At 36.2% G+C, this 144,179-nt stretch overlaps 6 protein-coding genes, 1 long non-coding RNA gene and 1 pseudogene across 7 annotated transcripts; 3 read left to right on the top strand and 5 right to left on the bottom strand.

The window, feature by feature from the left end:
• Positions 1–34,167: 34,167 nt before the first annotated feature.
• On the bottom strand, positions 34,168–36,021 carry LOC142622872 (uncharacterized). Its single transcript, XR_012841974.1, has 3 exons — positions 35,825–36,021; positions 35,187–35,238; positions 34,168–34,637 (listed from the first exon to the last, which is right to left on the bottom strand). It is a non-coding gene; the product is annotated as an uncharacterized LOC142622872 (long non-coding RNA).
• Positions 36,022–39,019: 2,998 nt separating this feature from the next.
• Positions 39,020–42,503, bottom strand: LOC142638771 (receptor-like protein kinase FERONIA). The gene has a single exon (XM_075812839.1). It carries the CDS (start codon positions 42,189–42,191, stop codon positions 39,510–39,512), a length of 2,682 nt encoding a protein of 893 aa, XP_075668954.1. The 5' UTR covers positions 42,192–42,503; the 3' UTR covers positions 39,020–39,509.
• A 1,718-nt stretch (positions 42,504–44,221) lies between these two features.
• Positions 44,222–45,319, bottom strand: LOC142638782 (receptor-like protein kinase FERONIA). The gene has a single exon (XM_075812848.1). The coding sequence runs from the start codon at positions 45,236–45,238 to the stop codon at positions 44,285–44,287; it is 954 nt and encodes a 317-aa protein (XP_075668963.1). The 5' UTR covers positions 45,239–45,319; the 3' UTR covers positions 44,222–44,284.
• Positions 45,320–68,443: 23,124 nt separating this feature from the next.
• Positions 68,444–71,285, top strand: LOC142610226 (receptor-like protein kinase FERONIA). Its single transcript, XM_075781987.1, has one exon. It carries the CDS (start codon positions 68,550–68,552, stop codon positions 71,265–71,267), a length of 2,718 nt encoding a protein of 905 aa, XP_075638102.1. The 5' UTR covers positions 68,444–68,549; the 3' UTR covers positions 71,268–71,285.
• Positions 71,286–83,313: 12,028 nt separating this feature from the next.
• LOC142631075 (enoyl-CoA delta isomerase 2, peroxisomal-like) lies at positions 83,314–88,333 on the top strand. The gene is made up of 2 exons (XM_075805149.1): positions 83,314–83,412; positions 87,785–88,333. The coding sequence occupies exons 1-2, from the start codon at positions 83,314–83,316 to the stop codon at positions 88,331–88,333; spliced, it is 648 nt and encodes a 215-aa protein (XP_075661264.1).
• An 11,603-nt stretch (positions 88,334–99,936) lies between these two features.
• On the top strand, positions 99,937–103,168 carry LOC142616494 (receptor-like protein kinase FERONIA). Its single transcript, XM_075789337.1, has one exon. It carries the CDS (start codon positions 100,057–100,059, stop codon positions 102,778–102,780), a length of 2,724 nt encoding a protein of 907 aa, XP_075645452.1. The 5' UTR covers positions 99,937–100,056; the 3' UTR covers positions 102,781–103,168.
• An 8,562-nt stretch (positions 103,169–111,730) lies between these two features.
• On the bottom strand, positions 111,731–112,931 carry LOC142631065 (uncharacterized). Its single transcript, XM_075805140.1, has 2 exons — positions 112,473–112,931; positions 111,731–112,237 (listed from the first exon to the last, which is right to left on the bottom strand). The coding sequence occupies exons 1-2, from the start codon at positions 112,929–112,931 to the stop codon at positions 111,731–111,733; spliced, it is 966 nt and encodes a 321-aa protein (XP_075661255.1).
• A 1,773-nt stretch (positions 112,932–114,704) lies between these two features.
• Positions 114,705–117,573, bottom strand: LOC142622947 (receptor-like protein kinase FERONIA; annotated as a pseudogene).
• Positions 117,574–144,179: the final 26,606 nt, after the last annotated feature.

Here is a 144,179-nt window from a genome sequence, read left to right as displayed (position 1 = left end):
GCATGAAACATTGTTATAATGCACATGTGATGCAATGCATGATGATTCAAAATCATTTCAACAAAACCCATCCCAAAAATCTCACATGAACTTCATTAATTTTGAAGAATCCCAAAATGTTTCAAAAATCCCAAAAGTTAGGTCAGAAAACATGAAATGCATGATAAGATAAGAGAAACAAGATCTTACTAGAGGAAGAAAGATCAATCTAGGCTGAAGAACACTTGGGAATGAAGTTTAGAGTGAAAGAAAGGTGTTTGGGAGGTGAAAAGACAGAAAGCAAATGAGAGAGTTCGAGAGAAGTGAGTCTGGTATCGCAAGGAAGCTATATATAGAACCTCTTAAATCTCGACAAATCGAGAGGTGTTGAGCTTTAAAAGCTTGGAGAGATACAACTATCGAGCAGCTGTCTAGAGGTCTCCACAACAAGAATGAGCTCGATGGATCGAGGAGCTGTTGAGAATCTATCGTGGAGACAGAAACTTTCTCGATGGATCGAGGAGCTATCAAGAAGCTATCAAGATTGTGATAAGAAAAAGCTGAAGAGCTCGATAGATAGCCTAGTTGTCGAAAGGCGTCGAGGAGCTATTGAGATTGCTTTGAAAATAGTATTTCAAGAAGAGAAAAACACAGATATGAATGCAATCAAACATGCAACTCAACCAAAGATCCAGCCAACATTTTAATCTCTCAAACAAGAAAAATGTCATGCATTTAGATCCAAAACACACACACACACACACACACACACACTAAACAAGTCTAGCTAATTTTATATTTAAAAAACAAGTTAAGACAGTTTAGTGAGCATACACTAATACATGTAAACCTTATGATGGTCAAATCACATTGTACTTGCACATGTATCAAGAGTAATAAAGAATGTTACGTGTTGTGTGTGAAAACATCGCAAGATTGCATAAGTGTCTCTATGTTATGATGATTTGAGATATGAGTAAATCAATTTAACTCACACACGATCATAACTGGTTGATAGGGACTATCACCTTCAAGGTACATCCTATAACTCTCACATCTCCTAAAATACACACTTGCAATCATATTTTAAAGCATTTTGTTTCTTTTGCTCTTATTTTTCTTTGCATATTTTTCTTTTATTAAGCATATCATGCATGGGCATAAAAGAGAGAGAAAAAAAATACCCAATTATGTTAAACTTTTTGATATTACACTTTTGCAATGCCGAAGCATACAGATGTCATTTCATGATTGACTGTCAATAGTGGTGAGATGGTTATTTATGTCTTTCTCTTAGGATTTTCTAGTCCTTCCCATCAAAAAGAGTGATACGAGTGTTAAGTACAAGAGATCACTTAATCTTACTCATCACAAGCACAAGCCACAAAGCTCACTTGCTTAGTTGTGCATAGAGATGCTTTTTTAAGCTATAAAAGATACAAAGTTTAGAAAACTTTGTTTCATTGGCCATTCAAGGTACACAAGTACCAATGTACACAAACACACACTGTTTTTGTATTTTTTTTTTTCAATTTTTTTAATTTTTATGAATGAAAAACAAAATGAAAACAAAAATGAAAAACAACCAAACAAAAATATGTCAAATAAAGCAATGCATAAAAACTACACTGCCTCAAAATAAGAAAGCAAAATACACAAGTAATGCAAAAACAAAACAAGAGAGGGAAAGAGAAAAAGTGACAAATCACTTGGAGCCTTTTCCTTCCACACCTTGGAAGAACCTTTCCTTTTGGCAAACCCTTAAAGAGGGGGAAGAATTGCAACTGTTCAAGTTCGTAAGGAACATAAGGGCCTTGAGGAGATCTCTAAGAGGTGTAAGAGAGAATGGAAGCTGACTTAGGTTTCCGACTGAGACTATACTGTTGCTCTGTTGAGTGGCTTGCCACTTGTAGCAATTTGGTCGTGTGTGTCCAGCAGCTCCACAGTGATGAAAGAGATGCTGCTTCTTCTCTTTGGACTTTTAAGGATTACTCTTCTTAGTCTTAGGGTTTTTGGTTTCTTTCTTAGCAAGCTTAGGGGGTGCTCCTAAGATAGATTTACCCTTGCCTATGTTCTCACTAGCTATCACAGTCTTAGCATCATTATTATCATAATCAATATTGTTAGCAGGAGAAACAAAAGCAGTAGTACTAGAAGAAGCAATATTAGGAGAAGAAAAGTCATACCCTAAACCGGAACGATCGGAGGCAGATCTTTGCATGCTGAGCATCTCACCAAGCTTTGCACTTAAGGTCTTCTCCAACTGAGCTCTCACTTGGAACAGTTCTACTCAAGTTTCTTGGTTCTCTCAGCCAAGAAATTGTTTTCAAATCTCAGTACTCCAATAGTCTAATTGGCTTCATTAAACTCTGCGGGGAGTTGTTTTCATTCAAGCTCCACCTCACTGAGCTTCTTGGTGGCCAATCTATATAGCTTCTCATGTTTTTCAAAGAGCTTGTATAGCTTTGCATAGGCTATGTGGATCTCATCTTGTTCATCCATCTTCTTAAACTTTAACTCCACCAAGTCTTCTTCTTCATCCATATCTTCTAAAATCCCCTCAGTAGGATTGACATTGGCGGTGAAGGCATTTAGGATTCTATCATCTTCTTTTTCGGAATCATCCTCAGGTTCGGTGTCACTTAAGGTAGTAACAAGTTCCTTACTTTTCCCAATAGACTTGAGATAAGTGGGGCACTCTTGTTTCATGTGACAATATCCTTGACATCTGAAACACTTGGGCCCTGACTGCCATCTCTAGCATCCTTCTTTCCTTTTTTCTTGGCTCTTAGACTGAGAAGAACTTGATTGCTTACGATCCTTGTCGAAGCCCTTTGCATTGGCACTCTTCATGAACTGCCGGGTGATGTAGGAATTCATTTTAGAATCTTCATCATCGGAAGACTCATTAGTGTCGCTGCTCTTGGCCTTCAATGCCATGTTCTTACTCTTGTTTAACTTCTCGAGCCTAAACAAACCCAACTCATAGGTCTGTAAATTTCCAACAAGCTCTATCAAAGGAATCTTGTCAATAGCCTTTGATTCCACAATGGCAGTGATCTTGGCATGAAATCTCTCAGGCAGAGATCTGAGCACCTTTTTCACAATCTTGAGTTCGGGAATGGTTTCCCCAAGATTGAAAGCTGAGTTCATTATGTCCTTAAACCTAGCATATAATTCATCAAATGACTCATCCTCTTCCATCTTGATTTCTTCAAAGCCAGTAGTGAGCCTCTGAAGTTTCGAATCCTTAACAGCCTTGGTTCCTTCATAGGTTTTCTAGAGAATGGTCCACGCCTCCTTTGCAATTTCAGTGGAGGAGATCTTCTTGAACTCCTTATTTGTGACCGTAATGAATAAAGCATTCAATGCCCTGCTGTTGAAGTTTTCTGCCTTGATCTTTGCATTATCCTAGTCTGTCGGCGCTTCCTTCGACTTGGTCTAGCCTATCTCCACAACTTGCCACACTTTCTCATCTAATGACTACAAGAAAGCTCTCATGCGTATTTTCCAATATGCATAGTTAATTCCATCAAATAAAGGAGGTACAATAAGTGACTGTCCTCTACCTATGACAAACAGGGGTCAATGGATCTCACAGCAAAGATTAAACCTCAATCAGAGTATGCCTGCTCTGATACCACTTGATAAGCCAAACACATATTCGCCCCTTATAATAAATTAACCAATTTATTAGCCAAGTGAATTAATTAGATTCAATTACATGCAATGAGCGTGGTAGCACAAACAAATTACCAAATAACTAAATATGTAGTAGAAATTAAATGACACGGTGATTTGTTTACGAATGGGGAAAACCTACATGGCAAAAACCCCACCAGGTGATTTTAAGGTCATCACTCCCAAAAATCTACTATTATCAAAACAAGCGGTTACAAGTAAAGGAATCTTAGTACTTTATACCAAGCTATAGTTGTGTAAGGACATATGTGATTGATTGTTAGGAACATATGTCAACATTTTATGTATTGGCTAATCCTTTGACAAAACATACTTTACTTGTAATTATGTAGATCTAGGTTGTGTTTAATACTTCAAGGAACAAGAGTTCAAGTCCAAGTATTGAAGCCATGCAAGTCTGTCCAAGAATCAAGTAATGAAGTGCTGGATTTTAAAACTTGACAGCTAGTATTTATCGAGGTTTAAAAGCTACTGAAGCCCGTGGCTCGACAGCTAACTCGATAGATGGCTATCTATCGAGGTTTATGAAACTTAGTTTTTCAGGATTGTTTTTCACCCAATTTATGAGTATGTGTTTAGGCTTTCTTTTCTCACAATCCTAAACATATATAAGGATTATTTTAAGGGTCGTATTAGGTTGCATAGCCAAAAGCATAATTACACAAGGGCATAATTCCTCAAGTGTAACTAGAAACCTAGATTGCCCTAGTTCTTGAAGAAGCTGCTGTGTTTGTACACCGTAGGGTTTTGTGACTAAACAACTTCGTGATCTTCATGTGCTGAAGAATAGAAGAACTTTGCAGCCAACCTCCTTCTCAAGTTCGTGATCAAGTTGCATATTTGGATCTGCGCATCTTTTGATTAGTCACATAATGGGAGCCGTGCAATACAAGGAGAGATTGTAACTATAGAATAAGCCCAATTGGGTATTAGGGTAAAGGTTCAACTATAGGTTGGTATAAGGTACTTGAATTCCTTTACTTGTAACCGCTTGTTTTGATAATAGTAGATTCTCGGGAATGGTGACCTTTAAATCACCCAGTGGGGTTTTTGCCGTGTAGGTTTTCTCCATTTGTAAACAAATCACTGTGTCATTTAGTTTCCACTGCATATTTAGTTATTTGGTGATTTGTTTGTGCTTCCACGCTCAATGCATGTAATTGAACCTAATTAATTCACTTGGCTAATTAATTGGTTTATTCATCACAAGGGGTCAATACATTTTTGGCCTATCAAGTGGTATTAGAGCAAGCACACTCTGATTAGGGTTTAATCTTTGTTGTGAGATTCACTGACCCCTATTTGTCATGGATAGAGGACAGTCACTTATTGTACCTCCTTTATTTGATGGAACTAACTATGCATACTGGAAAGTACACATGAAAGCTTTCTTGCAGTCCGTAGATGAGAAGGTGTGACAAGCCGTGGAAATAGGTTGGACCAAGCCAAAGGAAGCATCAGCCGATTGGGATGATGCAAAGATCAAGGCAGCTAATTTCAACAACAGAGCATTGAATGCCTTATTTAGTGCAGTCACAAATGAGGAGTTCAAGAAGATCTCCTCAATTGAAAATGCAAAGGAGGTATGGACCATTCTCTAGACAACCTCTGAAGAAACCAAGGCTAGCAAAGATTTGAAGCTTCAAAGGCTCACTACTAGCTTCGAAGAAATCAAGATGGAGGAGGATGAGTCATTTGATGAGTTCTATGCCAGGCTCAAGGACATAGTGAACTCAGCATTTAATCTTCGAGAAACCATTCAAGAACCAAAGATTGTGAGAAAAGTGCTCAAATCTCTACCCGAGATATTTCATGCCAAGATCACGGCTATTGAGGAATCAAAGGATATTGATAAAATTTTTTTGACAGAGCTTGTTGGAAATCTGCAAACCTATGAGTTGGGTTTGTCTAGGCTCGAGAAGTCAAGCAAGAGCAAGAGCAAGAGCATGACACTGAAGGCCAAGAGCAATGACACTGATGAGTCTTCTGATGATGAAGATTCTAAAATGAAGTCCTACATCACTCGGCAGTTCAAGAAATTCATGAAGAATACAAATGCAAAGGGCTTCAACAAGGACTGTAGGCAATCAATTTCTTCACAGTCTAAAAGCCAAGACAAAGGGAAGAAGGATGCTAGGGATGGCGGTTAATACATTGTTCCTTCAGGGCTTAAGTGTTTCAGTTGTCAAGGATTCGGTCATATGAAATAAGAGTGTCCCACTTATCTCAAGTCTATTGGAAAAAGCAAGGCATTTGCTGCTACCTTAAGTGACACCGAACCTGAGGATGATACTGAAAATGAGGATGACGGAATTCTAAATGCCTTCGCCGCCACTGTCAATCCTACTAAAGGGATTGTAGAAGATGTGGAAGAAGAAGAAAACTTGGTGGAGTTTAAATTTGAGAAGATGGATGAGCAAGATGACATCCACACAGCCTATGCAAAGTTGTACAAGGTCTCGAAAAAACATGAGAAGTTGTATAGGTTGGCCACCAAGAAGCTCAGTCATATGGAGCTTTAACAAGAACAACTCTCCATAAAGTTTGATGAAGCAAATCGGACTATTGGAGCACTAAGGTTTGATAACGATTTCTTAGCTGAGAAGACCAAGAAACTTAAGGCTGAACTATTCCGAGTGAGAGCTCAGTTGGAGAGGACCTTGAGTGCAAAGCTTGATGAGATGCTTAGAATGCAAAAATCTGCCCCCGATCAAACCAGCTTAAGGTATAATTTTGCTTCTTCTAGTACTACTGTATTTGTTTCTCCTGCTAACAATATTGATTCTGAGAATAATGATATTAAAAATGTGATAGCTAGTGAAAACATAGACAAGGATAAATCTATCTTAGGAGCACCCCCTAAGCTTGCTAAGAAAGCAATAAAAAACCATAGGGCTAAGAAAAGCAATGCTCAGAAGTCCAAAGAGAAGAAACAGCATCTTTGTCATCACTGTGGTGCAGCTGGACATACTCGACCAAATTGCTATAAGTGGTTAGCCACTCAACAGAGCAACAACATGATTTCGTTAGGAAATAAGAATCAGCTTTCATCCTCTCTTGCTCCCCTTGGAGATCTCCTCAAGGCCCTTATGTTCCTTTCGAACTTGAATGGGTTCAATTCTTCCCCCTCACCGTCGGTTCAAGGCTTTGCACAAAGGAAAGGTTCTTCCAAGTGTGGAAGGAAAGGGGCTCCAAGTGATTTAGTCACTTTTTCTCTCTCCCTCTTTTTGTTATGTTTGCATTACTTGTGTGTTTGTTTTTTTATTTGAGACAGTCTAGTTTTTATGCATTGCTTTATTTGACTTGTTTTTGTTTGGTTGCTTTTCAGTTTTTTTTTTTTCATTCATAAAAATAAAAGTTAAAAATTAGAAAAATATAAAAACAGTGTGTGTTTGTGTACATTGGTACTTATGTACCTTGAATGGCCAATGAAATAAAGCTCTCTAAACTTTGTATCCCTTGTAGCTTAGATGAACATCTTTATGCACAATTAAGCACGTGAGCTTTGTGGCTTGTTGTTTGTGATGAGTAAGATTAAGTAATCTCTTGTACTTAATACTCGTATCACTCTTTTTGATAGGAAGGACTAAAAAATCCTAAGAGAAAGGCATAATTAACTATCTCACCACCGTTGCTCACCAATCATGAAATGATATTTGTATGCTTTGGTATAACAAAAGTGCAATGTCAAAAAGCTTAAACATAATTGGGTATTTCTTTTCTATCTCTTGTATGCCCATGCATGATATGCTTAATAAAAGAAAAATATGCAAGGAAACAATAAAAGTAAAAAAGATCAAAATGCTTTATATATGATTGCAAGTGTGTATTCTAGAAGATGTGGGAGTTATAAGACGTACCTCGAAGGTGATAGTCCTTATCAAACAGTTATGATCTTGTGTGAGTTAAATTGATTTACTCATATCTCAAAACGTCATAACATAGAGACAATTATGCAATCTTGTGATGTTTTCACACACAACACGCAATATTCTTTGCTTATTTTGATACATGTGTAGGTACAACATGATTTGGCCATCACAAGATTTACATGTGCTAATGTACTAAATTGTTTTAACTTGTTTTTGAAATATAAAATTGGTTAGACTTGTAGTGTGTGTGTGTGTGTGTGTGTGTTTTAGATCTAAATGCATGACATTTTTCTTTATTGAAAGATGATTTTGAGAGCTTAAAATGTTGTTTAGATATTTGGTTGAGTAGCATGCTTGATTGCATTCATATCTGTGTTTTTCTCTTCTTTGAAAAATTGTTTTTAAGCAATCTCGATAGCTCCTCGATAGCTCTCGACAGATAAGCTATATATCGAGACTCTTTGGCTTTTCTTTATCGCAATCTCGATAGCTCTCGATAGCTATCTCAATCAATCGAGAAACTTTTTGTGTCCTCGATAGCTACCTCGATCCATCGAGCTTCTTTGTTGACAAACCTCTCGTTTAATCCTCGATAGCTGGTTCGACAACTGGAATGCGCCTCTTTAAAGCTTGATAGCTCTCAATCGATCGAGCTTTATAAGGATTCAATATAAAGAGCCTTCGCAATTTCAGATCTCACTTCCTCGATCTCTCTTGACAGACTTCAAGCTTTTCAGCTCCCAAACTCACTTTTCTCCCTCTAAACCTTCAGTCCACGTGATTTTCAGCCTATTCTTGCCTCTAATCACTTGGTATGATCTCTCTATCTCTCATTTTTCATGCATTTCATGCATTTAGATCTAGGTTTTGAGTTGTTTGAAAAATTTTGGGGCTTTTCAAAATTGATGAAGGTTTTGTGCAATTTTTGGGATGGGTGTTGCTTAAATAAGTTTAAAACCTCATGCATTGCATCACACTCTCATTATAACAATGTTTCATGCATTTAGATGTGTGTTTACTTTGCTGCTATGCTGTGTGCTAGTAGGTTTGAATTGGGCTGAGCCCATGATGTTTTTATTTTATGCATGTCACATGTTCATGCATTCTCATGCATACATACCTTCAATTTTATATATTTTGATATATGTGTTGCTTGGTACTCTTCTAATTGTTTTTTTCTCTCTCTCTTTCTCTCCCTCTTACGTTGCACCTAAGCGTAAATCTATTCCGTCTCAAAACCCTCTTCTTTTCAGGTCATCTTCATCTTCTTCTCCTTCTGACCTTACTCCTTTTTATGTACGGTTCAGTGATGAGAAGGCCAAACCAGACTTCTTTGAGAACTTTTCACGACGAGGTATTCATTCCGAACGCCAAGTTATTCTGTCTGATTTCTCTGACACTGACCTACCCACTATCATTCACAATAGGGGTTGGGAGTCTCTTTGTGGCATTCTTGTCACATGTCCTTCCGTGATCATACAGGAGTTCTACTCCAATATGCATAGATTTGACACCTCTATACCCCAGTTTGTCACTCACGTTTGGGGTATACGCATGGTAGTTACTCCGGGTATTGTATCCGAGGTACTACACGTTCCTAGGGTAGAGTTTCCTGACTATCCTGGTTATGAGTGTTTAAGGACTGTGTCCAAAGACGAACTCTCGTCTCTTTTCTATGAGACTCCTTCTTTTCGAGGTGATCGTCAGTTCACTCGTTGCACGACCTTTCTTAAAGGTCCGAGATTTCTTTACATGGTTATGACCTTTGTTCTCCATCCTCTTTCTCACTATAACACTATCACAGAGCCTCGTGCTCGATTTTTACTTTCCCTCATCAAGGACCTTACCATAGATTCCCCCTCTCACTTTATACTATCCCTTATAGATGTCTATAAAGATATGACGACCCGTGATAAGCTCATTTTTCCTTCAACTATCACGTGGGTCCTTTGCCATTTCTCTGTCTCCTATCCTGAGTCTCCTCACTTCTCTTACATGTGTGCCATTGATGCCGCTACCGTTAAGCGGAGTTTTGCATAGCTTCGCTCAAGGCAGACTTAGACTGAGACGGCTGCTCCTCCAGCTTCTACCGCTCCCTCCACCTCCGTTCCTTCGTCTTCAGTAGGTGGAGTCACTCTTGAGACCATCATGGCACAGCTTGTGTGCATGGATGCTCACCTTGACACACTTAGTGATGAGTTGTTTCAAGTGAACACCCATGTGGGTCATATTGCACGCTGACAGGCTGTGATGGGTGGTTTCATGGTTGCTTCTTCTCCATCTCCATCGGTGTCCGCAGATAAGAGTGACGATGTCTTCGACAGTGATAAGGATGAGGATACTAGCTCGCCTAGTGATGATGAGATGTCTACTTGATGTACTTACCCCTTTGTCACCCTTGACAAAAAGGGGGAGTAGTTTTGAGATGAGAGTAATCATACTCATAGGGGGAAGGTTAGTTAAGAGATAGGGAGAGTGTTCTTGAGTGTTCATGAGGGATGTAATGAGGATTTTGATGTATCTTTTTCTTTTCTTTCTATTTTAGATACTTTATTCTTGTACATGGGTCTTGTGACCATTTTGACATACATTGTACTTATATTTGATTTATATATTTTGATGTATTATCTTTCACCTATCTCTACATGTGTTGTTTCTTTTCTCTCTTTATACACATGTTTCTTATTTATTGTATGCAATCTTTTATTTCTGTTTCACATAAAGATGTCTTGATGAGTTTTGTTTTAAGTGTTTCAAAAATACAGGTTGTCAAAGTCTTCCTTGTCATGAACTCTCTTTTAGTAAATCTTTTCAAGAGTTTATGTTAGGATAGATTTTATTGTACTTAACAAGTGAGTATGAGTTGAGTGATTTATGACTTCTCTTATATGTTCATTTGTTTGTGGTGGTTTTGTCACAAATTTCCAAAGGGGGAGATTGTTAGGACATATGTGATTGATTGTTAGGAACATATGTCAACATATTATGTATTGGCTAATCTTTTGACAAAACGCACTTTACTTGTAATTTGGTAGATCTAGGATGTGTTTAATATTTCAAGGAACAAGAATTTAAGTCCAAGTATTAAAACTATGCAAGTCTGTCCAAGAATCAACTAATTAAGTGCTGGATTTTAAATCTCAACAGCTAGCTCGACAGCTAGTATCTATCGAGGTTTAAAAGCTGCTGAAACCCGTGGCTCGACAGCTAGCTCGATAGATGGCTATCTGTTAAGGTTTATGAAACTCAGTTTTTCAGGACTGTTTTTCATCCAATCTGTGAGTATATGTCTGGGCTTTATTTTCTCACAACCCTAAACATATATAAGGATTATTTTAAGGGTCGTATTAGGTTGCATAGCCAAGAGCATAATTCCTTAAGTGTAACCGGAAACTTAGTTTGCCTTAGTTCTTGAAGAAGCTACTGTGTTTGTACACCGAAGGATTTTGTAACCAAGCAACTTCGTGATCTTCATATGTTGAAGAACAGAAGAACTTTGCAACCAACTTCTTACTCAAGTTGGTGATTAAGTCGCATACTAGGATCCGCGCATCTTTTGGTTAGTCACGTACTGAAAGTCGTGCAAGTCCTATTGGCTATTGAGGTCAGGGTTCAACTATAGGTTGGTATAAGGTATTAGGATTCCTTTACTTGTAACCGCTTGTTTTGATAATAATGGAATCTCGAGAGTAGTGACCTTAAAATCACCCGATGGGGTTTTTGCGTGTAAGTTTTCCCCATTCGTAAACAAATCATCGTGTCATTTGATTTCCACTGCATATTTAGTTATTTGGTGATTTGTTTGTGCTGCCACGCTCATTGCATGTAATTGAACCTAATTAATTCACTTTGTAAATTAATTGGTTAATTCATCACGAGGGGTCAATACATTTTTGGCCTATCAAGTTGAACCCTTACCCCAATACCCAATTGGACTTGTTCTATAGTGACAATATCTCATTTTCAATGCACGACTCCCAGTACGTGACTAACCAATATATGCGCGGATCCCAATACGCGACTTGATCACCAACTTGAGAAGGATGTTGGCTGCAAAGTTCTTCAGTTCATCACACAATGAAAATCATGAAGATCACAAAACCCTACGGTGTACAAACATAGCAGCTTCTTCAAGATGAACTAGGGAAAATATTGTCTCCGGTCACAATTTACATGAACAAGACTTTGCTCAATACTTGCGCAACCCTAGATGCCCTTAAAATAATCCTTATATATATTTAGGGTTGTGAGAAAAGAAAGTCCAAACACATACTCACGGATTGGATGAAAAACAGTCCTGAAAAACTAAGTTTCTTAAATCTCAATAAATACCGTAGCTATTGAGTTGTTGTCGAGCCTCGGGCTGAACAGCTCTTTTAAATCTCGATTGATACTAGCTGTCGAGATTTAATGAACATCACATCTTCACTTGATTCTTGGACAAACTTACATGGTTTTAACACTTGAACTTGAAACCTTGTTTTTTGAAGTATTAAACACATCCTAATTCTACTCAAATACTAGTAAAGTGTGTTTTGTCAAAGGATTAGCCAATTACATAAAATGTTGACATATGTTTCTAACATCAATCACATATGTCCTAACAAGAAAGACAAGATTATCACTCCAAAAGTTTAGATAAAGAGAATCTCTGGCAAAAGTATAAAAACTCACCACAAAGATTAGGAGTTTTTACCTTAAATAAAAGAAAAAGATGCCTTAGAGATTCCTAAGGAGTTTTCCTGTAAAACTCGTGGTAAAAGATGGTGGAGGGGGTGGTGAGGAGTGGGGACCAGTGGGAATGTGTGAGGGAGAAAGAGAGAAGTGTGTTATGTTTGTGTCAAATGGAAGTTGACCGGCCAAAGAGGGAGATAAGGGAGTGTAATGTGTGGTGGTAATGAATGGGGTAGCTGGGGCATGTGGGGTCCAAAAAATTCTGATCCTATTTTTTTTTTTTTAAGCTTGGAGTGTCACAATGCATTACAACCTCTGAAAGCACGAAGGCTCTTTTGAATATATACCACTGTAAATTTTTTTAAGACTTTATCGTCTCTCTCCATGTGTGTTAAAATACTTATTAGTATTCTAAAAAAAAAAAAAACTTCTGAAAACACAAGATTACAATTATGAGCTAAAAATTGGGTTGTTATTAATATGTGTAGTGAATCATATGGGCTTTTTGTAGTTGTCAAGTCCTGTAAGAACAGGTCAAAAGAGATAGAAGAAATTGTTCTATATGTGATTGTGTTGCTCCAAATGGCAAATAGCGGTTTTTTTTTGGGCTAATTACCCCAGGTTTTCTTATGCATCCAGCAACCCCATGTTGTGAACTTCCTACATAAACTAGTAGAAACATTTATAATATTAATTAATTAACATTGGTTATTATTATTTTTTGTTAAATAATTAAATTGGTTTTTTTCATAGAAAGTTTCAACATATAACGTCTACTCTTGATGATAGCTCTTTATTATCAGACCAAGACGTCAATCGTTGTTTGATATAGGCGGGAATTAAACTCCAAATCTCTTATTTAACTATCAGAGACTTTACCAGTTGAGCTAACTGTGATCCACATGATAATTACTTATTAGTTGTAATGCACGAACTCATAAAGCAAGTTTGATGTATAGTAATATGTTTTACATAGTAATTGTAACATTATAGAGGTATTTTTTAAGTGAACACTCATAACCACTAAGATACTTAAAGTGATTGTGTTAAACTTAGTTTAATAAATATGTATATTTTTTAGTAGTCTAGCAACTTTGAATTAGCCATTGTATTTTTTTTATTAAAAAATAAATTTTTTGAAAACCATATAAAGCTTTAACAAAAAAAATAAAGGTTTCCATCAACAAAAGAAAAAATTAAATAGATTTGACCGTAAAAAAAAAATGTAAATAAGTTCCAAATTCTTTGATTTTTTTTTTCCTTGAAAAAAATAGATTGATTCGTCTCTTATAAAAATTTGATTATTTACTTATAAAAAATAATAAAATAAGATGCTAACACAAACCCATGAGTAGCCCATTAGGCCTAACTCGATACCTCTGCATGCTAAAGACAAAATAAGTATTGCCCACGAGCAGGATCATGAGTTGGGGTTTTCTCTTTCAGCCCAACCTGACTTTACCCTTTAACTAGCTATTTAACAACCTGCTATGCCTAACCCGTTGTGCCCATGGGCCAAGTAAAAATGGGACCGGCCCATTAACAACCCTTATCCCACTCATCTACTTTTTCTACTATCAAATTCAAAATTTAAAATAATACAACTTCTTTCAAATAAACTTAAACAGTTATCACTACTAAAAACAATTCATCAATACAAATTATGAAATAAGCTTATCTTTTGGTTACATTTATTTTCTAAAAAAAAAAAGAGTAAGGTTTTTTTTTTTTTTTTAGTTAACAGCTTTTTTAAGAGGAGATTTTAGTTAAAAACTTAAAAGAGCAATTTAGCATTATTACACTTACCGATTTGTTTTTATGAACTTGTCAAAAAAATTTACACTAATTAAATTAGAATCTTTCACTATGTGATTCAAGCAATCCCATCCTATGTGATAGACTATTTTAAATTGCCACAGAATTTATGTCACGAGATTGCAAAGATGGTGAATTCATACTAATGGGGGCAAAGTGGAATAAGCTGTGTATCTCGAAAAATAAGGGTGGATCGTGTTTACAAGAACTTGAATCTTTGAACTTGACCATGTTGGCAAAGTAAGGTCGGAGAGTGTTACCTTCTAAAAGAAAAAAGCCCTCCCCCCCCCCCCCCCCCTTTTTTTTTTAAAGCGTTGGTGAGTATTAAATGTTCTGGACTTGATTTTGGAAAGAATTTGGAAGGCCAAGTATTATCGTAAATGCTCAGTTTATGCATGCTACGTTGGGTCATTCTCCATCTTATACTTGGCAGTGTTCTGGCGGGTGAGGAAGGAAGTTAATTGTTAAAGCAGAGTCTGTGCTGAAAAATTGGAAATGGAGAATCTGTTCGAGATTATCAAGAATTCAAGATCCTTGGCTCCATTTTGCGTCATATCAGTTGTCACAAGATTATTTTGCCTGTTAAATGATTATTCCAGAAATGAAGGTGGCTGCGATCTAATTGATTGGGATACGCATTGGTGGAATTTGGAGCTTTTATACCATATTCTTTTATGCCTGATTATGTTGCTAAAATATTGTAGATACCACTGTCACAGTTTGATGTTCCAGAGATTTTTTTTCACATAACAGGGGAATTTTATTAATGAAAGGAAACGTACAGACCCAGCAAAACGGAGTTCAAACAAACTAAACCAGAGTAGCAAGACCCTGAAGGCAACACTGGACTAAACAGAAACTATTACAACAACACAAAAACAGAACAAGTCTTCCACCACACCCAAAACATAAACAGCAACTAAACATTACAAAAGACCGGGAAAAACTTATTTGCAGATCACTTCACCGGATGATGCAAAACCCATGGAATCCCCGTAGAGGCATTGCTGCAAAAAGGTGGGGGCATGTGTCACATTTGGATTGCCACAAAAAATGGGGTGAGTATTTTGTTAAGAGGGCTTATCATTTGAACTTAAAAGACAGGTTTCTCAACAAAAAAAAAAAAAAAGATAATTGTCTCACATTGCTTAAGAGAGTGTGTTGTATGTAGTATAACTTATCTCACTCTCCCTTAAAAGTTACAATGGCTTTTGAGTAAAATTATAATGTGCCTTTATGTTAGAGCCCTTTCTCTCTCCCTTGTGTGTGTATGTTTGTTTTTCAAAAAAAAGAAAAAAAGACTAAGGCTGAAAGCAAATTAGGGAATGTTCCACAGATTCAAAGTTTCATAATTCAAGGAGGAAATTAAGTAAGGACTTGGCAGTTACGATCAGCCATATTAAAAATTCAACTAGCAACTTTTTTTTTTTCCCTTTGTTTATCGACCTTTAGGATCCATAATCTCAGACAACACTGCCCTGGGGAACATCAATCCATCTGAATCCTTACTAGCAAAAATTCCTTGGCTTACTACGGTCACTTGACTATTGCTATTAGTACTTTGATAGTTTTTCACTGCTACTAAAAATCATGTCATCACTTTCATTGACATCTGACATAGGGATCAAAGCATGCTCATCATCATCATTCATGTCAATTTCTTCTGCCAAATCAAGCTTGACATCTTTTTTTGCACTCTCTTGCAACTCCAATGCTAACTCAAGCCCCCCAACCACATCATTCATTGATAGTCGTTTGGTTCCATTGTCAAGCAAACAATTCTCCACAATCTCGCCAAATTTCTTCAAACATTCTGGTTCAATTTCCCCCTTCAAAGATGGATCAACAATTTGATCAAGCTTTCCATTGCGATAGCACTGCAGGACCCATGCTACTAGACCCATTGGCTCATCCTCATCCGTACGTATGATTGGTGGCTTTCCACACAACACTTCACACAACACCACACCATAGGAGTACACATCAGACTTCTCAGTAAGTCGTTGATAGCGATAATATTCCGGGTCCAAATATCCAAATGTACCCTTAACCACTGTACTAACATGGGACTTGAACATGATGGGACCAAACTTTGACAACCCGAAATCAGACACCTTGGCCAACCATTTCGAATACCCACTCCTACACCAGAACCCATTTCGAGGGAAGGATTTAACCCCCATCCTTGGCCCTATTTGCCATGCAAAATGGGTAACACCAAAAGACATCATAAATTTAAAGCTTGAAAGTTAAAAAGTATATATGTAGTATAAATAAAAACCTATAAAAAAATTTTAAAAATAATTTTTTAATTTTTATATATAAATAGAGCAAGGTCTTCCAATACCCACTCCTACACCAAAACCCATTTCGAGGGAAGGATTTAACCCCCATCCTTGGCCCTACTTGCCATGCAAAATGAGTAACACCAAAAGACATCATAAATTTAAAGTTTGCAAGTAAAAGAGTAATGTACATTCCCAACATTTTCAAAAAAATCCCTACATAACAAGCTGTAACTAGTGAGTAAAAAAATGATGCTAATTAGTGGTGGGTTCAAATTATAACCAGTAGCAACTTGTCTCATAGGATTTGTTGTGAAATTGTTATAAAGATATTGTGGACGCAACATTACTTAGTGGACATTTGATTCGCCATAATGTGATACACATTTCAGTCATATTACTGTAATGTTTTCATATGGTGTTTGGTTTGTTTATTTTTACCTAACTTTACAATAATCTAAAATTACCAAAAAATTCACATTACTATAACTTATGGAAAAACATCATCCCTACCCATAGATTTTTAATTACAAAATTGTCCTTGGATATAATTTCAATTTTCAAGAACAAAATTGAAATATCATATCCTAACCTACTCTCTCTCTCTCTCTCTCTCTCTCTCTCTCTCTCTATGAAGATATTCTGTTCTCTGATTGTGTGTGCGTTATGTATTCTAGAGTTTCGAGCTCGATGTTATTCTTTTAAGGAGGCAAATTCAGTGGGTTTTCATCATTTATTTGGCTCCTAAGTTAATTTTTTAGGACCATCAAGTGTGATTATGAACACAACACAAAGATAACTTTGCTTTGACTTGTTGCGATTTTGCTCTAGAAGCAAATTCAATACCATCGTCCGAGAGAATGAAAGCAAAGTAAGCTACTAGAGTTCCAATCTCTAACAATGGAATAATTAAGGAATACTCCTTACTTCTTTAATAAGAAATATTTTTCCTTTTATGTCAAGGAGAATCCTTGTTTTCCACACCAAGTAAATTCATTTTCTTCTACACTAAGGAAAAACATTTCTTTCTACACCAAGGAAAAACCTTCCCTACTACATCAAGGAAACCCGAACCAAAACTAATTAGGAATTTGAGGCAATATTCAACAAATCTCCACATTAACTCAAATTACATCAAGCAATCTTCATTCTTTATTGAAAGAACTCTGCCTTTATCCAATCAAGCTTTCCTTGAACAATTTGATCATTGATTCCACATCTAGGCCAAAACTTGCGTGCACATCTACCTTGAACCAACGTCAAAGATGCTCTAGACATAATTTTCTCTTTAACTTCACCAAGATCCAACCTTGAGTTTTGATACCAATTGTTATGCAACAACGGAAGCTGTAACATCAATTATTGTGATTTGAGTCTCGCATAAGTGCATTCACATAAACAAGAAAATAAAACGTCCACAAGAGACAACAATATTTAATGTGATTCATCCAACTCCATGCCCATATCCATGGGCAAGGCTAACCAAAATATCCACTATCAATGATATAGATTACAACGATATTAATCAACCCTCACAAACCCAAAGCCCCAATACACCCAATAACTCTCTTACACTCACAAAACAAACAAACTATCTACACACAACAATGAGTAATCTTAATTTCAACCCCCCAAAAATCTACCAAATTACTCTTTGAAAAACCCACATATTCTTCTAGCAGTTTTTTTCCTCTCCCTATATGGGAGGAACATTGGCATAAGCCACCAAACCCTTTGCAATGGTGTCTATTTATAAGGTTTCAAACTCATTTTTTATGGATACGAAATACTCATTACTTCTTCAATAATGAATATTTTTCTTTCTAATGCAAAGGAGAATCATTGTCTTCCACACCAAATAAATTCCTCGCTTTCTACACTAAGGAAAAACCTTCACTTCTACATCAATGAAATCCAAACCAAACTAATTAGGAATTGAGGCAATATTGAACAATTATTAATATTTTTTTGATAAATAATTAAAATTGGTTATTATTTGTTAGTTGCAATGCATGAATTTATGAAGCAAGTTTGATTTATTGTAATGTCTTTTTTTTTTTAACTTTACTGACTATGCCCCTCTTGATTCCAGGTTTAAAGGAAAACCTGTTAGGTTTTAAGACTTTAGGAACTAATGTATTAGAACTTCAATTTGTATATGGTGGCAAATCATGATCAAAACATTTAGTATAGGTTTAGACTTGCTCAAAGTTTGGTTTAAATTAAGTTTGGAATCGAGTAATTGGAGAAAATTACTATTCAATTTCTGCAAGGCTCGATCAATCGAAAATTAGATTCGATCGATCGAAAGTCGCATATCAACAAAAATCAGCAAACGTAAAAAGGCCATAACTTATCCGTTTGAAGCCCAAATCGCAATCTGTTTTTTCCAGTATTTAAAAGACATCATAAGCTAACTCTAGAAAGGGTTTTAAAAGTTCTTTTAGAGAGATTAGAGTACATCTTGTGCCTCTTTTGTAGATCTAGGATTTTGTACCCAAAAAGCTCTCTCATATCTTCTACCGGTGTTATTCCATGAAGAATCTCAAGATCTGATATTGTAGAAGTTGCTGCACACAAGATCAACGTCTAAGGAGATGCAAAACCTTTGAGTGGAGTCTCAAAGTCACAAGTGTGGGTGCTTGTGTTGCAAAGGCCTAATAGAGAAGGAATCCGTAGATTTGGAGCTTGCACGTGGTCATGTCAATAAGTTTTACATATGGTAGCAATAGGATGTTAGTGGTCTAAGTCTTATTGTAAATTCGATTCTCTATAGTGGATTTTTTTTTTTTTTTTTTTTTTACCTTGAGGATAGCTAGATTAAATCCTCCCCAAATTTTTTACCAGTTTGGTTTTCCTGGGTGATCATATCATTGTGTTCTTTATTTTTCGCTGCTTTGCGTGATATGATTGTTTTCTTTTAACCTAGATCTGAATAACAAACCTAAGTATTCACTTGATTAATTAATCAGGTTAAACAATCTACTTTACAGGGATCTAAAAACATACAAAATCAAATAAGAGGCTCATTACTCATTTCTATGAATGAAGTTCACAACATTTGAAATAAGGTTGCATGTGGACTGTAATGCAAAGCAATGCAAACATGATATTTGGTGGCATTATGGTTATTTGTGGACTATTGAGAATGATAGTTGGAGGCTTTGTTCTTGATTTAAGACCAACACCATTCCAAATGATTTTTTTAATGTAGGTGATTTATGTGGTTTCTTAAACATAAATCAGATTCGTGAGTGGTGGAATTGCCTTTAAGGCATCAACAACTTTTTGAAAATATTGGAGTGAAGCCTCCCAAGGGAATTTTGCGATATGGGCCTCCTAGTACTGGAAAGACACTCATAGCAAAGGGTATTGTTTTATTTTTATTTTTTTTTTAAAAAAAAACTTATTTCAACGGTTTTAAGCTATTGAAATTTATCTCAAGACAACATATATTTCAACAGTTTTCAATAATATTTCGACGTTTAATAACTGTTAATAAATGTGAATCACATTTTTCAACGGTTACATAGGGTGTAGAAAAAAACTTTCGACACAATTTTTAGTGGCGGTTCTCAATGGTTACTTAAACCGTCGAAAATACTTTTTTTGACAGTTTCTAATACTTTTTTCGACGTTTTCAACCGTTGAAAATAACAAACTTTCTTGTAGTGAAGTGGGGCAGGTGAGACTTGAAAAGTCTTGAGGAAGAAACTACAAAATGATTGGAAACTTGATAATGCATTCGAAAATCGAAATGTCTAATGATTGAAACGAAGTGGAAGATTTTTGGTGCTAGGGATATTTTATTAAGCAACAATAATTCTAGTTGCAACAATTTTTTATAATTTTTTTCGTAATTATGACATGGTATATTATGATTTTTTTAATCAAAGATATACTATGTTTGAAGTATCATAAAAACAAACAAATAAAAATAAAAATAAAACACACACACATAATCACCTTAGCAAGCATATTTGATCTTCCACATAGGAATGGCAACATGATAGGTACAAGGTTGGTTTTTTATGTTTCACTTCCACCTTTTTTCCCCACATCCGTTCCTCCCCTTTCCCCCAACCCCGCTTTGGGACCCTTTTTTTTTTTCCCCTCCACCATCCTAGGTGGCACTCAAGGGAACCTGTCCCACTCAATTGTTTCATTAATTTATTAATATTTGATTTAAAATATATAAAAATTAAAAAAAAACATGTCTAACATTACAAATCTTTCTAAAAGCATAGCAATACAGCAATTCAACTATTGAAGTATTAAAAATCATAAAAACAATTAAAAAAAATATTAACACAACAACAATTAAAAATTTATAAACAATATAAATATTTATCATAAAAATATCAAATCAATAATACAGCACCAAAAGACATCATATATTAAAATTTGAAAGTTAAAGAACATATATTTGTAGTAAAAAATCAAAAGTTTTAAAATTTTAAATATAAATAGGGCTGGTCCCTGATAGGCAATCCCACCCCAAAGCCACTTTGGGGGAAGGATTATTTAACCTCAATCCCCAGCCCCATTTGTCAAAAGTTCTCATAAAACACCCAAAAAAAAACCCCCTATAAAATATATTTTAAAAAATAATTCTTAAATTTTAAATATAAACTAGGTTCCAATACGCCCTCGTCACAAACCCAAACCCATTTAGGGGGGAAGGATTTAACCCTATTCCCAACCTTATTTGCCATAAGGAACCAATAAAATCGACCCCATTCAAGGTGGGGATTGGGGAGAGACATGTATTTAAATTGGGGTAATTCTACCTAAGTGTTTTCCTTTAAAATGCTATCCCCACTTGTAGATAGAATTAAAAAGACTTCTCTATGGATACAATAGAAGTTCAACATATGACATCCATTTTATGATGATTATTCTTTATTTTAGGTTTAGACACTAGTCGTTTTATGGTGTGCTAGGTTCAAATTTCCAGATCTTTTATTTGACGACAATAGATTTTATTAGTTTAGCTAATTGAAACTTGCTAATAGACTATTAGGCTAACATATGAAATTAATCACACTTGAGTTAATGCATGTCACGCCCCAAACCCAAAAAGGTCCAAAGCATGAGAAATACATCCTAAAGATACTTATAGATTTTTCCTTTTGGACAATTCAATCCAAACAATTCATACCAAGTATCAACATCAAGAATTTTCATAATAATTTCATTAAAGATACTACTAATGTAAGTCAAGGCTCTATGCAATAATTACAATGACCATTGGTCACAAAAGAATGAATGTTTGAATAAATATAATTGCACATCAATAACTTGTCTCATCAGTGGAAATAAAAGTCATAACTACTATTAAATACGAAAGAATGAGTCAACCCTACTCTAGGATGTACATCATCTAAAGATCACCATCACAAAAATTCAACCTCTATCAATAATTAATCTAACTACTGCTAGCCACAAAAACCTGTCTCAAAATAATCGTTGCCTACTCTAAAAAAGTTTGTGAAGGAGTGGGATGAGACAGAGCTTAGTAAGTAACATAATTGAGGGAATTACATTTTACTACCCTAAACTATACTCTAGATTACACTTTGGACTTCCATCCAAGTTAACGGAAAACTTAACGTTAGGGTGCAAAATATAACAAGAGTTATAGTTTAGGGTGCAAAACTTACATTCGAAAAATTTATAATACAAAGTGTAATCTAGGGTATAGTTTAAGATGGTAAAGTGTAATTTCCCCTAATATAATTAATGGGGTGGGGGGAAATGCAAGTTTCATGATGATAAATAGTTTACAAAGCATGTTATAGTTTTGAAATTTCTAATTGAATACTGCAAGATCATTTTCAATAATAACATGATAAGTGTGGGGGGGTAAAAAGATCCTGATGGGAACATGGGCCTTTTGGGCCGTGTTAAGGAGGGCCGACCTGACCCTGGGTTTAGAAGTTGTTAATACTATGGGTCGGCCCATGCGCCGAGGATCCGAGGACCCAGCCGAGGGTGAGCTTACCCTCGGGTGAGCACCGAAGAACTCGGGATTTCATAGTAAAGGTTAGGGGATGGCACAGTTAAGGCCAATGGTTAAAAGGGGGAAACCCTAGAATGCCCCAGAAGCACCGGTGTTGAAGAAATGTCAAAGATAAAGGCTGCTACCTCCACATTAAAGACCCTGCACCTACCACCCTGGCCGCATTAATGGGGAGGTGACACTTGAACAGTGAAAGGGAAACTTCTAGTTACTGTTCAAAGGCACTAAGAAAAGAAATATCTAGGCTAAGGGAGGAGTTGGGGCAGCACGTGTAGAAAGTATTAAAAAAAAAGAGAGTATTTAAGGGAGGACCTAGAACAGAAAGAAGGGGGACTTTTTGTAACCTAACAAGAAAAAAAGACAAAGAGAGAGAGATAATATAAGAACAGCTCTCGGCTTACGTCCGAGGAGACCTATTTACGTTACTCCTTGCTGTTTCCAAATACCGCCAATCTTTAGTTTGTCATTTAATCTTCACTCACTTCTAACCTGGGTTTCAAGCCCACTCTCTACAAATTTTTATTGTTTAAGGCTCATTGGGCCTGAGCCCATATCTGTTCTTGGGTCCAGGTGCAATTGTGCACTTACAATTGGCGCCGTCTGTGGGAACCTAGTCTAGAAGTAGTAGGGATATTATGGCAGGCTTAGGCTCTCACCATGCAGAGTCACAAGGATCACAACCGGAAGATCATTTCGAACGTCTTGAACATCTTAGGGATCGTGAGGGAAGCGTCCATACAGAATACCCAGGGGCTAGCCATACTCAAGGAGGGGGTAGCACTACCCACGATGAGGGCTCTAAATCCATGCAGAAGGAAATTAATCGTTTAAAGAGGAAGTTACGCCGTGCTAAACGTAAGGTTTCCCCGTCCTCATCTAGTTCTTCCTCAGAGAAGGATAGGGGAGTTGGCTACAGTTCAAGGTCATATTCCCCCACTAGCGCAACATCCTCCGGCGAGGAGGACGACCAATCAACTCGCAGACGTAAGAAGCTTCGTTCTAGGGGCTTGGGCAACGATACCATGAGTAGAGCGTTGCACCAACTCTCTAAATCTCCGTTTTCACGGAGGATTGAGAGGGGAGGCTTCCCGGGAGGTTCACCCGGCCCACCTTTACCATCTATAATGGCCGGACTGATCCGGTGGAACACGTGAGTCACTTCAACCAAAGGATGGCGGTGCACTCTCATAACGAGACTTTGATGTGTAAAGTCTTCCCCTCCGGCTTGGGACCTGTGGCTATGAGATGGTTTAACGGTCTCAAATCGGGGTACGTGGGCTCGTTTGGGGAGTTAACTAGGGCATTTGCTTCGCGCTTCATCACGTGTAGCGAGTCCCTCGGCCATTGGATTCGTTGCTATCCATGGTCATGAAGGAAGGGGAGACACCGAAAGCATACTCCGACAGATGCGGGAGATGTTTAATGAAATAGATGGCGACTTTGATGAGGTGGCGCTTAATACCTTTAAGGTAGGCCTCCCTACCGATCACGACCTAAGAAAGTCTTTGACGAAAAAGCCCGTCCGCGGCGTACGCCGTCTTATGGATCGTATTGATGAATATAAAAGGGTAGAGGAAGACCAGCGGCAAGGAAAAGGGAAGGAGAAGGTTATCCCGCGGGGAGAGAAGGGATTTCGGGTCGGACGGATATCACAACAACAAGCCGAGGAGGGATTACTTCGGACAATCCGGCTCGGCGGCACCCCAGTTGTAAATGCTGTGTTCCGAGAACCGGTGCATCGGTTATTAGAAAAAGTTCGTAAAGAGCCCTTTTCGAGATGGCCGGCAAGATGGCGGGGGACCCTGCGAGAAGAAATCAAAACCTTTTCTGTCAGTACCATCAGGATGTGGGCCATACTACTGAGAACTGTCGGACCCTGTGGAACCATCTGGAGCAGCTCGTCGGTGAGGGAAAGTTAAAGCAGCACTTGTGTCAGCCCACTGGGCAAGTAAGTCAAGTTGGTTCAAACAACCAGAGGAACAGTTCATCTCGGCCAGCATTGGGAACAATTAATGTTATCTTCGCTGCACCTGGTAGGACCGGTTCAGGTCCCACTAGGATTATGGCAGTTTCTCATCCGCAGGCCGAGGATGTAGGTAGCAGGCCGAAGAGATTAAAGAGCACTTTACCTGTCTTGGGTTTCTCCGAGGAGGATAAAGTAGGGACTATCCAGCCCCATGACGATGCTCTTGTGGTTACCCTCAGGATAGGGAATTATGATGTGAGAAGGGTGATGATAGATCAAGGCAGCGGTGCAGATATCATGTACCCTGATCTATTTAAAGGACTGAGGTTGGAGTTGGAAGATTTAACTCCTTATGATTCTCCACTTATAAGCTTTGAAGGAAGGGCCGTTGTGCCGAAGGGACAAATCCGTCTACCCGTTCAATCCGGCACAGAAACGATTGAGGTAGATTTCATTGTGGTTGACGCGTACTCTCCATATACAGCCATCCTCGCCAGGCCATGGCTGCACGCTTTGGGAGCTGTTTCTTCCACCTTACATGTTAAAGTGAAATTCCCCTCGGGGGAGCATGTTGAGGAAATCCTCGGCAGCCAGGTAGTTGCTAGGCAATGCATATCGGCTGCGGTGCTTCGTCAGTCAGAAATGGAGTCATCAACCTTGCCCATCCAGGAGTCATAGCAATTAACAGCTCCGGAGGCACCTGGAGCGATGACAGAAGATGAGGCTGTCTGCGAGGAGTTAGAGAAGTTTGTAATAGCAGATGATCCAGAGAGGTTCTTCCAAGTTGGCATACTTTTGCCATACCAAGAGAAGATGGAGTTGTTGGAATTTCTGAAGGATAATTTAGATGTCTTTGCATGGAACCCCTATGAGGCTCCAGGTGTAGATCCGAACTTTATTTGTCATCATTTAAATGTCAATCCGGCCATTGTTCCGAGGAGGCAGCCACCTCGGCGATCTTCCCGAGAACATTCTGAGGCTGTGAAGGAAGAGGTTCTTAAACTCAAAATGGCGGGGGCTATCAAAGAAGTTTTCTACCCTGAATGGTTGGCTCATACTGTTGTCGTTAAGAAGAAGAACGGCAAGTGGAGAGTATGTGTGGACTTTACTGATCTGAACAAGGCCTGTCCTAAAGATTCGTTCCCAATGCCACGGATTGATCAACTGGTAGATGCTACTGTCGGACATCCTCGGATGAGTTTTTTGGATGCCTTCCAGGGTTACCATCAAATTCCCTTGGCGTTAGAAGATCAGGAGAAGACTGCTTTCATTACACCAACCGGGAACTATCATTATAAGGTCATGCCATTTGGGTTAAAAAATGCTGGGGCTACTTATCAAAGAATGATGACCCGAATGTTTGAACAGCAACTGGGGAAAAACATAGAAGTATACGTGGATGATATGGTGGTAAAGAGTAAGACGGTACCTTCGCACATGACAGATTTGGCCGACACCTTCCGGATGCTGAGGAAGTATAAGTTGCGCCTTAACGCCTCCAAGTGTTCTTTTGGCGTGGGATCTGGAAAGTTCCTAGGATATATGATCACTCATAGGGGCATAGAGGTGAACCCAGTGCAGGTTAAGGCTATTCAGAATTTGCAGCCGCCTCGGAACCCAAAAGAGATTCAAAAATTGACCGGAATGATTGCTGCGCTGAATAGATTTATTTCTCGGTCAGCTGACCGGTGCCGTCCTTTCTTTCAGTTGTTGAACAAGTGGAAAGGGTTTCAATGGACCGAAGATTGTGAGTTAGCTTTCCAACAGCTTAAGCAATATCTTTCTCGCCCGCCCATCTTATCTCGTCCTGAGGTGGACGAGGTTTTATTCGCTTATTTGGCCGTGGCTGTTCATGCGGTGAGTTTAGTCCTTATAAGGAATGAAAATGGAGTGCAGAGACCAATTTACTACGTTAGTAAGTCCTTGAATGAGGCCGAGGTGCGCTATTTGCCCTTGGAAAAAGCGCTTCTGGCAGTAGTCCACGCCATGCGCAAACTTCCTCACTATTTTCAGTCTCATACTGTGGTTGTTTTGACCCAGTTGCCTCTCAAGGCTGTGTTGCATAGTGCTGATTATTCTGGCAAGCTGGCAAAATGGGGAACCATTTTAGGAGCCTTTGATGTTAAATACAAGCCTCGCACTTCGGTGAAGGGGCAGGTCCTCGCTGATTTGGTGGCGAGTTTGCGAACCATTGTTAGAAGAAACTTCAAAGGAAGCACACATGGGTGAATAATGTGTTGGTGTGATCACAGCCGTATCGCCCTCGGCTTGGAAAGTTTATGTGGATGGGGCTGCTAATCATAAAGGGTCTGGGGTTGGACTTGTTCTAATGTCCCCTGAAGGGATTATCTTTGAAAAATCTTTGAGATTGGCCTTCTCGGCTACTAATAATGAGGCTGAGTATGAAGCAGTCTTGGTAGGCATGCGAATGGTACATAAGATGGGTGGCAAGGAAATCCATGTGTTCTCGGACTCTCTGTTAGTGGTCGGCCAAGTCATGGGGACCATGGAGGCTAGGGACCCCAGAATGCAGGATTATTTGGCCCAGGTTAAACGTCAGCAAGCTGAATTCGACTCCTTTGTCTTAGCTCATGTCTCTAGGAGTGGAAACACTCATGCAGATTCCTTGGCTACATTGGCCACATCCTCGGCTCAAGGTCTACCAAGGGTTATTCTCGTTGAGGATCTGGTAGAACCTTCTCTTGTAACTGCTGATGCACCTCGTATCCATCTAATAAGGCCTGGTCCTAGCTGGATGGATTCGATCATATCTTTTCTTAAAAATGACATCCTTCCTGAAGACAAGGTCGAAGCAGAAAAGGTACGTCGAAAGACGCCGCGTTTCTGGTTGTCCGAGGACCAGAAGTTATACAAACGATCCTTTTCAGGACCGTATTTGTTGTGTGTACACCCTGAGTCAACAGAATCATTGCTGGAGGAATTGCATGAAGGAATTTGTGGGAGTCACACTGGGGGAAGGTCCTTAGCCCATAGAGCCCTGACTCAGGGTTATTGGTGGCCTAATATGCAGAGGGAGGCTCAGGACTATGCCAGAAAATGTGATCAATGTCAGAGATTCGCCCCTAATATCCACCAACCTGGAGGGGTTCTTAACCCTCTCTCCAGCCCTTGGCCTTTCGCGCAATGGGGCTTGGACATTGTAGGGCCATTCCCGAGAGCTGCTGGAAACAAAAGATGGCTGCTCGTAGGGACAGACTACTTCACTAAATGGGTCGAAGCTGAGCCCTTAGCCAATATCCGAGATGTTGATTCCAAGAAGTTTATCTGGAAGAATATTGTTACTAGATTTGGTATACCACATACTCTTATTTCGGACAATGGCGTTCAATTTGACAGCAACGCCTTTAGGCAGTACTGTGGTGACATGGGCATCACAAATAGATACTCTACCCCAGCTTATCCTCGAGGAAATGGACAGGCCGAGGCCGTTAACAAGGTCATAGTCAACGGGCTCAAGAAGAGGTTGGATGATGCGAAAGGCAGATGGGTAGAAGAGCTCCCTCATGTCCTGTGGACGTATCGGACCACTCCGCGCAGGTCCACTGGAGAAACGCCATTCTCTATGACTTATGGAGCCGAGGCGGTGATACCATTGGAGTCTGGATTTCCTACTCTAAAGACAAGTTCTTTTAGTCCAGAGAATAACAAGGAACTTCTAGAGAGAGATCTTGATTTACTTGAAGAACGGCGTGAGGCAGCTATGGTCCAAATGGCTTATTATCAGCAGAAGCTAAAACAAGGACATGATGCCCACGTGAAGCTAAGGCCACTTGCGCCTGGTGATCTTGTATTAAGGAAAGTTGTAGGCACTTCTAAGAACCCAGCATGGGGTAAGCTAGGACCTAACTGGGAAGGCCCCTACCGCATTGTTTCAATAGCAGGCATAGGGTCGTATAGGCTAGTTGACCTGGATGAACGAGTTGTACCACGTCCATGGAATGTAAATAATCTTAGAAGGTATTATTATTAATCAAATAAGCTTTTGTCAATTAATGTTTCAAAGTTATGGCTAGCTCTCATATTTGAAGTTACAATTTTTAAGAATCAAACAGAAACTTGGTTAAGTGTAGTCCTCGGACCACAAACCTTGTGGAAATTGATGTCTTATCATTTGTTAAACAGAACCTTAGTTATGTCGGGTCTTCGGACCTCCTACTTTGGGAAAATTAACATTTTTGAAGTTACTGTTTTAAAGAATCAAACAGAAACTTGGTTAAGTGTAGTCCTCGGACCACAAACCTTGTGGAAATTGATGTCTTATCATTTGTTAAACAGAACCTTAGTTATGCCGGGTCTTCGGACCTCCTACTTTGGGAAAATTAACATTTGAAGTTACTGTTTTAAAGAATCAAACAGAAACTTGGTTAAGTGTAGTCCTCGGACCACAAACCTTGTGGAAATTGATGTCTTATCATTTGTTAAACAGAACCTTAGTTATGCCGGGTCTTCGGACCTCCTACTTTGGGAAAATTAACATTTTGAAGTTACTGTTTTAAAGAATCAAACAGAAACTTGGTTAAGTGTAGTCCTCGGACCACAAACCTTGTGGAAATTGATGTCTTATCATTTGTTAAACAGAACCTTAGTTATGCCGGGTCTTCGGACCTCCTACTTTGGGAAAATTAACATTTGAAGTTATTGTTTTAAAGAATCAAACAGAAACTTGGTTAAATGTAGTCCTCGGACCACAAACCTTGTGGAAATTGATGTCTTATCATTTGTTAAACAGAACCTTAGTTATGCCGGGTCTTCGGACCTCCTACTTTGGGAAAATTAACATTTTGAAGTTACTGTTTTAAAGAATCAAACAGAAACTTGGTTAAGTGTAGTCCTCGGACCACAAACCTTGTGGAAATTGATGTCTTATCATTTCTTAAAAGCAAACTTAGTTATGCCGGGTCTTCGGACCTCCTACTTTGGGAAAATTAACATTTGAAGTTATTGTTTTAAAGAATCAAACAGAAACTTGGTTAAGTGTAGTCCTCGGACCACAAATCTTGTGAAAATTGATGTCTTATCATTTGTTAAACAGAACCTTAGTTATGCCGGGTCTTCGGACCTCCTACTTTGGGAAAATTAACATTTTGAAGTTACTGTTTTAAAGAATCAAACAGAAACTTGGTTAAGTGTAGTCCTCGGACCACAAACCTTGTGGAAATTGATGTCTTATCATTTGTTAAACAGAACCTTAGTTATGCCGGGTCTTCGGACCTCCTACTTTGGGAAAATTAACATTTGAAGTTATTGTTTTAAAGAATCAAACAGAAACTTGGTTAAGTGTAGTCCTCGGACCACAAACCTTGTGGAAATTGATGTCTTATCATTTGTTAAACAGAACCTTAGTTATGCCGGGTCTTCGGACCTCCTACTTTGGGAAAATTAACATTTGAAGTTATTGTTTTAAAGAATCAAACAGAAACTTAATGTTGTGGAAATTAATGTTTTATCATTTACAGTTACAATTTTGAAGAATTAAACGAAAGATTGCTTAAGATTTATCTTCGGACGATGGTTTTGACTAAACTTAACTTTTGATTGTGTCTGGATGTTGATACCTTACTGTTTATTAACTCGGATCTTAAGTTTCATATCTTCAAGTGTTAAGCAATTTTGTATAAGGAATGGTCCTCGGATCTTACATCCTACTAGAAACAGTGTTATGCATAGTAAGGGCTTAATCATTATATGAAGTCCTCTTTCCTTTTTAATCAAGGCATTGTTCAAACGTATTAACTATCTCACCTTGTATTAAATCTTTAGTAATACACGCATGACTATGTGGAAGTTATGATTGTGCCATCCTTGGAGTTAGATTTTTATACTCTGAGAAACTTTTGATGTGACTTAATGGGAAACTTTTGTGATAAGTACAAAAAAAAAAGTAAAGTAGAAACAGAGACAATCCAAGTGAAAAGTAAACGAAATCGTTCTTCATTAATCAATTGAGTATGCATTACATATAATTCAAAAAAAAAAAGGGAAAAAGAGAAGCCCTAAGCTAAGTCCTAAGCTCTTGGAGGAGGATCTTGCTGAAAGGTGCTAGTGCCCTCGGTCTTTCTCAACTCCAGCTCAAAAGGAGTCATAACCTGTTTTCCTTTATCCGCTGTCTTCGTTGAAAGGACGATGGGTTCCATTGTCTGGCTTAAATCCTTCTCTGCATCCCCTCCTCCTTCCTTCTCTTTGTTGGAACCAGAAGGTTCTGTAGGATCGGGAATTTGCTGTGGGACCATCGGAGGTAAAGCAGGAAGAGTCGTCTCAGGGGTAGGAGCAGCAACAGGAGCCTCTTCAATCTCCTGTATATCTAGGGGAAGCCAAACGTTTTCGGACTTCCTCAAATCCGAAGATTGGGGAACTCCTGCTGCGTTTAAAGCTTCCCCCCATACTTTTTGACAGTATTCGCGGCATAAAGCCGCGAACTCCTCTGTCAGCTGCTCCTCGGTGGTTGCTACCCCTTCATCGAAACTTGCCTGCTTGGCAGCTTGAAGAGAGAGTTGGAAGGAGCTGGCTTCTTCCTTCATCAGCGCCAGTTGCTCCTTCAGATCCGAGCACTCCCTTTGAACTTGGGAGAGCTCTTCATCTCTTTCACGAAGGAGCTTGCGCTGTCCTTCTATCTGGGTCTTCATAGTCTTCAAGTTTGACTCGACCCCGTTTTTCTCTCTCCTCAGCTCCGCTACCTCCGAGGTCAGCTTCTCATTCTCGGTAAGGGCTATGCCCAAGGACTTCTCAGTCTCCAACCTAATTTCGAGCTCAGTTCTGGCTACTTTCTGAGTGTCTTCAATAAATTTTTCAGCTACAAAGACCTCCTGAATAGCCTGCAACAAAGTATGATGGAGTTAGGAATAATGAAAACAAACTTACTTGTAAATATTGTTAAAAGGAGAAACACTTACCAGCGCTAAGTCTCTTTTTAGGGAGAGGAATAGTTGTGGCTGGCCCATTTTTTCCAAGGTCTCCATATCCTTGGGCAGCAGGAGAGGGCGTTCCAGGACCTCGGCCAGGTGGTGAGCATGGCCTTGTTGAACCGCCCTTATACTGGGTGGCGGGGAGATGGGAGCGCCGTCCAGCCTTAGATCGGGGGACCAGGTGGTCGGTGCTCGGCGCACTACAGCCTCATCCCTGATTTCCCCAAGTTCAGCTGAACGAGCTCTACCCTTGCCCTTGTCCAGCTTCTGCTGCTGGGCCGGTGGGAGTTGTTAGCGTGGTTTCTTGGGGTCTTTAGTAATCGTCCCCTCATCATCCCCCTTTCTCTTCTTCTTGGGATCCTCGGCTGGCAGTTTTGGCTCAGCAGGAGGAGGAGGAGGAGGTAAAGCTGGGGGAACTTGGGACGTCCCCGTTTTCTTTTTCGCTGCAACTTTGGCAGCCCTGTTGGTGAGGAGACCCTCCATTCGTCCCATGTCTTCTTCTACGTCGTCCTCGGGAAGGGCAGCCACAAACCCAGCAATTCCAGAGGCTTCGGTGGCTTCTTCTTCCTCGTCGGAAAGTACCACGGCGGTTCCCGCGAGGTCTCTCGGTGTCTTCGAGATGGAATTGATCTATCTCGTCGTCAAGTGTGTGTGAAGAAGACACCTGCTCTTCTGGAATGACAGTTGTTTGTGAGTGCACGGCGAGGGGGACTGCTGCTATCGGCCGGTTGTACAAAATAGTGTTAGGAGTGTCCGGGAGGTCACGGTCGTCCAAAAAATGGCGCCGAGCTACGTTGATCCTCTTCCGTCTTCGGTCGCCTGCAATGATGGCGTCCTCTATCTCTTGGAAGTCTTTGGAAAGGGGAGTGTATCCGAGAATGAGGTGAGCAGCCCGGAGTTGTAAGTCTTCGCTGACGAACACCTCGGAGCGAAGTACTCGGTTTAGATCGGCAACGTTACAGTGACTCAGACGAGGACGCACATGCTGCTTATCTGCAAAAAAGACGTCAAAACAAACAAACCTGATTAGATTCACACAAATATTTAACAAGTTTAAGTAAATACAAATACGCGTTTTTGTGTGTGTGTTAGGAGAGGTTGTGTTGTGGGGAGATTAATCCTAACGGCGTCGCACCTGGATCCCCCCACTGAACTGGGTAGTGGAAGCCATCGTGCCAGTTCCCAGACACGATCAAGTAGTCGTCCTTCATGCCTTTGTTTGATTTGGGCAGACAGGAGATTAGCCTAACGGTGCTGGACCGAGATTTCATGTAATAACCTACCTTAGAAAGTTTGTGGGACTCATATAGGAACACGACATCGTGCCATGTGAGGTTTAAACCCATCTGCTCGTTTAGAGCATCTACACTACCTAGAACTCTAAAAACGTTTGGAAGGCATTGGTCGGGGCACAACCGGTGGTTGCGAAGATACTCCCTCATTACGGGTTTCATTGGAAGGGTCATCCCACCCTCTATGAAGGCTATCATAGGGATGATAACCTCTCCCTCTTTCCTAGAACCGGCCACGGCTGTTGCCGGGCAGTATTCTAGCCCTACGTCACTGGGAATATGGTATTTAGCTCTAAAGCCTTCCATCCCAGCGGCGGTATCAACTAGACACTTAAATTTTCCCATTACAGAAAGACGATAGACTAAACTTTAAAAGGGAGAGTGTTTGTATTGGTAGCCGAGGACAAATATCGAGGAGAAGAGGTTAAGAATAGGAGCAAGAACTTACAAGGTTGAAGGTCTGCAAATCTCCACGGTTTTCTGCAAGGTAAGGTATGATGACTGATGTCTTGATGGGATTACCCCCTGAGGAATTAAATGAAGGCGCGGGTTCCCGAAGCGTCACGACGTGCGAAAAGGCGGCCTCGAAATTATGTCTGTCCCGCCTAAAATTTTGTGGAGTAATGAGAACCGTTGGATGCCCATCTCACCGTTGAACGTGGGAGATAAAGAGTAACTTACAGTAATAAATGCGCGCGTTTTCGAAAATAAAACCGCCAAGTGTCATCTTCTGGGACGCGAAACGATTTCCACACGTGCCATCACTTATAAAGTGTGTAGAGCAGGTTCTCGTCAGATCAAAACCCTATTTTTCTCCTCGGACGTTGAAAATTAGAGTTTTGAGGGGCTATTGTGGGGGGGTAAAAAGATCCTGATGGGAACATGGGCCTTTTGGGCCGTGTTAAGGAGGGCCAACCTGACCCTGGGTTTAGAAGTTGTTAATACTATGGGTCGGCCCATGCGCCGAGGATCCGAGGACCCAGCCGAGGGTGAGCTTACCCTCGGGTGAGCACCGAAGAACTCGGGATTTCATAGTAAAGGTTAGGGGATGGCACAGTTAAGGCCAATGGTTAAAAGGGGGAAACCCTAGAATGCCCTAGAAGCACCGGTGTTGAAGAAATGTCAAAGATAAAGGCTGCTACCTCCACATTAAAGACCCTGCACCTACCACCCTGGCCGCATTAATGGGGAGGTGACACTTGAACAGTGAAAGGGAAACTTCTAGTTACTGTTCAAAGGCACTAAGAAAAGAAATATCTAGGCTAAGGGAGGAGTTGGGGCAGCACGTGTAGAAAGTATTAAAAAAAAAAGAGAGTATTTAAGGGAGGACCTAGAACAGAAAGAGGGAGGACTTTTTGTAACCTAACAAGAAAAAAAGACAAAGAGAGAGAGATAATATAAGAACAGCTCTCGGCTTACGTCCGAGGAGACCTATTTACGTTACTCCTTGCTGTTTCCAAATACCGCCAATCTTTAGTTTGTCATTTAATCTTCACTCACTTCTAACCTGGGTTTCAAGCCCACTCTCTACAAATTTTTATTGTTTAAGGCTCATTGGGCCTGAGCCCATATCTGTTCTTGGGTCCAGGTGCGATTGTGCACTTACAATAAGAATGATAAAAACCCCAAAGTTTAAAAAAAAAATGATCACCATGAAACCACATAATATATATAGTGTGAGCATAACAACATTGTTCCAAAAACCTAAAAAGTCAACCCAAGCCACATGACAAGCCACCACCAAGACGAAAATGTCACAAAGACAATATACCGCCACAAAGACAAGTCAGAACTCACAAATCACTAGCATGATATGTACCTCTTTTGACATGTGGTCTATTGGCCCTATGGACAAGAGCCTCATCCACATTCCACACCCCCAAGGATTTACCTCCCCCCCCCCCCCCATGGCTAGCAGGGGAGAACTCGCTATATAGTACCTCTTTTGCATGTGGTCTATTGGCCTTGCCTAGCCTCATTCACGCCCTCAAGGATTTACCTCTTCCAAGCATGGGCAACAAGGGAGAACGCACTATACAGTACCCCTTTTGCATGTAGTCTTTTGGTCATATGGGCAGCAGTCTCACCCACATATTCAAGGATTTACCTGCGTCATGCAAAGTGAGAGGCCCTAAACTGACTCGTCGTCACAAAGACAGGATAATCATATATCACATATACGTCGTCACAAAGACAAGGTAATCACCAATATCGTGGTACAATGTAAATCACAGTTTACTTTCCAAGTAGTTTCATAAATAACCAAGATATCAATAAATTTCTCAAGGTCCTTAAAATCATTCCTTGCAATATGGTTTTCTATCAATTTCCCAAATAAGGTTTTCTATCAATTTTCCCAAATAATACAAGTTAAGACAAAACATCTTTAGTATTTCCAAATGATACCACAAATTATGAAATCCATTATCAAAGGAGTTCAAAGATGCTTTTCTTTTCCATGCCAAATATTCATGCATTTCCCCATATGCAATATTAAACATAATGCACTTTTCATAAATAATCATATATAATAGGGTCACAACACAACACTTTTTAGGAAAACATAATTTCACAAATAACAAAATGTGTTTAACCCAAAAACAACGTTTCATGTCATATGATTATTTTCCAAAAATCTCATTAAAAAGCTACTTACCTTAACCCGCAAAAGCCTAATTCTCCAAGCTTTAAAGGAGATTAGCTAGAACCTAAAAAATACCAAACAAACCTATCATGATAAGCATAAAGCTTGACATTGCATTTAACTATGAATTAGAGATCACTAAATAAGATATTAATTAGGCAAACCTAAGTATTTAACCTCACAAGTAATTTATTACACTTCCAAAGTTTCTCAACAATTTTATTTATGAGGCATAGACTCCAGTATATAAAATTAACCAATTCAAGATCATCTCCCTAATACTAAAATATTAACAATTTATTAGTAACTTCGATAAGATTTACACATCATCATCAAGAGAGACCCATGAAACAAAATCACAATATCTACCAAGACAAGAATTTTAAATCTTCAACTAGCTCAAAATAAACTCAATAGTAATGGAAAATTAGATTTACTGACTGTCACATGATAGAACCCAAACCCCTAAATTTCCACTATAAGTAAACCTTAGATAGCCACCATTTGTAAAACCATAAACCCATTTATCAAATAAGTCCATCAAATCAAAACCTATATACATAAAGACAAGATTATCACTCCAAAAGTTTAGATAAAGAGAATCTCTAGCAAAAGTATAAAAACCCACCAAAAATATTAGGAGTTTTTACCTTAAATAAAAGAAAAAGATGCCATAGAGATTCCTAAGAAGTTTTTCAATAAACCTTGCAGAAAAAGATGGTGGAGGTGGTGGTGAGGAGTGGGGACCGGTAGGAAAGCGTGAGGGAGAAAGACAGAAGTGTGTTGTATTTGTGTCAAATGGAAGTTGACCGGCCAAAGAGGGAGATAAGGGAGTGTAATGTGTGGTGGTAATGAATGGGATAGCTGGGGCACGCGGGGTCCAAAAAATCTGATCCTTTTTTTTTTTTAAGCTTGGGGAGTCACAATGCATTACAACCTCTAAAAACACGGAGGCCTTTTTGAATATACACCACTGTAAGTCTTTTTAAAACTTTTTCGTCTCTCTTCGTGTTTGTGTTAAAATACTTAGCGTTCTAAAAAAATAAAAAAATTCTGAAAACACAAGATTACACTTATGAGCTAAAAACAGGGTTGTTATTAATGTTATGTGTAGTGAATCATATGGGCTTTTTGTAGTTGTCAAGTCTTGTAAAAATAAATCAAAAAGATAGAAGAAACTGTTCTATGTGTGATTGTGTTGCTCCAAATGGCAAATAGCGGTTTTTTTGGGGTTAATTACCCCAGGTTTTCTTATGCATCCAGCAACCCCATGTTGTGAACTTCCTACATAAACTAGTAGAAACACTTATAATTTTAATTAATTAACATTGGTTATTATTATTTTTTGTTAAATAATTAAATTGGTAATTACTTATTCTTTTTATATAGAAAGTTTCAACCTATGACATCCGCTCCTAATGATAGCTCTTTATCATCCGACCAAGCGCCAATCGTTGTTTGATATAGGCAGAAATTAAACTCCAGATCTCTTATTCAGCTATCAGAGACTTTACTAGTTGAGCTAACTGCGATCCACGTAGTAATTACTTATAAGTTGTAATGCACGAACTCATAGAGCAAGTTTGATGTATTGTAATATGTTTTACATGGTAATTGTAACATTATAGACGTATTTTTTAAGTGAACACTCATAACCACTAAGATACTTAAAGTGATTGTGTTAAACTTAGTTTAATATATATATATATATATATATATATATATATATATATATATATATATATTAGTAGTGTAGCAACTTTGAATTAACCATTGGATTTTTTTATTAAAAAATAAAAAAATTTGAAAACCAAATAAAGCCTTAATAAAAAAAATTAAAAAAAAAAGTTTCCATCAACAAAACAAAAAATTAAATAGATTTAACCATAAAAAAAATTTTTAAATAAGTTTCAAATTCTTTTATTTTTTTTTCCGTGAAAAAAATAGATTGATTCGTCCCTTATAAAAACTAGCATATAACTCCATGCAAACGCGTGGATGCATTTAAAATTAAACAAAAATTTTATTATAAAAATATAAATAATTAGTCAAATTAATTTTTTTTTAAAGCTTATAACACATGCATTCATGCATACATATAGATGCATTTAAAATTAAACACAATTTTTATCATAAAATATAAATAATTAGTAAAATTAATTTTTTAAAGTAAACATAATTAGTCACATATTAAAATTCTTACCTAAATTTAATACTACTTATGATCATTTTTTTTCTAATTTTTAATAAGATAGAGCGTGTGGTGATTTTTGTTATGTGGTAATTTTTATTTTATTTATTTTTTGAGAAACATGTGGTGATTTTTATTTGAGTATATGTGATTTTTTTTTTTAACTTTATAGTTCATTAATATTAGATTCTTAGTATTTTGCACTCATTAACTCACTTGACATAAAAATTAAAAAATTGAAGTAGACACATGGCACAAGCTTAGGTAGATAATTATGGTGTAATTCCCACATAAATTTAGACACATGGTGCAAAATTGGATTATAATTTCAAATTTTAATTCAATTTTCTCTAAATTCTATTTATTAATATATATATATATATATATGACTTATAAATTTGAATTTTTTTTTAGTTATATGATTATGTTTTTTTATGGTTTATTATATTGGACTCTTTGTTTTCTACACTAAATTAATTAATTTGGAACAAAAATTTAAAAATTTAGATTAGATAGGATACGTGGCGCAAAATTAAACTCTAATTGAAATTTAATTTTTACACTAAATTAACTCACTTGGTACAAAATTCTAAAATTTAAATTAGATAAAACACATGGCCCAAAATTATACTCTAATTGAATTCCAATTTAAAATTTAATTGAATTTTCTCTCTGCTTTACCTATAATTATATATATAGATTTGATTATTTACTTATAAAAAATAATAAAATAAGATGCTAACACAAGCCCATAAGTAACCCATTAGGCCCAACCTAGTACCCTGCATGCTAAAGACAAAATAAGTATTGTCCACAAGCAGGATTATGGGTTGGGGTTTTCTCTTTCTTTCCAGCCTAACTCAACCCTTTTGCTAGCTAGTTAACAACTTGCTATGCCTAACCCGTTGTGCCCATGGGCCAAGTAAAAATGGACTGGCCCATTAACAACCCTTATCCCACTCATCTACTCTTTCTACTATCGAATTCAAAATTTAAAATAATACAACTTCTTTCGAATAAACTTAAACAATTATCACTATTAAAAAAAATTCATCAATACACATTATGAAATAAGCTTATCTTTTGGTTACATTTATTTTCTAAAAAAAAAAAAGAGAGTAAGGTTTTTTTTTTTTTAGTTAACAACTTTTTTAAGAGGAGATTTTAGTTAAAAACTTAAAAGAGCAATTTAGCATTATTACACTTACCAATTTCTTTTTACGAACTAGTCAAAAAAAAATTTACGCTAATTAAATTAGAATCTTTCATTATGTGTGATTCAAGCAATCCCATGCTATGTGATAGGCTATTTTAAATTGCCACAGAACTTATGTCACGAGATTGCAAAGATGGTGAATTCATATTAATGGGGACAAAGTGGAATAAGCTGTGTATCTCAAAAAATAAGGGTCGATCGGGTTTACAAGAATTCAAGATCCTTGGCTCCATTTTGCGTCTTATCAGTTGTCACAAGATTATTTTGCCTGTTAAGTGATTAATCCAGATATGAAGGTGGCTGCAATCTAATTGATAGGGATACCCATTGGTGGAATTTGGAGCCTTTATATCATGCTTTTATGCCTGATTATGTTGCTAAAATATTGCAGATACCACGGTCACAGTTTGATATTCCAGATATATATATATACACATAACAAGGGAATTTTATTAATGAAAGGAAACGTACAGACACAGAAAAACGGAGTTCAAACAAACTAAACCGGAGTAGCAAGACCCTGAAGGCAACACTGGACTAAACAGAAACTATTACAACAACACAAAAACAGAACAAGTCTTCCACTACACCCAAAACATAAACAGCAACTAAACATTACAAAAGACCGGGAAAAACTTATTTGCAGATCACTTCACCGGATGATGCAAAACCCATGGAATCCCCGTAGAGGCATTGCCACAAAAAGGTGGGGGCATGTGTCATATTTGGATTGCCAGAAAAAATCGGGTGAGTATTTTGTTCAGAGTGCTTATCATTTGAACTCAAAAGACTAAGGCTCAATAGCAAATTAGGGAATGTTCCACAGATTCAAAGTTTCATAATTCAAGGAGGAAATTAAGTAAGGACTTTGGCAGTTACGATCAGGCATATTAAAAATTCAACGAGCAACTTTTTTTTTTTCCTTTGTTTATCGACCTTTAGGATCCATAATGTCAGACAACACTGCCCTGGGGGGCATCAATCCATCTGAATCCTTACTAGCAAAACTTCCCCGGCTTACTACGCTCACTTGACTACTGCCATTAGCACTCGATAATTTTCCACTGCTACTAAAAATCATGTCATCACTTTCATTGACATCGGACATAGGGATCAGAGCTTGCTCATCAACATCCTTCATGTCAATTTCTTCTGACAAATCAAGCTTGACATCTTTTTTTGCACTCTCTTGCAACTCCAATGCTAACTCAAGCCCCCCAACCACATCATTCATTGATGGTCGTTTGGTTCCATTGTCAAGCAAACAATTCTCCACAATCTCGCCAAATTTCTTCAAACATTCTGGTTCAATTTCCCCCTTCAAAGATGGATCAACAATTTGATCAAGCTTTCCATTGCGATAGCACTGCAGGACCCATGCTGCTAGACCCATTGGCTCATCCTCATCCGTACGTATGATCGGTGGCCTTCCACACAACACTTCACACAACACCACACCAAAAGAGTACACATCAGACTTCTCAGTTAGTTGTTGAAAGCGGTAATATTCCGGATCCAAATATCCAAATGTACCCTTAACCATTGTGCTAACATGGGACTTAGACATAGTGGGACCAAATTTTGACAACCCGAAATCAGACACCTTGGCCAACCATTGATCATCTAATAAGATATTTGTACTCTTCATATCACGATGAATGATTGTATGTGTCGCGCCTGTATGAAGGTAGTTCAAACCATGTGCTGCACCAATACAGATTTGGAGTCGTTGTTTCCAAGTAAGTGGCTGATACTTGGTGTTATAGAGATGGTCACGAAGGGTCCCATTTGCCATGTAATCATACACGAGTATCATCTCGTTTCCATCCTCACAATATCCAATCAAAGAAACAACATGGCGGTGGCGGAGTTGAGACAACGTCGCAATCTCTGTTATGAACTCCTGAGCTCCTTGTTGAGAACCGGATTTTAATCGTTTGATCGCAACTGGGGTAGCCGCACTGCCATTAATGTATCCTTTGTACACATCACCAAACCCTCCAGCACCAATAATGAGTACTTTGTCAAAATTGTTGGTAGCTTCTATAATCTCAGCGAGTGAGAAGTAGCGAGACAAACTACACGGTAGAGTTGACCCGCTTGCCTTTGTTGAGTTGTCGGAATTCTTGACTCTTTCGGCTAGTCGGAAAATCAAGACTACAAGAATCAGGAGTATAGTAAAGCCAGAAACTCCGCCACCAACGACGGCGATTATGGTTGCTGTGTTATTCTTCTTCAACTTTGTTGATTGTCTCTGCGGAACAGTCGTTGGAGGGCTCAGCGGAAGTGGGTCGGGGTTGGGTCCGGCGAGGTTGCCATTGTTGTCGCTTACTTTGAATACCTCGATACCGTTCAAGATTATATCATTGAAAGAAGTAACCGAGTCATCCGGGTATGCATGTAAGGCGATAGAGAGGTTTATTTTCTTCCCCCCTTCTTTGCCAGTTATCGACACAACGTAGTCCCTGTACACGGGAACACCTTTTCTCCGACCACTCCATACCATAACGTCGGCTCTTTCCTCCGCGGTTTGACTTGCTAGGAAAATAGAAAACACTCTGTCGTACCAATCATTCAACTCTGGTTGAAACTCGCAGAAGTGTAGCCTAACAAGATAAAAAAAATCAGAATCAACTTCAAATCCCCAAGTGAGATTGTGTCTCTTATTAAAAGCTTTGTCCGTCCCCATAGTCCGAGCAGTTCGATAGACATCTTCAGGTGCCGCGTACGGAGGTATGACGCTGAAGTTTAGTTGAATAGTCGTGTTAAGAGGTGTAACAGATGGTTTAAAATCGTCTATCAAGTACTCTTTGTCCGCCACCCAGTTCCGGAACATTCCGGTATCTTCATTGGGTGAGATGGACCTCCCTCCAACATTTATTCTGTATAGCGCCTCGAGAGCAGTTCTATTGTCGATGAAGTACGCGTTCAGTTGGCCGATAAAGTGTAACCCCTCATTGTCAGGCGGAGTGTAATAGAGATTAGAAGGCATCGACAGAATTTCAATTCCGTTGATGAAAGCAAATGAATTGGAATCGCTTGGAGTGAAGGTTAAGTTCAGCCTCTCATCTTCCTCGATGTTGACACAGAATTCTCTCAATATGGTATCACCAGGATCGCCATCGGCGTCAGCGGTAACTGAAGCACTAAAGTTGCTAAGAAGAGTAAACGATCCAGTTTTGACAGAGAAGATGGCTTTAGAGCGGTCGAAATTGCCGTACGAAGCTGGGTAGAAATACAGTCGAACGAATTTTTGGCCGGGAGTAACTGGGAATATGTAGGTGAATGCGGAGTCAGACAAGCGGGCTGTGGTATAGGGGATTCCGGTAGCAGAAGAGGATTGTTCAACTGCGGTTGCTTTTAGAGAGGCCTGGTTTTGTGATGATTCTGGAGGGAAGAATTTAGAATTCACGTCACCAATCCAGATCCGACCATCATTTGCAGTGGAGTTGCCGGAGGAGCCACAGTTAAGGATAATATTATCGACTGGTGTATAAGGAGGTGGAGAGTCACCACCGTCTACGGTGTTGGAGAAGTGGTGCAGCAAGAAGACGAAGTAAAGAGCTGTCAAACATGGTCGGAGTGTGGTCGAAAGATATGTGTTGCCCATTGAAGCACAACTGAGAACGAAAGATCGTATTGCCGTGCTTATATGGTCAAGTTTGTAGAAGGACAATTGTTTTATCTTATTTTATTTCATTTCTTTACTCGTTGAAGGAGTCAGACCCTAGGAAATTTTGACTGGTAGAAAATTCTTTAATTTGCTTAAAACTTAAAACATTTCAGGACTATGAATACCGCACTTTTTTTTCCAATACTCATTGCTAACGACAAATTGTGGCACGAAGGTGTGGTCTAGATTATTTTTCTAATTAATTGTAGACCCAGTGGCACAAAAGTTTTCTAAACAGATTTTTCTGAGAAGTGGCCGGGGAAGACTTTAGAAGTCTTGAGGAAGACTCCAAAATGAATTTTTAACGTGATTAATGATATGATAGTACGCACGATATATATATAACTCTTTGAGGAGTTCCTTTTCGCCCCTAAAATGTTAAAACATTCGCATCAGAGGTGATAACATACCTAAAATACTATTTTAGCATTCAAAATCCTTTGAAGTCCACTACATCAATGGTTGTAGAAGTCAAAATTTTTGAGAAGAAAATTTTTTAACATTTAGCTATACTAAACTGTTTTTTTTAGCACTTCACAGTAGCTGTAAAAGTCAAAATTTTTGAGAAGGAAAATTTTTAACACTTAGCTATACTAAACTGTTATTTTTAGCACTTTACAATAGCTAGATGATATACATAAAATATTATTTAAATGAAAGTTACAAGAGAGAAACTCTAGTGGATAAAGACATCATAAAAAATAGAATGAAGAAAAAAATATTTAAATAAAATGATAAAAAAAAAGAGTATTTGATGTTTTGTGTATTATAAAGTGAAATGTTAAAATATGTTAGTTAACTTTTTTGAGTTACAAATTTCTTAGAATATACTTGATCATGAATGCTCTTAAACCGCTAATGTTAAAATGTGGGCCGAGTTCTATATATTCCACAACAACGTAATTTTAATGCCTTAAATCGACATTGGCTTTGTCCACGTCGTCTACAAAATTTTTAATAATTAATAATCCACATTACTACATCAGTGTTAATTTTTTATTTTTTTTTTTATAATTTCTCTCATTTCCTTTTCTATCCATGCCAAGTGATGATGCCGCTCAGTTGGATTTGCAGTTTCTTTTTCCTTTTTTAATCCATTTTTTCTTGTTTTCTATTGCCATTAATTACTTCTTTTAATCCTATACATATGCATAGATACATTTAAAGATATATAATAAAATGCATAATATAATTATAATTTAAATGCTATTAATATCTATTTTTATATTTTTTTAATTCTTTAAAAAAATTTTGCAAGGATATTATTAGGTATAAAATGTAAATTGTCCATATTTTTTTTTAATTATTATGAAACACTTTTTTTTTTACACGATTCATTGATTCTAGACTCTTTAGTTTTTGTACTTAATAACTCTCTTAGATGAATAATTATGATGTGGTCCCACGTTTAAATATAAAATTAAGAAATAAAATTCTTTAAAAATAAATAATATAGGACACATGACGCAAAATTGAAACTCTAATTTGGAATTCTAATTTGAATTTCTCTTAATTTCGCCTACTATTATACATATATAGATTCCCATATAAAGTCAAACAAAATTTTATCCGGGAAAGTGGAAACAAATACACACAAAGCTCAAATAAGAAAATGGTCCACCTCCATGAAATTCATGTTCACTGAACATAATCTCATCCTCAAAAATCCTCTAAAACTGAGGGGGTTATTAACATGATGAACGTCAAACTATAGATTAGGGTTTCAAACATACTGCTTAGAATATACTCCTTGGATTTTGTAAATCCTAGCCCATTGAATCATTTTTACTTCTTTTTAATAATGGGTTCAATATCTCATTTATGACATCCTTGGAGTGCTCTAATGTACTTATTTGTGAGTAATGTTACAGACACAAACGATTTTATAATATTTGTACAAACTACTGATGTGGTTTAGCATTTATCAAATAATTATTGATAAATAAAAATATAATATTAATAATAACTCATATTAAAACTAGTAAGAATTTACTACATCAATAAATAATTCGTGTACGTAGCATTATTCTTTATTTGTTTGTATAACAAGATTCCATAGACCGGGCAGACCGATAGACAGCTTGCGGTGCAGTGTAAGCTGGTATTTTGGTAAATTGCACTTCAATAGTTGTGTTAACAGGTAGAACCGATGATATATCTTCTGTCAAATACTTTTCGTCCGTACTCCAGCTCCGGAACATTCCAGTGTCTTCAGCGGTTGAGATGAAGGCCCCTCCAACATTTATTCTGTACACCATCTCGAGAGCAGTTACATTTCCGATGCTGTACCAGTTCTCTTGGCCGATGAAAGGGAACCCTTGACTGTCAGACGGAGTGTAATAGAGATTAGTAGGCATAGACAGGATTTCAATTCCGTTAATGAAAGCAAATGATGACTCTGAATCGCTTGGAGTGAAGGTCAAGTTAAGCCTCTCATCTTCCTCCATGTTGACACAGAATTCTCTAGATATAGTATCATTGGGATCACCATCGGCGTCTGCTGTAAGTGAAGCATTAAAGTCTCGAAGAAGAGTAAAAGGTCCAGCTTTGACAGAGAAGAGGGCTTTGGAGCGGTCGAAATTGCCGTACCAAGCTGGGTAGAAGTATAGGCGAATGAATTTTTGACCGGAGGTGATAGGGAATATGTAGGTGAATGGGGAGACAGACAAGCGGGCAGTGGTATGGGGTACTTGGGAGAAAGCAGATGAGGATTGCTTAAGGGAGTTTGTGGCTAGAGAGGCCTGGTTTTGTGATAGTTCTTGAGGGAAGAATTTTGAATTGACATCTCCAGTCCAGGTCCGACCATCTAATGCAGTCAAATTGTCAGAGGAGCCACAGTTAAGGATAATATTATCGACTGGTTTGTAAGGAGACGGAGAGTTAATGGCAAATGTGTTGGACAAGTGGAGCAGCAAGAAGGCGAGGTAAAGAGTTGTGAAAGTTAAACATGGTAGGACTGTGGTGCAAAGATTCGTGTTGCCCATTGTAGCAGAGACACGGAGAACGAGTGTGAGTGATTTTCAAAAGAAAATAATTAAAAAGTTGTTACAAAAGAATGTGATAATTGATATAATTCGTTCAAGTGGACAAGTTGATTTATTTATAATATGATGTCGAGACTATTCTTTCCGCGTGAGTAATGATGTGATAACTGATAGCTACCGCGTGAGTAATGATGTGATAACTGATAACTATATTGGTGGCGTTTGGATCCAGATGAAATTGATGAAACTGCGTCTGGCCTTTCTTTTTTCTTTTTTTTTTTCTTTTTTTTCCTTGTTGCACCTCTTATACTGGGATATGAACATTGTATTTCTGGCGTTTCACGCCTTTCTTTTTTTTCTTTTTTTTTTTTTTTTTGAGCTGTGATTTTTTACTTTTCTACATACTAGTAGATCTCATGTACTGTTTATAGGACGAATAAACTTCATTTTTCAGCAATTTTTTCATTAAAAATAGGTCTTACGGTACTATTCACACATTTAAAAATTATTTTGTTACAGTATTTTCGGTTTTTAATTTTCAGCGGTCTCCAAACAGACCCATGGTCTGGTAGGCAACAAATTATTGGGTAGTCCTCACCCGTTTCTTTCTTAATATTTACCAAGTAGTCAATTCTGTTCTAATTACAAAAAAAATATTACAAAATTAACTATAGGAATTTCCACAATTTTATTTTATTTTTTTATAAATATTTATAATACAACATATTCAAATATGTGACAATTTTATCAATTTTATATTATATAATTTAAAATTTTAATAATAAATTTTTTCATACAATATCAAATACAACAAAAAAGAATGAGAGAAGAGAAATTAAGAAAACAATAGAAAAAAGGGGGACCACTCATTTCCTTAAATATGAAAAACAAAACTCATCTTTTATGATGAAAATTTTAAGTCTCGCTTCGTTTGTACACACGAGCTAAGTTACAAACACCAAGAAAAAAAAAACCCTTAGAAAAATTGAGTAGGTAGAGTTTTATTAGTTCTTATTAAGACTTATTACTAATATTACATATTTTATCTGCCATTGATAATCTACCAATTTTTTTTCTATAAATTCCTCTCCGTCACATCTAGAGAATGAACAAGATTATATCAGTCGTTACATGTGAAATCCCAATACAAGTTGAAATTGACCAAAACACACCAAAATAGATAGGAATTAAGAGGATTCATGGTTAATAGATGCTCTTAGGCCATTTGTGAATAAATTATTTTAGAAAAAAATTTATACCACTTTCATGGAAAATATAAAAATAATATATATATTAAAAAGAATTAGTTATTTTTTTTGCTTATAAAAATTTAAAAAATATATTTTTTAAACATTGACCTTTAGGATATATATTAACTTTTTCCTATATATATATGAGTAGGGTTCAAGTTACACTTGGTGTAACTCTAAGCAATGTTACACCACTCAATAACTTGTTATTGAATTAATATTTTGAAAATCCAACCATTAAATTACATGATCTATATGTTCTTAACACGCATGCCAATTTTCATATCAATCGGATACTATTTAGCATTTGATCCATAAACTCATTTTTTATACATTATTTTAAACTACAAAAATTTGAATTTTAACAATTGATTGATGACATGGCTATTAATTTTTTATCACATTGAAATTTTGCAAGTATGAAGAATATACGAAGATAATGTAATCTAACGGTGGATTTGTTAATATTCGCATCCAATTAAAAAATATTGAGTGGTGTAATATTGCTTAGAGTTACACTAAGTGTAACTTGAACTCAATCTTTTATATATATATAAAGAAAGAAAGAAAGAAAGGGGCAACCGTGGCAGAGGAAACAAAGATTAATAAAAAGAACAAGAAAAATAAGAGGAGTGGGGCAGGGAAGAGTGAAGACTTGCGAAGTCTTGAGGAAGAAACCAAAATGATTGGAAAAGTGATAATGCACTCCAAATGTTTATGTTTTTTGTTTCTTTTATGGTCAATACAAAAAAAGCTACAAAGATAAGATCATAAACGAAGAAAAGAATACACGGACACAAAGAAGAAATTTGGTCTTCGGCAGAAAAGGCTCACTACTTAACATGTGTTCCACGCCCTCAAGGAAATTGCACTGGATAATGAAGTCCTTAGAGTCAAGCAAATTGTCTTGTGGAAGAATTTTGATATGATGGATATTTTACGCAATAATAATTCTATCTAGTCACGACAATTTTTTATAAAAATTTCACAATAATGACATTGTATTTTAAGATTTTTTTTTTTTTAATTGAAGAATGAAGATATATTATGCTTGATGTATAATGAAAAAAAAAAAAAATCAAATACCAACAAGGACGGACCCAAGATTTTAAGCTAGCGGGGGCAGAGTATAAAGAAAAAAAGAAAACTCCAAATAGACATTCATATAGTATTAAAAATTTATAAATACACAAAATCATTTTTTTTAAATATATTAAGATGCAATCATTTACAAAAAAACAAAAACAAAAACGAAATAATGTTTTTTTTAATATTAAGTTGGCTAGGATTTTTATTTTTTGGAATTAAAGCATTCACAGTGGTAATGCTAAAAGTTTTAGCTTTTAGTTCCTCAAATAGCTACTTTATCGAATTTTGTTGCCATTTACCATTAGATATCTAACATTTTCGTTAGTTGTCACTGTTTAAAAGAATGTAGGAAACTAGCATCTCGAGTTTTATAAACTCGAGATCCAAGTAAAAATCGAGCTTTTAAAACTCGATTTGCAGTGGTCGGCAATACCTTGACGTGGACAAATTTTCCACGTGTAGCCACGTAGAAATCGAGTTTATAAGACTCGAAATCTACACGCCCATTTTCAAACCCCTCCCTGAAACAATCACACTCTCTCAACCTCACTCAAACACTCACACTCTCTCAATCTCTCAAACGCTCTCTCTGAAACACTCTCACTAAAAATTCAAACACTCTCCCTCAAACACCCAAAGCAGTCACCCTCAACCCCTCGGCGTGACCCAACTACGCTCAATCGCCAGGTGGGTTTTTCGGTTTTTTGTTGAAATTTTGTTCCTTTTTTGTTTTGGGTGTTCAATTGTGAAGAAATGTGATCTAGGTTTCTCTTATTTTAATTGGTGAAGGTTGATTTCCTGTCTAATGTTGGTGGTTTTGTTTGATCATACGGGGAATTGATGGTTAATTTGTGTTTTATTTGGAATTTTTTTCTGGGTTTTTGGTTGGATTTATATGAGATTGGTTTTCGTATTTTTATTGGCAATATGTTTAAGCTTCCGCTATGTGTGGACGAAGTTGGGTGTTTGATGGATATAAATTATCTATTATGTTCAGATTTTATTTTAATTTTTTGCTAATTAGCTACGTAAATGACTTCGATTGTGGTTTTGTTTATGTCTCCTCTATACATTGGTTTTTTCTTTGTTCTTTTTTGGACACATTAGGGGATTTTTTATTTATTTTTAATCAGATGTTTGTCTGGGATTTCCTGGTTTTGTGGTTATTTTTATTCATTATCATTTAGGACGTGCATGTCTATTTTTCATGCAAGAAGTCACTCGTATAGCTTTGAAGTGTATTTGTTCGACTATGTGTCCGGCAACTGCCGCTTGATCCTCTTAGTTTAATATGCCGTTATTTACTTATTTTTATCTTTATTTTTAGTTCTGAGATAGATACAACAAGAGAATAAACTACAGAACCTTCTTTTTAGTTCTGCTGGATTGGTCTCTTAATTTATTACTATTTCAAAAACCATCTTGGCTTTATATTAATTTTCCATTGGATTTTTCCCTTCGCTTTGTTATCTATTTTAGCAAGAGAATGCGTTTTTCCTGTTATGCCCCTGTTGTTGAGCTTCCCTTAGCTAGATACTATTAAGTGTGGAGTAGTCGATGTATAGCTTTTTTTCCCTAAATCATTTTCCAAAAACCTGCAAAAAGCCGACGCCTTATGACCACCCATTTTGATTTCCGTTCGGAGGATTGAGGACGAGAGAACCCATCATAGAAAGAAGCTTCATTCGTAAACGTAATCAATTGTCGAGTCATACTTCTCATACTCGATGATGCTAAGTTACAAATATGTTAATGACATACCTCTCGCTACTTTCTCGTCTATGCTCTGCCTTTACTCCCCGTCCAAGACCAAATTGCATCCAGAAGGTCCCCATGATTTAGATGAATATCACATGAATCTCGGATTAAAAAAATGAGTTGCAATGTCCATTGTCACCGCAAAATAAGCCACGATTATAAAGTAATACAAACCATTTACAAGCTTTCACTACGGGCACAAAGAAATGTTTTTTTATGGTGAATTCTAACCCATAAGGAAGGGGAAGGGGAGTTTCGAACTAGTGACCATCACTTCTTAGGTGTGATTCCCGCATTCATGTCAACATAAGCCATGTGTCAATCAATGGTAGTTGTAGTAAACCATGACTTTCAAATGCTTAAGGCCGACCCAGGAAGTGGGTAACCGTCTTTCAACCTCATACCGACACCCTCCCTCCCTTATGTGCAAGCATGCTGAATAACCAAATGTGAGCATTGCACATGAAGAACATAAGAAATAACGAAATGGGGTTTCCTAGGCTTCAAACTAAAGATCTATTTTTCAAACCAGGCTCTAATACCATGTCTGCTTGCATTTTTGTCTTATATGGACAATATGGTTTGAAAAACATGAGAACTTTTGAGGGTGGATTTTATTTTTTTTTTAGTAATTTACACATACACATACACACGTAGTGAGTCTTAAACTCATCACCTCATCCTCTTACTCTTACAAGGATAGGAGGTGCAATTTGAGAGGTGAAGTTTTCTCAAAAGGGCTGAAACTTCAATTTTGAGATTGTCGTCTCATCAGACATCTGTTTCTGGCAACACAAACAGATGTTTTTCTAGATATTTTAGATCCTTTATCTTGCTTTTAATTCTTTGGGAGCTCCTTTCCTGTCTAGTCCATATTATCTTTTATATATATATATATATATATATATATATATATATATATATATATATATATATATATATATATATATATATATAATGAAAGGAAAAATGTAGGGACTAGTCAACCATGTCCAAAATTGTCAGGTGTTGATAGTGATTTGTTTAGGGAAAAGAAGGTTACATGAAAAATTAAGTTGTTGTATCTTTTTACTTTGGAACAGAAGCTTTTTTTTTTATGGAAACAAAATATTTACAGCCTAGTAGTGCTATTTAAAAGGTTATAAAACTCTTAATAAAAGGTTATGAACAGATAATAATGATATTAAATTTTCAATGAAATTTTTTAGAGTGGTCTCATATTGATAAGAAAAATACTACATGCATTGTATTTTCGATCAACTTGGTGTTAGTTTTGGGGTATATAGCTACTATACATAATTTTTTTCACCATGAATTCTTAATAAATTTTTAATTAATAACATTTCTGTTACCCAAAAAAATTTAACTGATTTTCCATTCTTTTTTGCAACCCATCATGTCAAAATCAACTACAAAGGCTTTAATTATATCAGCAAAAATCCTATTCAAATTAGAATTTTCAAACTGAAATGGAAACTATAGTGGTGAATCTTTGGTATTTTTGAGTCTCCCATATTATGAAAATTTCTTAGTATACTAGGCAAGATAATTCTAACTACTCTTTAAGTTTAACAGAAAACATCTGTTAGACTGTCACACTGCTGTCTTCAGAAGATTAAACAAATCTCTTTGGATTTAAACTTTACCTTAACAATTTGACAATCACCTTAATCTATTCAGTTCATCATGTTGAGCTTGGTTTTCCGGTATACAGATGGGTGCATTGGTGTCATAAAACAGAGTTTGAGTTTCAAGGGCATCATAACATCAAAACACATTTCAATTATAAGTATCCAAAAACTCTTGTTTTAGCATTCCCATTTAAATCATTCCTCCCTTTGTCCCAACTAGTTTTTTCTGTATTCCATTTTGAGATGTTGCAATATATAGTCTTATTTTGAATGGGGATCTATCTCATGTTTAGTCACATTTCCTTGCATGTAGAATAGCATTCCTTTGCCCCCACACTATTAATGATCTCACAGTTGAGTATCTGAATGTTTGCAGTATGGAGCCTCGGATTGATGACGAGCCACAGGTCTTGCACCCTGGTCCACTTGACGAGTCATTGTTGACGCGACAACGATATCATCGATCAGAGGACATTTGGAATGGCGAGGTGAAATATCTAGTTCTAACAATCGCTTTAATTTTTACGTTGTCTTTGACTTTTAGTTAGCAAGTTCTTTCAAAACACAATTTGTAGTTGTAATAACCGCTATAATTTTTATGGATTTTGCAGGACCCGGGCCCACTTACGTGCCGTGGTCGCACTAAGGAGATGGCAAGCATTCAGATGGAAGATAATCGGGTGATTGACATTATCAAGTTGCTAAGGCTGGAAGGATTGTTTAGGGCCCCTTCCAGAGAGATAGATCATTGCCTAATTTCGGCCCTAGTTGAGCGATGGCGGCCGGAGACGCATATGTTCCATCTTCCACATGGTGAGATGTCAATCACCCTACAAGATGTGGAGGTCATTTTCGGACTTCCTATAGACGGTGAGGTCTTGGTTGGGCTGACTGCTGTGGTGGATGGGGATTGGCGAGATCTGTGCATGGAGTTGCTTGGTTTTACTCCGGCGAATGACAACAAAACTTTGGTAGGGCAAAGAATTCTCATCAGCCGCCTTGTTCACGCCATTGCAGTGCCACTGCCTCATGACGCAACGGAGATGCGCACACCCGTATGCTCGGTGCTATATTTTAGCGCCGTTGGGGATAAGCTTTTCATGGACAAGTCGGGAGATAGGGTGCATTTGATGTTCTTGGCGTTCCTGCGTGACCTTCGTGATCCGCCACAGTATAGTTGGGGTAGTGGTTGCTTGGCCTGGTTGTACAGAGAGTTGTGTCGGGCAAGCGAGGACCTGTTCAAGTCAAGTCCTATGTTAGTTAAATCACATAGTCGTAAAGTGAGGGAAAAAAGTAATGCAATCTTACCAATGAACATATTCAAGCCAGGTTATAGAGTGCCCATTAATATCTAAAGGCCAAGACGTAAACCTTCTAATCCTAGTGGATGGAGAGACGGAATTATCTATTACTCCATTGTGTGGTGACCTATAATGCCTAAAAGGGTTCTGAAAGAACTAGGTGGGTAGAGGAGCATGATTACATACCCATTCACTACATTCATTCACTACCCATTTCATACCCAAACCAATGATAAATAAAGTCAAAAAAAACTTGAAAGATCATGATAAAAATAAAAGCCTAGAAATGATGAATAAAATTTTGATAATTACATACCCATTTCCATTCATTACATTCATTCACTACCCATTTCATACCCAAACCAATGATAAATAAAGTCAAAGAAATTTGTAAGATCATGATAAAAATAAAATGATGAATAAAATTTTGATAACAAAAACTATACAAATAAATACTCAAAAAATTAACACTAACAAAACAAAGTTCTATAATTCACAATATTGATAAATTAACTAAGTTATGTTAACTATCTACAAAATAAATGGTAAAACTCTTTAACCCACACCCATAGACAACATACCCAACTACAATGACAATCAAATTATGCAAACCCTTACCTTAGATATGAATTTGCTGAGAGGGAAGAGCAGTGAGAGTGGACAATGTGGTTTTGTGAGAGTGAGTGGTGTGAGAGAGTTATGGTGTGAGAGAGTTATGGGTGAGTGAGGGTGAGTGAGTGAGAGTTAGTGAGGCTGAGAGCTCTGTTTTAGGTTTTCTCTGTGTGTTGTTACTGAGGGTGAGTTTCTGTGAGAGATGCCACGGGCTGAGTTTTTAAATAAACATGCCCAGAGAAAATCGAGTCTATAAGACTCGAGTTACTATCATAAAACTCGAGTCTCTAAGACTCGAGTTCCATGCGTATAACAACCATAATTTAAAAATAAGATATAGTAAAACTCGAGTTTTATAAACTCGAGTTTTACTAACCCTAAAACGAGTTTTAGAAACTCGAGATCTAGGTGGCATTTTGTCCACCTCAGCAAGCCCAAAGCAAGCATAAAGCGAGTTTTTGAGACTCGATTCATTATGTGAATCTCGAGTTTCAAAAAATCGAGTTGTTATTTTCCTTTATAGTTTCAAACAATGCCTAACTTACTATATTCATGCCATGGACACTGCTAATCTGCACATTCCCCCCTACTTTATCTATTTTACCACTTTACTTTGCAATACACCTAATATCAAATATTCTTTTTTTTGTACTTCATTTAAAATAATATAAAGAACTCATTAAAATAATAAGGAAGAGGGAGAATTTGAGTTTTTTAATTAAAGGAAGAAATATAATCTTAATAAAATATTGTATTTTATTTTTAATAACTTGTTGCAACAAGTTGGTATTTCTACCAGTTTGCTATAGTTGCAAAAAATTTAATTTTAGCTTCTCCAACAACACATGATTTTTTTGTTCTTTGGTGGTAAAATTGTTTTTTTGCTAAAATACAATCATCATTCTGAATATTTTTTTTGTTTTTGTTAAGTTTTTGGGTTGGATAGTTGCTATTTGAGTTAGGATAGCTAGACTGATTAAGGAGAAAGTAGGTCCACCTACAAAAATGAGATATAAAATAACTAAAAAAGAATTTGGACTCGGAGGGGCCAGGCCCCCACCTAGGTCCGTCCCTACGTACCAACTTAGCTGACATATTTGACCTTCCACATAGGAATGGCAACAGAATAGGTATAGACTGATTTTTTTATTTCTCGCCCCCACCCTTTTTCCCCCGCACCTGTCCCCTGCCCTCTCAAATTTCTACTTTTATCTACTAACTATATAAAAAGAGCTAATAGCTCTTGCTCCTGTACTTTGGTTTTATTCAACTTTTGTTTTTTGTAATAAGCCAAAAAGGTGAGTTTGATGAGAAAGAAAAATTTTTAACATTAAAAAAATATCATACCCACAATATTTTCACAATAAATCTTAAATAACTAGTTATTATTAACTCATTCTCAAAAAAATATAATATTATTAACTACTGGTGGGGAAAAGTAATTTTAGTGGTGGGTTCAAATTAGAATCATTAATCACTTACAATCAAAGACTTATTGTAAAAGTATTGTGGAAATATTGTAAACGTAACACTTAGTATTTAATATTATTACCACAACTAAAAATAAAGGTATTGTGAAAAAAAAGTACTGCATCCACAATATTTTCATAACAAATTTTTGGTGATAAATTGTTATTCTAATTTAAATTTACCAATGAAATTACTTTTGAACACCAATAACAACCCGTAACAACCTATTATTTTTTATTTGTAACGAAAATGTTGTAGACATAGCATTTCTCTTGTGAAGAATGTTAAGACATTTTGTTGTCGTCACAATATTTTCCCAACTGTTCAGGTGTCAATTATTTACAAGTTAAAATAAAACATAACAAAGTTATAAAGGCATTATGAAAATGTTGTGCCATTCTTTGTGTTTCTAGAAATTGTTTTTTATTAGTCAATTTTTGTTGAGCCAAAATTCACTATTTCACGTACAGTTCACTATTTCATGTACAGTTTCTTAGGTTCATTTTTGTATTTTGTTTCTTTATACACCATTTTATGTAAAAGCACATAGTTTCACACACACTCACACAAAAACAAAAACAAAAACAAAAACTTAGGATTAAAACACTTTTCATCCTTTATGTTTTGAATAATTCACAATTCCTCCTTAAACTTTAAAATCAAGCAATTTCCCCCTTGATATTTTGAAAAAGAGCAATATGTCATATTGTTGTTCTCTCAATTAAAATATAATGAAAGCTTATGATTCTTAAAATATTTCATTGTATAATGTCTAAAAGATTCCCACTAAATTTTAACATACCAAAAATTTTATTCATGTATTTTGAGTTTTAGATAGTAGTAATGCTTAGAAAGTTGGAATGGTAATATAAGGTATTTTATTTCCTTGCCTTTTGTTATATTTTTTTTTTCTTTTCTTGCCTAAAAGGGTGTTCATTAAAAACTAACTAAGCTAAAGATTACACCTAGACTCAGGTAGAATGATAAAGAAGAAAGTATGAATGAAAAAAATTTCTTTGTGTATGGTTGAAGGTATTTGATGAAGAGTTTCAATTGCAGTATATGATATCTTTCATTGCAAAAATTTAAATATTGTGACATGGTTTTAGCAAAACTCAGTTGCTTATTGTTGGAAGATGATAATATTCGTTATCATTCTTAGAAGTCTTTAATGAGTAAATATTGACTTTAGCAAATAGGTATTAAAATTCTTATATGAATGAGATTAACTTTGTATGACATACATTTTTTACTTATATAGTTTCATACTTATTTAAATAAAAATTTTATCTTAATTTTTCCACTCAAGAGTTAGCACGTGCCTTACACGTGCCACCCACACTAGTGTTTTTTAAACTCATATAATAAAAATAAAAACAATTGAGTCCTAATATTATAAAAATTTCTAAAACATAGCAATACAATAATTCAAGTATTAAAAATCGTAAAAAATTAAAAAATAACAATACAACAATAAAAAATTATAAAAAATTTAAATCTTTATCAAAAAAATATTAATTTAATAATATAATACAAAAAGACATCAATATTTAAGTTTGAAAGTTAAAAAGTATATTTGTAGTATAAATAAAAACCTATAAAATTATTTTAAAAATAATGTTTTAATTTTTTATGCACAAATAGAGCAAGATCTTCCAATACCCACTCCTACACCAGAACCCATTTCAAGGGAAGGATTTAACCCCCATCCTTGGCCCTATTTGCCATGCAAAATGGGTAACACCAAAAGACATCATAAATTTAAAATATGAAAGTTAAAAAGTATATATGTAGTATAGATAAAAACCTATAAAAATATTTTTTTAATTTTTTATATACAAATAGAGCAAGGTCTTCCAATACCCACTCCTACACCAAAACCCATTTCGAGGGAAGGATTTAACCCCCATCCTTGGCCCTATTTTCCATGCAAAATGAGTAACACCAAAAGACATCATAAATTTAAAGTTTGTAAGTAAAAGAGTAATGTACATTCCCAACATTTTCAAAAAAATCCCTACATAACAAGCTGTAACTAGTGAGTAAAAAAATGATGCTAATTAGTGGTGGGTTCAAATTATAACTAGTAGCAACTTGTCTCATAGGATTTGTTGTGAAATTGTTATAAAGATATTGTGGACGCAACATTACTTAGTGGACATTTGATTCGCCATAATGTGATACACATTTCAGTCATATTACTGTAATGTTTTCATATGGTGTTTGGTTAGTTTATTTTTACCTAACTTTACAATAATCTAAAATTACCAAAAAATTCACATTACTATAACTTATGGAAAAACATTATCCCTACCCATAGATTTTTAATTACAAAATTGTCCTTGGATATAATTTCAATTTTCAAGAACAAAATTGAAATATCATATCCTAACCTACTCTCTCTCTCTCTCTCTCTCTCTCTCTCTCTCTCTCTATGAAGATATTCTGTTCTATGACTGTGTGTGCGTTATGTATTCTAGAGTTTCGAGCTCGATGTTATTCTTTTAAGGAGGGAAATTAAGTGGGTTTTCAGCATTTATTTGCTCCTGAGTTAATTTTTTAGGACCATCAAGTGTGATTATGAACACAACACAAAGATAACTTTGCTTTGACTTGTTGCGATTTTGCTCTAGAAGCAAATTCAATACCATCGTCCGAGAGAATGAAAGCAAAGTAAGCTACTAGAGTTCCAATCTCTAACAATGGAATAATTAAGGAATACTCCTTACTTATTTAATAAGAAATATTTTTCCTTTTATGTCAAGGAGAATCCTTGTTTTCCACACCAAGTAAATTCATTTTCTTCTACACTAAGGAAAAACCTTCCTTTCTACACCAAGGAAAAACCTTCCCTACTACATCAAGGAAACCCGAACCAAAACTAATTAGGAATTTAAGGCAATATTCAACAAATCTCCACATTAACTCAAATTACATCAAGCAATCTTCATTTTTTATTGAAAGAACTCTGCCTCAATCCAATCAAGCTTTCCTTGAACAATTTGATCATTGATTCCACATCTAGGCCAAAACTTGTGTGCACATCTACCTTGAACCAACGTCAAAGATGCTCTAGACATAATTTTCTCTTTAACTTCACCAAGATCCAACCTTGAGTTTTGATACCAATTGTTATGCAACAACGGAATGATGAGAATCAACAAGCATTCAAGGATCCATTGCATGTTCCAGTTGGGCCTATTACAAGAGCAAGATCCAAGAAGATCCAAGAAGCACTTAATGGGCTGATTCAAGAGATTTGGGCTGATTCTAACACAGGATATTCCAAGCTTGGCCCAAAGGAAGATGAAAGTGTAGTAAATTTAATTCAAGCTATTTAAGGCTGATCTGGCTTAATTGAGAGTGATTTATGGCATGAATTTATGGCTAATTGACTTTCCAACTCTATATCAGCTAAGGCAGATTTTTTCCTATTTTGGATCTGCTAATTTCAGACCAAATCAACTTTTATTTAGGGTTTTATTATTTAGTACGTTTTTTAGGTATTTTCCTTGTTTTTAGGTGCATTTAATGCTTTTTAGGTCAAACTTGATTCCTGATATGGTAAGGTATCAATTAGGAGTTATTTCAGAATATATTTTCTTGTCTGTCAAGTTTTGTGGAGTCCTTAAATAGGCTCTGAAGTCTGTAAACGTTTTTCATAATATTGTTGAATAAAATTCAGAAAAGGTGAGGCTTTGCTCTCTTTCGATTCTTCAAGAACTGTGAACTTATCAAGGATTCTTCCTTGTGGCGTTTAAACTTTATACCTTTGGTTCGTGATTCTTTATAATCATTGGGTCAAGGTCAATTTATACCTTTGGTTCGCGTTTCGATTATAAACGTTGGGTCAGGGTTTCTATCATAAATCTGATTTTTAGCTTTCTTGGGTTAAATATTCCAATATTTTTGTTGGGTCTCAAAGCGTGTCGATTGAGGTTCGCATCATTTGGTATCAGAGCACAGGTTCTAAAATCAGTTTTCTATCCCTTTATCTTTTGTTTCCTGTTATCATCCTATCCTGTTTCTGTTGTGTTCTTCATTCATCGTTCTTATTTTTTTGTTTTTGTTGAAGTGCACTAGGTTAAAATCGTGCACCCAGCTCCCAAAAAAAAAAAAAAAAAAACGTGAAAAAAACGTGAAAAAAAAGACATCTGAAAAAAAATAAATAAATAAATTTGTTTGTAGTTCCAGTTCTCTCAGACCAAAATATTGTTTTTTTTTTTGTCTTCTTCCTTTGATTTGGTATTTCTGTCATATCTTCTTACCATTGGTATTTGTTTTAACACTACAAGTTGAATTTCTTGATCCAGTTTGTTAGTTCATTGCAGAACTGAAAAGGCGAAGCTACGAGTGGAAAAAGGCAAGAGAGTGTGAGACTAATATCGGGAAAAAGCCAATTTAAGAGTGAAACACGAGTGGGAGTGACATAATTTGAGTGCAAACACGTGAGGGAGTGTTGTGAGGAATTATTTCTAACAATTCTCTGTTGTTTCAAAAGTATGTCTTTCAGGTGTGAAACATCAAATAGGGAAGGAGGGGAGGAGTCGTCCATCATTTTACAGGCTATGCAACAACAATTTGAACGCATGAACGTGGTGTTTAATGAGATTCGGGATCGGATGGATAGGCAAGACACTGTTATTGCTACTTTGCGTGAGGAGCGTCCCCAAAGAGGCCCTAATGCTAGAAGGCAAGAAAGGCGTTCTCACATGAATGATTCTGATGACTACCACGAGGATGAGTTTGAAGATGAAGAAGATCAAGCTTCACTGAACAATGAAGGCAGGTTTGTGCCAAGGAGAGAAAGGCGTGGTGGAGGTTTCCGAAGAGATTCAAGATGGCAATATGGGACTGACAGGAACCTAGGAAACATAAAAATGAAGATACCCACATTCCAAGGGAAAAATGATCCAGAAGCATACTTGGAGTGGGAGAAGAAGGTGGAGTTAATCTTTGAGTGCCACAACTACTCCGAGGAGAAAAAGGTAAAACTTGCTGTCATTGAGTTTACTGACTATGCTATCATATGGTGGGATCAACTTGTGATGAACAGAAGGAGAAACCATGAGAGACCTATCGAGAGTTGGGAGGAAATGAAGGCAATCATGAGAAGGTGGTTTGTTCCTAGTCACTACTATAGGGACTTGTATCAGAAATTACAGAGTCTTACTCAAGGCTTTAGGAACTAATGTATTAGAATTTCAATTTGTATATGGTGGCAAATCATAATCAAAACATTTAGTATAGGTTTAGACTTGCTCAAAGTTTGGTTTAAATTAAGTTTGGAATCGAGTAATTGGAGAAAATTACTATTCAATTTCTGCAAGGCTCGATCAATCGAAAATTAGATTCGATCGATCGAAAGTCGCATATCAACAAAAATCAGCAAACGTAGAAAGGCCATAACTTATCCGTTTGAAGCCCAAATCGCAATCCGTTTTTTCCAGTATTTAAAAGACATCATAAGCTAACTCTAGAAGGGTTTTAAAAGTTCTTTTAGAGAGATTAGAGTACATCTTGTGCCTCTTTTGTAGATCTAGGGTTTTGTACCCAAAAAGCTCTCTCATATCTTCTACCGGTGTTATTCCTTGAAGAATCTCAAGATCCGATATTGTAGAAGTTGCTGCACACAAGATCAACGTCTAAGGAGATGCAAAACCTTTGAGTGGAGTCTCAAAGTCACAAGTGTGGGTGCTTGTGTTGCAAAGGCCTAATAGAGAAGGAATCCGTAGATTTGGAGCTTGCACGTGGTCATGTCAATAAGTTTTACATATGGTAGCAATAGGATGTTAGTGGTCTAAGTCTTATTGTAAATTCGATTCTCTATAGTGGATTTTTTTTTTTACCTTGAGGATAGCTAGATTAAATCCTCCCCAAATTTTTTACCAGTTTGGTTTTCCTAGGTGATCATATCATTGTGTTCTTTATTTTTAGCTGCTTTGTGTGATATGATTGTTTTCTTTTAACCTAGATCTGAATAACAAACCTAAGTATTCACTTGATTAATTAATTAGGTTAAACAATCTACTTTACAGGGATCTAAAAACATACAAAATCAAATAAGAGGCTCATTGCTCATTTCTATGAATGAAGTTAACAACATTTGAAATAAGGTTGCATGTGGACTGTAATGCAAAGCAATGCAAACATGATATTTGGTGGCATTATGGTTATTTGTGGACTATTGAGAATGATAGTTGGAGGCTTTGTTCTTGATTTAAGACCAACACCATTCCAAATGATTTTTTTAATGTAGGTGCTTTCGAGTTTAGAGAAGGATCCAGACTTACCTTCCTAGATACTTTTCTTAACCATTCATGTATTATTTTCTTCTTCTTGGGCTGTATGGCATAGAAGAGTCAAGATAGAGATAATCAAATATTTGTTATAAGGGAAGTTTACTTACATTGTACATAAGGCAAGTTTACTTACATTGTACATAAGCTTTGAACAATTGAGTATGCTATGAATTTCATTGGGTTGCGTTGAAATAACTTTAATGTACGACCAATTACAAAGCGCCACATACTACTACTCGGTTCTGTTATCACTATTCAGAAACCAACAAAGATTTACCAAGTGCATTGAAATAAAAGCATAAAAAGAATGCAAAAAACCAATTAGACATCGGCACACGTAAGCAATGACATAAGTAGTCTAATTAGGTGCTGACATGTGTCACCTTGAAAATCAAGACATTTCAGGCAATCAAACAATACCATCTGTCTTGGAAGAAAAGTCTTAAAGCTACTCCAATCAAGTTGTGACGTGTCACCAATTAGATTTTGACACGTGTCGCTCACCCACCGCCAAACTCCAATAAATAGAAGCCTTACTAAGGCATTTGGACACACACCAAGACATCTAGAGCACAAGCAGCATTAAAGAAGATTCAGAAACACTCAGAAGTACTGAAGCTCTGTAGGAATCAAGTCTCTAAGCCTCCAAGAACTTCAACCTTAAAATCGAAGAACATTCGAAGCAGAACCATCCAAACTACCTGCCTAGATCTTAAAGTTTGCTGGAATCAAGCTTAAAAGCCTCTAGAAACTTCAAAAAACCACAAATTAGAGAAGCTCTCCAAATTTAAGCCCCAAAAGCTTCGAAGAAGTTCCACCATAAACTTTTGAAGACGAAGAACATGCAAAGAACATGAAGAACAAAGAATTTCTAATAAGCTTATAGCCAGAGATTCGTTGTAATTCTATTTCAAGGGTCTTCAATCTATTTTTCAGCCAAATTGAAGGATATTTGGTGTTCGAGTTAGAATCACATTACCACAATTCCAATCAACAAGTCTTTCAAGGAGATCAAATCAAAGGATCACTCTTTCGTAATTTTAGAGAATTGTACCACATATTCATCAATACAAATTCACATTTGTGAAACTATTTTACTTGATTGATTTATTTCAAACTCAAAATTTAGCCGACCACAACAGCTACTCCTCTCACTGAATTTTTAATGTTTAGATTGATATGACATTCATTTGAAGCTACAAAAATGCAAGCCCCATGATCATGATAGCACAACTATTCTCTGAACTACAGAAATAATCACTTGTAGCCAATGAATGATATAGATTGAAATCATGTTTAACAAAAACCAAGTGTTGCACACCCCAAATCAAATCCATTTCATCCAGAGAACAAAATAATAAAATCAAAATGGCCTGTACACAATCAGAACAATGATAAGACAAGTTCATGAACAACATATGGTTACTTCTATTCACAGCATCCCTTTTCCAATTTCTTTTAAAAACAATACATCTAACACAACATCTTATAAAGATCTTCTAATGAGTGTAGTCATTTGCATTTCCCCCAGAGCAACCCAGATAGTAAGATCATATGTTTCCAGGTCAAGTAAATCAACCCTATTTGCTCCTTGGATACCATCAATTCCTATTACCTATTAATGTAGAGGAGAAGATGTGAGCAAAAGAATTTTACAAGTCCCTTAAATTAACACACACAAAAGCAGTGCTATTGCTATTAGTATCGGGCAAAAAATAGGACAATGAATCATTTACAAGTTTGAGAAAATCAAGGAATTACAAACACAACTCATACAAACCTAGGAGATTTGAACTCTTGACTTCACCTTCTAAACCTTATATATGGGGTGGGAGAAGGTGCCATCTGATCACAACACAATGAGCATATTGTGAGATGCCAATGACAATGATAATGTTCTACAGTGAATTAGACATGCCAGAGACATGTACAAACCTAGGAGAAGGTGCTATCTAATCACAACACAATGAGCATATTGTGAGATGCCAATGACAATGATAATGTTCTACAGTGAATTAAACATGCCAGAGACATGTAATATTTGAAACAATGAATAAATTATAGGTATCTGCCCAAAAACAGTTCTAATAAATTTAGTCAAGAGCCTTGTAACTCAATTAGTGACTCCTAATATTTCTAAAGGTGACGTCCAAAGTTCAAATCTCCCTCCCCGAACTATTGAATTATCCCCAAAAAAAAAGTAACTAGGAATAATTATAGTGATAAGCTGACATCTTATGAATTCAAGAGGCAGTTACAGTGGAAGACAACAATGTAGCTATTCAACATGTGAAAAGAAAAACCATTTGTACACTGATCCGTTCAGCAATTTCTCACCCATATTTTTTCGGTTTTTATTCAACACCCAAAGCCTATTATGAATTTACAAGGAAGCATGAGTTCAAATATCATTCATATGGGTGTAAAAGGTTTCATTTGAAAAGTTTAGATGGATAGATAAGCTGTCAACAACAAAATTAATAAAAGCATCACCATTAGGTGTGCCAAATGCCAAATATTTGGCATTTGGCACACCAAACACCAAAAATAGAGCATCATGAGGTGTGTTAAATGTGTCAAAATTTTGAGACATGCTATAGTACACTCACATCTTTGGCACAGTACGGATGAAAATGGCAAAACTTTTTAATATTTATTCATTCTACTTTTCTCTCTCTTCTCTCACCGTGACATCTAATTCACTCTCTCATCCTCTCTTCCCCTCCATCAATCCTCCCAACCTTTAATTCACTCTCTCATCCTCTCCATCAATCCTTCCAATCGGACATTGACAATCAGGAACCAAAACCACGCCAGCGTCCAATCAAGCTCTGCTACCGTCCCCCCTACTCGTCCCCTAAAGTCCGATCTTGCCTCCAATCTCACCCCCGATCTCTCCTCTAAACTTGCCGCCGATTACTCCTTTGGTCTCACTAGTGCCGCTGCCGATCTTGCTAGTCCTTGCCGCAATCTCGCCAGTCCTCTCCTTTGATCTTGCTAGTCCTCGCCACTGATCTCGCCAGTGTTGGGTTACACGTATGAGTGAAGTCCTACATTGAATAAAGATGAGAAGAATGAGTGGTTAATATAACATAATTGAGCACATACCCATTGGGGCTTAGGCCTTTTGGGTTAAAGTGTCTCTATATGTTATATTAATTACTCAAGGAAGTACCCCAAAGTGTTTATCCCCCTGACAGCCAGTCCTCACTGCTGATCATGTCACCGACCTCCACAACCGTCACCTATCGTTGGTTGAGTTTGGGTCGGCGTTTTATTCTCTATTTTGTTGGTTGGTTGAGTTTTTTTTTTTTCTCTATTTTGTTGAGGTCTTTAGATTTGGAATTTGTTGGAGGATCCGGTGATTGTGGTTGTAGTGTGTTGCAGTTGATTTGCTGTTGGTGGTGGTTGTAGCTATGGTTGTTGGTTGGTTGGTGGCAACTACCACTGAGTTGGGTGTTTGTATATTGGCTGGGATTTGAGATAATATATTATTTAATGTGTTGAATATATTATTTAAATATTTAGAATCAAAGAATAGAACATATGATGAATGGTGTATTGTAAAATGATGTGGTAAGATAATAAAGTAGGTGTTTTAATGTATTAAAATGACATAATTTTAACACACCTGATAGTGATGCTCTAATAGTGACAAATTAAAGATTGAACCACAAGCTAAAGTTGGCACCATTTACTAAAAGATTTAGAAAATGAAATAATAGAACATATATTCTCCATTTGATGTTGTCAACTTCTCATATTTTTCAACTCCACATAAAGAACAATTCAACTAACTAAATGAATTCTTTCAAAAGAACAATGGGTAAAGCCATACAAGGGATCCAAATACATAGAAAGCCTAAAACAATTTCATGACTCAAAAGAGAAGCACACAAGAATCATGATTTTGAACTGAAATAAAAATCATAAGAACCTAAGCTAGCTGAGGAAAAAAAAAAACAAACAAACAAACCACAATCATTTTTTTTTTTTTAGAGTTTGAACCTACCACTCAAAGAATCCAATCAAAACCCATGAAAATACTAAAAAAAATAGCAAAATCCATACCAAATCAACAAAACCCATACTAATATGAACAGATTGATATCCAAAAAATTATCTCAAACCCATCAAAATTTCGAAATCCAAAATTTGGGGAAATAGAAAATCATAAAAGAACAAACCTTGAGGTTCGGTGCCGCGGCGCTAGCTCCAGAGTTGACGTGTGAGATGGCGGCAATGGCAGGTGGAGCTCTGGTGCTAAAAGGAGAGGAGGAATCTAATTTGGGGTTTAGGCAAAAGTTCTCTAGGTCTGAGAGTATCATGTAGGCGTTTCTGAGTTGTGATTGTGTGTGCTAGAGTGTATTGGATTTTCATTAAAGAGCTAACGTGGCGCTTTATCATTGGTGGCGTAAAAGAGCTGTTTAATGCCAGCTCCGGACAGAAATTATGCTCTCTTTTTTTACCTCCATTCTGTATCGAGAGATTCCATATACAAGAGTTGAGGTGGGAGTTGTCCAATGGGTTCAATTACATATATTCATCTCTTTGTAACGTAATTAAAAACTGTTTTGGCATTTAAAATGCACGATTTTCAATTTTATAAAATGATGGCTTATTATAGATCATGTCAGTGAGGGAATGTAATGAGAAATTGTTGCACACTTCATAACTTCATTCAAATGGTAACAAGAAACAATCACTAGCTTGTTTACTAAATTCAAGGCATAGGGGCTCTATTTTATTTAATACAATTTTATTATTCATCAAAAAAAGATGTTGAGGGCCCTATTACTGACATCGAATATAGAAATAACATAAGTGAGTCAAAACGCACTATTACCATCTTCCCCCTTTGCCCTCTGGTTTGACGAGAGTCATTGCTCCAGTTTTGCTCGTATAGACAAGCTCCATGAGATAAGTTTCATACATTACTAATTACTAATTGGTTAAGAATGTGTGCTTAAGATAGGAGTCTGTAAAAAAAAAAAACAACTTGGGTTTATAAGTGTTTAATTATCTTGGAAATTATGATAGTGTTTATAATATTTATTTGAGATTAGGGTCCGTTTGAATGTAGCTGAAAACTGAAAACACGGTAGAAAAATAATTTTTAAATGTGTGAATAGTACTGTAAGACCCATTTTTAATGAAAAAGTTGTTGTGATGTTTGTTGGTCACGAAATAAGTCAATATTCATGTCTTAAAAAAAAAAGAAAAAAAAAAAGAGAGAAAAACGCAGACGTTGGAAACGTGTTATCCAAACGCTGCTTAAGACGTTAAATCTAACTTGTTACTATGCCAACAACAACCCAACTCTTTGTTTTGTTATTTGCATTATTTGGCCAAAATGGAAAATTAGCAATAATTTCTAAACAATATAATTAGTAGGTACTGTTACAAAATTATATTTTTTACTAACATCTCGAATTTAAAAGACTCGATTTTTGGCCTAAAAATCGAGTCTTTGAGGGTCGATTTTCATGGTCTAATCTGTCTGATGTGGCATTTTTTTTACGTGGCGTCTACTTAGAAATCGAGTCTCTAAGACTCGATTTATAAGCCAAAAAATATATATAATCACAAAACACTATATTAAACCAATTTTCAGACAAACTCTTTCCTCTTCTCTCACGCTCTCTCCTCTTCTCTCACGCTCTGTCTCATCCTTCTTTGGCTCCAATTTCCTCTCCATGGGCTCCGATTTAGAAATCCTCTCCATGGCACTCCAGATTAAGATTTCCTCTCCATAAAATTTTTCAACCTCACGCTTGCCTTGTCGTCTCAAACAATGCTTGATCTTCGACAAACAACACGGTGGTTTTCTGGGTTTCATTTTTTTGGGTTTTAATTTTCTGGTTTCTGGGTTTTCTGGGTTTTATTTTTCTGGTTTTTTGGTCTTCATTTTTTTGGATTTTAATTTTCTGGTTTCTGGGTTTTCTGGGTTTCATTTTTCTGCGTTTTCTGGGTTTTATTTTTCTGGTTTTCTGGGTTTCATTTTTCTGCATTTTCTAGGTTTTATTTTCCTGGTTTTCTGGGTTTTTTGGGTTTCATTTTTCTGGGTTTTAATTTTCTGGTTTCTGGGTTTCATTTTTCTGCGTTTTTTGGGTTTTATTTTTCTGGTTTTGTGGGTTTCATTTTTCTGCATTTTCTGGGTTTTATTTTTATAGTTTTCTGGGTTTCATTTTTCTAGGTTTTAATTTTCTGGTTTCTAGATTTCATTTTTCAGTGTTTTCTAGGTTTCATTTTTCTGAGTTTTATTTTATTGGTTGATTGGGTGGGATTGAATGTGATTGTGGTTGGTTTGTGGTAGTCCGGTGGTGGTTGGGTTTTATTTTTTCTCTCTCTTTTTTCTCTGATGAGAAGATGTAAATGGTGGGCTTAAAACATTATAGACGATTTGTAGAGGGTTCTAAATCAAGTCTTAGAGACTCGATTTTCAGGTGGACGCCACGTGAAAAAAATGTCACATCAGATGTGGTCAGACCATGAAAATCGACCCTCAAAGACTCGATTTTTAGGCCTAAAATCGAGTCTTCTAAACTCGAGATGTTAGAAAAAATATATGTTAGATTCTAAGTACTTAGGAACTAATGTATTAGAACTCTAATATGTATTGTTGGCAAACCATGATCAAAACAGGTGTCTAGTTATGTTTTAGACTTGCTCAAAGTATGTGATTTATGTAAAGTTGGAATTGAGTTAACTGTAGAAGTTACTGTGCATTTCTGTCTGACTCGATCAATTAAGAATTAGACTCGACCGATCGAAAGTCGTGCAGATTGTTTTTTCTGCAGATTTTCCAACTCAGCTCTAAGCTCATATGACGTGTAGGGTTTTATGTTTTGCCTTAGGTATAAAAGGCAAACCCTAGTCACATTTTTGAGGTTGCGCATACTGCTGTTTGTGTGAATCTCTTGTGAGATCAGAGAGGTGCTTGCCTTCACACAAGCTTGAGATTATCAAGAAGGAGATTTCTTTGAGAGCTTGATGATTGTTTAGTTGCTGCCATAAGAGCTTAAAGATACACAAGCAGGGGTGCTTGTACTTGCTGGAGAATTTAAGAAAGAAGGAGTCCGTGGTCTCGAAACTTGCACGTGGTCGTGTTAGTAAGTTCTACTGGTGGGCAGCAATAGAATGTTAGTGGTTTAAGTCGCAATTGTACACTTCAATTCTTTCATAGTTGATTCAGATTTACCTTGAGAATAGCTAAGTTAAATTCTCCCTAGATTTTTTACCGGTTTGGTTTTTCTAAGTCATCATATCTTTGTTTTTTTATATACCACACTATGCATTGATATGATTATATGATTGTGTTAACCTAGATCTGAAATTTGGACTAAATAATAACTTGGCTTGTTAACTAGGTTTATCCAATTGTGTGTTAAAGGGTTCTAAATAAACTCTACAATATAGTTTTATAACCGTACTTACTAATTATATTGTTTAAAAATTATTGTTTATTTTTCATTTTGGCCGCATTTTATTGCTTTAAGGTTTGAAGATCAACTCCATCTTTGTGGCAATAATAAAGAACTTCTTTCACGGGCTGGTTAGTTTTCCACACTCTTTGAGTCTTTGCAACTTTAGTGTGCTTTTGACTAATGATTAAAAATATTATATATGGCGTGCTTTTCGACGTGTACTTTTACAAATCAACTGAGAAGTCCCACCTTTTGGCTCTCTTAGAGGACCAAGAGTCACTACTACTCTCCGATTTCCAAAGAGAATAATTGTAGCCGTCTCTATATCCCAAAAGAAACCACACGGTTCTCTTGACCATCCACGCGGGCTTCCCTGCGCACTGCTATGTATACTTCCACTCCTATGTACACCTTTTATATCGCTCGCAGTCGCAGCTTCGCTTACACTTCTAAGTTTTGTCACGGTCTACCATGCAAAACTCTTGTAGATTTTACGTTTACCTATTCTCAGTGTCCTTCTTCTTCAATTACCTAACAACTACAGTCACTGCTAAGCCCCCCCCTACATACTCCTCCATCAATGATATCATGCTTAACTGTGGCTCCTCCGGCATCTCAACTGACCCAGATGGCCGAGCCTGGACTGGAGATGAAGGTATACACTCAAAATTTGTTTCCTTAGAACAATCTAATAACACCTCTATACTCTCCCATCCCCATGGCTCATCCATTGATCATGACCCTTACAAAACCGCTCGAATCTTTCATTCTCAAATCACCTACACATTTCGTGTTAGTCCTGGCCAAAAATTCATAAGATTGTACTTTAACCCTTCTACATACCATGATAATTTTGATATGTCTAAGGCCTTTTTCACTGTTACTACTGGTCCCTTCACTCTACTTAGCAACTTCAGTATAGGATCAAAATCCCTTGTCAAAGAATTTTGCGTGAATGTGCTGCAGAATCAGACACTGAACATGACCTTCACTCCATCTATAAATACTTCATATGCATTTATAAATGGGATTGAAATTGTCTCGATGCCCACCAGCCTTTACTACAGTCAATTTGGGGATAAAGAAGTACGTCTTGTCGGCCATAACTCTCAGTTCCATATCCAAAACAACAGTGCTCTTGAGATGATTTACCGACTAAACGTAGGTGGGCACTCCATTTCACCAATAAATGACTCCGGTAAGCTTTTTCGGAGATGGCTTGATGACACCGACTTCTTTCTTGCTTCAAATGTAAACTCTATTAGTAATGGGGCAATCCAGATCAACTACACAAGCATACCTCCTTACACAGCACCAAAGGAAGTTTATCAGACAGCCCGAATTACAAGAACATCCGAAGACAACAAACGGTACAATCTTACTTGGAAATTGCCAGTGGAATCGGGGTTCAAATACCTTGTGAGACTCCACTTCTGCAAAATCCAACCGGAGGTAAAGCAGAGAACTAACAAAGGGTTCCGAATTTCCATAAGAAATAAGACACAGGAGATTTCTGCTGATGTTATCACTCTGAGCGGTGGGCAAGGCATTCCGGTATATAGGGACTATTTTGTGATGATACCACATAAAAAGGCTAATGGTAAGACCCCTCTCTTTATAGAGCTTCGTCCTAATCATAATTCAAGCTCTGGTTATTCTGATGCTATCCTCAATGGTCTCGAGTTGTTCAAATTGAATAACTCTGATGCCAATCTCGCGGCTCCAAATCCTGAAGTTCCACACCCTCCTTCCCCTTCCCCTTCCCCATCTCCGCTCAAATCACCTGCCCCACAACCACTACCTTACAAGAATTCCAAGAGCGGCACAAAATCAGTAATCTTCATTGAAGCCACTGCAGGTGTTATATCTGTCATATTTCTCTTGGGCTTAACAATTATCTGGCGAAGGATGAAAACAAAGTCCATCAAAAGCGAAACACCACCGATTCTACAAGCACTCGGCCGTCGCTTTACTCTCCAAGAAATCAAGACTGCCACAAACAACTTTGACCAGGACCTTATCATCGGAAAAGGCGGCTTTGGTTATGTATTGAGAGGTCAAATCGATCATGAACACACTCCAGTTGCGATCAAGGTTTTTCAGCGAACTTCAAGACAAGGGTTTCATGAGTTTCAGACAGAGATTGAAATGCTTTCAAAGCTTCGCCACCCCCATCTGGTATCTTTGATAGGTTACTGCAACGATGAACGGGTCATGATCATTGTATATGAGTTAATGGCTCACGGAGCACTTCATGATCATCTTTACAACACAGATAATCCTCCATTGCCATGGAAGCAGAGGTTGGAGATTTGCATTGGTGCTGCCCGTGGAATATTGTACCTTCATGAAGGTGAGGGGCACGCAATCATACACCGCGATGTCAAGACTAGCAACATTCTTTTGGACCAAAATTGGGTACCCAAAGTTTCGGACTTTGGGATTTCAAGATTGGGCCCTACAAGACTGTCAATGAGCCACGTCACTACTGATGTGAAGGGAACGTTTGGGTATATGGACCCCGAGTATTTTTGGACCAGCCATTTGACTGTAAAGTCTGATGTTTATGGATTTGGGGTGGTGTTGTTTGAGGTGTTGTGTGCTAGACCAGCAGTGGATATGGGCTTAGATTATGAGCAACAAGGTTTGGCCTATTGGGCCAGTTTGTGTTTTGAAGAAGGAAAACTTGATCAGATCATTGATCCTCATCTGATTGATCAAATGTCACCAGAGTCTTTGAAGATGTATGCAAATATCGCATATAAATGTGCGTGTGAAGATAGAGATCAAAGACCCCAAATGGTTGAAGTGTTGAGGGCTCTTGAGTTTGCAAAGGAGTTGCAAGAAATTGCTGATGATGGAGGCCACGGGGTCATGATTAATGAGGAAGTTCCACTATGTGTGGGAGAAAATCAGGTGGTGTCAAGAACAAGGAAGAAAGGTGAGATGGGGCAATCGTGTCCAACACTTAAGAACAAACGTACACCACATAAAGAGCTTCTTAGATTTTTAAGCGAGAAGGTGGGGCTGAAGTGGGTCAAGTCACCAAAGCTAGGTTGTTTTTTTGCAGCCTCTGAGTACAATGCCTTGCCACGTATTGAAGTGCAATTGCCGGATCTAAGTAGGTGCGGACCATATACCACACCGGGGAAATTTGTAATTGAAATCTCTAAAGTTGAAGAACCATAATGCTACAAATGCTTTCACTTTCTCTTTTTTTTTTTTTTTTTTTTTTTTGCCAGATAGTGGTTCAATTTAAAAAAGAAAAAAGAACTATAGGATCAATAATGCAGGCACTCTGGTTGCTTTTTGGTTGACAAGGCAGCTTTTGAAGAAGTGGACATATTCTTGCACCTTTTGCTTAAAGAAAGAACTATATTAAACGAACCACAAACCAGAACTAATATCTGAAGGCTGATTCTTACTCCCAAAAAAAACACACACACACACACTACAGCAGGAAATTTACCTAACATTAAAAATTAAAAAAAAAAAAAAAAAACCATTAAAATTCTATGTTTGGGTACACGGGGAAATTTACCATTTAACATGATTTTAACTATTATTTCATTAGTTGCTGGCAAGTTTTTAAAACATTTTAGCAAAATGTGAGGGTCTCTTTTTGGACGGTGTCCAGGCCCAAGCTTAAGCAAGGACCCCGGGGCCTTCTTGTTATAGTCTGAAAGGACTGGACTTGGTTCACCGCAGCTAAATAGGCTGTTTACAAACCAAGTGGTGCACAAGGTAAAGTTCCTACAATACACATACACTAGCAAGCGAGAATATATGTATTGAACAACAAGAAAACAGCAAAGGAAAGCAACGTAATAAAGAAACGCACAAAATAATTGTTAGGGATCCTCAAATCAACAAGAAATACTCCATTAGTTTTCTTAATTATGGATTACAATGTGCTCACTAAGACGTGATACAAGGTTCAAATAAACTCAAAAATTATAGACTTAGATGGTTATCTAAGTTTCTAAGACTTGCAAAGTTTGAATCCTTTTAAATCCTTTTGAATCCAAGTATGTACTATAGTGGCTGCTTCTAGGATACCGAATGATATTTCCCTACTTTTTTTGAGTTTTGACAGAGTTTTCTCAATAATTCTATTATGATTTCACTATTGCTGAATGTCCCCTAGTGTTGGCTGCTTCCCCCTTTTTATAGTGTCATTCTAGGGTTCGGGATACCACTGATTTCCCTCCTTTTGACCCCCTAGGTACCAGAGCCATTGCTATGCCAGCCATTTTGATGGCTAGCTCTTTCCCTGTTTCTCATAGTTTTTCTCTTTTAGTGCTTCTTCCCTAAAAGTCATTTGCTGGCTTTCCATTCCAGGGCGTCTTTGGAGAGCTAACCTTCCTCCTCTCTTCTTTCAAGGTTTCTCTCCTTTTAGATTCAGCTTTTAGCTGTCCTCCTTTTTTGTTGTTTTTCTTGAGTGAGTCAAATATATCCCTGCCAGGTCGAAGGTTTTTTCAGCTACTTCCTCTTATAGTTCTTCTTCCTGGGTTCCCCGAGGTACCTGCCTTTTGTTCCAGAGTTGTTGTTCTCCAAGCCTTCTGGTTCTTCGCTGCATCGCTAGGTGCTTGAGAAGGACGTATCTGTCTTTCGTTCTTTGTGTTTCTTGGTCCCCCTTTTGAGCTGTCCAAATCTTGTTTTGGTGGTGTTGCGTGTCCCGAAGATCCCAAGCTCTTATCAGTCCCTGGGGATCCCGGCCTTGTTTTTCCCACTGGACTCTCTTCAATCCTCTCACCTTGGCAAGCTGGGCCTTTTCTTTCTTTCCTTTATTTTACAGGCCCTAATGCTTGCTTCAATTCTTTGGTTTTACCATCTCTCCTTTTTCTCATTACTTTCCATGGGGTTGGCCCATTGTGCTATTTCTTTGGGCCTTGGTGTTGTGATTTTTTAGACCTCAACACAAACTAACATCTCAAGCCTTAGAGGCTAGAGTTTAGTGAAGAAACTCGAGTCTGGGAGACTCAAGTTCCATAAAGCATACAGAGAAAGAAGAAAGAAGCAGATCGAGGAGATCTAGACCCACCCATGCACGCATAAAAAGAACCCACACTTGGAACTCGAGGCTTAGAGACTCGAGTTTCTTCATTGACAATTGAACAGTTTTGCAAACCTGACAACTAATTTGTTCCAAAAATAATGTTAAAATGGAAAATTTCCTCCATGTGTAAGCCTATTCTTTTTTCTTGTTCTTTTTTTTTTGAAAAATATGTGTAAGCCAATTCTAAACCTAGGGAGAGGCAGGGAGCACACTAAAAAGTTTTATGGGCCAAAGCCAATAAATTTAGGCATTAGATAGCATGAGGGTAGGAAATTGTTAGACATTCAATTTGAAAATTATTTTTCATTATTGCCATTCTCGAGTCTTCTCTCCAAAAAAAAATTAAAAAAAAATTCGAGTCTATTTAAACTTTAAAGACATTTTGTCTTGGAATTGATAAAGGGGGAAATTTCAATGTATTTCAATTTCATCTAAATTGTAATTTCCTAGAGACATTGAGGCTCAAATTCAGAAGAAAGAATCCAAGTGCTATTGCAGAGATCTCAGTTGAGTGAGATTCAGTGTGTCAAGTGAAATTAAAAGCAGGATCATCAGAATTTGAATTTTGGTTATACATAATAGTTTTCCTAAACTTTGTCTAAAACATGATTGAGTAAGTTTGCCAAGAATTTCCATTTTTTTTCCTAAATATTGTTGGAGCCAACCAACCCTCGATTGCTACTTGTGTAAGAACAAAAAGTTAATCCTAATATGATAGAACAAAGGAAAAACTATCTATTACCCCTAAGAGAAATCCTTGTAGCCTGCATACCTTTACCCTATCCAAATGGACTTACCTTTGAGAGAAGATTTCATCCAAACACCTTGTTTGTCCATGAGTGTATTAGATTCCTGCTGGATACCACAAAGATAATCACAAATCTTCAAATTTCTTGTTGTAGTAGGATTTGTAATCAACGATTGAATTGTGAAGCCGAGAAGGTATTGAAATACTCTCACTAAATATACTATTGTAAATCACAATCCCTAGCGAGAAACATGTTATAGGAGAGAAAAATCACGAATCTCTTAGTATTTGTAATGGAGACATACATGATTCAAATTTCACATTCTCAATTGTTGTAAGTTGTAACCATTGAATTTTTATAAAAAAAAAAATTATTCTCAAAGTAAATTAAATTCATTCAATTGTTTGGCATAAAAGGTAGACTAAAATACATTTTGGGCCTTTAAAGTTTGGGTTTTATTTTATTTGACCCATTATATTTCAAATTTTTAACTTTGCACCTTCATATTTGATTATATTTTCATATTATACTCCATTTTTATTAGTAATCTGACCATTAAGTGTCCTTCATGTTTAATTATTTTATGAAATACAAGTTTTAAAATGTTCAGATATGTTAAGAATTTTACTGTTTTAGGCAGAAAAGTATATTATGAACAATTTGATTACAGACAGAAATTGATAACAATGTTAATATGAAAGTAAATCAAGCATAAAGAGCTAGTAAAAGTACAAGTAAAAGTACAAATTTGAAACCTAGAAATTTAATACGAAAACATGTCCAAATTTTAGGTGTCATATATTTTAGCCTAAAAACTGAGATCAGTAAAAGTACAAGTAAAAAGGATTGGAATTTTTTTAATAAAGTAATACATAAACTCTTTTTTAGACGAATAAAACTATGCATAAAGTCATAAACTAACTTAGGTGGCGTTTGGATAGCATCTAAAGAGAGTGTTTTGCGTTTAGCGTTTGTATATCCGTGGGACCCACTGTTACAGTAGCTTCCAATTAAATGCAAGACTGAGCTAAAAACGCGTAGTGATTTTTTCCTTCAACGCACCGTTCTTCGTGTTCTTCAACGATCAAACCCAAAACTTCATCGAAACCCAGCAAACCCATTCTCAAACCCAGAACATGATGAACCCAGCAAACTCGTTCTTAGTGTTCTTCACCGATCAAACCCAGAACTTCATCGAACCCAGCAAACCCATTCTCAAACCCAAAACATGATCAACCCAGCAAACCCATTCTTCGTGTTCTTCAACGATCAAACCCAGCAAACCCATTCTCAAACCCAGAACATGATGAACCCAGCAAACCCATTCTTCATGTTCGTCACCGATCAAACCCAGAATTTCATCGAACCCAGCAAATCCATCAAAACAGAAGATCAAAATAGTGAAACCAAAACCATATGAATCAAACCCATGTGAAAAAAAATCAAACCCATGTAAAAAAAAAAAAAAAATCAAACCCATCAAACCGGTCAAACCCAGCAAACACAACCGATCAAACGGATCTAACCAGAAAACCCATCAAACCCACCGCCGATCAAACCCATCCACCACCACCGAGGGACCCGATCTTCGCCGACGTCAGACTGGGTTGTTTTCCTCGTGGATTTACATTCTGAGCTCTTCGCCGGCATCGGACCGATGTAGTTCTTCCTTTCTTCCTTTCTCTGGCGGGCATGGAACTCTATTCTCGAAGACACAGGCGTTAGGTAGTGTGGGTGAGGACTGAGGAGTTAATAGAAGGAAAAAATAAAAATAAAAATAAAAAGTAAAAACGCGTTTTCAGCTGAGCTACAGTGCTCGGACCAAAAATAATCAACCCGTGTTTTTCAATTATTTGTTACAGTGTTTTTAGTTTTTAGTTTTTAGTTTTCAGCAAAATAAGATGTATCCAAACGGACCCTTAATATACCTAAATAAATGGACTCTCTCCTGTCTTTTGCTCAATGTCTATCCACTTCAAATTTTCAATCATACATACCATTTTTGCTGTCGGTAGGGGTAGCGGTGTCTTTGACGGCATTGGTGTACAGTATAATATTGAAATTTTATTTGTTTTGATAAACTAATACTAAAATTTTATGAACCAATATGTCAACAAAAGAGTTAAAAATAATAATTATTATTAAAGACTTTTTTTTAACCTCTTTTTTGCTTAATTGGGTGAGTTCGGTTTAGCTTTTTTTTAACTGTGTTTTTTAAAAAAGTTGTGGGTTTAAAAAGTGTGGTATAAAATTGAACTTTTTTAAAAAATAGAGTATTTAGTAAAAATTGTCAAAAAGTATTTTTTGAAAAAATTGAGTGTTTGACTAACACTTATAAAAGTGGAGGTTTGAGTTGTAAATTACCAAAAATGACAATATATATATATACACACACACACACACACACACAAAAATTCTTTGTTTTAATTACTTCTCTTAAAACAAGTTATACACACAACATTTTTACAAAAATTTCACAATAAAATCTATATGACAAGTTGTTAATGGTAGATAAAAATAATAATAATGCCTCTACTAAGTTCAAATGAGAACCAATAACAACTTACTGTGTAAACTTTATTATGAAAATAGTCTCAATGACACTATTTTTTTCTCAAAAAAATAGCACTAATTTATAAAATCTAAATATACAATAAAATATGACAATATTTTTGCAATACTTTTTTTTTTTTTTTTTAGTTGTAGACTTAGTCAATCCTATTTTAATATTTTATTTTCACCTATGAAATATTTGATTCCTCAATTATTGTTGTGAAAATTTATTGTGTCCTAATACAATTGTAATTTTCATTTTGTAAATTTCCTTGCATACACACGGATCCCACTCAAACCACCTTTTACTTCTTTTTTTTTTTTTTTACCTCTCTTTTTTTCTCAACCACAGGTTGCTCTCACCCTTATCTCCTTTCACATTTATCTTCTCCCATCCACTATTATTTTTTTTCTACTTCTCCTTTCCTCTAATTTCATCAAACAGCTTACAAGAACCAAACCGAACTCCTCTCATATTTGTCATCCAACCTTATGCATGCCAATTAAAAATCAATTAAGGGTGAGTTAATTCAATTTCACCCAAAATCAACTCCTCTCTCTCTCTCTCTCTCTCTCTCTCTCTAACCCCAAAACCAAATTGGAAGTGAGATCAGATGTTGAGATTTGAGAGTGAGATCGGCAGTAGAGGTTCTTCTCCTTCTGTGTATATTTTGTTGCATTTTCTATTTGTTATTATGTGTTTGTTCTTCTGCCAATAATTTTCTTTTCATGTCCTTCTATGTCTATTCTGTGGTTAGTTGGTTAAAATATGGAAGAAAAGAAAAGAAACAACCACTACTACCGTCACAGTGGAATTCTTCTTTTGGCTTCTTGCAATTGACAAGCAGGGAGCATAAAGTGTAGAGAAATTCTTCTCCAGCCCCATGACGGTTTTTTTTTTTTTTTTTGGTAGAGATCTGGGTAAAATTGAGATTTCAAAATAAAAACAAAGTAATTTAGGGATAATTCTTAAAATGATCAACGGGAACATTACAAATCATATTTGCGTTTTCACAATCGTAGCTCCAGGGTCCAATTTGAGAACGCAAGAATCCTTCGTATTTGAAAAAGCCACTTTGGACAACGATGGCAATAATTTACCAAACACGCATTTTGGTTTTTGGGCTTAAAAACGGGCGTTGTGGGCTCTGAAAGTGGAACCAAAACGGACACTGAGATTTTTTTATTTATTATGTCAATTGGTCCATTCAACTTGCCGGATCCAACTTTCATTCACATCAAAAAGAAAATTACAAGTTTCTGAATTCAGAGCACTGCCTACCTTACACAGGCTTTTTAATGTTACACAGATGCAGTAGTTGAATCATTGTAATTTCATAATAATAAGAAGCAAAAGCGTTCTTAGTGACCAACAAACATACATTTGACACTAATGATTCAATCAAAGGGGGATCAAAACAGAAAAATCGGATATCCAAACACATATATTTGAACTTCAAATTCATAAAAGGGGAGGAATATGAAAAAGGGAAATTGAAAACGTAAAAGAGAAATAGCATATCAAACACATTATTTTTAAGCAGAGCCAGACATAAATATTACATTTGGTAGATATATTAATATTTATGCTTAGCAACCTACACGTTTGTAGGGGTCACAGGTTTCTCCGCCGCGTTTACCATTATTCTGGGGAAGGCAAGCCTTATAAGGTTGTCTCGAACAGACAGTACGGCCTTTTTCGCGACTGGCGTCAGTGATATGCTTATAGTCAATGAGCATTCTGCTTATCTCTGAGTCAAACTTGAACTCCGACTCGTCCACGTCCACCACAGGGCCGCCCAAACTGGAGGTGGCGTTGCTATTGAGTGAAATAGCAACACCACAGTAACTTTGGTGGAGCAAAATAGTAGACATGAATATAAGGACTGGTAGAAAGGGAACCCTCTTTGCCGTTTTTTCTTCCACCATCTCTCTGCGCCTGTGTGTGCTTGTTGGGAGGACTTTTGTTGGGGATGAAGACTAGCGATGAGTGAGTGGGGAGGTAATCATTTATAGATGTCCCAGTAAAGCATATAGGACTAGTTCCGTCATTATTGTGAATTGATTCCTCTTTTCTTTTTGGTGAGATGTCAATTAAGCCCCTTCACGGGCATGATGTGCTTGTGGTTGTGGGGCAATTTTGTTGTATATCACACGAAAACTTTTATCCACACAATTCAAATCCTGATCCTCATCCTTTGTTTGTTTGTTTTTATTTTTTTTAATTTCCTTTGATTAACTTGAATCTAGAGAGTAATATATGAGACAAAAACTTTTTTATAAAAAATTCACAAAGCATTGATGTTATAAGTTGTTATTGGTAAATGAAAAAGTGATATTAATGGTGGGTTTAGATGAAAATCAATAAAAAGTTGATCACATCAACGGTTTGTAAAAATATTGTAAAATAATTTGTTATTGTAAGATTGCTTGAATCTAAATCCCAATTACTAAAAGGTTTTATTATGGATAAATAACTTGAGTTTAAGGTTGGCTAACCGAGCATTGGGTACGAATCTCATTTATATTATAAATCAATTAGTGTTCTAATGTGTCAATAGAAAATAATTATCAAGAAGTCAATTAAAATTATATCGCATAAAAAAAGTGTAATAATATGTTTCATTTCGTTATGAGTAAGGATAGAACTAAGATTTCATCTTTGCTAAAGTATGATTATAAAATCACAATTAAGAGTAGAAAATATAATAGAAACTAACATATATATGAATATCCAAGCTAACATTTATTTAATATTGATGATGCCGAATAAATCACCAGTAAGCTGCGAGAACTCTCCGGATCAAAGCAACACCTGCGAAGAGAAAATAGAAGACCGAACAGAGAGCACCGGTGTGGTGCCGGCCAAAAACCCTCCGACGATCAAGTTAGAGTCTTTCAAAACAACCCTAGAGTGCCAGAGTTGAGATAATTGTGCGTACCTTGAGTTATGGGGGTTTTGATGTATTTATAGGGGCGTGGAGTTGACTTCCATACCTTGATTACCAAGTTCTTTCCTTTTATGCTTAAAACTTCATCCCTTTTTATACCTCCAAGAATTCTTTTCCTTATAAAATTCCTCCAATCAAGGCTAACATGTAGTGCAAGAATTCTTCATATATATGTTGGCGTGAATTACAATCAAGATCACGTCAGCCCCAATCATATAGCGTGATTTGAGGTAGCCTGGAGAACGACGGGAGAAATTATACGCATGCATTCTACTCGTCTGTCCACTACGCATCCGTCCTACTTGGTCATATAACCCGTCACCCTATCGTAACAATTTCAACCATACGTGATGGTACCGTCATGTTGGTTTTATCCCCTATCAAATATCAACATAATTTTATTATAATTTTATATGCATTATTCTTTTCTAGTAATCGTATAAAAATGTGAAAATCATTTGAATTTAAATTTTTTTAGTTAGTTTTTCAAATTTTTACAAATTTAATACATTTATTTGTATTTTATTAAATATGAATTTAATTCTCATCATGGTTCAATCTTAGTCAAATTTGGTCTTACCTAAAAAAATCCTGAACCTTTCAAACCATGATTTTGATAATATTTGTGGAAGGTCCGAGAACCGAGGTATCCTATCCGAAGATAAACCTGCTAGCCCAGGTAAAGAAACGCAATCAGACCCTGTGAATCACACTTACCCGAGGAGGACTAAGAGACCAAACGGCAGCTAGTACCTCGAAAAGCCGAGGATAAAGGAGTAGATGACAAAGGAAGAGTACAAGACATACAGGGGTGGAGGAAGGAAGTTTCCTAAATGAGACGCCTCCCACCTCTGCATTCAATACTCTGCACCAACTTAACTGGCTACATTAATGAGGAAATGACACCTGAATAATGACCTCACAGCTCTCTCTACCACTTCCAAAAGAGTCCTGATGGGACAAGCATTAATAAGAAAATGACACCTGAACAATAACCTCACAGCTCACAACTCACAGCTCTCTCTACCACTTCCAAAAGGGTCCTAATGGGACAAGCATCCAAATTGTTCCCCTAAAACATACAGATGGAGGGCTGAGATGCAATGGAATGGACTATATAAGGAAAGGAACCCCTCCATAAAGAGGGGATGAATATTCTCCAAGAAAAAAGACACACAGAGAGAGAGAGAGAGAACGATCATTCTGTAAAATACATCACCCTTGCTTCTTAATGAGTGATCTATCCTCAAACCCACCCGAGAAAGAGTTTATATTGAACTGTCGTTCTTTTCATTCATATTAGCCACTTTGGTTCTATCGGTCATAAGCTTGTAATTTTCTTGTCATTGCAATTAACTCGGAAGCCCACTCTCTTAAAAATTCATTGTATTGGGCTTGACTTGGAGGATTGGAATCCATTATTCTAAGTGGGCCTGGACTTTTCTTTTTGAGCCCTTACAATATTGATAGTCGAAATTGAAAAGCTCAAATACATATAGTATAGTTCATTTTTGCAAGTATAAAATCAAATATTCTTCTAAGAAGAAAAATAATTAGTGTTCTCAAGTAATAATTTACAACAAGAAAAAAAAAATCACCCAACATAAACAAACCTTTTGAAAATACATATTATTTTCTTTATGATAAACAATTTATTTTCTATAACATGTACATAGTTTTCGTCTAACATATTGCCAAGTAGTAATAAAAAATAAAAACACCAAAGCAATCATTTAAGTGGAATTAGACAAGAACACGACATTTATTATATTCCAAAATTTTAAAAAAAGTGTTACATTTACAATATTTTCACAACAAATCCTAGTTAACAAATTGTTATAGGTTTTTAATTTAAATCGACTACTGAAATTATTTTCTTACTTACTAGTAATAACAAGTAATAACCAACTAATTAAGATTTATTATAAAAATATTGTGAAAATATTATAGACAGATTACTTCTCAAGTTCTAAACCCTCAATTTTCGATCCCAAACCATCCAACCTCAAGTTCACAACTATTTGAACAATAAAAATAAGAAAAAAAAAACATTAATTTAAATTAAAATCGAAAAACGTGGACACCAATAACAATTAAGATTTTTTTTTTTTTGGAGAAAAAAGATGCGTTATCTAAAAATTTTAGTGGGGCCGGACTCCCTTATCTATTTGTGGTTCTGATATTCTGTACCCCGCGTAAGTTAGCTGTCATGTTAACTTCATTTATACGAAGAAAAAGAAAATAGAGTTGAGATTAATTTAAATTTGAGATAGAGATAAGTGGCGAGTTTTTATTGGCTGGCATGTGTTATGCCAGCTCATGATCCAATTCAGATTTGTTATAATATTTTAAACTCATATTTTTACGTTTTAAACAACATTACATATATTTTTATACACTTTTTTATCCACATAAATTTAAAAAAATTACAAAAATTTTATCTCAAACAACTCTACTACACGCCCCATTTCTTTGAAATAACGCAGATTTTAGAAAAGTTGGATTCTTCTTAAGCCAGAAACAAAATTATCAATGCCCAAGCTATGTTTCCATCAACAACCAAAAAAAAAAAAGAGATACCTAAGGTACGGTTTTCTAGTACATATGCTGGTGTGCCAAGACGCCCCATGTGAGATATTTTGACTCTTCTGAACTCGTGCATGACAGTTGTGATTCAAACTTAGTAATGATACAGACGTAACAATTTTTACAATATTTTTTATAATAATTTAGTTTACAAATTATTATTGATTTTCATTTGTTGCTCATCATTGACATTATGTTTTAACCTACCAACAATCTTATCAAACAAAAAAACTACCAAATTACCAACAACAATTTATCATCTTTAACCATTGTAAAAAAATTGAAGTTTAACTTTTACAAAAACCTTGACCTGTCTCTATCTCGAAAGTCTACATTAAATTGTCTAATAGTATAATCTCCACCGCCACGACACTACAAATTCTAGCTAATAAATCGGCTGGACACCAAAATTCAAATATGTACAAAATTTGAAAGGTAAAGATTTGCTACATACTAGGTTGCGGCACTTGCTGCATACTAGTATAGATGGGAAAAACAATAGAGTGACACACATTAAAGGGTCATGTGCCTTGCATATTACTAGTTTTGAGAGAAACCAATGTTAACCTAGCGTGTGTTACTCTATTTTTTGCCATCTATATTAGTATGCAGCAAGTGCTACAACTTAGTATGCAACAATTAGTAGCCCAATAAATAGCATTTCGGAAAAGGTTTTGTTTCACTTGTCTTTTTATGGGAAAATGTTAACTTCATTCATCTGAAGAAAAAGATAATAGATATTCATTCAAAGAAAAAATATATATGGATTTGAGATAACGTGTTTTTTAGGCAATTTATTGCTATGTGTTGGAGCATTTTAATATTAATTAATTAAAATGAATAAATTTTATAATATAAATGTAAAGATGTGGAAGTGAATATGAAAGATGAGAAGTTAATAAAAATGTTTAATCTCACGTTGAAAATGAGAGAGACTATTTTATTCCTTTTAATTGTGGTGATTAATAGACTGATATGAATTGACTCAAATATTGGGACAAATACTTGCGCAAGGGAGAGGTGAAGGGTGGAGGTACTTCTACTTGAGTCTTCTCAAAGTTGCCTACATCCTTTCTAATAAGAATCCATTAAAGGTTTCTACCGTTGAGATGAGTGAGGAAGAATTTAGTCTCCGTCGTGAAAAAATAGATAAGTATACAAAAGATGAATATAATTGTTGCTCTTATCTTTTGAATTGTCTTGCCGATCATTTCTATGATTATTATTATACAACTTATAATTCTACTAAGAAAATTTGGAAAGCTTTTCAAAGCAAGTATAATACCGAGGAGGCTAGTGCAAAGAAGGATGTTGCTAGTAGATTTTTCCATCACCAAATGGTAGATGGAAAATCGGTGGTGGATCAAGCACAAGACTTCCAAATGATTGTGGCAAAATTGAGATTCAAAGACATAAAGATTGGAGACAATTTGGTGGTAACTAGCATAATTGATAAACTACCACAATCTTGGAGGGAGTTCCAAAAAATTTTGCGGCACAAACAAAAAGGAGACATACTTAGAGATTTTGATCACACACATCCGTGTGGAGGAGAAGGCTAGAGGACAAAATGCACTCATGACACAAGAGAGCAATGGTAATTCTACCACAAAGGTAAACCTTATTTTAGCCAATAACAATATGCCCAAAAATCATTTTCCTATAAATAGTCAATTGAAGCCTATAAAGAAAGCCTTTAAAAATAATAATAGACCTCAAGAAAAGGGAAACCTGAATAAAAATTACAATAAGAACCAAGAACCCCATTCACAAGATCAAATTAATAAATTTAGTTTTGTCTATGACAAGAGTGGGCATATTGCTCAATTTTACAAATTTCAAAAACGTGAATTTGTCCCCTATTCTAAGTTAATCGAAGAGCCTTTAGTGGCTATGATTACAGATTTCAATATGGTGCAATATGTTGAAGGATGGTGGGTAGATTCTAGTGCTAATAGGCACATCTGTTATGACAAAAATTAGTTCAAGTTGTACACTCCTTTGAAGAAGAAAAAATTGTTATGCTCGGTGACTCTAGCAAAACCAAGGTTCTTGGAAATGGTGACGTTGATTTGAAATTCACTTCTAGACGTATGCTAATATTGAAAGATGTACTTTGCATTTCGTCCATGAGAAAGAATTTGATGTCAAGTTTTTTGCTTAACAAGGTTGGCTTTAAGCAAACTATGGAATCTGATAATTATCTAATCACTAAAAATGGATTATTTGTAGGCAAAGGTTATGCTTGTGATGGAATGTTTAAATTAAATGTTGAGAATAATAAAGCATCTACCAATTCAGTTTATATGCTTTCTTCTATTAATTTTTCGTATGCTTGTTTATGTCATATAAATAGTAGATATGTGGGAATCACGAGTAGTTTAGGATTAATTCCAAGACTGTCAAAAGATTTTGAAAAATGTGGAACTTGTAGTTAAGCTAAGATTACAAAAAGGGCTCATAAAAGTGTTGTAAGAAATACCGAATTACTTAAGTTAATTCACTCTAATTTATGTGAATTTGAGGGAATTTTAACTCGTGGAGAAAATCGATATATTATCACTTATTGATGATTTCTCAAAATATACAACTAATTATTTGTTGAAAAATAAAAAAGATACTTTTGAAAATTTTCAAGATTTTTTAAAAGAAGTTGAAAATTAATTCAGTAGAAAAATAAAAAGAATAAGAAGTGATAAAGGCCGTGAGTATGAATCAAGTGCATTCAACTCATTTGTTCAATCTTTGGGAATTATCCATGAAACTACTACACCATATTCACCTGCTTCTAATGGTGTGGCTGAAAGAAAAAATAGAACTCTAATTGAGTTAACACATGCCATGTTAATTGAATCTGATACACCTTTACATTTGTAGGGTAAAGTTATTTTAACTGCATGTCATGTTTTGAATAGGGTGCCACATAAAAAGTCACATACCACACATTTTGAGATGTGGAAAGGACATAAGCCAAATATGGGATATTTGAGAGTATGGGGTTATCTTACTTATGTAAGGTTTACTGACCCTAAAATACCTAAATTAGGTATAAGAGCTACTACCTGTGCTTTTCTTGGTTATGAGATTAATAGTGCAGCCTATAGATTTTTTGATCTTGAAAACAAAATAATTATTAAATCTGGTGATGCAATTTTTCATGAAGAAAAATTTCCTTTCAAATTGAAAAATAGTGGGGGTGAAGGAAATACTTTTTCACAACCTAGTTCTTCTACTTCTCATTTACAAAATCAAGAAAATTTTGAAATGGAACCTAGAAGGAGTAAAGAAGCTAGAGTTGAAAATGATTTTGGTCCTGATTATTATGTTTTTAACATTACGGAAAATCCTCAAAATTTAAAAGAGGCTTTAACATCACCTAATGCTATATTTTGGAAAGAGGCTATAAATGATAAGATGAAATCTCTAATTTCTAATAGAACTTGGAAACTAGTAGATCTTTTACCGGGTTGTAAGACTATAGGTTGTAAATGGTCCTTAGAAAAGAGTTGAAATTGGATGGATCAATAGATAAGTTTAGAGCTAGACTTGTTGCAAAAGGCTTTAAACAAAAAGTTGATCTTGATTTTTTTGATACTTTTTCTCTGGTAACAAGAATTACATCTATTAGATTGTTATTTACTATTGCTGCAATTTTTTATTTGAAAATTCATCAAATGGATATAAAAATTGTTTTTCTAAATAGGGACCTAGAGAAAGAGATTTATATGGATCAACTTGAAGGCTTTGTAGAGCCTGGATAAGAAAGTAAGGTATGTAAGCTAACTAAATCCTTACATGGCTTAAAACAAACACCTAAGCAATGACATGAAAATTTTGATTCTTGCATGATTGAGAATGGTTATAAATCAAATGAATGTAATAAATGTATTTATTCTAAATCATAGAATAATTTACATGTTATTATTAGCCTCTATGTGGATGATATGTTGATTTTTGGCTCAAATATGCATGTTATAAATGAGAAAAAAAAATATGCTTAAAAGCTATTTTAATATGAAAGATCTTGGTGAAACTAATTTTATTTTGGGCATGAAAATTACAAAAACATGTGATGAAATATTTCTTGATCAATCACATTATGTTGAGAAAATATTGAGAAAATATAATTTTCATGATCACAAAAAGCTACTCCTTTTGATTCTAGTGCTCATTTATTTCCTGTGAATAATGATGATGAGATTTTTAATCAAAAGAATTATGCTAGCATCATTGGTAGTTTGCGTTATACTACTGATCATTGTACTAGACCTGACATTGCATATGCAGTAAGAGTGTTTAGCAGATTTACTAGCAAGCCTAGTAAAGATCATTGGCTAGCTATTGAGCAAGTCATGAGATATTTAATTAGTACCAAAAGTTATGGCTTATTTTATAAAAAATATCCTGCAGTGATTGAAGTTTTTAGTGATGCAGATTGGAATACTTTGTTAGATGATTCTCTTTCTACCACTGGTTATATTTTTATCTTAGATAATGGTGCTATTTGTTGGAAATCTAAAAAGCAAAAAATAATTGCTAATTCAACAATGGACGCTGAATTAATAGCATTAGCTTCAACTAGTGAAGATGCATATTGGCTTAGAGATTTGTTATATGAAATTTCACTTTGGAAAAAGCCAATTCCACCTATATTAATTCATTGTGATAACATTGCCGCAGTTGGTAGAGATAAAAATCGTTACTACAACGGTAAATCTAGACCTATAAGAAGAAAGCACAATACCGTGCGATCTTATTTGAGTAGTGACATCATAATTTTGGATAATATTAAATCTAATAATAATTTTGCAGATCCATTTACCAAGGCCTTGGCAAAAGATAGGGTTTGGAATGCATCGAGGGGAATGGGACTAAAGTCCATAGAATCATGACCCTTTTATGAAGATACCCAACCCAAGGACTAGAGATCCTGAGAATTGGGTTCAATGGGAATAACGAATTATACAATGGTCGTAAGAAATGCATTATTTATTTATTTTAATTATTTCTTTTGTAATAATTTTTTAAATTGTTCATCCCTATGATGTAAGTGCATTTATCCTATAATGTGGAGAAATTGAGTCAAAAACTCTAAATGAAATTTGTAGCTCATATGAGTGGGGTGTCAAAATTACAAGAGTACCCTTAACAAAATTTCACCTATGTGAGTGTGGAGGTGAGGCCGCTCCTTATGAGATTTAGAATTAATCTCAAATACATTCATGAAACTGGGATCAATACACGACCATAAAGTGCTAGTTACAAAAGCTCATGTCAACACCTGGGTTATTTTGTGTAAGCAATGACGCTTAATTTCCCTAAAGCAATCCTAATTTAAGTCGGAGACCACTATGACTCTGGAGTTGAGATAACTGTTTTACTAAGTAAAGGTTCAATGCAGAGCACACCTTCATGATACATAATGACCCATCTTTGCATGGTAATCTTTCTTTAACTAAAAAATTTAATATTAAAATGAGTAAGGGATTGCTGGAGCATTTTAATATTAAGAGATAATTACACTTTACCCACTTGTGGTTTGCCTCTAATTCGATTTGCCTACCCGTGGTTTCATTTTTGACACTTTGCCCACTTGAGGTTACCTTCGTTTATGCTCTGTAACCCACCTTTGTTAATTTGAAGGGTAAATAAGTCTTTTTGCTCCCATTTTATATCTCTCTCCTCCCATAACAAGAAAAAAACAAAACAAAACAAAACAAAAAGAAAAACAAGATTAAAATATAGTATTAGTTTATCACCATTCACAAACATGAAGAACATATATAAGCATGAAGAACATACACCCAGAAAACTAATACAAATCAAATCAAGCAATACCGTTTCAGCCAAACTCTCATCCAAACTCTCATCTTCGCTCTCTCCCAAGTCAAATCCCAAGATGTCCATGGCTCCGCACTCATCACCACCGCCCACGGCAAATTCTTCTCCAACGGCTTCGACCTCACATGGGCCCAATCCGCCGGCTCCTCCTCCGGTGCCATAGATCGACTCCACCACTTGGTCACTTCCTTCAAACCAGTTGTCTCCGCTCTCCTCTCCCCCCCTATCCCCACAATCGCTGCCCTCCCCAGCCACGCTGCCACCGCCAAATTCCTCCTCGCGCTCAGCCACGACTACGTCCTGATGAGGCGCGATCGGGGCATGCTGTACATGAGTAAGGTCGATATTGGTCTCACTTTCCCCGATTACTTCACGGCTCTGATAAGGTCAAAGATCAGCTCCGCCTCAGCTGGGCGTGATATATTGCTGGCCGGGAGGAAGGTTAAGGGAGAAGAGGCGATGAGGATGGGAATTGTGGACTCAGTGGCGCACGATAGCGAGGAGAAGAGGCGGTGAGGATGGTTAGGTCTTCGTTTTCATAGCTGGGTTTTTCATGGTGTTTCATGGCTAGATTTTTCATGGTGCTTTCTTGGCTAGGTTTTCATAGTTGGGCTTGATGTGCATGGTTGGAAAACTGGTGGATTTTCGTTTGGATACTGAGAAAAAAATGGTGGAAAGAAATTTCTATTTGAGTTCTTTTCTTTATTTCTGTGCTTGTTTCCATGTGCTTGACTTCATTTGGATTTTTGTTTTGATTTTTCATTTTTTTAGTCTTTATTTGTAAAGAAAATCTTGATCTTCTTGGGAAAAATTTGAATACCAAGAAAATAGATCAAAACAAAAATCCTAGATGCTACAATGCAGTTTGAGGTGTTGCAGTCTGTTTTGTTTTTGTAGATTTACTGCCTTGGATCTAGGATGTTAGTTTGGTGAGGAAGTCGGATGTTATTGCTTGATTTGATTTGTATTAGTTTTCTGGGTGTATTTCTTGTTTGATTCAAGTGAGCGTGCGTGGATAGGTGTGTTTGATCTAATTTCTTTTTGATTTTTTGATGAAACTTATTGGAGTAACGGAAAAATTAGAGGTAGGTTACGGAGCATAAACGGAGATAACTTCAGGTGGGCAAAGTGTCAAAAATGAAATCACGAGTAGGCAAATCGAATTGGAGGCAAACCACAGGTGGGTAAAGTGTAATTATCCCTAATATTAATTAATTAAAACAAATAAATTTTACAACATAGATGTAAAGATGTAGGAGTGAATACGGAAGATGGGGAGTTAGTGAAAATGTTTAATCCCACATTGAAATGAGAGAGACTATTTTATTTTTTTAATTGTAGCGATTAATGGGCTAATATGAATTGACTCAGATATTGGGTCAAATACGTGCGCAAGGGGGAGGTGAAGGGTGAAGGTATCAAAAATGGAAATGAATTAGCCTCTTGGATCCTCCTACTTGACAGCCCATTCACATAAGTGAAATTTTTTCAAGGGTTAGATATTCAAAATATCTAATGGAAATAACACAACGAGAAACTGAATAATACTTCTAAATATTATTAATTCAAAGAGAAAAATTACACAACACTATTTGGACTGAGGCGTATCACTCCATTACTATTGTGTTTGCACCAACACTGTGTGCCACTCTATAACAGAGAAAAAAAAACTTGTAAGTTACATGACCATTAAAATTGTCATGTGACTAAATATAAGTACACATAAATGGTTGTTTTAACCACCACGTAATGGGTTACATACAAATTCCTACAACCCAGGTTGCATAAATACCTTTTCCAAAACGCTATTAATTGAGTAAGGATTTGTTGCATACTAAATCGCAGCACTTGCTTCATACAAGCATAAATGGCACAAAAAAAAAAAATAGACTAACTCGTGTATGAGTAAAATTTTGTTAAAATTGTCTTTTCTAGAATTAGGCAATGGACAAAATTGAGCTACAAAATTGATTGTAGCCTTAGGCTACAACTTTACTCAATATCTTTTTATTGGAAGTGAATTTTGATAAATTCACCATTGGATTGCATTTTTTTTCTTATATCCTCCATACTTGCAAAATTTCAAGAAAATTAAAGATCAATATTTATGTCATCAATAAATTTTTTAAATTGCAAGTTTTTGTAATTTAAAATTATGCATAAAATATAAGTTTATAGATCATATAGTAAATAATATCCGATTGACACAGAATTTGACATGTGTATTAAGAATGTTAAGAACATGCAATTCAACGGTTAGATATTCAAAAATATGTAGTAGTATTTATTTTATTGAATGAGTTTGTAGTCTTAAGTTACAACTAATTTTGTAGCGAAACTTTGTTCGTAATGACAATTTACTGTTATGTGTCACTCTAGTGACACTTGCCAAAATAAATAAATTAATTAAAAAAATTAATTTTTTTTAAAAAGGCTACAATTTATTACTATTTTTGGGAAGAACATCATTCAAGTATGGATAAAAGTTATTAATTTGATTGATAAATAACTTCTCTTTTTTTGAAGTGAAGGATTGATAGATAAATGTTTGCATAAAAATAAGTTATTTCAAAATTTTTGTACAATATCTTAAACAAAGAGGTTAAATTAAAATAAATAAATAAACAAAGGAATAAATTTGGCTCTATGGGATTTGAACCACCAATAAGAAGATGACATGTGTCTCATCATGTGCAATATATGCACATGACTCATTTGATTGATTGGGTTGAGTGAATCATAAGCATTACATGGACAATTGTCATCTTCCTATTGATAGTTGTAGTCTAAGGCGAACCAAACTTTGTAATATATATATATTCAAAGCAAAAGTATGTATTTGCTATTTACAACTTCCAAGTCAGCATCATCTCTCTCTCTCTCTCTCTCTCTCTCTCTCCAAAAAATAAAAGACTAGTCACTGGCAGCTCCACATGCAAGCTAGAGTGGTATATATATATATATATATATATATATATATATATATATATATATATATATATATATATATATATATATATTCAAAGCAAAAGTATGTATTTGCTATTTACAACTTCCAAGTCGGCATCATCTCTCCCCCCTCCCCCCCCCCAAAATAACAGACTAGTCACTAGCGGCTCCACATGCAAGCTAGGGTGGTCACCTAACTACCCTAGCTTGTAAAAAAATGTATATATAATATTATATGCTAAACTAACCTATTATGACCACCATAATAAAAATGATGAACACTTTGACTTGAGAATTACAAAAATTTAGGTTCAACAAAAATAAGAGTATTGTTATATTCACAACATTTTCATAATAATTTCACAACAAATCTAATGTGGCAAGTTGTTGCTGATTCTAATTTGGGCCCAATGCTATTGGAAAAATGTTGTGGATGCAGTATTATTCCAAAATTAATTCTGCCCTTCAAACATAATCCTTAATCCCTTTTATAAAATAAAAAATAATTAAATAAGAAAAATAATTAGTAGTCCAAATAACAACAAACATAAACCAAACAAAGACAAGATAATGCTAAATAACAAGAAGTAAACAAATTATTCAACAAAAAAGCCTATTATAAAACAAAAAGATAAAAATCACGAATCATTCAAATTTGTAGCTCGTTCAACCTATATTTAATAAAAATAATCTCTAATTTCATTTTTTTAAATGGTACCAAGAAAAATATTATAGTTATGAATTCTCCTTAATGGTGACGACAGTTATACTTTTTTTGGTTTTGCAGTGGTAACAATTTTGTTCTTCATAGTGACTCGACTCGCAGTTGTAGCAAATATTCAAGTTATCGTTTTATTAGATTTTCTATCATTTAAATTTCTTAGTGACCATCAAAAAAAAAAATATTAGGGCCGCCACTGAGACTAGTTATTAAACTACAAATATATTCAATAGAATCTCGTTAAAACTATATTCAAATAATATATTTCAAACGATAAAAAGAAGAAAAGCGAAACAAATTTGTATCTAGAGTGGAGTGAAATGCCCAAAGGAGAAGTGGTCGAAACTGCCACAATAGACAGAGACCAGTTGAAGAAGATGTTTGAGAAGAGAACCTTGAGGTAAGGGAGGGAGATGAGCCCCAAACCTAGTGACCAAGAAGAAAGCCACAAAGCAACTCCAATGGAAATTTCGTTGCTTTTTAATTTTTGCTAATGCAAATAGTCTCAACTTGCAAGAGATTTGAGTGTAATTTATTTTTAAAAACAATAGTGGTTTGTATTCCATTCATAAGAAATTTGAGATTTGATTTTCATCTACACCAAAAACTAATTAGTATCTTGGTCTGATGATAAAGAACTATTATTAAAAGCGGATACTATAAGTTAAAACTAAAAAAAAAAAAAAAGGAGTTCAATATAATAAGTCAATATATTTTTCCCTTTTATAATTTTGTATGAATTTTTTTGTAAAACGTATTTATAACAATAATCTAAAAGGCAAAGTCTTTATCTTCCAGTTACAGTATATATTATGGGAAATAATGTTCCAACATACGGCCTGGTAAACCAATAACGCAAAGACAGATCGATATTCGGACCAGTTGCTGGGGTGGGGTTCGCAGCTGGTGACTATGACAAACGAAAGTCATATGATCAGCTACCCAACTTTTCTAGAGTGAGGAAGATGTGTTTTTTCTATAGGACTAGAGATCAAGCAATGCCTTGCTGTAAGGGTCAGCCAGGGGTAATCGAAATGAACGTTTGTGGATGCGGCCGGCCGGGATCCATGTGAATTGTAGCGCGAAGTTGCAATACAAAGAAGCTTTTTCGATTCTGCTCCAATGGGAAAGATTCAAACAATCGTGGGTCCCTCTCATCCATGTGAATTGTAGCGCCAAGTTGCAATACAAAGAAGCTTTTTCGATTCTGCTCCAATGGGAAAGATTCAAACAATCGTGGATCCCTCTCACATTGCTATCTACTTTCCTTTCGGCTTCATGGGACCTTGGCTCTCATGCGAGCCAAATAAAGTGTTGGGAATAGTTACACGCTTTGAATTTTCCATTCAGCCCCGAAAAAAGACAAACAAAAGTCACATGTTGCAGGTGAGAAGTACTTTTGTTTTCAAGTTTTCCAAAAATTTATTTTATCTATTTTAATATTTCATTTAATAATACACCCTACAATTCATCTATTATTTTTTACATTTATTTATTAATTTCACTCTATCTATTCATTTTTTTAATTATTAGTTTCACAATTTTCCTCTATCTTCCTCTTTATCTATCTTCCTCTCCATCTCTCTCTCTTCTATGAAACAAGAACAACTAGCAAACCACCTCTTCTCAAACTAGCAAACCCACACCCACCGCCACTACCACCACTGGTAATTAAAAATAAAATAAAAGAAGAAGCATAAAACAAGAAGATAATACATGTGCCAACAACCAACCACCACCCATAACCCACCACTACCACCCCTACAACCTATGCTAGCACCGCAACCCATAACACACTACTATAATCACAACCTGATTTCAACCCAAAATTCTATCTTAACCCACAACTCGATCTCAACTTAGTCCCATAGACCAACAAATGCACCCCAACAACCTAACAAAACGATCTACCCCCACCACTAGCAACAAAATCAAGGGTGGCTCTATGTGTAACTTAGGACTACCCTAACTTACTAAAAAATGTATATAAGTACTTGCAAATATATATATATATATATATATATATATATATATATATAATTTGAACCCAATATTAATATCACTTTTTAACCCACTAATAACAAATTTTTGTATAAGATTTCTTATAAAAATGTAGTAAATGTAGTATTACTTCAAAAATAATTCTTTTTCCTCAAACATAATGCTTTATGTATTTTCGTGTTTTCTTTTTTGTGATGTTGACATATTTAAGTTATCTGTTTATTAATTTTCGTATAACTAACCTATTTTGACCACCTTAATAAAAATATTAACTACCCTGACTTGAGAATTACAAGAATTTTGGTTCAATAAAAATAAATATAATACTAAATTCACAACATTTTCACAATAATTTCACAACAAATTTTATGTGATAAGCGGAAAGCGGTTACTAATTATAATTTTGACCCAATATTGACATCACTTTTTAACCCACTAATAACAAATTATTGCATAAGATTTATTATAAAAATATTGTAAATGTAGCATTACTTCAAAAATAATTCTAACTCCTCAAAAATATTTTTTTAATGTTTTTTTTTGTGACGTTGATATATTTATGTTATCTCTTTATTAAATTTTTTATAATTTAAGTTTCTTAGTAACCGCCTAACAAAAATTCCCTTGAGCTGACACTAAACAAAATGACCCACCACCGTCACTGCCCAGCAACCCAAAACCCGTAAAACCTACAACCCAGAATGCTAATGCCTTCCGGCACCTATGTGGTTGTTAATCTCAACCGCCACCGCATGCCCATAGCATCGCTAATCTCAACTCATTTTTCTGGGAGAGTTTGAGTCAGAAAGAGAAGAAATGATAGGGGAGAGTGAGATAAGTTATACTATACACAACACATTTTCTTAAACAATGTGAGACAATTACTCCTTTATAACTATTTTTTTTAGAAACACACACACGTTAGGGAGAATGAATGAGAATCTAACACAAAGTCACAGTGTCACACCACAAACTTCAATTAAAAGTTATGATAATTTTTAAGGGAAGTTGAGACAAGTTATACTATACAAATACACTATCTTATATCTTACTTTATATCTTAACAATAGCGAAGAAAGTCTAAATCAGCGAAGTTTGCTCATGAACTTCATAGCATATTCATGAGTGGCTTATGATATTCATGAGTACATGGTATTTATGACTGCTCATGTACATAAAGTATCACCATCATCTTTTCAAAATAATAATAATAACTAGCCTCATCACACGCGCTTTGAGCGTGCAATGAGGGTTTTTTTTAGCAAAAATAGAAGAAGAAAAAATATGTGTTTTTATTTTATATATATATATATATAATTTTTATTTTGAGAATCCAATTTATAAGTGGATAAAATAATTTGAAAATTAACAGGAGAGTATTTTTCTTTAGCCAAAAAAAAAACTCTATGTTTATATATATATAATTTTTATTTTGTGAATCTAATTCAAAAATGGATAAAATATTTTGAAAATTAACAGAAGAGTGATCGTATTTTTTAGATAATGTTTTAGTGGAAGCTAGAGTTGCTTTTTTACCAAATAATCTTTTAGTTTATCTCTACTTAAATTAAAATGAGGAGTATTTTGGAGTATTTTGAATTAAGATATGGCTTATGATATTCATGTGAATCATGTTTTTAACATGATTTATTATATATATGATTTTCTTGTAGAAAATTTCATCAAGTGAATTTTATATAATTCAAGACAAGTATTTTATTTTCTTAAAATTCTTTGAATTTTCCAAATCATGTTTTCCTATTAAATAAATTAAAGATTACATATGTGAGTAGAATAATAGTTTTAGAAAGTATAAAAAAATTGAATAAATTAAATAATAAATGCCATTTTTATTTGTCTTAAAATTTAAACAATAATATAGAAGGCAATATAGTAATAATAACTCTAAATTAACAAATTTTCTTTTGTTCATAAATGACAAAATAGAACATGTCCTATACTGTAAAGGGAAATGTGCGGTGCTCGTTAAGGTTTCTCTATTGTAGGTCTCACTTAATAAAAAAAATTTAATAAATGAAAGGAAAAAAAACATAAAAATAGCATCATAGTTTATTTTAACATATTTTTTTTCTCTATGAAGCTGGCATCACAGCTTTTGAAGCTGACAAAAATGGCATAAAGTTACCAAAAAAAAAAAAACAAAAAAATTGCCAAAAAAGTCAAAAAAGTTGTTAGCAGACACCTTATAGTGCCCATTAACACAACCCTACTATAAAGATTGTAGTATATTTTCTTCTAATGAAAAAAGGAAAATGGATTTGTTTTGGGAAAACAAAAGAATTCACTCGAGATTTACTTGTATTCTTTTAGAAACAGATGCTTTCAATACTCTTAAAGTTAATGAGTTCTATATAGCAAAAAAAATAAATGCTTTGCGACCCACGAAGGAAGACCTTGAGGCAAGGAAATGCATGACAGTCTACAGAGACCGTATAGGCTAGGAAGTTTGGTATTCTTGGGGAAACATAAAGGCAATTTCTCCTAAAGAGCATCAACATTCAAGATTGTAAAAAAATTCTATTTTCACGCACCAAAATTTGTTTTTTTTTTTTTCACTTTAATATAGTATTTGACAACACATTCTACATCAAATGTTCTAATTTCATGTTCTATTACTTTATTTAACTATTTTTCTCTCTTACTCTCCGTTGATGTCTCTAAATTTGAAGTTTTCTCTTCTCTCTCCTCTTCACTAATTTTCTTTCTCATTCTAAGACTCACCACCACCAGAAAAAAAGAAAAGAAAAAAAGAACCTAAATACCATCACCACCTCAAACCCACTACCCACCACCGCCTCCAATAACCAATCATAAATCACATCTCTGTCTGAAACTCACTAGTGATCACCATGGGAGTAAAAAAAAAAAAAAAAACCTAACATATTTGAAACTCACCACCACGAGGAAAAAAAAAATTAGCCGATCTCCACTACGAGGGCTGATTTCAATAAAAAGCAACTTTGAGCTCTAGATTGTGAGGTATTGCAATGGATTTGAAAGGTTGAGAGAGAGAAGTAATCAGCTTAGACGAGGAGAGAGATAGTGAGAGAAGAAAGAGGAGAGATAATTAGATAACTCGAGAAGAAATGAGAGAGAGTGACCATGAATAAGACAAGTAGATAGGAGAGAGGAGAGAGAAAATGAATAGTTTTTTTACAGCATTTTTGTTCGTGCACTTCTACTATTAGAAGTGTACAGACACAAATGCTAAAAAATTTTGGCATTTAAAACATGTGATGTAAGGGTGTTTTTTATTTTTGGTGTGCTAAGTGTTAAAAATTTAGTATATAACACACGTGATGCTAATGCTCTTAAACTAGGGCTTATACAAACCTTATCACTTCTATTTTGGAAGACTATACGAAGGTAGGTTTTTGGAGTCATTACTCAATTTACATTTATGAGAAGCTGCAACCTTAGACCTAAGTGAATGGGTGATTGAGAAATATGTTTCTCAAAATGATAGCTCGACTGATGATATTGTTTCTCCTAAAACAAAGGATTTGCATTGGATTTGCGACTTATTTTACTCTAGTAAAAATAAGTAAACCAAAATAAATTAATGCATCTTTCTTTCATAGAAATGTTGAATACACGAATTAGAACATAAAGTAGAAAATTAAAAAGCTTTGCTTCTTAGGCACATTTTGAAGTAAAATACTTCACTTTGATATTTCATAGTTGCTTTCAAAAATGTAAAATTACATGGATAGACATAGTTTAAAACCAATTATCCAACTTCGGAGGCTAAATTATGGAAATGGAAAGAGATTAAACACCAATTTTACTTTCTTTTTTTTTTTAGAGTTTTAACATATAGCGTCCGTTCTTGATGATAACTTTTTATTATTAGATTAAGATACCAATCGGTTTTTGGTGTAAATGGGAATTGAATTCTATATCTCTTATTTAACCATCAGAAATTTTATCAATTAAGTTAACTGAAACCCACAACACCCATTCTACTTAACCAACGTTGTTTTCTATTATTTAATGGTCATGGAATCTTGTTATACAAACAAATAAAGAGTAATGCTACAGACACAAACTATTTTACAAGCTATTGATATAGCAAATTCTTACTAGTTCTAATATGGGCCATCATTAATATCACATTTTTATTTACCAATAATTATTTGGTAAATGCTAAGCCACATCATTAATTTGTAAAAATGTTATAAAATAGTTTGTATTTGTAACATTGCTCACAAATAAGTACACTAGAGCATTCCAAGGATGTCATAAATGAGATATTGAACACATTATTAAAAAAAAAGTAAAAATGATTCAATGTGTTAGGATTTACAAAATCCAAGGAGTATAACCTGAGTGGTATGTTTGAAACCCTAATCTATAGTTTGACGTTCATCATGTTAATAACCCCCTCAGTTTTAGAGGATTTTTGAGGATGAGATTATGTTCAGTGAACATGAATTTCATGGAGGTTGACCATTTTCTTATTTGAGCTTTGTGTGTATTTGTTTCCACTTTTCCGGATAAAATTTTGTTTGACTTTATATGGGAATCTATATATATATATATATATATATATATATATATATATATATATATATATATATATAATAGTAGGTGAAATTAAGAGATTCAAATTAGAATTTTAAATTAGAGTTCTAATTTTACGCCATGTGTCCTAAAATATTTATTCTTAAAGAATTTTATTTCTTAATTTTAGATTCAAATGTGGGACCACATCATAATTATTCATCTAAGAGAGTTATTAAATACAAAAACTAAAGAGTCTAGAATCAATGAATCGTGTAAAAAAAAAAGTGTTTAATAATAATTATAAAAAAAAATATGAACAATTTACGTTTTATACCTAATAATATTCTTGCAAATTTTTTAAATAATTAAAAAAATATAAAATGACTATTAATAATATTTAAATTATAATTATATTATACATTTTATTATATACCTTTAAATGTATCCGTACATATCTATAGGATTAAAAGAAGTAATTAATGGCAATAGAAAACAAGAAAAAATGGATTAAAAAATGAAAAAGAAACTGCAAATCCAACTGAGCGACATCATCACTTGGCATGGATAGAAAAGGAAATGAGAGAAATTGTAAGAAAAATAATAAAAAAATTAACACTGATGTAGTAATGTGGATTATTAATTATTAAAAATTTTGTAGACGACGTGGACAAAACCAATGTCGATTTAAGGCATTAAAATTACGTTGTTGTGGAATATATAGAACTCCGGCCCCCATGTTAACATTAGCGGTTTAAGAGCATTCATGATCAAGTATATTCTAAGAAATTAGTAACCCAAAAAGTTAACTAATATATTTTAACATTTCACTTTATAATACACAAAACATCACATACTCTATTTTTTTACCATTCTATTTAAATATTTTTTTCTTCATTCTATTTTTTATGATGTCTTTACCCACTAAAGTCTCTCTTTTTACTTTCATTTAAATAATATTTTATGTATACCATCTAGCTATTGTAAAGTGCTAAAAATAACAGTTTAGTATAGCTAAGTGTTAAAAATTTTCCTTCTCAAAAATTTTGACTTTTACTGCTCTTGTAAAGTGCTAAGAGCACTTGCAGCAATGGAGCTAAATAGCTATATAGCTATTTTAGCTCCACCAAAATACCAAAAAGAAGCGCAGTGAAATTTAAATCTATTTTTTTAAATTCATTCTATGGACATCTATAGATAGATGTGCACTGTTCATGAGAGCTAAAAATTAATTAATTTTTTATTTTGCGTTCACATTACTTTTTTATTGTGGTATTTTTATTATAGTGAGATGTATTATTTTATTGTGGTAGATATATTATTTTATTGTGATGTTTATATTATTTTATTGTGTTGAAAACTAAAATAGATTCACTGCTGCAGCATGTGTGTAGGTAAAATAGATAAAGTAACTTTTAGTGGAGCTAAATTGCTAAATTTTTAGCTCCACTACTGTGGATGCTCTAAAAATAACAGTTTAGTATAGCTAAGTGTAAAAAACTTTTATTCTCAAAAATTTTGACTTTTACAACCATTGATGCAGTGGACTTTAAAGGATTTTGAATGCTAAATAGTATTTTAGGTATGTTATCACCTCTGATGCGAATGTTTTAACATTTTAGGGCGAAAAGGAACTCCTCAAAGAGTTATATATATATATATATCGTGCGTATTATCATATCATTAATCACGTTAAAAATTCATTTTGGAGTCTTCCTCAAGACTTCTAAAGTCTTCCCCGGCCACTTCTCAGAAAAATCTGTTTAGAAAACTTTTGTGCCACTGGGTCTACAATTAATTAGAAAAATAATCTAGACCACACCTTCGTGCCACAATTTGTCGTTAGCAATGAGTATTGCAAAAAAAAGTGCGGTATTCATAGTCCTGAAATGTTTTAAGTTTTAAGCAAATTAAAGAATTTTCTACCAGTCAAAATTTCCTAGGGTCTGACTCCTTCAACGAGTAAAGAAATGAAATAAAATAAGATAAAACAATTTTTCTTCTAAGCACGGCAATACGATCTTTCGTTCTCAGTTGTGCTTCAATGGGCAACACATATCTTTCGACCACACTCCGACCATGTTTGACAGCTCTTTACTTCGTCTTCTTGCTGCACCACTTCTCCAACACCGTAGACGGTGGTGACTCTTCGTCTCCTTACAAACCAGTCGATAATATTATCCTTAACTGTGGCTCCTCCGGCAACTCCACTGCAATTGATGGTCGGATCTGGATTGGTGACGTGAATTCTAAATTCTTCCCTTCAGAATCATCACAAAACCAGGCCTCTGTAACAGCAACCGCAGTTAAACAATCCTCTTCTGCTACCGGAATCCCCTATACCACAGCCCGCTTGTCTGACTCCGCATTCACCTACATATTCCCAGTTACTCCCGGCCAAAAATTCGTTCGACTGTATTTCTACCCAGCTTCGTACGGCAATTTCGACCGCTCTAAAGCCATCTTCTCTGTCAAAACTGGACCGTTTACTCTTCTTAGCAACTTTAGCGCTTCAGTTACCGCTGACGCCGATGGCGATCCTGGTGATACCATATTGAGAGAATTCTGTGTCAACATCGAGGAAGCTGAGAGGCTGAACTTAACCTTCACTCCGAGCGATTCCAATTCATTTGCTTTTGTCAACGGAATTGAAATCTTGTCCATGCCTCCTAATCTCTATTACACTCCGTCTAGCGTTGAAGGAGTTTTTTTCATCGGCCAGCAGAACCCGTACCGCATCGATAACGGAACTGCTCTGGAGATGGAATACAGAATAAATGTTGGAGGGAACTCCATCACACCCAGTGATGATACAGGAATGTTCCGGAGCTGGAGTCCGGACAACATGTACTTGACAGAAGATAGAATTTCACTTCTACCTCTTAACACAACTATTGAACTGCAATTTACCAAAATACCACCTTACACTGCACCGCAAGCTGTCTATCGGTCTGCCCGGACTATGGGGTTGAACAAAATTATCAATAAGAGCTACAATCTCACTTGGGAATTTCCCGTAGATTCTGGATTTGATTATCTTGTTAGGTTACACTTCTGCGAGTTTCAACCAGAGATTATTGATAAGCACGACCGAGTTTTTCTTATTTTCATAGCAAATCAAACTGCTGAGACAGCAGCCAATGTGATGAAATGGGCAGGTAGTAATGGTGTTCCTGTATACAGGGACTACGTTGTGTCAATGTTTGGCAAAGAAAACCAGAAGAAAATGAACCTTTCTATCGCCCTAGAAGCAAACCCCGATGACCACGCAACTCATTGGAGTGATGCAATCTTGAACGGTCTCGAGGTCTTCAAAGTAAGCGACCCCGGAGGCAACCTCGCCGGACCCAACCCCGACCCACTTCCGCTGACCCCTCCAACGACTGTTCCGCAGAGACAATCAACAAAGTCGAAGAAGAATAAAACAGCAACCATAATCGCCGTCGTTGGTGGCGGAGTTGCCGGTTTTATTGTACTGTCAATACTTGGCTTCTTGATACTCCGGCGGGCCAAGAGAGTGAAGGACTCTAGCTCTAGCGATGGGACTACTCGGTGGGGTCCATTTTCTTTTGCTACCACGACCAAGTCAACAAATACACGCGGGTCAAGTCTACCATCTGATATGTGTCGTTACTTCACACTGGCGGAGATTAAAGCAGCCACTAAAGACTTTGATAATGCTTACATTATTGGTGTTGGTGGGTTCGGGGACGTGTATAAAGGCTACATTGATAACGGGACCACTTCGGTTGCTATCAAACGATTAAAACCCGGTTCACAACAAGGGGCCCACGAGTTCGAGACTGAGATCAGGATGCTTTCACAGCTTCGTCATCTTCATCTCGTTTCTCTGATTGGATTTTGTAACGATGGAAAGGAAATGATTCTTGTGTATGATTACATGGCTCATGGGACCCTTCGTGATCATCTTTACAACACCAATAATCCACCTCTTTCGTGGAAACAACGGCTCCAGATTTGTATTGGTGCAGCGCGTGGGTTGAACTACCTTCATACAGGTGCGAAGCAAACTATCATTCATCGTGACGTGAAGACAACAAATATCTTGTTAGATGAGAAATGGATGGCCAACGTGTCTGATTTTGGGTTGTCTAAATTTGGTCCCACTGGTATATCTAAGGCCCATGTAAGCACAGTAGTGAAGGGTAGTTTTGGGTATTTGGATCCAGAATACTATCGACGCCAACAGCTAACTGACAAGTCCGATGTGTACTCATTTGGTGTGGTGTTGTTTGAAGTGTTGTGTGCAAGGCCGCCAATTGTACGCACGATGGACAAGAAGCAAGTGAGCTTAGCGGAGTGGGCTCGACAATGTTGTCGCAGTGGAAAGATTGATCATATTGTTGATCCATTTTTGAAGGGTAAGATTGCACCAGAATGTCTGAAGAAATTTGGTGAGGTTGCTGTGAGTTGTTTGCTTGACAATGGAACTGAACGACCATCGATGAATGATGTGGTATGGGGTCTTGAGTTCGCATTGCAGTTGCAAGAATGTGCAGAAAAAGATAGCAGGCTTGATTTGGTTGATATTGAGATGGAGGATGATCAGAAAGCTTTCATGCCCAAGCCCATGATTGATAGGGATGAAATGTTTAGTAGCAGCATTGGGCAAGTGTCAACTACCACTAGTGAGAGTAGCGTGACCGTAATAAGTAGAGATTTGGAAGGTTTTGCTTTTAAGGAGTCAGATAGATTGATGTCCTCTGGGGCAGTATTCTCTGAAATTGTGAATCCTAGAGGCCGATAAAAGAATATTTGCTTAGGAGGTGACATTGTAGTATGTTTTATTTAAGTCGTGTTGTGGAATAGAACTAGGTTTGGTAGTAAGTACTTTTATTTCAGTTATGGAGGAAGAAGATGTTGAATTGAGTAGCCAAATAGCTCTCACTGCACAATATATAGTTATTCTCCCTTTTTTTTCTTTTTTCTTTTTTTAATATAAAAAAATGTGTGATGATTAAAGGAAGTAGTTGTATTTTATGTTATAATTAGTTATTGAATTGTTGATAAAATTATTAAGGTATTTAGAGCTTACAGAGATTGCGTGTTTGTAACATAAACAAGCTCTCTCCATCTTCCTTGTATTTATAAAGGCAAAGAGATTTATCCTATTATATTATATCAACTTTAGTTAACTTTGTGTGTTTGGGGAAATTGTAGGTACAACTTCTTTTCTGAATGATGTAAGATGTATGATCAAAACCTGCAAATTTTCATCTATTGACATGGATGAATCAATTAATGTAATTAATTAATGGCTAAATTATAAATTACAGTACTCCTTAACTTTACTTTTATTTCATGTGGTTCTCTCGTTAGTCTTCATCAAAATTGTGCTATTACTGGCCTCCAAAAGGACATAATTTTGATTTACGCAATGTGGGACTAAGGGAAGTAATGTATCTGAACTAAAATTCGGAGTTCTTTTGGTCTGATTTGTATGAGGAGGAAGCAAAGAACCAAAAAGGAAAGTTTTTAAATTCGGCCGGGACCATCTGCCGATAGATCGATGAGCAATTTTTAAATACAATGCTCAAAATGCAATTTTTAAATAATTTGATTGTACGGAATAAATCGAACATATTCAACGACTTAGGACCTACTTCCTCATCTAGTCTATACCACCACTTCCCTCTTCCATTTAATACCAAACGGTCTTTACCTGGTCGGCAAGCAACACTTTCGAAATGTTTGAGCTGCAATTCACTTTATAAGTTTCACAAATACCAGCATAAGTGATTCCACCTTCCAAAAGTTTTGCAAAATAGTGCATTTGCAAAACTGAGATTGGACCATCACCTTTCTCTAAAGTTTCTTTAAAAACCATAAAGTCAGAGACAAATCTTGCCTTGTTGAACTCAACAATCACTGCAGTTTCGTCCAAGTGGTAGACACAAGTTACAGAGTTCGGGCCAAAGACTTTAGCATTCTCTTCTCTCCCTTGCCTAGAGTTTGGATGGAAATCCCCAGATTTGAAAAATATTCTCAAACAAAACATTTGGGTACTTCTTTTTCAACTTAAACTCCCCAACAGAGTCTACAACCTTATTACCATTTCTGAAACCAATAATGTTTCCATTAATCCAACTGAGATGATTGCATGTCTGCACAAAGACACATCCTATCTTAAAACTTAAAAGCATCAGAGCCTGCTTCAACAACAAAATCCCAAATAAACACATCAGTCTTTGTGCTCAAATGATCTGGGGTCACTTAACCGGGGTCTAAATACCCCATAGTCTCAGCAGGTGGTCTGGACCGTAGTCTATAATCATCAACCTGACACCCAAGTCCTAGTCCAAAATCACCCAATTGAGCATTACAGTTTCTAACATTAGTTTTATTTTATTTTATTTATTTATAATGTATCTTTTAACACATTAGTAGACTTAATACCTTTCTTTTTTGTTGTTCTTCAACTGTAGAAGCTAAAGAATGTGTCCTGTGATATTACTTTAGGTCAATTTGAATGTTCAGAAAGTTTGGAAATTTTCCTAACTAATGCTAAACTAATATAGCCAATTTTCATGCATTCACTACCTTTCCACTCATTTATTAGAAAACAACTCTATAGGAAACACAATCATTAACTTCCATTATAACTATTATAAGATAGATAGAAACCATGTCTACAGTTTAATGTATTGGATCAAACTAAACGGGATAAGAGGATGTTTATCCCATCAATATGAATCTTTTTGTGATCTATTCTTGCACATTGGGTTATTTCTCCTAGGTCCTAGAATCAGTTGTACTCGTCAAGAGCATTACAATTGGGTTTCATGAATGCAAAGTGTCAATGATCGAATAGTGGAATGAAGAATATCATACAAAGTACTATTTCTCATGAATTCCTCCGCCAAGAGTCTATGATCAGAATCACTGCAGGTGAAACCACGTAGACCAGTCTTGGGCTGTGGATTTTGAACAATAAGATAATTTCCATTTAATTACATTACTTAATAACATGTGTATTAAATTACCTTTGGAAAATCATAATGAGAGACAGAGAAGTTGGAGGAGCTTGGGTTTGGGGTTTTATCGCGGGAATACTAATGTTTTATTTGGATTGAAAGGAGGGAGGGATAGTAGCAGTGAGAAAAGTAAAGTTTGCAAAAAATTAACTTAATTTTAAGTCAGTTTTACTTTATTTCTCTTAATCCAGACAAGACCTAAATGGGCGGTAATAAGAGATAAGAAAAGAAAAAGACACGGGACGTATTGCTGTTTTGTATCAGTGGATGTAAACCTTTGCATAATATAAAAAGACATAAATTTTACATTTTACTTCAAAAATGCTACATATTAGTGCTTCAAAAAGTGGGTATATCTGCACATTGGCTATGGTAATCTATGCAAATATGCACCATTTGTAACTTCGCAGTTTTTTTAAAAATATTTCTCTCTCTTCACCTCTCTCAATCTTCATCTCTCCCAACCGATTTTCAGGAATGGTCAAATTGCAGGAGGATAGTAGACACTCTCTGCTTTCCAAAGAGTGGAAGAGGCATCAACCCCAGCTTGGGAAAGTGCCTCATTCCACACTTGGAGGCAGTAATGCCTACATACCTCGGGAACCTGAGCCTTGAAAGTTTCGGTGACCTCCTTCACACCTATATCATAACCGTCTTGTTCGGCTTGGTCCCTTGAGATCTCGGCCTCTTCTTTTGCTTTCTCAGCCTTTTTCTTCTCCTCAAGGGCTTCCTCTTTGCCCTTGATGGCCTCCTCTTTGGCCATCTCAGACTCGTTCAGATCTTTTTTAAGATCCTCTACGAGCCTTCGTGCTGCTAAGAGGTTATCGTCGGCTTGACGGAGCATTAGGCGCTGATCCTCGGCCTGTTTAGTCATTGTTTTCAGATCAGCCTCTAAGCCTGCCTTATCACTCTCTGCCTTAGCCAACTTTGCTGTGACCTCCTGCAGTTTCTTCTTGTGAAGGTCCGAGATCTTTTGGGCGGTTTCACGCCTGGATTCCTCGGCCCTCAGAGATTTGTAGGAGCTGATGGCAATCTCTTCTGCCCTATGGGCAGATTGAACGGCCTACGAACGAAACATATAAAACTTAGACATATATATATATATATATATATATATATATGTAATAAAAATAATAGCCAAGGTTTTAGAGGAAAAAACTCACCATTGCAAACTCCTTCTTCAAAGTCATGAAAACGGTGTGGTCCCTTTTCTTTCTAAGCTCAACCATGTCCTCGGGGAGTAACAGCGCCTGCTCCAATGCATCTGCGACGCATGCAGCTGTCCCTTCATCGGAATTTCTAATGGACGCGTCCACGATGATGGCCTCGTCGTCCATGGACATGTCAGGAAGCCATATAGGGGCGCGCACGGCCACCTGTTGTTCGGTTCTTCTTTCCGACCTAGTTTGCATGGTGCGGGCCTGCTTTCCACCCTTTTCCACCTCGGGCTCCTTGGAAAGAGAGCCCTTTCCTGCCTCCACCACTTCCTTCCCTTTCGACTGATCCCTTTTTCTTTTGAGATCAGTTATGTTGGTGCGTTGAGTTTGGGAGGATGGGGGAGGAGGAGGAAGCCTAGTTTCAGGGCCTTTGTCAGCACCCTTTTCTTGAGTCCGAGGGTGCACCTCTTTAGGAGGTTCCTGGACTCTAGGGCCCTTGTCAGCGCCCTCAAGGACATCTTTTAGGCTGGGTTTAATCTTACGTTGAATGCCCATGTTGTCAGGTTCTTGAGTAGTAGCCTTTGAGGTTTGTGTAGAGGTGCCGAGGATGGGAGTTGAATCTTCAGGAGAGTAGGGTTGATTAAAAACCTCAAACTCGTCCTCGGAATCTGATACCTCAAGTATTTCTTCTTCTTCTTCCTTTACGGTAGGGTAGGAAGACGCAGCTTCACCAGAGGTTGATTGTGTGGAGAAAGGGACTGTGGGAATCCCAACTAGAACGAATTGTGGTGGTTGGATTGGTTGGGTGACCAAAGTGCCTTGAGGAATGGTAGTCCCCTCCGGTAGCAAGAAACCTTCAACGGCAACGCTAATCCGAGGTAGACGAGGATCGTGGGCTTTGATCACGCACTTCGGCGCCTGAAAAGCTTTGGATATCGGAGTGTAGCCGAGGATCAGATGAGCCGCTCGGAGTTGGTCATCAGTATGCACGAAAACCTCAGCTTGTAGGATCCTATCCAATCGTCCGAAATCAACAAGATTAGGATGACGATCCGCGGCGTGTGGATCTGTAGAGTTATCCAAGTAAAAGAGGGTAAGAATAAGTAAAAAGTCAAAGGTTAATAGTATGTAAAGGAAACTTCACCTGGAGTCCCTTCCCTTGTCGGGCAGGGGAGGCCGTCGTGCCAATTTCCTGATACGATCAGGAAGTCGTTTTTTAGGCCCTTATTTGATTCAGGCAGGCATTGAATTAACCTAACTTCTGGGTATCTAGATTTTAGGTAATATTCGTCTTTTTTGCTTAGGTAGTGGAGGTTATAAACCCAGTTCACGTCGTGGTGAGTGAGCCCGAGATTCATCTTCTCATTTAAGGCATCTATAGAACCTAGGATCCTAAAGACATTTGGGGCGCACTGGGTGGGAGCTAATCTAAAAGCCCTAAGATAGTCCCTAGTCACGGTTCCCATGGGGATTTTCATTCCCCCTTCGATGAACGCAATCATCGGGATTACAACCTTCCCCGTTTTTCTTTTCGTATAATATTCTTCCTCGTTACAGTACCTAATAGATACATCCGAGGGGATTTTGAACTTAACCTTAAACTGCTCTATCTTTTCGTTTGAATCCACCAGGGACGCAAATCTACCCATCTTTGAAAAAAGGGGGGTGTGAAGAAAACTAACAAAGAACTACGCCGAGGATGAAAAATACAGAGAAAAAGAGAAGATGGGAAGGAAAAGAAACAAAAGAAACAAAAAGCTGATTAGGAGGGAAAAGAGTATTGAAGAACTTACTTTTGAAAAAAGAAGAAAGCACGGTCACCTCGGACAGGGTACTTGATAGAAAGAGAAAGTATGGGAAGATGGAAAGTGTGGCAGGTACGTTATGAGGTTACTGTAGTGTGAAGAATTTTGAAGAAAGTTAGTATTTATATATCAGAAGGTGTTTTGAAGCGGGCAAATTCCCGCCTCAACACAGGAATCGCTCTCGACCGTTGGATATGTGTCACATCATTGAAACGTGGGAGACATAGAAGCGCCAACAATTAATTCGGGGGCGTTTCGCATACCGAAGCATCGGGAACACGCGATGGGTAATTCAGAAGTTATTTTCGTCAGCAATATTGCCAAGATTCTGCAGGGTAAAAAGGTCTTTTAAGTCGAGATTCTATTTTTCTCCCGAGGTGAAAAAATAAAGAATCTCGAGGGGCTATTGTAAGGGTATTGGGCCCAGTAATTTATGAAGGATGGCCCAACGAAGTCTGTTGGGCTGGAAACCCAAATCCGAAGACATCAAAATGATCGTGGAGTATCTAAATATCCAAATACGTCCGAGGAGTAGATTGGTCCTCGGATTATTAGGCCGAGGACATAGGAAGAGAAGTTTAGTGTCCCCGGGTTATATTATAAAGAATCCTATGATTATGGGAATACACAGTACACGTGGAAGACAATAGAAAGAGCGGTGGAATGTCTAAAGTAAAGCTGCTACCACCGCCCATACATTAAAAGCTCTGTAATTGATACGCTGACTGTATAGATGAAAGGATGGGACCTGAGCATAGAGCTTGGAACTTGGTCCCTAATCCCAGCGGGCTTTAGGGAAGAATGGATGGGACAAGTATCCGGAATGAGGATTGCAACCAAAAAGTAGAAGATGATGAAGAGAAGGAAAGGAGTATAAATAGAAGGGAAGACATATGAGAAAAAGGGGAGGACCTTTTGAGTAGAAGAGAGAGAGCCAATAGTAGATGATAATCAACATTTGTATCCAAACTCCAAGAAATACTATTATAAACTATCCTCAGATTTCGTCCTAGGAGGAATTCGCTGTCTTACTTTTGCAAACAACTCTTTAATTTTGTCCCATTGGGCCCAAAGCCCATCCTTTCCCTGATTGTCTAAACCATCCTTGAAATCTAGATTACAAACCCATCCTCTACAAATTTATTGTAAAGAAAGGCCTTTCAAGCCCATCTCCCACCAGTCAGAGTTTGGGAATTTGAATTGTGTCCTTACAGTAGTTATTCCTATGTTTGGTTTCATTAGAAATATCTTAAGATTCTTAGAAATGTGAGATTATAATATTTAGTTTATTCCTAGGGATCTTAAATAAATTATTTATTTTTCTTATTCTATCCTTAGATTTGAATATGAACTACCAAGTCCTTAAAAAAAAATCTTCCTTTAAATAAATAATGAAAAACCAAATATAAACTATTAATTATGAAAAATTCATTAAAATTATAGTCTAACATTTCAAAATGACGGGTACAATACAAAAATAACTATTTAAATTCTCAAATGCTTTTATTCTTAATAATAATTTTAAAAGAGTTTAATCTATAATAATTTGTTTTATATTTTATCTTAATTGCTTAAATGATAATGAAAAAGGGTTAAAATTGTCAATTTATAAAAAAATACAATTTCCTTTAAGCTTGGGAATCTGGATTCCCACGTGTTTTAAAGGAAATCCATATTCCTACTAAGAGGGGAATCCACATTCCCCTGGCATCTAATTCCTTAGCGTGATTTGCAATCAAACATGGAAATCTTTAAATATTCTTGGGAATCCTAAAACATTACCCCATACCAAACGCCACATAAGAGTTTATTAGAAGTAGGAAGATATTTCAATGTAGAAGTAAGAATTTATTATTTTTGTCAATTTACTATTTTAACCTCATTTTTTAGTTTTAGGTAGAGGTATTTTTTACAGTAAAAAAAGCAATGACTAACTTTCTTTTGCCAATTTACTATTTTAACCTCATTTTTAAGTTGTTGGTTAATTAATTTAGGGGCATTTTTTACAAGAAAAAAAACAATAACTAACTTTCTGAATCCTCTTAATATATACAGATAAAAGGGAGGGTAGAATAGATAAATTGATTCGGGTACCTTGTAAAAGTAGTGGTGTAAAATAGAAAAAGTAGTTTTTTTTTTTTTTTTTTTTGTAAAATAGACAGAAATTTATAGAAAAATTGATGCGGTTGCTCTTAATTATACATGTGGCCGAAATGTAAAAGGATAGCTAAGAATAATGTCTAAGATACTTTATTTAAGTTTTACTCTATTCTCAATTTAATAGGTTGCGAGGTTGGTAGTTAGACTCTTGTGTCAAATACCGTGTTCTATGTCCGTTTGCTTTTATAAATTTATATTTTGACTTGAGCTATATAAACAAGACTATTTTTTTCACACTTGGTAAATTGACAAACTTTCACTAATTTTTATTTGGGCCCACTATTGACATCGTTTTTTTACCTTTTACATTAGTAGGTGTCAATTTTTATACATTTCTAAAGATGAAAATTATATGGTATCATGTTTTTAGTTTTTTTTTTTTATAATCAAACTGCATAGGAATTTTATAGAAAAGAAATCTGAACAGTATATCACAAAATACTAGCATGCCCCAACAGTATATATGACATTAATTACGAAAGGATTGAGTATTAGGAACAAAATTCAACACAAAAGTGCCAGTTAATCTGTTACATAGCAAATCTAATATTATTTCATAACTTTTTTATCTTAACTATGACATGATAACGTGCGAGTGAAAAAAAATGCTAAGTTCATTTATAAGCGATATATATCTTTCTTTCTTTCTTTTTTTGGTTAAAAGGGATGATAGCATTGAAACTAACTAGCCATAAAAGGCAAAGTTGTGGCTGAGAACCTTAAGGAGTACAAGCCCACAGCATCAGAGTCTAAAATACTACATAATTCCTCCGTAGAAGGATAATCAACAACAACAAAATTACAAAGAAGGTTGCAGCCTCCCTTGGCAAGATAGTCTGCACCCCTATTCGCCTCCCGAGAAGCATGCTTGATCTTGATTCGGTGTAGCTAATGTAGGAGAAACCTAGGATTTATCCGATTGAACCAGGTCTACAATGACTTTGGCATCCATCTCCACAACAAATTGAGACATTCCAAGTTGTTTTGCTAATATCAAACCATCCCTCAAGGCCCATAGGTCAGCTGTAATGCTGGTTGCTAAGCCAATACGCTTCATAAACCCCTTGATCCACTTCCCTTGATGGTCACGTTCACGTATTAAGCCAACCCCCCCCCCCCCCCGGCCTTGCCAGGATTCCCAAGAGATGCACCATTTGTATTCAGTTTGTGCCAACCAAGGGGTGGCCTAACCTAGCACACCAGTGTCACAATTTGATGCTTAACCTTCTGCCCCTTCCCCGCACAATAGAAAAACTCCCTAGCTACCTGTATGCACGCATGGTGCAACTTTGGGTTGATTGGGGTATTCTCAAATGTAACCCAATTCCTGTGCTTCCACAAGAACCATATGGCAAATAGAAATTGCACGCACAATGGCAAGCCGTTTGCTTTGATCTGGGAGTTACACACATTGTTCTCTTTCAACCATTCCAAAAGATCAAGAGAAAGGAAATTGGTTAGAACCTAAGGTACTTTCATGTTCATCTAGAAATTCCTTGCAACAGGGCAGTCCCTTAGAGCGTGAATGATGGACTCTTCTTGCCTATGACATAAAGGGCAGCCTGTGCTACAGTTTATTCCTCTAGCATTGAGCACTTGCCTTACAGGGATGCTTCTGTGATGACAAGTCCAAAGAAAATGCTTGATTTTTGGAAGTGTATCCAGCCTTCAGACCTAACAGCTCGTGAAAGGGAAGAAGTTACATGCTCAGGAAGTGATTGATAGTAGGCCGAGGATAGATTGAACTCCCCATCCCGAGGGAATCTCCATGTCATGATGTCTTCTATTTCACCAAACAACTGAATGGAGATGGCCTGGATTCTGTCCACCATGTCTTGAGGAAGAACGAAGGAAATTTTCCCCCAATCCCAGCTTCCATTCTGGTGCATATCAGCAACAATCATGGCTTCTTCCTGATGAGTGAGAGGGCCTTTAATAAGCTCCCTCACAGTGATGCCCTGGACCCAATTACTCTCCCAAAAACTCAGCTCAGACTTATTTCCTACACTCCAGCAGATGCCTTGTTTGAAAATAGGAAATCCTACCTTTATTGCAACCCAAATAGAAGAACATGGGAGCTTGTTGGGGTCTTTTGACAACCTTTTCGACTGTGAGCAATACTTATTTAACAAGACTTTAGCCCAAAGCAAGTCTTTTTCATGAAATAATCTCCAATTGAACTTGGCCAGCGAGGCAATATTTTTAGCTCTTGCTTCCTGGATTCCTAAACCCCCTTCCTCCTTCGATCTTATGATTTTACTCCAACCCACAAGGTGAATTTTTTTCTTTTCCTTGGAAGACCACCAAAGAAAATCCTTACTAATTTAGTCCAATTTATCACACAAGTGAGTCGGTGAGGCAACCCCTTAGCACAGTCCTTCCAACAAAGGAGAGGAATTTGGCCTTCCACCCCGCAAGCTTAGAGATCAATCTTTCTGCAATGAAATTAAATATGTTCCTTGCTGCCCCTTTATGATTAATGGGAAAGCCCAAGTATTTCCCCAAGGCCGAAGTCTCAGAGATGTCCAAAATATCGCAAATATCCTGCTTGACATTTGAAGGAACATTGCGTGAGAAGTAAATGCAGGATTTTTCTACACTAACCACTTGCCCAGATTCCTTGAAAAATTTGTTTAGCACATCCTTAATTGCCTTGGCTCCTACCATGTCAGCTTTTGCAAAAAGTATGAGGTCATCGGCGAAGAATAAGTGTGAAATATCAATGTTGTGCTCGGATGCCTTCAAGGGAGTCCATTCCTTTTTCGAACACTTTTTATTGATGAGAAACCCAAGATACTCCATGCATGGGATAAATAGGTAAGGGGAGAGAGGATCCCCTTGCCTTATGCCTTGGGTGGGCATGAAAGACTTGAGCTTGTCATCATTAAATAAAATGAAAGTACTTGTAGACAACACACAACTCATGATCAACTCCACCAAGGCTTCCGAAAACCGAAAGGCAATAAGAATGTTTCAAATAAAGGACCACTCAAGGCGATCATAAGCTTTTGCAAGATCCACTTTGATCGCCATGAACCCCACCATGCCCTTCTTCTTGTCTAGAGTGTGAACAAGCTCTTGAGCAACAACCACATTATCCAAACCTCTTTTTCTTGGTACAAAAGCAGTCTGATTAGGAGAAACTAATCTGTCTAGATAAGGTCTAGGGCGGCCCATAATTGTTTTTATAACCACTTTGTACATAGAATTACGCCTGAAATTATTCAGACTCTCCAGGCTTGGGCATTTCGGAATAAGGGAGATCAAGTTCTCATTAAGCGATATATATAGAGGGCGTTTGGATACGAATTATTCACGTTGCGTTTCCTTGCTGCGTTTTCCTTCTTCTTCTTCTTCTTTTTTTTTTTTCTGGGCACGCGTTTCAGGATGCAGAGGCTACTGTTCATGCACTGTGCATGAACAGTAGCCGCAATAGTGGACCAATTCAACCGTGAACAGTGCACTGTATACTGTTCATAGACCCACAAAATTCACTTTTCAGCAACTTTTTTATTAAAAATGGGTCTCACGGTACTATTCACGTATTTAAAAATTATTTTACTATAGTATTTTCAGTTTTTAGTTTTCAGTTTCAGTAAAATAAATTCTATCCAAACGGACCCATAGTTTGTCAAGTTAGATACTCGTAATTATGATAAAAAAGTTGCAAAACAGTCGTGAAAGAGTTACTTCTGCTAAAGTCACTCGTTGCACGGAGACCAAGATGCTAAAGTGTGACTCGCAACAATAATTTTGGAGTCTTCAACAAGACCTCAAGTCTTCCAGCAAGTCTGTCATACAAGTCAAACTTTGCTAGTAGTTACTCCTTCAACGTTTCTTCCAGTAGAGTAAAGAAATAAAAATAAGGTAAAAAGAAAAAATCGTCCTCTGCAAACTTGACCATACGAATTTTTAATTGAGTTAAACAATTTAATAATACTTCCATTCGAATTTTTCAGTGCATTAAAAAATTAAAGGATATTTGATGGACCGACGAACTCTCCTTTCATGGACGAACTTATCAAATGCGCTCGTCTACCTTGAAGCAATTAGAACGAAGGCAAGCAAATCATTAATAAGGAAAGTCAATGCCCGCATTAATGAACCCTAAGACGTTACACAAAGCGCACTAAAGCCACCATTAAGACCCAACTGCTAGAAACTACAAGCCTATATATACACACCGATCAAAGGCAAAGGAGGTACAAAATATTGACCCTGAAAATACTCTTTGGCATATATATATCTGATATTTAGAACTTTTATATTTCTCTGAAAAAAGCTTCTATATATTAACTTTAACATTGAAAACGTTATGGCAAGCACCACACCAATAACCATCTTAGGAGAACCTTTGGTCTAGATTGGCAATCTTAGGAGAACCTTTGGTCTAGATTGGCAGAAACAGCGACGAGGATTTGATAGCATCTAGACAAACCTACAGGACTAACGATTCATTCATCATCAATATTTATATATGAAAATTACAAAGCATAAATTCAAATATATTGGAATTTCCTATCCTAAATTTTTTGTTTAAAAAATAAAAACGAGAAAGAAAAAAGATTGGCATTATGGCCACTAAGAAAAGTTATAAAACTAACAAAGTTTTTATTTATTTATTTTAATTCGGCTTAGAAGAACTACCACCACCCTCTTTTTGCTTGAATTCTATTATCGCCCATTTGCATGCATAAGCTCAGAAAACACATTCCCTGACATCAATTTATCAGATTGCGTATAATCAGAATTTTGTTCCTCGCTGCTTGTCATGGTCACGACGCTACCCTTTGAATTCCACAAGGGTTCACTACTACTAGTGAACATGCTATCAGAATTATCCCCAATTGCGTACATTGGATAAGGGGGTTTCTCAATATCCACCATTTCTATTTTAGTCTCATCGAGGCCGATATTTTTTGGGCTCTCCTGTAATTGCAATGCAAACTCGAGACCCCACACGACATCATTCATCGATGGACGTTTGATTCCATCATCGAGCAAACAAGACACTGCAACCTCACCAAATTTCTTTAGAGACTCTGACACGATCGATCCCTCCAAAGATGAATCAACAATTTCATCAAGCATTTGATTACGATAGCATTCTTGAGCCCAATCAACAAGGCTCATTTGGTTCTTCTTAGCAGTACGAAGCAACGGTGGTCTTGCACTCAGTACTTCACACAACACTACACCAAAAGAGTACACATCGGACTTTTCAGTCAGTTGTTGAAGTCGATAATATTCTGGATCCATATACCCAAAGCTACCTTTAACCTCTGTGCTTACATGGGTCTTCGATAAGCTAGTTGGACCGAGTTTAGACAACCCAAAATCAGAAACCTTCGCCACCCAATTCTCATCCAAGAGAATATTAGTGCTCTTTACATCACGGTGAATCACCGTATGCTTAGCCCCAGCGTGAAGGTATTGCAACCCATACGCTGCACCAATACAAATCTCGAGCCGTTGCTTCCATGAAAGAGGAGGATTATTGGTGTTGTACAAATGGTCACGTAAAGTCCCACGAGTCATATAATCATATACGAGTATCATTTCACTGTTTTCATTACAGTAGCCTATCAGAGACACAAGATTTTGGTGTCGAAGCTGGGAGAGCAACTCGATCTCGGTCCTGAACTCGCGAGCCCCCTGTTGTGACCCAGATTTGAGTCGCTTGATTGCAACTTGGGTGGCCCCATCATCAATGTAACCTTTGTACACGTTCCCAAACCCTCCAAACCCTATGATCAAAACATCATCAAAACTGTTTGTGGCGGCTCTGATTTCAGAAAAGGAAAAGTATCGGCATACAGCTGACGGTAGAGGTGAGCCATTGATTGTGTTTGACTTGGTCTTGCCCAAGTCCTTGACCTTTCTCCTCTGGAAAATCAAAAAACTAAGAACAGAGAGTAGAGCTATACCAAATATTGCACCAACAGCTATTGCAATTATTGCCGTTGTTGTCAGATTATGTTTTGGCTTCGTTAATGGCAAGTCTCCGGTTGCATTTGGTGGAGAGGTTGATGGAATCGGATCTGGGTTGAGCCCGGCAAGACTACCATCAGTTTTATTCAACTTGAATATCTCTAGACCATTCAAAATTGCGTTGGCGTATTCGGGTTTCGAGTTCATGTTTGGATGCAGCGCGAGCCAAAATTCTTGCTTCCCAGGTTTTTCATCTTGTACAGACACAACGTAGTCTCTGTGGACTGGAATTTTGCTACCACCGCTCCAGTGGATCACGTCCGCTTCACGCTCAGCCGTCTGATTATTGATAAATATGGTAAATACGCGTTCATTCTCTTCAGTAACTTCCAGCTGAGTCTCACAGAAATGCAGCCTAACAAGGTAAAGAAACCCAACATCAACTGTGAAGAACCACGTGAGGTTGGTTTTCAGGTTGACATGAGAATCTCGTTTCATAGTTCTGTAAGTCCTATAAACCTTCTCCGGCGCCGTGTAGGCAGGCGTGTCGTCAGTGTACTGGATCTTAGCGTTGGACAGGAAAGGTGTTGTTCCCAAATCCCCACCGAAAATATATTTCTCGTCCTGTTCCCAAACCCGGTACATTCCGGTGTCATAGACAGAAGAGATGTCTTGGCCAGCGACGTTCACCCGGTATAGAGTCTCAAGAGCAGTGGCGTCGTCGAAACTGTAGAAATGGTTGTTACCTACGAAGGTGACTCTGTAGCCTCTGTGGTCTGTGTAGAGATTCTGGCATAGAAACGACTTCAATACCATTGATGAAAGCGTAAGAGCTTGGAGATGGAATAAAAGTTATGTTGAGCCTTTCATCGGTCTGCAGTACGTTGATGATGAATTCTCTATTGTCTAAGGGAGAGCTTGTCCCAAAAACGTTGAGGTAGGCACTGTAATTGCTTAAGAGTGTGAAACTATTGGCGGTGACGGAGAAGTAGGACTTGGTTATATCGAGCCCACCGGAGTATGAAACTGGGTAAAAGTAGAGGCGGACAAACTTTTGGCCCGGTGAGACAGGGAAGGAGTATGTGAATTGATTGTGGAAGATACGAGCAGTCATGTAAGGGACTATCTCAACCGAAGGGTCTTGTTTGGAGGCTTTCGATACTGATGATGTGTTTGGCCTGTAAGGGAGAGAGAATTTTGCGTCATCCTCCCATTTCCGTCCATCATTTGAGGTTTGGTTGGGGCTCAAACCACAGTTGAGTAGAAAATAATCAGTTGCAGAATAGGGCTGTGGGTTTTCGGTGGCAGCAACGAGGTCAGGGAGGAGAGGGAACAAGAATAGGTAGAGGACAAGCGTGTGCATACTTGTAGATTGGGGAAATCAGCAAGATTTGTCTCTTGAAAGTTAAAAGCTGCGTTGGTGCACAATCTGCACTGAAAGTAGCTTAATGTTGTCTGGGCAAGTGACTTTTCTAGAGGACATACATGGTCAGGTGCGTAATTGGGGATTGACTTGAACGGAGACCGTTCCAAAATAAAGCAGTACCTTCCACTACTGAGAAAGGACTCAATTAATGCACAGAACTGATTATTGGACGAATGATACGTGGAGGGTAATGTTTGTGAAGTCTAATTGTTTACGGTTCAAAGTAAATTTATCACCAGGAGTGTAATTTAAAATGAATTATTACTGTAAATGGCGTAATTTCTGAGTAATTATTAGATATTTTTAAAATCCAGTGGCGTAGTACTTATTTTTTTTATATTTATTTTAAATTTTACTAATTAAATTTATGTTGAGATTTACTGTGAATATGAGAAGAGAAAGTAGAGTGGCTTGAGGCCGATACCTAGGCCTAAGGCTTTCACTACAAAAGAATTCTACTCTTTAAGAAAAAATGCATTGTCTTCCATCGTAAAAGGTCCAAAATTTTATAAAATTATAATTTTCTTTAAATAGTTGGGTTCTTTTTATTTATGAGTGATGTTAAGAATGTCACAAATTTTACTATAAGTTTACTCTCGAATATGTTACCAATCATAAAATATAATTCAAATATTCATCAATAATTATTCAAATTGCAAGTTTTTATAGTTTAAAATTATGCAAAAAATATAAGTTTATATATCATATAGTAAATAATATCCGATTGACAGACAAGTGTATTAAGAACATAAAGAATATGTAATTTAACTATTACATTTTCAAAATATATAATCGTAAGAGACAAAATTTTAAACCAATTATAAAATGCCACATCGGAATTTAGTGGCAAATTTTGAATTAATGTCATTAAATTAATTAAATTAGATGATGACATGTGTCATCTAAATTAACATCACATTGGCATATCAAAATTTGCCACGCGTCATTTGGCCAACAAGATAAAGATAAATTTCCTATTCAAAAATTATGGATAATTATCTTTATTAAAATAAATAAATAAAATAAAGATAAATTTTCTATTCAAAATTGATAGATAATTATCTTTATTAAAATAAATTAAATAGAGGTAATTATTTATCTTTGTTGATTATTATCTTTATCAATATGTGATATAGATAAATAGAGATAATTATATCTAAGAAAGAATTTGAGCCAATTAAAAGTCTACTACATATTTTCAAGTATATCAATTCAAAGTGGAGCTTATCCTCTAAAATCACTATAAATAGAGGACATCCCCTCTTATTTGAGGGACGAAGTTTTCAAGAGGCTCAAGCTCTGGAGAAATTCTGTCGAAGACCATTTGATCTATCTTTCAACCAAATTGAAGAAAATTTCGCGTTTAAGTCAAGACCATAAAGAAGATAGAATCAAAGGAGCACTTTTTGTAAAAAAATCAAAATAGAGATTGTACTCATTACTTGATTAATACAAAAATATATTTGTAGAACTCATTTTTCGATTTGTTTGATTTTTCTTCAATTGAGTGTTTACAGTAATCATGTTTATTTTATTGAATAAGATTGTAGTCTTAAATTGCAACTAATTTTGTAACTAAATTTTGTTCTTAATTAGGTTATTGAAGTTCATCAATCATAGTTATTGTCACATCATATTTTAAATAGTTGGATGAGTTTGGCATCAACTTTAAACTTTAGTTTTTAGCTTTTAATTTTTATATACAATTTTTAAAAACCTCATATTTTCCCTCTTTTTCTTACTTTTTCAATTTTTTTTAAGGTACAAGCATACCCTAGCCCACTTTCATCAAAAAGTTTTTAGCAAAAAGTTAGATAAGTTGTTCCCAAACGAACATTTTGTAATATATTAGCATTTTTGTAGTATATTAGCATTTTCATTTTTTTTATTTCTAACTAAGCTTCCAAAATAGGAGACCAATAATAACCAACCCCAATTCAAATCCTAAAATCTTTCAAAAAAAATGTTGCAAATGTGTTAGATCATTAATGATGATTAATATTTCTTAATAGTTTGAGACTTTAATTTTGTAAACAAATCCCCTATGAAGCCATACACTAAATAATGTCTATCTCTCTATTAAAAACAAGATATAAAATTAAAAATTGAATTGTAACTTTATTTAACTATGCATAATCATTTATCCAATATAAGCCAAGAATGTATTGACCCATTCTGATGAATTAATTGATTAATTAGCCAAATTTATTAATTAATCAAATTAACATACAATGTACATGGCAGCACAAACAAATCACCAAATAAAATATAATGCAGCAGAAAAATAAAGTTAATACGGTGATTTGTTTATAAATGGGGAAAACCTCTAAGGCAAAAACCCCACCGGGTGATTCTAAGGTCACCACTCTCGAGAATTCATTATTATCACAACAAGCGGTTACAATAAAAGAAATTCCAGTACATTACACCAACCTATAGTTGAACTCTTACCCCAATACCCAATTGGACTTGTTCTGTAGTGACAATTTCTCCTTGTATTGCACGGCTCCCAGTACGTGACTAACCAAAAAATATGCGGATCCCAGTACGTGACTTAATCACCAACTTGAGAAGGATGTTAGCTGCAAAGTTCTTTAGTTCATTACATGATGAAGATCACAAAGTTGCTTGGTCACAAAACCCTATGGTGTACAAACACAATAGCTTATTTAAGATGAACTAGGGCAAACTAAGTTTCTGGTCACAATTTGCATGAACAACACTTTTCTTCACACTTGTGCAATTGTGCTCTTGTGCTACCTGTAATGGCCCTTAAAATAATCCTTATATATGTTTAGGGTTGTGAAAAAAGAAAGCACAAGCATACATTCACGGATTGGATGAAAATTAAAACTGAAAATCTGTTTTTCATAAACGTCGAGAGATACATTATCTATCGAGCAACTTTCGAGCCTCGAGCTGAAACAGTTTTTTAAGCCTTGATAGATACTAGCTGTCGAGCTTTAATGAATAACACTTTTTCACTTGATTCTTGGATAGACTTGCATGGTTTTAACACTTGAACTTGAAACCTTGGTTCTTGAAGCATTAAACACATTCTAGATCTACCAAATTACAAGGAAAGTACATTTTGTCAAAGAATTAGCCAATTACATAAAATATTGACATATGTTCCTAACATGAATCATATATGTCCTAACAATAAATATTTTATTTTATTATATACAATAATTTTCTCTCTCCTCTTTAATAAAAAAATATTTACTCTCCCTCTCTTTCTCTGCCTCATTTTTGCCCAACATTTTTTATTACTCTTCTTTCTCCCATCTTCGCGGCTCAGTTAAGTCTCTCTCGGCGGCAATGACAATGGTAGACTGAAGGCGGCGGTGGCGGCTTAAACCTTGCTTGTTTCTGGGTTTTGCTTGCGTGGTCTTGGGTTTAGATCGATGGTTATTTCTGAATTTTTAAACACAGCGAAGGCAATGACTCAACCTAGCCCTTTAATCCCTCTACCCATTTTCCCCTTCACACACACACACACGCACTCACACACACACACACACACACTCTCTCTCTCTCTCTCTCTCTCTCTCTCTCTCTCTCTCTCTCTCAACGATCGCAAACGAACCTAGATTTGCTCTCTTATTTTCAACCAAACCCAACTAAGCACACTAACCCATTTTCCTCATCTTCGTTCTCATCTCAGATAGTTTATATTATTTTAATGAGTTGTATGTAAAAATAGAAACTGTGATTGTGTGGGCAATTTTTGTACTCTGGGGAAACTGATTGCGTACTCCCCAGGAACTTTCTTTGTCCCACATCGAAGAGAACTTCCCCCACTTTCGGCCTTATAAGCTCTAATGGTACACTACTCCTTCGCTTCAGAGCTTATAAGGCAGAAAATGGGGGAAGTTCTCTTCGATGTGGGACAAAGAAAGTTCCTGGGGAGTATGCAATCAGTTTCCCCAGATACAAAAATTGCCCACACATTAAAAGGATTAAGTAACTGATGGTACACTACTCCTTCGCTTCAAAGCTTATAAGGCAGAAAGTGGGGGAAGTTCTCTTCGATGTGGGACAAAGAAAGTTCCTGGGGAGTACGCAATCAATTTCCCCAGAGTACAAAAATTGCCCACACAGTGATGTAGGGTAAGTTGCAAAACAAATTAGTAAAATAGATAAATTGGTATTTGAGGATGAAAAATAGGTTCTTTTTTAGAATCTCCAATGCTAATGCTCTAAAGGAAAATATTCAATATCCAAGAGGGAGGAATGGTATACAACCAACACAAGACCTAAGAGAAAGGTAAGTGCAAAATATATGCAAAAGCAAGCCATTTTCTCTTGATTCAATTTGGAATTTATAACAGGCTTCTTTACTTTTTCTAAATTGATAATCGAAGAATCTTTGACCAACACCACGCTAGTTTTCATCTCTTCATTTTTTTTCTTAGCTCTCAGACCTTTCATACATTAAACGACATTTACAGGACTTTCCCAAAACTATTCCACATGTGACCAGCCTCAAAACAAATTAACCATGTTGGCATAATGTATGGCATTTGAAACATTAATCACTATTTGCAAAAGTTTCCCGAAAACTGTTCCACATGTGACTAGCTAGCCTCAATTTAACTGACCAACAAAAGTTGTGCTCAAAATCAATCTAATGATTTCCATGAAAAGCTTTAATTCACAGGTGAAAGAGAAACAAAAACAATTTTTTGAATCCAAAAAACAAAATCATTAAATAGTATATATGGTTCAATTTGTTTCATAATCATTCTTATACTTTGAAAATATAATAATTTTAATCGTTATATTTTTATTTTTTATAATTTATTTAAAATGTCTTTATCATATTATAAAAAGAAAAAGTTTTTTTCTCATGAGTTCCAGTTAGTTCAACTGGTAAAATATATTTTCATCGAATAAGAGATCGCGCTCATTAGGAGTGAACGTTATAGATTGAAACCCTCTAAAAAAAATCAGTTTATTAAAGTACATTTGATACATTAACATCTTCCATTCATTAGATAATGGTAAGACATATTTTGAAATATTTTAAAATAGAAGATCAATTTTGAAATGAAGCTCAATAGTTGAGGATCATATATAAAATTTCTCTCTTAAAAAAAACACTCCCAAAAAGACGGTACATGACTTTTAAACAATTTTTTATGGAAAGAAAAGATGTGTTGGTGATGATCTTTGTAAAAATAATGTTAAACCCTAGGAAGCACAGGTGTATATTTTGTAGGATCGAGTTCGGGTGCAGGTGCGGTGCGGCAACTCGACAATTTTGAAAAAATAAAGTGCGGGTGTAGCGAGATACGTTTATTAATAACTAAATTATTAAATATATAATAACTAAATAAGAAATCAACTTAAATCTCAACATTACAACTTATATAAAAAATTAAAAAATAATTTTACAAAATAGGATAATAGAGACATTCAGACAAATTGAGGGATAGATATGGAATGAGCATGTGAGAAAGAGATGGAGAGTGAGAAGCAAAAGCAAATACCTTTGCCTGCGAACTTAGTTTAGTGAGCTTGAGGAGAGATGGAGGGAGTTTGATTGGATGAGCCGTGGGTTAGAGAGAGAGAAGGGAGACGGAGACAGAGAATAGAGAGAACTAGAGTCAAACGGTGCGTTTTGCTGTGTTTTTTTAATAAATTTTTAAAAAACACTTATTTCAACCCGAATCGGACCGATCCAGGGCTGTTTTGGACTGAATCAGAAATCAAAAAAAAAAAAAAAAAAAAAAGAGAGGAAAGAATCACAACGGGTGCGCATGCAGCGGCATCAACGACCGCACAACACGTTCGTACGTGTTGGGTGTGGGTGCGTCGCGCCTAGAGGTGCACCCGTGCTTCCCAGGTTAATCCAGTCAAGCACAGTCATCCCAATAAACGGTAAAGAATAAAAGAAAAAAAAAAAAAAAAGTGAGTAAAAAACAAGGCTGATATAAAGAAGAAAAAAAATAAAAATGAAAGAGAGGGATAGCCTTTCCTTCATTATCTCTTGAATTTAACTTTTACCGTTTTCTTTATTCATTTAGAATTAGCCTTTTACCCAACCTAGCTTTCGGCACAAATATAATGCCCCACAAGACATAGAAATTGAACGTAGGATAGGATGGGAACTCAACTTAGGAAAGGATGTTTTTCACTCTGCTTTGCGGTCATACTGATTTTATTCGGCACATATATGTCTGTAGCAGCCGCTGCTCTCGAGGCCAACCCAAACTTCTCATGCGATGCTACAAGCGCTGAATGCAATGGAGATGAAGAGCTCTTGATGGAGTCCGAAGTGAGTCGAAGGATCCTCGCGGATGGCAAATTTACTTACAGTGGTTTCAAGCCAGAGAAACCATTTTGTAATGCACAATTGTTTAGCAATTGCATAGAGGCCATAAATATGAAGACTCGGCCTTGCGCGATGTACAATCGTTGCCAGCGTGGCATGGAATCATCGTGAGGAATGAGAAGGCAAGGCCCGCAGTACTTAATATTTTCTGTTTATTAGAACTCAGATATTTGATTTTTGTTTATTAATTAGAAGATATATATGTATTTGAATAAAATAAAAAAGCAATGTAAGTCGTTTGATTTGATTTCTGTTAATTGAAAGATATGTATGTATTTGCACTATGATTCATTATAATTTTTTTTTGAGTTACTATACTAGAGTTGCAAAAAAATTAGTCGCGTTGGACAGCCAAAATCCTCCAAACCATTTTGAGTCATTGCTCAGGTAGCTTGAGTCATTTTACGTTTCAGAATGACAAATGAATTTTGCAAAAGAAGGGAAAAAAAATGGAACTCATGATCTGGGTTCTGGATTTGTCATTGCTGGGTTTTGTAGCAAAATGAAAATAAGATGAAAACAATCATGATAGAAAACTCATTGGCGAACACGGTTTCAAGGGAAGAAAACAATAGAAAACAAGTTTTGAAAACAATTTCTGAAAACGCTTTCTGTTGATGCCTGAAAAGGCTGCAATGAGAGGGGTAAAAGTCTCTTGATACCGAATGATTCACCAAATTTTTAACAACCTATATTGGCTGCGTTTTTGACTTTTTTTTTTTTTTTTTTTTGGGTCCACCGCTGTTGCAGTATTTATGAGATATGAACCGTGTAATTAGGTCTATAAATAGTAATGAAAGTTTAAACAATAATTTTTTTTAATTTTTAATTTTTAATTTTCAATGCGTGAGTAAATAATATACTGTATGTGTGAGTAAATAGTATACAGATATTACAAATAAGAGGACAGTCTAATGAAGGACAAATTACTAGGTCCTCTAGTCACCCATGACGTTTGACACTAGTGGAGGACCTGAACACTTTTCTACAAGTGTAGGTCCCTCTCTTCTTCTCAAACAAAAACACAATGAGAAAAAGTGTACTGTAGGTCCCCTCTTGTGCTGTGTAGACTAGTGCTGTCCAGTGACCCGATTCGACCCGCTCGACCATACGCGCCCGATCCGAAGGTCCACAGGCGAATTCGAATGCATGTCCGGGTCGGTCACGGGTCTTGTTTTAAGAAAATCCGATTATGCGGTTCGGGTTTCGGATTACGCAATAAAAACATCCGAACAGCCCGACCCGACCGAATATTTAGTAAAATAATATCATAAACCATACCAGTCCCAAGTCACATATTCACATGCCTTCCACTCACACCATATAAGTCAGTAAGTCACATCATGTACTTCGCCTTTGCTTATTGGGTTGAGTAACGTACAGTGGACTAGTGGAGGAGAGGGAACCAATCTGAATCATCTGATGACTTCCCAATGTATTTTGGGCACAACTTCCCAATGTCAAATCCAGCCCTTTAAACCCATTCAAGATTTAAATTTAAAGGTGAGGATTAAACACTATATCCTCCAGCCATTTGACAGTTTGACTATTCTAGAGTCCTGGACAGCCTTAGCACAGTGCACAGAGACATCTTATCACTTATTTAAAGCAATTACAAATCAACGGTTAAAATTAAATCTAATATTCCAATCCAACGGTCATTCTACAAACAGATTAGATCTCTCACTGACCGAATCTCTGAAGTCTGATGAAGGTGTGGACTCGTGAAGCACGATAATTAAATGTTTCATATATTTTGTATAATAAGTCAGGAAAAAGAAAATCGTACAATAATTGACACGAACGCTGTTGAAGTATAAGTCCTGTTGAAGATGGAATTTTCTATGTGGGATTAACCTACAATGAAGGTGTTACAGAGTACATCCATTCCACATAATCTCATCCACATCTCCTCAATCAACATCTACTTCAGTCTCGTCATCTCAGTTCTCATTCGATATTAATAAATCAAACCTTGTCGTTAAAGACAGTTTTCTTCTCTGGCATAATAGGTTAGGTTATCCCAGTAATCGAATCTTACATTCTACATTACCTGAACTGTCCAAATTTGATGTATCCAATAAATCCATGGATATGGATGATCTTTGTGAACATTTTATATGTACTAACATATGCGCAAACTTCCATTTAATAAAGTTGGGATGTCTTCCACTGCTCCACTGCATATGGTTCACAGTGATGTATAATCTTTGTGGATGACTTTACATGTTTTACATTATTGAATTTGTTGGAGCATTGATAAGAAGAGCTGTCCCAAAGCCTAGGCTAAGGCCCCCACCATTTTTTTTTTTTTTTTTTTACCCTCTAGGAAAAAATGCCTTAGAGCACTTGCGTGAAATTTAAATATATATACTTTATTTTAGGCTACCAAAACACCAAAAGAAGAAGAAATGTTAAATCTATATTTTTTTAAATTATTCTTCTGATACATCTATAGATAGATGTGCATTGTTCATGAGAGCTAAAACAAAATTAATTTTTTATTTTGTGTTCACATTACCTTTTTATTGTGGTGTTTTTATTGTGGTGTTTTTATTGTAGTGAGATATATTATTTTATTGTGGTAGATATATTATTTTATTGTGATGTTTATGTTATTTTATTATGTTGAAAGCTAAAATAGATCCACTGCTGCAGTATGTGTGTAGGTAAAATAGATAAAGTAACTTTTGGTGGAGCTAAATTGCTAAATTTTTAGCTCTACTACTGTGGATGCTCTTATCCCTGCATATTACAAAGCCCAAAAGTTTATAAAAACATAAATATTTTTTAACATGATTATGCACTTTTTTATTTTTTTTATTTTTTTATGAGTAATGCTATGAGCATCATAAATTTTACTTTAGGCTTACAAGTTAACATATTACCAATCAATTAAAAAAAATTAATTTATACACTTATTAATTAGGTTGTTAAATTAAAGTTCATCAATTACAATTATTGTCATATCATATTGTAAAAATTTTGTAATACCTTCAGCATTTTTAGTAAGGCTTCCAAAATAGGAAACCAATAAAAGCCTAACCCAATTAAAACCCTAAAATGTTTCCAAAAAAAAAAAATGTGGCAATTGTGTTTGATTATCGATGATGATTAATCTTTCTAAATAATTTGAGATTTAAATTTTTGTAAAACAATCTCCAACAAAGCCACATGCCAAATAATCTCTCTCTCTCTTGAAAGTAATATATAAAATTAAAAATTAGATTAAAACTTTACATAACTATGCATCATCATATATCCAAGATAAATTAAGTTTTTTTTATTATATTATTATTATTATTATTTTGTTAAAATTTATGCTTCAACTATGATATTTAATCATTTATATGAAATTAATATTAGTTTAGTTAGTACTATTAATCAAATTTTGTATTTAATACATCAGATTAATGTTTGCATATAAAAAGACCTCACATAAATTTCTCCCTTTATGGCCCAAATTATGTTGGGCTAACCCTGAGAAGTCCTGTATGTCTTTATTCATTCAAAAAAAAAAAAAAAAAGAGGAAGGAAGAAAGTTGTCTACTAAGCTAAAATTTTAAATTTAAAAAAAAAAAAAAAAAAAAAAAGCTAAAAATTTTGAAGAAAATCACTAATCAGCATTCTTTTCCTTTTTTCCTCATTTCCTCCTGATTCTCATCTTTAACCTTCACCATCTATCTCTACGGATTCTTCACCTACACCCACTTTCTTATGTCATCTACAGTTCCTCCTCCTATCCTCGATCCTATAAGCTCTCACCCTATACGCACTTGATCGAGCCAAAAATGGGATACTTAAACCAAAGTTAGGCTTCAAGGCCACCATTGACTATACTGTAACTAAGCCTCCCACCAATCAAATTACTTTTGAAAATCCAAAATGAATTAATGCTATGCCCTCCAAAACCTGAAAACTTGGTCTTCGATTTTTGCACTTGCCACTATAAATGTAGTGAAATGTAATTGGGTGTATAAGCTTAAGCACAATTGTGATAGGTCTGTTGCCAAGTACAAGGTTAGGTTAGTAGACAAGGGTTATCATAGTATTGACTACAATGAAACCTTTACTCCATTGTTAAAGCTCGGCGTTGTAAAAAAAAAAAAAAAAAAAAATCATTTCTCTTACTATCTCATGTGGCTAGACATTGAAGCAATGACCTTGAGCAATGCCTTCTTCAAGGTATTCTAAGTGAGGAAGATAATATGACATAGAAAAAATAGCACAAGCCTTCTTAGAGCAGAGGGGCACCGAAAGCCATAACGCAAGATCAAAGGGGGTGCTAATAAAGGCCATTGAGGCGACAATGTCAGAATTGCATGAAGTTTGGCAAGTTGGAAGGAAATAACATTTTGATCCAGACTCATGAGCATAGCCCAAATTTAGGCAAATTTCTTCGTTAAGGCCCTAAAAACAATGTTTCTGCCATTTATAGTTGATGGGGATCAACTAAGTATCACTCGTCCTTGGTTGTCGTCCAGAGTTTAACCATGCCCAGATCGAGTCATTCGAGATCGAGAACATACACAAGTGCTCGTCCATTGATAACCAAGTGATACAGTGAAGGAAGTTCTCATAGACAAGTTTATCTACAAATGACTAAGTGCATGGACGACCAAATTATACTTTGTGAATTTTGTGAAAAATCCTCCATTAGTTTCACATAAACAAAATATGACATGTTGCTTGATACGTGGAAGGAATTTCATATACTTCGCTCCATATAACCCATTTTCTTTATTAACAACCAACATCACCCACGATGGTAGTAGATCCAAACAAGTAGACCCACATCTAACTCTCTATAAAAGGAGTAAGTCTTATTCACTCAAGGTGAGTTTGAACCATTTACTATCTTCTATCCTTGTGTCCTAGAGAGAAAACTGACTTAACTGTCGGAAGGTCCTTAGCCGGGTCACACCGATCACCTTTGACAGTTCTTTCTTTCTCTTCAGGATTTACAGTCATTATCATAGCCCGAAGCATCTCAGCCTATTAAATTTCGTGTATCATCAGTTGGTACCGTCTGTGGGGAAAATAAGAAAGTTTCTTAAGCATTAACTTTTCTATTTTCTGAGACAAAAAGGTTGCATGGTTCGAACCGGGTCAATGGCTACTAGTCCAGGACACTAGGAGAGTAAAAACGCCTTCAGTCACCCAAATCACACACCACCACCCCCCATGACCATCCAGCAACAGTTACAGTCAATGGCAACAGCGATGACAGAACTGACACAACAAAACCAAGAATTATTTAGAGAAGTTAATAAGCAACGTCAACAACATGGTGGAGAATGAGGCCAGAATTCAGGATGTGAAGGTGTTGAGAACAATGCTAAAAGAGACCAGTCTAAGGGTACTGTCACTCGTAGGGTACCACATTTGGAGAAAGAGATGGACCAGATGAAGAGAGCTATGGAAGAAATGAAGGATTCCATGAGAAGAGTGAACCATGTGGATGACCTCGTCCACAGGACAGATTCCTCCTTTGTCGCGTCCATCACCAGTCATCCCTTACCTTCCAAGTTCAAAATGTCCGCCTTGGATTCGTATAACGAGATGCGTGACCCTTGTGATCACATTGCCATGTTCAAAACAACCTTGCATCTTCAAGGTGTTTCAAATGAAATTATGTGCAGAGCCTTTCTTATAACCTTGAAAGGCCCAGCCAAAATATGGTTTAGTAAACTACCACCAAATACCATAACTTACTTCCAAGAGTTAAGTAAGTTATTCGTCAACAACTTTGTAGGGGGACAAAGGCAGAAGCTGTCACAACCCAAATCCATGGAACATGAATTTAGATGCATGACTAACCTGCTGAACTTATGTAACTTAATAAACATAATTGATCCAAAATAAATTTTAAACTCCAAAGAAACAAGTATTCTTAAAACCTCTTACAAAAATCTAAACTCCACAAATCGAAAATAATCTCCACTACATAAAACATGAATTACAAAAAAGGGTAATTGAAATTCTGTAAATCTTCAAGAAATACTGAAGTCGCCTACAACATCCACGCTATACCTCGCACCTTACAAAGTGATCCAAAGGTTCTATATTCTCAACTATACTTTAATCTGAAAATAGTAATTGATGGGGTAAGTCACACATCTAGTAAGTAATTATACAGAATACACAACTGAATAGAGTCAAGCAAGGCACGAGTTTGATTTCACAATTTCACTTAAAATATCCAATATAGTTTTCAAAACATGTAAAGAATCACTTAATACACATATAATCAAATCTTAAAGTTCTTCGGAAACACATACAAATAATTGATCAGAGCACAGTGTCACATATACACATCACATATTCTCACATACAATCCTGTGAGCGGATACCAACATCTAACCCTTGCTGGTGAGGGATCAACACATTACCAACATCTAACCCCTGCTGGTGAGGGATTAACACATATTCTCACATACAATCCTGTGAGCAGATTTACACATATATCTGATCAATTCTAAAAATACTCATTTTGAGTCACATATCACAAAAAATAAAGTTTATACAACATATAATAATTTTCTCAATATTAACAATTGTTCCAACAATAAAGGCATATTGAATATCACAATATCAAATTAAACCATAAATCAAAAGATACTTGACTCTCTTAGGGAACAAATAGGAACTGAAGAGTTTATATAAATATTTTTACAATTCTTAAGTAAGTTTGAAAATCCAATTTGCTAAAAGAACGTCTTAAATACCATTTGAAAAACAAGAATATGACTTCGAAATCACTTGGTTTGAAACAAATTTAAAGAACAATAATCTTTTTAGAAAACTTACTTTGAAACTCAATTATTTTCGGAAAATAGTTTAGTTTAAAAATCATCTTTTAAATGAGATTTGGACATTCAAAACGTTATTTAAAATTTGAAATTTCTCTTTAAAACATTATTTAAAAGCCAATTAAAGTTTCTCTTTCAATAGTGTAAAAATGCTTTTTGATAAACTTTTAAAACGTAAGCTAAAAAAAAAAAAAACTTTTGAAAACCTTTAACTTCTAAGAACCTAAAGAACAAAACTTGTGCATATTATGCATAATTACTTACAGCACTTGAATCACTTTGAAAGTCCAGTTGAAACACCTTCCAAAAAGCCTCAAAACACTCTTAAATAGGACCTATCATCAATCATGAAAATTACTTAATATTCTCCACAAAATATAAAGCTTATAAAACTATATAAATGGATTCACTAGGATTATACTTTGCTGAACTACTAACACTTTTAACACTAAATTAAAGGTTCTCTAACCAATGATGCTCTAACCAATAATATTCTCTTGCATTGATCGAAACTTATATTGTCATGAGGAAGGCAGTAGCCAACAATATCATTGACCTAGGATTTAATATAAAGCCCCAAAGAAAATACAAGAGCCATATACTTGAATAGAAATTTGTAATCCATGGCTTGTTCTAGAGACACACAGAGAACAACGTGAGAACCATACTCCCACAAAAGCCAATTTCAACTTTAATATATAACCTCAAAATGGTTGATAGCATAATCTCAGTGAAAGGGTCCCAAAGGCAAGGAAAACAATGGCCGCATTCTTTGACTTCTTTTATATACATATATCCTAAGGAACAATCTAACATCTAACATGGATACCCAGCGGCAAATCTAAACATTAAAATATAAATAGAATTTTAGGATCAAAATCAAATTTCTGAACAATGTGATTGTGAGAAATCATACCTTGAACAATCTGATTGCCTCTTCAATTGTACGTGCTCTAACTCCAAGGAAAAACCTCTTAGCCTCTTTGGTGATGAAACCTTCTTATTAAAACCCTAATTTAACTTTTCCTCCACCTTATATTTAACACATCAAAGATGTGGGCTTAGTGGGGTAGTGGGTTGTAGTTTAAAATCCACTTAAACTTATCTCTGTAGTCTCCAAGAGGCCCATAAACATCTTCCTCTTCTATTTATTTATTTAATTATTTAAACTACCGCACTAAATTGTATGCGTTAAAACTTTAATCTTCTCACCTATTTTGTAACACCACAAAATTGTCTACTCCCATCTTACTATGCACACACATAAAGTACCTCAACTCTATATTAATAATGACGATGACGGTGATGATCATAAAATCAAATCGGGGTATTACAGAAGCGTTTCTCGTCTAGCTTGCTGAACATAGAACAAAGAGAAAATGAGAGTTTACGCACTTTCATTAGCCGTTTTAACAGAGAATCCTTATTGGTAGACGAGATGGATGACAAGATTCTTTTGACAGCTTTCTACAATGGAGTCAGTTCGGACTTGTTCATTCATAAGCTAAATGACCAAGAGCCACAGACGATGGCTGAGTTGATACATTCAGCCCAAAGTTTCATGAATGCAGAAGATGCCATTATTGCTAAGAAGAAAAAGAAAGGTGAAAGGCTAGAAAGTGGTTATGTGCATCATCTAGAGCAGGGTCCTTGTCCAAAGAAGGCCAAAGTTGGGGAGAAAAGATATCGTGATGGCAAGAAGGTAGGATCGTCTTCAGGATGATACTCTAACTACACTCCTTTAAACACTTCACTTGATCAGGTGTTGATGCAGATAAAAGATGATCCATCCTTAAAGTAGTTAGAAAGAATAAAAGGAGATCCTAGTAAGCGGAATAAAAGCAAGTATTGTTGCTTTCATCGTGACCATGGGCCTGATACAGACGAGTGTTATGACTTGAAGCAATAAATTGATGTTCTCATCAGATAAGGAAAATTGAAAAATTTCCTTGGACGAGATCATAAGGATGAGAGATAGCTAATGAAGGGCAAGGCAGAGGAATCAATACATCTACCATTTGGAGAAATAAAGATTATTGTAGGGGATATGTCAATAGGAAGCTCGTCTAGAGCTAGGAAGACTTATTTACGGGAAGCTCAAAATGTTCAAATATCCGGACGATTGCCAAGGATGATTAAAGATGATGATCCAGCCATTATTTTCACGGATGAAGATGCAAGACGATTGCACCACCCTCATGATGATGCAATTGTTATTACTTTAATGATTGCAAAATTATACAACTAGAAGGGTGTTAATAGACAATAAGAGTTTAATAAACATCCTCTACCATCCAGCTTTCCAAAAAATGAGAATCAACAAAGAGCTACTTCATCTGGTAAATGTGCTATTAATAGGGTTCGGAGGAATGAAGGTTATGCTGGTGGATACCATCTCCCTGCCAGTCGTAGTTGGTTCTTACCCGCGAAAAATCAACAAGGAAGTGAATTTTTTTGTTCTAGACTGCTCGTCCTCATATAATGTTATCATTGGACGACTAACTTTGAATAGTTGGAGGGCTGAAACATCCACTTACAATTTATCAGTCAAGTTTCCAACAGAATATGGCATTGGAGAAGTACAGGGAGATTAGCAAAGTACAGGGAGATTAGCTAGCTACAAGAGAGTGTTACTTAGCAATGCTTGCCATGGACGAGCAAAAGCAAACAATGAACATCGAAAAAAGAAGAATGTTGGTTGAACCAATTGAGGTATTAGAAGATGTGCCGCTAGACGAGTCTAACCCGGAGAAGTTTACCAGGATTGGGATGAGTATGGAGGAAAAGACAAAGTAGGATCTTGTTAGATTCCTCAAGAGAAGCACATATGTTTTCGCCTAGAGCCATGAAGATATGCCCGGGATTGACCCAATGGTCATTACCCATCGTCTAAATGTATCTTTGTCTTACAAATCTGTTCGTCAGAAGAAGAGAGTATTTGCCCCAGAACGAGATAATGCCATCAAAGAAAAAGTTCATAAGTTAATCATCGCGGAATTCATTCACAAAGTTTACTACCATTATTGGCTAGCTAAAGTAAATGATGGTCAAAAAGGCTAATGGCAAATGGAGGATGTGTAGATTTCATAGATTTAAACAAAGCATAACCCAAAGATAGCTATCCTTTTCCACACATTGATCAGCTAGCAGAGTCAATGGCTGCACACCAACTATTGAGTTTCATGGATGCATTCTTAGGGTACAACCAAATCAAGATGGATGAAGCAGTCCAGGAGAAAACATCCTTTGTCACAAGCCAATGTTTGTTTTGTTGTAAAGTTATGCCGTTCGGGTTGAAAAATGCAAGAGCTACTTACCAAAGTTTAGTCAACCACATGTTTCATCCATAGATTGGGTGAAACGTTAAAGGATATGTGGATGACATGTTGGTGAAGAGTGCAAAGGAGATGCAGGATCTGGACGATCTTCAAGAGACCTTTGATACACTTAGGCGATATAGGATGAAGCTAAACCCAAGCAAATGGGCTTTTGGAGTTGCATCAAGGAAATTCCTTGGTTTTATGGTTTCACAAAGAGGGATTAAGGCAAATCCTGATAAGATCTGGGCAATCTTGAACATGGAACCTCTAAAGAATATTAAAGACGTCCAAAGCCTCACTAGACTAGTGGCGGCACTTAACAGGTTTGCTTTAAAAAGCCACTGACAAGTGCTTACCGTTTTTCAGAGTATTAAGGAAAGCATTCGAATGGACGGACGAGTGTCAACGAGCATTTGAAGACTTGGAAGACTTATCTCACTTCAACCTCGCTGCTGAGCTTGTCCAAACCAGGAGAGGAGTTGTATCTCTACCTAGCGGTGTCTCCTCATGCAGTAAGCTTAGCCTTGATTAGAGAAGAGGGAAAGATATAGAAGCTCGTCTATTACACTAGCAAAAATTTAAGAGGAGCTGAAGGATGGTATTCACTAATGGAAAAGTTAGCATTTTCATTGGTGACAGTAGTAAGAAAGCACAAACCTTACTTCCAAGCTCATGTAATCAACGTCTTGACAGATTATTCGTTGAAAAAAGCCATGAATAAGTTGGAGACCCCCGGGCGATTGATCTAGTGGGCAGTGGAACTTAATGAGTTTGATGTGCAGTATAAGCCAAGAGAAGTGATAAAAGCACAAGTCCTTGTAGACTTTATCGCTGAATTTACTCCTGCCAATGATCAGCAAGATGAAGACCAGGGAGCAAAGCAGTGGGTTGTCCATGTTGATGGATCATCCATATAGCATGCAGGAGGATTTGGGATAATCTTACAATCACCAGAATGGGATCATCTGGAGTACACCATCCGTTTGCTATTCTAGACAACCAATAATGAAGTTGAATATGAAGCCTTACTTCCAGGTTTAGAATTAGCCAAATCACTCGGGGCGAAATCAATCCTCATCCAAAGAGATTCACAATTGGTGATAGGTCAAGTAAATGGGACATGTGAAGCCAAAGAATAAATGAATGAAGAGATACTTAGAAAAAGTTAAGTAGTGCATCACAGGCTTTACAACAGCCCAATTTCAACAAATACCAAGGGAAGAGAACACAAAAGCTAATGTTTTAGCAAAGACGGAATCTTCAGATTAGATGGTAGGTGATCAAGTTAAAGCCTAATATGTCCCAAGCATAGACGTTCTGGAAGTAAATTAGATAGATGGAGATGCCAACTGGACCACCCCAATTGTGTCTTATCTCAATGACAGAATACTCCCTAAAGAGATAGAAGAGGCAAGGAAGCTAAGGGTAAAAGCTGCAGTTTGTCCTCATAGACGAGGTATTATATAAAAGGGATTTTTCTTAGCCCTACCTAAGGTGTCTGACTCTAGAGGAGTCCCACTACATTTTAAGGGACGTCCATGAAGGAGCTTGTGGAAACCATTCAGGGGTCAGATCTTTAGTCCAGAAGGTAGTTCGTGCAGGGTATTATTGGTTGACCATGCAAGCAGATGCCAAAGCTTATGTCAAAGCATGTGACAAATTTCAACGCTACTGCAACATCCCTAGACGACCATCAGGGTATTATTGCCCAGTGGAGACTTGACATCCTTCGTCCATTTCCTATAGGGACAAGACAAATGAAGTTCTTAGTAGTAGGGATTGATTATTTCACCAAATTGGTGGAAGTAGGACCCTTAGCAAAAATCACTTAGTAGAATGTCAAAAGTTTCGTCTGGAAGAATATCATTTATCGTTTTGGGATCCTTAGAGTACTCGTCTCAGACAATGGACGAAAATTTGACAACATACATTTTAGAGAATTTTGTGAGCAGATAGGAATCAAGAATCATTATTCCTCACCCGCCCACCCATAAGCCAATGGACATGCAGAAGTTACAATTTATCCAAGGTATGTGGTCCAAGAAGCCAGGCATGACCAAGATTCTGTTTGATACTTAGAAAGATGACTTAAAGTGTTAATTTACCCAAAGTAGATAGTTTGAGGAACCAGACATAACTAAGGTTCTGTTTAACACTTAGTAAAATAATTAAAAATATCAATTTACCCAAGGTATGTGGTCCGAGGAGCCAAACATGACTAAGGTTTTGTTTGATACTTAGAAAGATAACTTGAAGTGTTAATTTATCCAAAGTAAATGGTCCGAGGAACGAGACATAATTAAGGTTCTGTTTAACACTTAGTAAAATAACTAAAAATATCAATTTACCCAAGGTATGTGGTCCGAGAAACCAGGCATGACCAAGGTTATGTTTGATACTTAGAAAGATGACTTGAAATATCAATTTATCCAAGGTATGTGGTCCGAGGAGCCAGGCATGACCAAGGTTCTATTTGATACTTAGAAAGATGACTTGAAGTGTTAATTTACCCAAAGTAGATGGTCTGAGGAACCAGACATAACTAAGGTTCTGTTTAACACTTAGTAAAATAACTAAAAATATCAATTTACCCTAGGTATATGGTCCGAGGAGCCAGGCATGACCAAAAATCTGTTTGATACTTAACCATAATGAAAAATGCACAGTATGAAGTAATAAACAATACATAACATAAAGAACCTTCATTAATAATAATAATACATTCGCAAGTTATTTACATTCCAAGGACGTGGTACCACATTGTCATCTAAATCTTTAAGATAATAAGCCCATATCTCAGCCACTGACGTTATACGATATGACCCTTCCCAATTGGGACCTAGTTTTTCCCACGATGGGTTTTTTTGCAGTACCCAAAACTTTCCTTAAAACCAAATCCCTTGGTGCCAGTGGCCTTAACTTTACGTTTGAATCATAGCCTTGTTTGAGCTTGTGTTGATAATAGGCTAATTGAACGATGGTGTTCTCTCTTCGTTCTTTGACCAAATCCAAGCTTTTTCCTAATAACTCATCGTTATTTTTTGGAGTGAAAGAGCTCATCCTCAGTGTTAAGAAACTGGTTTCAAGAGGAATTACAGCCTCGGCCCATAGGTCATTAAAAAGGGTGTCTCACTTGTTAATCTTTGGGAGGTAGTTCGATACGTCCAAAGGACATTTGGCAATTCTTCCACCCATTTTTCCTTAGCGTCATCTAACCTTTTTTTGAGTTCATTCACTATTACTTTATAAACAGCCTTGGTCTGTCCATTCCTCTGTGGATAAGTCGGGGTGAAATATTTGTTTGTAATGCCTAGATCACAACAATATCTTCTGAAGGCTTTACTATTAAACTGAAGGCCATTATTTTAAATAAGTGTGTGAGGAATTCCAAACCTAGTGACAATGTTTTTCCAAACAAATTTTTTGCATCCAAATCCCTGATATTTGACAGTGGCTTAGCTTCAACCCATTTAGTAAAATAATCTGTGCCGACAAGTAGTCATCTCCTATTCCATGTTGCCTTAGAGAAGGGTCCTACAATATTCAAGCCCCATTGAGTAAAAGGTCAAGGGCTGGATAGAGGATTAAGGACACCCCATGGTTGATAAATGTTAGGAGCAAACCTCTAACATTGATCACACTTCTTCGCATACTCTTGTGCTTCTCTCTGTATATTTGACCATTAATACCCTTGTGTAAGAGCCCTATGAGATAAAGACCTTCCTCCCACGTGACTTCCACAAATCTTTTCATGCAACTCTTCTAGAAGTAGTTCTGTTGCTTCAGGGTGTATACACAGCAGATATGGTCTAGAAAAAGAGCGTTTGTATAACTTTTGGTCATCGGATAGCCAGAACTGAGGTGCCTTTGTACGCACTTTATCCACCTCGGACTTCTCTTCGAGCAAGATATCTTCCTTAAGGAATAGCACTATGGAGTCCATCTAACTAGGTCCCACCCTGATCTGATGAATTTAGATAATGTCACCGTTTATCTTCGTAGGTTTGCACAGATTTTCAATAAGGATAACCTGAGGTAGGCCTTGCGTCGAGGATGTCGCGAGGGTGGCCAGGGAATCTGCATGGGTATTCCTGCTCCTGGGGATCTGTACTAAAGCAAAAGATTCAAACTTTGACTATAAATGTTTCACTTGGTTCAAATACTCTTGCATTCTTGGATCCCTAGCCTCCAACTCTCCTTCTAGCTAGCCCACAACTAATCATGAATTTGAGAACATTTGCACTATTTTTCCCCCCATCTTCCGAACCATAGCCATTCCTACTAGTAGAGCTTCTTACTCAGCTTCGTTATTGGTGGCCGAGAAACCCAATCTTAGGTATTTCTCAATAGTAATTCCCTCAGGAGATACCAAAACTAGCCCTACTCCAGATCCTCTTTGATTTGATGCTCCGTCAACGTACACCTTCTATAACAGAGGTTCTTTGAGGGAAATCATGCCAATTGATTTTTCATCTATGTCTGACCTCTGGCATTTTCTTCTAGTGAGGGTTTGGTGAATTCAGCCACAAGGTCGGCCAAGACTTGGCCCCTTACGGAGGTGCGGGGCATGTACTTGATATCAAAAGCCCCTAGAATCGTGCCCCATTTGGCTATCTTTCCAGTGCAATCAGCATTTTAAAGAAGTGACTTAAGTGGAAGTTGAGTTAAGACGGTGACTGTTTGAGATTGGAAATACTGAGAGAGCTTACGTGTAGCATGCACTACTGCCAAAATAGCCTTTTCCAAGGGTAAGTAACAAACTTCAGCTTCCTGTAATGACTTGCTCACATAATATACTTGTAATACCCCACATAATATTTTTTTATTTTAGAGTTTTCTTTAAAATAAAATTGTTGGGCTATAGGCTTTCTTTTAATTGTTATTGCGGTCGCTGCATTACATTGGCCGCATCTTATAATACAAGCAGAATAGAGGAAGAAATAATCGGGGTTTTATCTAAGAGGCTAAGAGGTGTTTTCCGCTTGGAGTTAGTACACGTACTGATTGAAGAGGCAATCCAGTTGTTCAAGGTAAGATTTCTCTCAATTAGAAACAAGAAAAAAAATTAGAATTTTATTAGGTTATTTAGAAATTTGATTTTGATCCTAAAATTTATATTCTAATGTTTAGGTTTTCCGTTGGATTAGATATTAGATTTGAGCCCGTGGGATTTCACGAATCAATATTTTTTTTTTGTTTAAGTCTTCCATTGGATCTGTACATATAATCCTAGATTGAAGTCAAATAATTCGGCCCTCCTTCTTTCATTGAATTGGTATATATATATATTTATATAATGGTTAAAGAAGGTGAAAGAAGAAGTCAAAGAAGGGGCTACGGTGAATTTGTGTATATATATATAAAGGTTAAAGAATAAGTCAAAGAAAGTGGCTATTGTTCTTCTTGAATTTGTGTATATTTATATATATATACATATATATATATATATATATATATATATATATATATATTTTGGTTGAAGAAGAAGTCAAAGAAGGTGGCTATTGATCTTTAGTTGGATATATATATATATATATATATATATAATGAATAGAAGAAGTCAAATATTTCGGCTGTGGTTTCTTTGCCTCTGGACTTATGCTATGCCGTGTTGTATATATATATATATATATATATATATATATATATATATACATATTAGGATATTAGGTTAGTTGTAAAGTTTTCTATGGTAGATATATATATAATATGGCTTGGTTGGGGTTATGTATATTAACTTAAACTCTAAAACTTTAGCTGCTGCCTCTAGGTTCTGATAAATTACTTTGCATTAGTGCTATCATTGGTTCAGCAAAGTATTTCACTAGTGAGTCAATTCTTATAGTTTAGTAAAATTTATATTTCGTAGAGGATATTGAGTAATTTTCATAATTGATTATAGGTCCGATTTAAGGGTGTCTTGAGGCTCTTTGGAGATTATTTTGGCTGGACTTTCAGAGTGATTTGAGTGCGGTAAGTAATTATGCATAATATGCACAAGTTTTGCTCTTTAGGTTCTTAGAAGTTAAAGATTTTCAAAGTTATATTTTTAAGCTTACATTTTTAAAAAAAAGTTTATCAAAAAGCATTTTTACACTATTGAAAGAGAAATTTTAATTGGCTTTTAAATAATGTTTTAAAAGAAATTTCGAATTTTGAATAACGTTTTGAATGTCTAAATCCCATTTAAAAGATGATTTTTAACTAAACTATTTTCTGAAAATAATTGAGTTTCAAAGTAAGTTTTCTAAAAAGATTTTTGTTATTTAAATCGTTTCAAACCAAGTGATTTCAAAATCATATTCTTGTTTCTCAAATGGTATTTAAGACGTTCCTTTTAGCAAACTGGATTTTCAAACTTATTCAAGAATTGTAAAAACATTTATATAAACTCTTCAGTTCCTATTCGTTCCCTAAGAGAGTCAAGCATCTTTTGATTTATGTTTCAATTTGATATTGTGATATTTAATATATCTTTATTGTTGGAACAATTGTTAACATTGAGAAAATTATTATATGTTGTATAAACTTTATTGTTTGAAATATGTGACTCAAAATGAGTGTTTTTAGAATTGATCAGATATATATGTGTAAATCCGCTCACAGGATTGTATGTGAGAATATGTGTTGATCCTCGCGGCGGGGGTTAGATGTTGGTATCCGCTCACGGGATTGTATGTGAGAATATGTGATGTGTATATGTGACATTGCTCGATCAATTATTTGTATGTGTTTCCAAAAGACTTTAAGATATGATTATATGTGTATTAAGTGATTCTTTACATGTTTTGAAAACTATATTGGATATTTTGAGTGAATTTGTGAAATCAAACTCGTGCTTTGCTTGACTCTATTCCGTTGTGTATTCTGTATAATTACTTACTAGATGTGTGGCTCACCCCATCAATTAATATTTTCAGATTAAAGTATAGTTGAGAATTAGAACTTTTGGACCGCTTGTGAGGTGCAAGGTAGAGCGTGGAAGTTTTAGGCGGCTTCAGTGTTACTTGAAGACGCATTAAATTTTAGTTACCTTTGTTTTGTAGTTCGTATTTTATATAGTGGAGTTTATTTTCAACTTGTGGAGTTTTGAAAAGATTATTAGTTATTATGTTTTTATTTTCCGCTTAGACTTTACAACTTTTTGGAGATTATTATAAATTGTGGATTTTAGTTATTATAAGAGGTTTATCAGAAGCATTGTTTATCTGGAGTTTTATTGAATTAAGTTTAAATAAATTGTGTTTATTGAGCTAAGTATGGTTAGCAAGTTAGTCAGGTATCTAAATTCATGTTTCATGGATTTGGGTCTTGACAATACTGGTCTTTGCACATTGTCAACTCGTATCAGCACCAAGCTCATCGCATGGGAAGCAACAACAATATATGCAAACAAGACTTCATCCACCTCGGGATTGGACATGATAAGAGGTCGAGATAGGTATTCTTTTAATTGCCTAAAGGCCAAAACACATTCCTCTGTCCATCTAAAGCCCTTCCACTTATTCAACAACTGGAAGAAGGGTCTACAATTGTCTGCAGATCGAGAAATGAACCGGTTCAGAGCAGTGGTCATCCCTGTCAACTTCTGGACTTCTTTAGGATTCCGAGGTGGCTGTAAATTGTTGATTGCTTTGATCTGGTCAGGATTGACTTCAATTCCTCGGTGAGTGACTATGTACCCTAAGAATTTTGCTAAACCAACGCCGAAAGAGCATTTAGAAGCATTAAGGCGTAAATTGTGCTTTTGCAATATCTCAAATACATTCTTGAGATCACCAACATGCCCGGACTCTATTTTACTCTTGATCACCATATCATCTATATAAATCTCAATGTTCTTCCCTAGTTGTGGCTCAAACATCCTGCTCATCGTCCTGTGATAAGTAGACCCAGCATTCTTCAAGTCAAAGGGCATTACTTTGTAGTGATAATTCCCTATAGGAGTAACAAAAGCTGTCTTCTCTTGGTCATCTAAAGCCAAACGTATCTGATGATATCCTTGAAAGGTATCTAGAAAACTCATTCGAGGATGGCCCACAGTAGCATCGACCAACTGGTTTATCCGAGGCATGGGGAAAGGATCCTTGGGACAAGCTTTATTCAAATCTGTGAAGTCAATACATACGCGCCACTTTCCATTCTTCTTCTTTACCACTACTGTATTGGCCAACTATTCAGGGTAGAACACTTTTTTGATAGCCCTCGCCTTCTTGAGCTTGTTCACTTCCACCTTAACAGCATCAAAATGCTTCTTAAATGAATGTCGTGGTGGTTGCTTCTTTGGAATGAAGGCCGGGTTGACATTTAGATGATGACAAATGGAATTTGGGTCTACCTAGGGGCTTCATAGGCATTCCACGCGAATACATCGACGTTCCTCTTCAAAAATACAATCAGCTCCTCCTTCTCTTGGGCAGGCAACTAAGCTCCGACCTGAAAATTTTTTTCTAGGTCATCATCTATAACAACTTCCTCCAGCTTCTCACACACAAGCTTTTCTAACGCTGCCTACATGGGCATGACCGAGGTCTTTGATTGTTATGAGCCCCCCTTAGCAGAGGCCGAGGATTCAACTTCAAGCTGATGCATAATTACAGCCGCCATACACTGTCTAGCCATGGATTGACTCCTAATCAGCTTTTCAATTTGGTCCCCCGACGGATATTTCACCTTCAAATGTAGAGTTGAGGAAACAGTTTATAGGGAGAGTAAGCATCCACCACGATGAAGTCCACTTCTACTATCTCTGAACCTGCTTGCACAAGTAATCTAATTTGGCCTTTTGGAATGACAATTTTCCCATCAAAGCTTATTAATGGTGAATCATAGACTGCCAAGTCCTCCAATTTTAAGTCTAGCCCTTTGTATAAGTCAGGGTACATAATCTCTACACCATTGCCTTGGTCTACTATCACCCTCTTCAAATCATACCCTCCTATCCTGAGCGTGACCACCAAAGCATCATCGTGTGGCTGCATAGTCCCAATCTTGTCTTCTTTTGAAAAGCTCAACACTAGTTAGATATTTCCCCTAACCCTTTTCAGCTCAGAATTAGAGTCCTTGGCGAGTGTTCGTGCTACAGACATCACTCTGGAAGGACGAGAACTAGTCCTTCCAGGAGCAGCAGATAAAGTTAATCGTGCCCAAAGGAGGCCTTAAAGAAGTGTTTCCTTGAGTTATTGATCCTGAGTGGTCTCCCTGTCCATTAGGCCGATACAAAAACTGTTTTAATCTTCCATCCTTGACTAGTTGCTCCAAGTGATTCCACAAAGTCCTATAATCCTCGGTGGTATGGCCCATTTCCCAATGATACTGGCAATGAAGATTTTGATTACGCCTCATAGGGTCCCCTGCCATCCTATTTGGCCATTTGAAGTATGGCTTGTTCTTGATTTTCTCCAAAACTTGATGTACTGGTTCTCGAAATATCGTGTTGACTACTTGAGGAGCTGTAGGCCCGGATTGCCTAACAAAATCTCTTTGGGGTCTGTTATTGTTGTATCTGTCCGACCTGAAATCCCTCATCTCTTGAGGGATAACCTTCGCCTTCCCCTTACCCTGTTGTTAGTCTTCTTCAACCCGCTTATACTCTTCGATACGGTCCATGAGCTAGCGCACACTCCTCACAGGCCTCTTGGTCAATGATTTCCTCAAATCATGCTTGACAGGTAGGCCAACCTTGAAAGTCCTTATTGCTACATTGTCAAAATCCCCGTCGATCTCATTAAACATCTCCTAGTACCTATCAGAGTATGTTTTCAGGGTTTCCCCTTCTTGTATGGTCATGGACAGCAACGAATCTAAGGGCTGAGGAACTCTACTACACGTAATAAAGTGAGACCCAAACGCTCGAGTGAGTTCTATAAAGGAGTCAATAGAGCCTGCCCCCCCCCCCAAGCGGTTAAACATCTCATTGCCACAGGTCCGAGGCTAGATGGGAAAACCTTGCACATTAAAGCCTTATTCTTGGAGTGCATAGCCATCCTCTGGTTGAAATGGCTCACATGCTCCATAGGGTCTATTCGGCCATTGTATACGGTGAACGTTGGCTGAGCGAATAGTCGAGGAAGTTTCCCTCCTTCAATTCTACGTGAGAATGGTGACTTGGAAATTTGGTTCAATGCTCTACTCATAGCATCATTTCCCAGGCCTCTGCAAGATGAGTTCCTACTTCTGCAGCCATGAGGGTTGTCCTTCCTTAGGAGAAAAACTTACTAA

The sequence above is a fragment of the Castanea sativa genome, chromosome 1 (genome assembly GCF_040712315.1).
Source record: "Castanea sativa cultivar Marrone di Chiusa Pesio chromosome 1, ASM4071231v1".
Classification (NCBI taxonomy): domain Eukaryota; kingdom Viridiplantae; phylum Streptophyta; class Magnoliopsida; order Fagales; family Fagaceae; genus Castanea; species Castanea sativa.
This window is presented reverse-complemented; position numbering and strand designations above follow the sequence as displayed.

Coding starts and splice junctions, on each gene's coding strand:
- LOC142638771 (XM_075812839.1), bottom strand. CDS start 42,191: ATGGGCAACACATATCTTTCGACCACACTCCGACCATGTTTGACAGCT.
- LOC142638782 (XM_075812848.1), bottom strand. CDS start 45,238: ATGGGCAACACGAATCTTTGCACCACAGTCCTACCATGTTTAACTTTC.
- LOC142610226 (XM_075781987.1), top strand. CDS start 68,550: ATGCAAAACTCTTGTAGATTTTACGTTTACCTATTCTCAGTGTCCTTC.
- LOC142631075 (XM_075805149.1), top strand. CDS start 83,314: ATGGTAGATGGAAAATCGGTGGTGGATCAAGCACAAGACTTCCAAATG. Junction 83,413..87,784: donor AGATTGGAGACAATTTGGTG/GTAACTAGCATA, acceptor ACATACACCCAG/AAAACTAATACAAATCAAAT.
- LOC142616494 (XM_075789337.1), top strand. CDS start 100,057: ATGGGCAACACATATCTTTCGACCACACTCCGACCATGTTTGACAGCT.
- LOC142631065 (XM_075805140.1), bottom strand. CDS start 112,931: ATGGAGTATCTTGGGTTTCTCATCAATAAAAAGTGTTCGAAAAAGGAA. Junction 112,238..112,472: donor GTTGCCTCACCGACTCACTT/GTGTGATAAATT, acceptor TATTGCTCACAG/TCGAAAAGGTTGTCAAAAGA.